The 144179-nt window shown below is 44.6% G+C and overlaps 1 protein-coding gene across 2 annotated transcripts; it reads left to right on the plus strand.

Moving 5' to 3' along the window:
- The first annotated feature begins 7638 nt into the window (after window positions 1-7638).
- On the plus strand, window positions 7639-81209 carry BAIAP2L2 (BAR/IMD domain containing adaptor protein 2 like 2). Of its 2 annotated transcripts, none has more exons than XM_044301961.1 (14): window positions 7639-7792; window positions 8858-8933; window positions 16341-16427; window positions 33897-33958; window positions 36523-36594; window positions 39111-39227; window positions 50969-51115; window positions 55755-55889; window positions 61136-61247; window positions 61334-61562; window positions 76327-76377; window positions 76518-76674; window positions 78268-78305; window positions 80819-81209. In XM_044301961.1, exons 1-14 carry the CDS (start codon window positions 7742-7744, stop codon window positions 80892-80894), a joined length of 1410 nt encoding a protein of 469 aa, XP_044157896.1. In that variant the 5' UTR covers window positions 7639-7741; the 3' UTR covers window positions 80895-81209. The 2 variants fall into 2 exon arrangements, with proteins under 2 accessions (XP_044157896.1, XP_044157897.1); XM_044301962.1 differs by having other exon boundaries at window positions 78271-78305.
- Window positions 81210-144179: the final 62970 nt, after the last annotated feature.

Here is a 144179-nt window from a genome sequence, read left to right on the forward strand (position 1 = left end):
CGCGGTGTCCGTGTTTTGTTGATTCGCGGATCCGCAAAACACATACGGACGTCTGAATGGAGCCTTACAGGGGGGTGATCAATGACAGGGGGGTGATCAGGGAGTCTATATGGGGTGATCAGGGGTTAATAAGGGGTTAATAAGTGACAGGGGGGGGGGTGTAGTGTAGTGGTGTTTGGTGCTACTTTACACAGCTACCTGTGTCCTCTGGTGGTCGATCCAAGCAAAAGGGACCACCAGAGGACCAGGTAGCAGGTATATTAGACGCTGTTATCAAAACAGCGTCTAATATACCTTTATGGGGTTAAAAAAATCACATCTACAGCCTGCCAGCGAACGATCGCCGCTGGCAGGCGGTAGATGCACTCGTTTACCTGCCGATCCTGTGCGCGCGTTCACAGGAAATCTCGCGAGAGGATGCGTCGGCACGTCCAGGAGGAATAACAGGGCCGCCGCCAGGACACGATCCTGCGTGCGGCGGTCCTGTAGTGGTTAAACAACAAAATGACAGATGTGCAATTTAATTCTATAGAAACCGTAAGCTTTCCTTAGAGGGGTTGTCCCACAAAACAATATTCTACAGTCTTAAAACCAGCTCCTGGATCTAAATACTTTTGTAATTGCATGTAATTAAACTTTTAGTATAGCCACTGGGTTTTTTAATAAAATGTATCTGTATAGCGTCACCTGCTGTTTGTTCTTTTTCTTATTTCTTTGTCCTGCTCACTGAGGTGGTTGCACATGCTCAGTTTCATCCTTCATCTGCCTCCTGAGCTGTGATAAGGAGAGCATGGACACGCCTCCTGAGCTGCAGCAGAAAGGACACTCCTTTTGAGCTGTCAGTTTGATATAAATCTAGCAGAGCAATGAATGGGGAAATCTCTGGATCCATGTGAGGTACAGGGCTGGTTCTAGCTTTGTAAAAAACAGATTGTCATGTCCTATATGATGTCTGATAGTATCTGATGCTGCCTGACCCTGATCAAAGTGCAGAGAGCAAAGTCTCTAGGTCTAGGCTGTATCTATAGGGGTTTTTTCATGTGTTTGTGCTTTCAGGGTACCAGCTTGTTTTTTGCAGGATGAGTTGTAGTTTATATTGGTACATATCATTTAATGAATAATTTTGATATGCTTTATAAATAGTACATTAGCTTCATTCTGTTGTTTTCTGCAGTGTCTTATGTGTATTTTTCTTTTTACTCATTTTAAATAAAACAATATCCTTTATTTCATGTGGTAAAATCCATACAAAACAAGAGATGCAAAATTGACGCATTTCGGATCTCAAGTTAACGATCTTTACTCATGATATAAAATGCCATCTGTGACTCTTCCATATAAATACACTTCCTCCAATCAATCACATGATAATCAGGTGTGGGCAAATCACAAAACATGGAATGACAAATCCAACATGTGCAGGGGGGAAAAAAACGTTCCAAATTCATTGATGCTGTAAAATCAAGTCATGTTTTTTGCTCATGCCTCTGGGGAAGCAGCTACCAAGTTTGAACTTCCAATATGCCTCTCTACTTAGTAGTTTGCGGCTATGGTTATCCCCCCCCTACCTGGGAGCGGGACCCTCTCCACACCCTGAACTCTAAAACTTTTTGTATTACCCTTATGTACAATGGCAAAGTGGCAGAAGAAATATTGCGTGTTTGATGTTGAGGTATGTCAGATAAACGTCTCCGTATTCTGGTTTTATTCTGTTTGGCGGTACATCCTATATATTGCATAGAGCATTCAACACATGTAATTAAATAAACCGCAACCTCAGTGTTGCAGTTAATATATTGTTTTATGTTGTGACTTCTGCCATTCACTGTGGACGTGACTGACCAACAGACATATGTTCACAGCATGTGCATTTTCGATGGCCGTATTTATAGCTACCCTGATACGAAAGCCACACTGGTTTGGCCTTTGGGCTGTCACAGAAAAGGCTGGGACTAATCCTATGACCCAAAGTGGGGGCCCCTGCTCGCAGCACATCTGATGCCTGCTGAAATCACTTCACTCCACTCGGCATCATAGTTTACAAGTGTCAGTGTATTCCTCGCTATAACTGGTAGTAAAAGTAACTGATTTCATTTTTTCTTGGGTATTTGTTTTGGTGATAGGTTCTCCAGGAAATACTAGTCTATTTCTATCTAATGTTAACACCCATTGTCTGGCTTTCCTAATAGATTGTGCAGTGTATAGCCTGGAGTGTAACCTAGAGCTGATGGCAGCAGCGTTGTGCTCTCACCATTTCTCCTTTTGGTATATTTTTCATTACATGTGTAGGATGACATGAAGTCGCTAGCAATGTGGTGTTCCCCGCGGTTTCTTTTCTGTAAGTAACAGAGGAAACCTTTGTTTTTGTACCATCTACATATAAACGCAGATCCAAAAATGCTATAGAAAATGGATCATGGTGTAGAACAAAATTCAATGAATCCAAGTTGCCATTAAGATAATCTCTAAAAAGTGGTATGTCCAATATCACCTCACCACACAAAGAGCAGGTCATCGATATAACGTCCATACCACCTTATGTTATGAAAAAGGGATTATTAATATCAAACAAAAATTTGCTCTCCCACCATGCCATAAAGATGTTTGCTATGGAGGGCGAAAATTTTGCTCCCATAGAAACACTGGAGACCTGGAGGAAAAAAAACTGCAATCAAACATAAAAAAAAATAGTGTTTCATAAAAAAATCTACTGAAATACTGATGAAATCTTGCAACTTCTCAATATCATTGCTATAACTTCCCAAAAACCATTTGAGGGCAGTAATTGTCAAATTATGAGGAATGTTTGTATATATAATGAAACCACATCAGATGTAATCCTCGTAAAAGCATCACACCATGCAAAATTATGAAAGGATTGCAAAACTGTATGAATATACTTAACCCCTTCCCGACTGCCATACGGCTATATATGTGCTATCTGCACATGCCCCGTGTAGCTAGCTGGGATTAAAGCTCCTGCTCCTGCAATCTAGCAGGAGCAGGTCGGGTCCTGGCTGACAGACAAAGCAGGGACACTGAGGAGAAGACGGGAGTGGATCATTACCACTTCTGTCTTCTCCTGTGCCGGCAGGAGAGTGATACCTGAGCGCATCGTGGAGGGAGCAAGAAAAAATCGATAAAATTATTTTTGTAGTCAAACAAATCAAGCTACGGTCACTAAACCACCATGTGCACAAAATGACAAAAGGTTGCCTGGACATTCAGGCCTTTTTGGGCCCGGTCGTGAAACGGTTAAGGAAGCCTGGTATAAGCTGCACCAAGGGTTTAAGGAGAGTGTCCACCCATTCTGAGAGCCTTTCTGAATATGAGCCTATTCCTGCCACTATTGGCCTCATAGGGGGCAGAAACTCTCCTTTTATGTACCTTTGGCAGTGAATGGAATATCGATATTATGGGATGGTCCACATAAATATATTCCAATTCTTTCTTAGGCCTCATGCACATGACCGCTGTGTGTTTTGCGGTCCGCAAATTGCAGATCTGAAAAACACAGATGGCTTCCGTGTGCGTTCAGCAATTTGCGGAATGGCGCGGACAGCCATTAATATACCGGCCTATTCTTGTCCGCAAAACAGACAAGAATAGGACAGGTTTTATTTTTTTTGTGGACCACGGAACGGAGCATCGGATGCGGACAGCACACGGAGTGCTTTTTTCGCATCTTTTGCAGCCCTATTGAAGTGAATGGGTCCGCATCCAAGCTGCAAAAACTGTGGCTCGAATGCGGACCAAAACAACGTTCGTGTGCATGAGGCCTTACTCAAAATACCACTTGGGAGACCCTGTTGCAAGATCTTTATAAATTTCTGCTGAAAAAGGGGGAGGGGGTTACCTTCTCAGAGGAGTATAGACTGTTATACTCCTCCAACATTTTTAAAACCTGTGATTTATAGATATACCTATCCAAAATAGCCACTGATCCTCCTTTGTCAGCTTCCTTAATCATTATATCCGTTTTCCTCTCCAAGTCTCTCAATGTATTGCATTCTTGAGATGTGAGATTGTCTCTTTTAGGCCTCTTTCACACGAGCAAGATTTCCGCGCGGGTGCATTGTGTGACATGAACGCATAACACCCGGGTGACCCATTCATTTCAATGGGTCTTTGTACATGAGCATTTTTTTTTTTTCATGCATCAGTTCTACGTTGCGTGAAAATTGCAGCATGTTCTATATTCTGCATTTTTCACGCAGCCCTGGCCCTACAGAAGTGAATGGGGCTTCAGTGAAAAACGCATTGTATCAACAAGCAAGTGCAAATGCAGTGCGTTTATCACTGATGGTTGCTAAGAGATGTTGTTTGTAAACCTTCAGTTTTTATCAGGCGCATGAAAAATGCATTGCACCCGCGCGGAAAAAACTGAACAACTGAACACAATCGCAGACTGAACTTGCTTGCAAAATGGTGCGAGTTTCACTGAATACATCTGGAGCCAATCCGTCACGCTTATGTGAAAGAGGCCTTACTGCTTGATGTAAATTGTTTCTGCTGATTGTATGGTGAATTAATTTTTATTTTTGTTTTTTCATGGAGTGCACACAGATCCTTTTCAACAAGATCCTGAAAGCGGTCGAGTGCAGGCGACCTGGTGTCATGGTCTCTCTCGTGACAGGGGTCAGAAGATCTAAGAGACTGGCTGCATGTGATGTGATCTGGCAGCCTCTTTGGTTTCACTTGTTTCTGTGTTGTTGCTGGTTTTCACCACACCTCTTGTCTCAGGTGTAGCTTAAGTGGTCATTCCAACTCCTCTATTTAGTCTGGTCTCACCCATCATGCTATGCGGTTGATAGCTCCTTTCTGGTTGTGGAAGTGCTGGTGTTTGGTTCTCCTCTGAGTTCCTGCTCGTCCGCGTACTTCGGAGTTAAGTGTCTTTTCCCTATTTCTTCTTTGTTGTATTCCCCTATCTTTTTGTATTAGGCCTGAGGAAGTCTCCTCTTCCATCAGCTGGGAAGGAACAGGTCATCTTTTGTCCTGACACAATTTCCAGGGCCCTTTAGGGTCAGAGAGGCTCTAGGTTTCTGCGTATGAACATTCCCACCATCGAGATCTGTTCATACTGATAGTAGTCAGGGCTCGGTTTAGGGATTCACTAGGTGGTGACCTTTCCCTAGTTTCCAGGCCTAGTACCTTTTACCTTCCCTCTTGTGTTCGGTGTGGAGTTTACTAACCACACCATGCCGTGATACCTAGATTGTATGGGGTAAAAGTCTTTATTATGTGTTTTAAATGTGGCAGAAGAATTACATAATTCTGCCACTTCCCGTTCTGATCGCATGTCCTGTAGAAGGGAAATGTGTGCGAACTCCTGAAAATCAAAATGACACAATGGGGCATTCGGGACCTTCATATCATCACCATGTGCTGTAATATGCGGGGAGCCCCCCCTTCCCCCTTTAAAAAATGTTTTATTTAAAAAAGGCTTGCAAGCTAACCTATTCATATAGTCTATAATCGTGTGATATAAATCAAAATGGCATGAAGGTGGGAAAGAGTCCCTTTTTCAATAAGTCCATCGGTGCCTGTGATAGAATAATAGAGGACAGATTGATGACTGCCACTGTGTCGATTTTGCATCTGTCTTGTTTTGTATGGATTTTACCGCATCGAATAAAGGATATAGTTTTATCAGAAGCTGGACCATCCTACTTTTTACGAGGGAACTTGCAGCTGTAATAATTTGCTACTATACTTAATGATTTGGCATACTTAACATTAAAAAGGATTAAAATATGTCAGTGTAAGGCCTCTTTCACACGAACGTATTTTATTTCCGTTCCATTTTTACGGTTTCCATTTGCGGTCCGTATGCGGAACCATTCATTTCAATGGTTCCGCAAATAAAAACAGAATGTACTCCGTGTGCATTCCGGTTGCGTATTTCCATATATCCGTTCCGCTAAAGGATAGAACTTGTCCTATTATATCCGCATAACAGACAAGGATAGGACTGTTCTATTAGGGGCCAGCTGTTCCGTTCCGCAAAATATGGAATACACATGGATGTCATCCGTAATTTTTGTTGACCGCAAAATACATGCGGTCGTGTGCAAGAGGCCTAAGGCCTCGTCCACATTTCTGTTTTTCATGTATGTGTGCTGTCCGCATTTTCAACACATGTACCTGTTGATTTGAATGTGTCTATTCACATCATCAGTAATTTTTTTTTACTGAGCATGGGTCAGTAAAAAAAAATCACAGAGACACGCACGTTTTTGTTCAGTGATGCAGACCAAACACGACCATTGAAGTCTATGGGTCTGTGATAATCACGGACACAACACAGATGGTATCCGTGTTGCGTCTATTTTTCACTGAAGACTGATCCAGGATACGTGGATTATGGATGACACACGGAGAGTAAAAATGGACACATGGACCACTCACAGATCCTTCAAGAACATCTTCACAGATGAAACACAGTCGCTTTTTTTTTTCACAGACTCCAAAATGACATGGAAATGTGGATGAGGCCTAATACTGACACCTCTGGCATGGCCTCATAGGCTGATGCCTATGGCAGATCTGGAGGCCGTTGTGAGGCCCTCGTTTGCCATGGTAATGCATCATCATTGGGGACCCCTTGCTATATCAAGCTTCATACTGTAGATGCTGTGAGTACAGTTGACAGTGGCTTCAAAGGGGTTAAAAGGTCAGGATGGGAGATTTCTTGGATCACGGCCATTACAACATGTGTCTTGAAGAGGTTATTCGCTTTATTTATATTGATAAACTATCCTCAGAATAATTAAGTCATCAATATCAGATTGGTGGGGGTCCAGCACCCGACACCCTCGCCGATCAGCTGTTTGAAGAGAAGGCTGCGCTCGTAGGAGTGCTGCCTTCTCTTCACTGTTTACCTGCTCGACATCGCAGGGGTGAGCAGGTGTAATTACAGATAAGCCGTCCCATTTACTTCAGTGGGACAGCTCTGTAGTATTCAAGTGTATAGGACCGAGCTGTACCATAGAAGTGAATGGGACGGCTTGTAATTACACCTGCTCGTCACTGTGATATCGACAGTGAGCAGGTAAACAATAAAGAGAAGGCGGCGCTCGTGCGAGTGCGGCCTTCTCCTTCAAACAGCGGATCAGTGGTAGTGCCGGGTGTCCTGAGGATAGGTCATCTATATAAAGAAAAGGGAACAACCCCTTTAATGTATGGCAATCCATGGCGTACTATCAAAAAATGATTGACAGAAGTCAACAAAAATTATAAAAAATGCTTTATTAATTCATATAAAAAAAGATAAAAATAAGTCACACATGCAAAAGTGGAATCACCAAGGCATACGATATATTAAAAGTGCTGAATCCCTACCCATACAGTTGTGTCTGTGACATCATCTTAGGGGTTCACATCATGGTCATTATGGAGTGTTAAGGGGTTAATAATATATGTCCTATGAAAGCGGTTTAGTGACTCCTATGTTTCCCCCTCTGCTGTCAGTAGAGGTGCTGGGACCGGAGCTGGTTTCGCGTCACCTACAGAGGGAGGAACAGACTCTGTGTCTCTGCCGGCTGTTCCTAGATTATCAAGTAGTGCACTCCTTACCAGAGCGCTTATTAAACTCCCAGGTGTTCTGTTACCTGCATGATCAGGTGTCATTGTACCTGGTGAATTATTAAACCATCCTCTATTCCCCTCTACCTATGGTCAACGTCCAAACTCCGCTGGCAAAAGTACCCTTCTTCTATTTGCTGGCTGCAGGAGAGCAGCCATGACTCAAGAAATGGATTCGATTTATACCTCCACAATTGCATCATATAAGGTGAGATCACGGACCTCCTTTGATACTTCATAGAGACACTCTTCTGTTTTATATCTTCATTCAAAATGATCATATTTAAGTGGGGAAATAATTCAATGAACTTTCCCCGTTCTGTAATCAGAAGATGGATTCATAGGTGTTTTGCTAAATAGAGACCAGAACGACAGAACTAAAAAGCTATTTGTTATCGGTCCCACTCCCATCACAAGTGGGGACGATCTGATAATTGATCAGGAAAGTTACTGAGAAATCCCTGTCACCCTGACACATCATGTTTAATAAAAGCTGGAATCTACAGCTTCATAGACTTCATATTAGTCATAAATTATCCAGAACCAACAGGGAATTTGAACTCTCGGCATCCTGGACCTTATATGATGAGACATATCAGTGGGGAGAGAAAGCCAGAGTACCTAGAGGAAGCCCATACAAACACAGGGAGAACATACAAACTCCATGCTGACTTTGTCCTCGGTCAGGTTGTAATCCGGAACCCCTGAAGGCAACAGTGAGCCACCGTGGAGATGCACTGCTGTTCATGCAATTTCCTGATATAAGAGCATCGTCAGTGACTAAATAGGCGCTACTTGTAAAGTTTTAAAACAACTTGGGTTTTATGATAAGAAAGGATGTTACAGGATGAAGTCAATTACTTTTAGACCAAGGTGTGATGTATATGTTTTATTTGTAGCACAGTTTTATTGTTAGTTGCTATCTATGAGATAGTTGTCATCCCGTTCAGCTATCTCTGCAAATCCTCCCATGAATATGCATGCTCATCTCAGCTAAGCATTCATAGGTAGATGGGAAGAGGAGAGAAAGCTCCTGAAAACAAAAGGATTGGGCAGTTCAAAATCCAATGTGCCCAATCCTTATTTCAACCATGGGAGGCCACCATGCACATTGTCTGGCTGCACAGTTCTAATGTGTATGGCTGCTGTAGTCTAGTATTCACTGCTACATAACGCAAGTAAAGAACCTACATGCTACAAGAATCACAGACAGGATTCACAGAATCTAGAGAAATGATATCAGTGTCATCTTTATTTATTTATTTTTTCGCAGAAAATTTTAGGTCAATTCAACCCAGCTCTGGAAAACCTTGTATACCTAGGTAATAACTACCTCCGAGCATTAAATGGTGAGTATCTCTATTACTGTCTAATTGATGGAAAGATGTCCAGGCATAAGCTACATATTTGATATTCTTGGATTGTAACCGCAGTTAACATTCATCTAGCATTCTTCTGGTTGCCTGTAGACTTGGTATTATAGTCTAGGGGTCCTGCTAGCCATGTATTGGATAGGTTGGTAGACAATGCCAGTGTCTGGCACTGTTATGGGGAAATCTTATGGCTGGCAGTGTTGTGTGGAGGCACTATAGCTGTGAATGTTATAGGAGATCCTTTAAACCTGAGCATATCAACTGTATGAACCATGTCTGACAGGTCCTGTGTGTTACAGAAGACGATGTAGATCCACTGTGTCTACTAAACTGATTTGGCTTAGTGCAGCCCCTCATCTTCACCATTTAACCCCACTACAAGGATCTAGACTCTGCTGCAGCGGAACAAGCAGGCTGCTACCTCCTAAACTAGTCTCTGTTCAGAGGCTGCCGAGCTGACCCATGAAGGTCAAGAGAACCCGGTGCCAAGCACCAAGGGGTCAGGCAAAATTATAGTCAGGGGCAAGTTAAGATCACGGCAGGCAGAGTTTGTGCAATCCAAAATCAGGCCAAGGGTCAGTGCACGGAACAGGCAGAGGTCAGGTCAGTCAACAACGGGTAAAATCCAAAGACAGGCAAGTCTCCAAATCTGCTGCAAAGCCATGTAATCGCATGATAAAATTCTATAGCTACCACTGAAACTTGCATACAATTTATACATTGAACACAATAAACCCTGTTCATTGTAGCGTCGGGATAAAATGGATCAATATTCAGGTCATGGAGTTTGTAATGGGTCATCAATAATGATAAGAATGATAAGACATATCAGTGTTTTTCATATGCTGGATACTTTGAACAAGCTTCTTACATAGTACTCCACTAGAATTAAGAGGTGGTCAATCCATGATGGGTATAGATATAGAAATGTATGTCAATGAATTTACATATTGCTTCATCTGGTTTATAACCATGCATCTCAGAAAGGAAAAGATAGCCTGATTTAGATCTGCCAGCATCATGAGCATGAAGAGCTGAGCAGACGGATATATCATTTTGTGGGAACAAATTTAGTAAAACTTCTATATATATATAAATAGAGTGATTTAAATCTCATCTTTTTCTGGGCTTAGAAGTCCAATGGACAGTCCTGTCAGTGGTTGACAGTAGGCTTGAGCGAATTCGGATCATAGATCTTCATTGGTAATGCAGTTGCCATACAGTATTAAAATGTGTGGGCTCTGTGTAGCCAAACTTTGTTTCGTCCGAAGTTGTGTAAGTCTTTGGAATTACTATGGTATTCTTATCTGCGTATTTAAACACATTTTAAAATAGCAATCCAAAGTGGTCTTTGGTAGTGGCTGGTACCATGGTACCAAACCTGACTTCGGAACGCTATTTTAGAATGTTTTTAAATCCGCAGGTATGAATACAGTGGTAATTCACTAAAGTCTTGCGCAACTTTGTCCGAGACGAAGTTTGGATACACAGAGCCAATACATTTTAATGCTGTACGGAAACAGCATTAACAACAAAGTGTTTGAAAAATTCGACTCTGGATCTATGATCCGAAACGCGATTTGAAGAAGCTTAATTGACAGCTATCTCTGTATGCATGCTCATCTAGGAAGCCTGTTAATCTTTGAGTGAGACCACTCACTGGGCTTTTAAGCCCAGAATAAGCAGAGATTAAAATGAATAAAAACAAATGGTCAATCAGCTCAGCTCCTCCTGCTCTATAATGTGATACCAGTACATTGCATTTTCATAATGGCAGGTTGCCTTGATGCAGAGATTAGGCAAGGCCAATAAGTTACAGTAGTTATCACTTGAAAGAATGAGTGATGAACTTTATTGGCCCACAAAGCTGAATGACTCACAGTCCTGTGGACCATGTTTCAGCGTTTAGTCAAGTCGCCAAATGCTACATCAGTGAATATCTAGAGTTATGCTGCTGTGCATATATATACATTATGAGATAAGGCAGCGATCACACAGCAGGACAGTATTTGCTGTATGTATCACTTAATGGGAATGTCCACTGGCCTGAAAACCATAAAGAATGCTAAAAAAATCCAAGTCCAAAAAAATCCAAGTCCATGTAGTAAACTCACATCAGTTGGCCATCCGTGTGCTCCCCAGGCATCCCCATCCTAGGTCAGAGATCCGCCATGTACGGTAGGCTCCTGGTATGGCTGCACCGACATCCTCACCGGGCGTCCCTCTGGCCTAGGATGGGGAAGCCTGGGGAGCACACGGATGGCCACCTGATGCGAGTTTACTATGATTACGATTTATGTGGAGCAAGGGTGTTTTTAATTTTGGATTAATTATGGAAGCACCCCCCGATTGGGGGAGGCACCTATTACACTACACTTATGGTTATTTAAGGATGATGTTCACCTTATTATTGCTTGATAAAGACTTGTTTAAGTCGAAACGTCGCTTTAATTGTATGCTGCTTGACACATAAAGAGTGCTGTGGATCTCTCTAAACTACTTTTGAATTATACTAGACATGATTGATGATAAGGGGGTTGGGTCTGAGAAACATTTCCTCTGGTGGTCCCAAGAAACCCCAGTCTGACACTGTAGAATGGTTATTTATATAGTTTGATTAACAAATTAACACTTAAAGGGGTTGTCCAGAAAGTCACATTGATGGCATATCCTTGTTTTTTCAAACTTAGTTTATTGGGTCCGTGCACTCAGCACCTTTGTCTGGTACTGCAGCTCATCTCAATTTACTTGAATGGAGCTGAGCGGCAGATATAAAGGTGTTAATGAAACCCGCAGCCCTTTCACAGTAGTGCACTATTGTGTATTGCTAGAGATACATAGTAAGAATAATGTGCCCCTGAACAACTGCTTGCTGATGCTCTAAGGGCCCTTTCACATGGTGGAATTTGCCAACAGAATTTTGGCGCAACCAATTTCCAGCAGCAGCCACGTGGTGTCTGCCACCCATTGTTTTCAGCGAGAGGCAGCTCTGCAGTTCACAGGCCAACAGTTTAAAGACTCAACCACTGAAAGAAGGGACATCTCTGCTTTATTATATTGATGGCCTATCCTCAGTTCATTAATATCAAATCAGCCGGGGGGGGGGGGGGGTGACTTCCAGCACCCCTGCTAATCAGCTGTTTGAAGCAGGGGCGGACACAGATAGCAGAGGGCCCCATTTGCGAAGAATGTGCCTGGACCTCCTCCCCTCCAAGCCAAGTTCTTAACATAACCAATTCCGTCCTAACATTACTTATAGCAATACAAAACATACAGGTTAAGGCTACTTTCACACCTGCAGCACTACGCTCCGGACACAAACTCAGGCATGCAGCAGTTTGTGTCCCGCTGATTCTCTGCATTTTTGCCCGATTGTGGCCGGATCTCTGCCAGACACCATTATAGTTAATGGGGCCGGCGGACATTCTGTCTGCATTCAGCAGTGCTGGAGCATCTCGGCAGGCTGTTCTCTGCTGGAAGAGCCTGCCAGAATCACTATCTCAGATGTGAAGGTAGCCTTATACAGGTCCACATACCTCTTACATCCAGTGACGTCTTCTTTGATGTAGATGTTCTCTGTCCTCTTCTTCTCCTTTCAGCCCACACCGCCATGATGATTTCTTTCAGTCATCTCTTCTCTCTGCAGGGTTTGACAGACAGACATCTTAGTTTCCTAGTTTTCCATCATCCCCCCACCTAATCAACACCCCTCTAATATTGTGCCTGCGGTGCTTCCTATACTAGTTACACACAGATAGTTCCCCTTCAATAATTATTGGCGCACAGTGCCCTAAAAAATAACTGCGCCCTGACACTAATAGTGTAAACATAATGTTCCCCAAAAATAATTGTGCTAAGCTGATACCGTGCCAGGGTACCCACCAAAGTAACAGTGCTCCCCAAAATCCCACTAATAAAAATAATTATCTACCAGACAACACGTAGTAATAATAGTGCCCCTACAGTAATAATGTCCCCACTGTTTCCCAGAAGTAATAATGCTTCTATTGTGCTAATACTAGTCTTCAAGTTCCTCATAATCCCTCAACTGTAATAGAGCACACCATAATGCCCCCGGTAGTAATAATTCTCTTTATAACTCTTTGTGTAACAGTAGAAAAATGCCCCCTTATAATGTGCGCCAGTACATAAAAATGCCCTGTTGTGTGGCACTATAAAAAATACCTCCTCTTAGTTTCCCTGTAGCGCCAATGTCCCCATAGTACCCTCATAATGTGTGCCAATGTCCCCTACTGTGTCCCCAAAAAACTCTTAGTGCCCCCAGTTGAGCCAAAGTCCCCATAGTGCCCTCTAATTTGCGCCAGTATAAAATACTACTGTATCGTGCACCAAAAGTGCACCTCCCCTTGTCCCTATGGTGACTGACAATGTGCCAGTATAAAATGCCCCCATAATGTGTGCCAGTATAATGCCCCTATATAATGACCCCAATAGTGCTCCTTTTCCCCCATTCTCTATAGTGGTCCCCATGTGTGCTAGTACATGAAAGATAGGGTCCCCATAATGCTCTTTCCCCTCCATAGTGACCCCCATGTCTGCCAGTATATAAGATAGAGCTCCCCATAGTGTTCTTTCCACTATGTAGTGCCCCCATGTGTGCCAGTATATAAGATAGAGCACCCATATTGCTCCTCCCTCTCCATAGTGCCCCCCATGTGTGCCAGTATATAAGATAGGGCCCCCCATAGTGCTCCTCCCCTCCATAGTTCCCCCCATGTGTGGCAGTAAATAAGATAGGGCCCCCCATGTGTGCCAGTGAATAAGATAGGGCCCCCCATAGTGCTCCTCCCCCTCCATAGTGCTCCCCATGTGTACCAGTATAAAAAAATAGAGCCACAATAGTACTACCCCCTCCATGATGCCCCCCATGTGTGTCAGTATTTAAAATAGGGCCCCCATAGTGCTCCTCCTTCTCCATAGTGCCTCCCATGTGTGCCAGTACATAAGATATGGCCTCAGTAGATGCACCCATGAGTGCCAGATAGGGCCCCTAGAAAAGTGTAAATAAAAAATAAAAAAATAAACACATATACTGATTACTTACCTCCTTCCTGCTTTCAGCGATGCAGACCTCTTCCAGCATGTGTCCCGCGCTGTACGGCTCAGACAGCACGATGATGTCATTGCGCCGCCTGTGCCGGCCTGTGCAACCTATGAGAGGACTGGGGAAGGGAGACACCTCTCTCTCCCCTGCCCCGCCACGGCCGGTAAGAAAGGGCCCCCTCCTGCTCTGGGCCCCTGTGCAAGGAACCAGCTGCACATGCGGTATGTCCGCCCCTGGTTTGAAGAGAACACAGCGCTCGTAGGAGTGCTGCCTTCTCTTCACTGTTTACCTGATCGCTGTCGCAATTGCAGCGGTGAGCAGTGTAATTACATATCAGCCATCCCATTCACTTCTGTGGGACGGCTCCTTCCTATTCAAGTGAACAGTGAAGGCAGCACTCGTACAAGCGCTGCATTCTCTTTAAACAGCTTATCGGTGGGGATGCCAGGTCATCAATATAAAAAATCCCCATTTATATTTTAGCTAAAATCACAGAGAGACACTTGGAAAACAAAAATGAGCACCATAGCTCTGAATGACTAATGAGCGCATTAGTAGTATTCTGACAAAAGAAAAAAGCATAGCATGTGGATGTAGGAGCCATACTTTTTTCCTTTTTGTCAGAATATTGCATTGCTACTTTATTTTTTTATTTTTCATTGTGTCCGCACTCCTTTCATTTGGCCCAGTTGCTGTTGACTAGCAGGAGACTGCATAAGGGCTAATTCTGAGGCCACATGGAAATCTGTTCACATGGGGCACTGCTGCATGGTGGCTATTGGTGCTGTGCCTGTGGGTTGGTGTGCCCAGTGCCATAGAAGGCTATGACTGAGAGCAGTGGTGTTGTAAGGCTGCTGGGTTGTGGCGGCAGTGGTCGCCATGTGGCACGGTTTTAATTTAGAATATGGACCTGCTCATAAGAGGTCAACCTCATGTGATGAGTAGGCTTATGCATTTTGATCCAGAAATATAAAAAGTATCTGATGTACAGATTATAAATTATGCTGAGAAGCAACAGATGCATGTCATGTGGATGTGCCAGCCATACTTTTTTATTTTACGTTAGATCTAGGGATGAGCAACGCAAGCTTTGAATCCTAGATCCGAAGTTGCTTCACTCAAATCTTCGTTTTAATGCTGTACGGAGATCCGACGAGGCGAAGTGAGTTATAACCGAAGTCTCGCTAGACTTTGGTGAATAACTTCAGTATTTGATTTTAAAGTGAAAAACCATTTTGGATCTGAACTCAGCTTCGGTTCCAACTGGTACCGCGGAACCAAAGCCAAGTTTCGATCTAAGTTTTAAAATGGTTTTTCAGTTTAAAAATCAAATACCGAAGATATTTACCAAAGTCTTGCGAGGCCTCGGGAATAACTCATTTTGCCTCGTCAGAGGCCATACATTTTAATGCTGTGCGGTGACGGATCTCCGTATAGCATTAAACCGAAGTTTTGAGTGAAGCGACTTTGGATCTGGGATCTGGAGCTCGCTTCACTCATCCCTAGTTAGATCATTAGTGGTGTTCGTTCTGAACTATAGAATGATGATTATTACAATCACAATACGCGGTGCAAGCTCCAAATCCAAGAAGACATAAGTCAGTGGGGCCCATTACATCCGTTTTCTGGCATCAGAGGAGTCACTGTTTATGGTGCAAACTCCACATTTACAACTTTCTGGGGGTTGCACTGTGCTCACCACTTTTTTTTTAAAGTCTACGAGGTGAGGCCTAGGAGGCCCCGAATATGTATTACATTTTAAGCCAGAAAACTGATGTAAATTATACCTGAGAATAGATTTCAGTTCTTGCACACTGACGGCTTGAGACTTGCTAACATTGTTAAGAAACATGCTAGATGACCCCAGGTATATCTTTATGGACTGCACATGAATGTACAAATGGGTAGCAGTGTTGAAAAAGGAAATATTGTGGAGATTTACTAATATTCAACAACCAATATTTAACAAAGATGAAGCCTCGTGTTATAGGTGACACCAAGTTTATTGTATATGAAAGAAGCAATGTATATGTTCCTGCTATGTAACATACCCTGTGTGCTGAGATCTTGAGTGCTGGGGCTTCATGGGCTGGGATGCTTATGGACACTTTTCTGTACACGGACCAAGTCTTTGGAGGCGTATATAAGCAGAACTGCCCATTTATCCACAGCCCATCATATTTCCATACATTGACCAAATCAATGCATGGCTTATTATTTACAATTGTTATATGGAAGTGCAGTAAATAACATGGATTTATTGTGAACATTAAATATATATATGGTAGGTGCTTTATATGGTTTTTTTCTATCCACAGCTCTTTCTGAAGTTGCTGAGTCTTATTATAATGCGATTAAGAAGATAGGTGAACAAGCGTTCCAGAACTCTGCATGTTATGGCCTGGGTAAGCGTGAAGAAAGGACCTAATTCAGTAGCATAGCAATATAGCAGTAGAGGAGGCCTCTCCTGCACGTTGTTCTGTGCTACTCTGCAGGCAGGGGCGCAACTACCATAGCAGAAGACCATACCGCTGCTATGGGGCCCAGGGCAAGAGGGGGCCCAGTCTTAGTTGGGAGTATCTCCTCTTCTTCTTGGTCAGGACTCTGAGTGGAAAAATGGCTCATGGGTCATTGAAAAGGGTTTAGGCAGAAACCCCTCTGTCCTGTGTGGGGGCCTGGTTTGATCCTTGCTATGGGGCCCTTACTTCTCTATGTACTACACTGTCTGCAGGTACTAGGGGGGCACTCTCCTGTGCTGCTCCAACTGCCCACTTTTAATTGGGTCACTCTGATGGTGTTCTTAATGGAAGTGCTTTGGCTGTCTTGGGAGTTTGTGGTATTTTAGATGAGTTTACTACATCATCCCTAGAAATTATTCCTAAAAGTAGGCAAGCATGGTTGACCAGCATTTCTAGGACCCCAGATTTAAAAAAGACATACATAAAACATGAATTGAACTGTTAAATGTAGAGGATTTACTAAAAAAATGATCATAAAATGATCTAAATAATACTGTCTGTAAGGCTACGTGCACACAGCAGTGTTTTTTTGCGGTCTCCGTTCAGTTTTTTTGTGTGGATAGGATGGTTTCCCAATCATTTCTATGGATCCGTTAAAAATGCAGTGGACTCGTCTGCTGTCCATGTTTCCCATCCGCAAAAAAAGTATTGCATGTCCTATTCTTGTCTGCAATAAACGTTTTGCGGACCCATTAAAGTCAATAGGTTCCGCAAAAAAATGCGGATGACCAACGGAAGCCATCCGTATGTCATCCGCATTTTTTTTTGCGGATGGTTGCTGGGAAACCTGTATTTATTAAATTTCAAGAATTACAGCCTTCAAGTTTTTTTTGCGGACCGCAAAAAAAAAATGAAGACACACGGAAACACAACCTACAAAATTTGCGGACAAATGGAACGGATGTGGATGTAAAAAAACAGGAACACAGATCGGCTATTTGCTGACCGCAAAAAACAACTGTTGTGTGCATGTAGCCTAAAAAGGGATGATGTCACCATATATGACGGCATTTGACATCATTGGTCGGCACAATCTTAACTTTTGCATTTCAATTGTTTGAATTTAATTATGAAGTATAAGTGATGCTTGGGGGATACTGCAACAATAAATGAGAAAAAGTCCCTTTTTCTCATTTATACAAGGCCGTGACATTTTCTGGGTGTGCTTCACAGAGACGGGCAAGCTGTACTACAGTATTCTGATACTGCAACGGTAGTTTCTAGACTAGAGAATTCAACACATATCACTGTGTGTCTACTATATGATATATTTAACTGACATTTTTTATCGTAACAAGTTCAACCAAACGATTTATACAGGAAAATCATGACGATTAACAAGGTTGCCCAAACTTTCGCATCCCACTGTACATCACACCCTACATCCTATAGCTGCTTTATAGAATAGTGTAGTTGACTGCCAGGCGGTATACATTTTTGAACACTGCAGCCTATGCGCAACATACGTCACAGTTTGTCTAGATGTTAGAACCTTCCATCAAAGGTATACAAAAGGATCAAATGCAATGTCAGCAGATTATTGATAATTAGGAAGTAGTAAATAAATAAAAAAACACTGCAATGGGGTTAATACAATTTCAGTCAGAACCACTTGTCAAATCCCATGCTTAAACCTGCAGATGAAGGAAGGATATAACTCCACTTTTTGGCTTTTTGATGAGACGATGGCCACATACACATCCTCTCTGTGTCTGCATCCACTGCCATACCACATTACCAAATAAAATATTTTCAGGTAGCAAAAAAATCTTTATTGGAAATAAAATATGGCTCATCATAAAAAGACAAACAATTACACACAGATTTTATAGAATTGCCCAGTGAAGAGAATATTACAGTTGCAAGAAAAAGTATGTGAACCCTTTGGAATGATATGGATTTCAATTTTTTTTTTTTATGTATTCTTTATTTTTCAATTTTCGATGAGAAGACAAGCAACATGACATGTACAAAGGAATGATATGGATTTCTGCACAAATTGGTCATAAAATGTGATCTGATCTGCATCTAAGTCACAACAATAGACAATCACAGTCTGCTTAAACTAATAACACACAAAGAATTAAATGTCACCATGTTTTTATTGAACACACCATGTAAACATTCACAGTGCAGGTGGAAAATGTATGTGAACCCCTAGACTAATGACATCTCCAAGAGCTAATTGGAGTGAAGTGTCAGCCAGCTGGAGTCCAATCAATGAGATGAGATTGGAGGTGTTGGTTACAGCTGCCCTGCCCTATAAAAAACACCCACCAGTTCTGGGTTTGCTTTTCACAAGAAGCATTGCCTGATGTGAATGATGCCTCGCACAAAAGAGCTCTCAGAAGACCTACGATTAAGAATTGTTGACTTGCATAAAGCTGGAAAGGGTTATAAAAGTATCTCCAAAAGCCTTGCTGTTCATTAGTCCACGGTAAGACAAATTGTCTATAAATGGAGAATGTTCAGCGCTGCTGCTGCTACTCTCCCTTAGAGTGGCCGTCCTGTAAAGATGACTGCAAGAGCACAGTGCAGACTGCTCAATGAGGTGAAGAAGAATCCTAGAGTGTCAGCTAAAGACTTACAAAAGTCTCTGGCATATGCTAACATCCCTGTTAGCGAATCTACGATACGTAAAACACTAAACAAGAATGGATTTCATGGGACGATACCACAGAGGGAGTCACTGCTGTCCAAAAAAAACATTACTGCACGTTTACAGTTTGCACAAGAGCACCTGGATGTTCCACATCAGTACTGGCAAAATATTCTGTGGACAGATGAAACCAAAGTTGAGTTGTTTGGAAGAAACACACAACACTATGTGTGGAGAAAAAGAGGCACAGCACACCAACATCAAAACCTCATCCCAACTGTGAAGTATGGTGGTGGGGGCATCATGGTTTGGGGCTGCTTTGCTGAGTCAGGGCCTGGGCGGATTGCTATCATCGAAGGGAAAATGAATTCCCAAGTTTATCAAGACATTTTGCAGGAGAACTTAAGGCCATCTGTCCACCAGCTGAAGCTCAACAGAAGATGGGTGTTGCAACAGGACAACGACCCAAAGCATAGAAGTAAATCAACAACAGAATGACTTAAACAGAAGAAAATATGCATTCTGGAGTGGCCCAGTCAGAGTCTTGACCTTAACCCAATTGAGATGCTGTGGCATGACCTCAAGAAAGCGATTCACACCAGACATCCCAAGAATATTGCTGAACTGAAACAGTTCTGTAAAGAGGAATGGCCAAGAATTACTCCTGACCGTTGTGCACGTCTGATCTGCAACTACAGGAAACGTTTGGTTGAAGTTATTGCTGCCAAAGGAGGTTCAATCAGTTATTAAATCACTTTTTCCACCTGCACTGTGAATGTTTACATGGTGTTTTCAATAAAAACATGGTGACATTTAATTATTTGTGTGTTATTAGTTTAAGCAGACTGTAATTGTCTATTGCTGTGACTTAGATGAAGATCAGATCACATTTTATGAACAATTTGTGCAGAAATCCATATCATTCCAAAGGGTTCACATACTTTTTATTGCAACTGTATATACATATACAGTCAAGTCACATTATTATGACCACCATCTTATATCCAGAGTAACCACCATGTGCAGCACGGACAGCAGTCACTATAGGTCCATGTAGGATGTCACAGGTATCTGGAGCCATGCTGACTGCAGAGCATCCCACAGCTGCTGGAGAGTCTGTGGTGCAGGATCTATAGAGCAAACATGATATTGAGGTGATCCCACAAATGCTCAATTGGGTTCAAGTCTGTCGAATTAAGGGGCCAAGGTAGTACTTGGAAGTCTTGGTCATGCTCTTCAACAAATATTAGACATTTCTAGCCATGTGACATGTCGTATTGTCTTGCTGGAAGATCACATCCACCTCAGGGAAGACAATCAGCAGGTATGGGTGTACGTGATCTGTAAGGATGGATTCATATCCAAATTGGTTGACAGTGCCCTCCACATGGATGAGTGGCCCACGACCAGCTTGTGTTCTTCCAGCAATGGTTGCAGGATGTTTCTTCTCTGATGTTTCTCGCCTGACACGCCAGAAACAGAAAACGTGACTCATCGGAGAAGGCAACCATTTGCCAATCAGCGGAGGTCCAATTCTGATACTGCTGTGAAAATTGAAGCCTTTTATGCCGATGCAACTAAGTTAGCAGAGGTGCAGTGATCATCTGTCAGAGCCCCATATACAGTAGAGTTCCCTGAACTGTTGTTTTTGACACACGTCTGGTAGTCCACTGGTTCACTGTAGAGTGTCGGTCTGTCCTTGCACCTCTCACGTCAATGGCACGTGGGGCTCCGCAGCTTCCAAATTGCTTATTCGCAATGGTTCTATTTGTCCACTCACAATACATTTTCACCACAGCAGAACGAGAACAGTTCACACACTGCACAGTTTCAGAAATACTTTCACCCTTTGCCTTAAAGCTAATAATCATCCGTTTTTACAACTGTAAAATATTACCTTTTTAACCATGGCAGCAACAAGGCATATGTGTGCAGACAGCCTTTCACACACCTATATACCAACCATGCCAGCTCACCACACGTGATGTCCTTCATGGGCTATGCCAGTGGTCAGCAACCTGCGGCTCTAGAGCCACATGCGGCTCTTTAGCCTCCTGATATTGGCTCTTCCAGGTGCGGGCTCACATGTACAGTGCGATAGCATTTTCGTTGCCCGTAGCAAAAATAGGTAGGAGGGTGAAGACCAGGAAGCGGTGAAGGCTCTGTACTCACCGCTTCCTGGTCCTCGGTTGTAGGTTGTGCAGGGCTGCGCACAGTGTGAGGCGCTCTGTGACTTCACTCTGTGCACGCCAGTTCACAGCACAGCCGACAGCAGGAGGAACACAGAGCGCGGGTGGTGAGGAGCAGCGGCATCCAGGAGCCGTAGAGGTAAGTGCTTTTTATTTTATGAAACTTGGGGCTGATCTGAGGCAATGAGGTGATGAGAATCATAATGGGGGATATGAGAGGCATCATGGATGATGAGAGGCATCATGGATGATAATGGTGATGATGAGAGGCATCATGGTTGATAATGGGGATGATGAGAGGCATGGGGCTCTTATCTGAGGTCTGATTGAGGGGGTCATTTACTTTGGGGTCTGAGCTGACATCTGATCTCAGGGAGGTCTTATTAACATTGAGGTTCTGCTTAAGTGCTTGAGGCATAAGGTCACTGACTTTTTGAATGTTCGTATTGCGCTTCAAACAATACCTTCATGGGAATAGGGGTTAGAGGTTGGTCTCCAACCTTATTAAGAACCAAAGAAATAAATCCTTTATTCAAGCCATCAAATCAGCCTCAGGCCCCCGACTTATTAATACTCCAGCGATAGCTCAGGAGTTTTGCTCCTTTTATTCAAATCTGTATAACCTCCCAATACCCCTCACCAGCCAGCAAATCGAGACACGCACGTCGGAGTTCCTTAGCTCTATTAACATCCCAATCATTTCTGAGGTCGATATACATCAGCTGCTTCAACCGTTTACAACGGAAGAGGTAGAAAAGGTTTTTAAGGTCTATCCCTTCAGGCAGGAGTCCCGGACCTGACGGTTTTCCAAGCTCATATTACAAAAAGTATAAAGATATTTTAGTCCCACATTTTGTCACGGCATGCAATCTCCTCCTTACAGGTGGCTCTCTGACCCCACAAGCCTAGGAAGCGCACATAACGATTATCCATAAAGAAGGAAAGGATAAGGAAGCATGTGGAAGTTACAGGCCGATTTCACTGCTGAACACCGATTTGAAGTGGTGGGCTAAACTGCTTAACAACAGGATGTCAGGGTTGCTCCCTGGGCTTGTGGGTGAAGAACAGGTAGGTTTCGTTGCAGGTAGAGAGGGTAGGCATAATATCAGTAGAGTCATACATGCGATCACCCACGCCATCAAATCTAAGTCCCCTCTTGTACTCCTGGGCACAGATGCGGAGAAGGCATTCGATAGGGTTAGCTGGGCCTATATGGAGAAAGTACTACAAGCCTTTGGCTTCCCTGAAGGCCTCATCAGAGCTATCTATACTCTATACTCTGCACCATCTGCGAGAGTACTAGTCAACGGCACCCTATCGAACGCCTTCCAAATTAGAAACAGTACTCGTCAAGGATGCCCATTATCCCCCACCTTGTTTGTACTCACCCTAGAGACGCTTCTTCTTAAGTTCCGCCAATCCCCCACGATCAAAGGAGTGAAACTAGGCAGATTTACTGCTCCTGATGTCAAATCCTGAAGAGGCTTTGCTGGAGGTTATGCAGATTTTCGAAACTTTTGGGGTCATCTCAAATTTTAAGATAAATTTCGATAAGTCGGAGGCCCTTTGCGTTTCCCTCCCAGCTGTCCTGCGTACTAAGGTCAAAGCCCTCACACCATTCAAGTGGCCAACACAAGCAATAAAATATTTGGGGGTGACGATCCCGATGGACCCCAAGTTGTTGTTTAGTCTTAATTTCCCCCCGCTACTCTCCAAAGTCACCTCTATTCTCTCTAAGAGCAGCTCTCCTTTCCTAACCTGGCTAGGCAGGAAAAATGTCCTCACCACCTACATCCTGCCGCTGATAATGTACACCTTGAGAGCCCTACCCATATCGGTACCTGTTAGTTTCATTAATAAACTACAATCCATCATGAGCAGTTATTTGTGGGATAAGAAGCGCACTAGAATGTCCTTTCGCCTTCTTTCCCGAAGAAAGAAACATGGGGGTATCTCCCTCCCTGACCTATCAACCTATATACAGGCTATTAGTTTGGAAAGGTGGCTTAAACTGGCCAGACAAGAGACATTCTGTATGCATGTAGATTTAGAATTGGCCCTGTTGGGTAAGGAATTGTTCCATAGGTTATGGACACCTGAGAGGACAGGAGAAGGGACCAAAGTAGATAGCGTACTCACCAGAGGAATGCTGCATATTTGCCATAAGTCTTTGGTCTTAACATCTGCTCAGGACAAGATTTCTCCCTTAGCTCCTATCTCAGTTATCCCCACACTACTGTTCCCACAAATTAAATCTCCATCAGACATTTGGCTATCAATGTCACATCACAGATTAGGAGATTTGAAAGGGTTACAGATCACTTACGACTTCTATACTGCCCTCTCGGGTGTACCTGCCCTTTGTAAAGATTTCATTCAAAGAAATGACTTTGAGAATGCTTGTAGGCAGTTTATGATTTCCAAATTTACCCCTCTCCCTGATCCATCATGGTTGGAGAATTATGTTCTGCTGCCAAATTTACCTCATAAATGCACCACCCTCATTTATTGGCAGATTCTAAGTGAGAGCTATTCTAGCGTACCACCCTGGGTTGCTGAGTGGGGAAAAGAACTCCACCTTGAATTTAGTGACACTGACAGTAAATGGATTCAGAAATCTTCGCACGGCTTTTCCAAGTGCATAAAAATTCAAGAAAACTCTGTTAAGACAGCGTTTCGTTGGTACAGAACCCCCGAGTTCCTTTTTTTCAAATTTCAAAAGAGATTTCAAACATTGAGGTTCTGATTAGTGGTCTGACCTGAGGTGTAATGAAAAAATTTTTTTTTCCATATTGTCCTCCTCTAAAACCTATGTGCGTCTTATAGGGTAAAACGTTGTGGAGTGAAAGAAGATGTAGTGTCGAGGATTGAGAAAGGTATGTTCAGATGGTTAGGAATACCCTTATGAAGTAAATAGCAATGAACCTTCCTATATATTTGAAGTTTAAAAAATTTGGCTCTCCAAAAAATAAAAATCGCTGTTTTGTCGATATTTGGCTCATGTTACTAATAAGGTTGCCCATCACAGGGCTATGCCAATGTGAAAAGAAGGAAATGGTCATAATAATGTCACTTGACCGTGTATGCTATATATATATATTAGAACATTTCTTGTGGCTGGACTATCAAATAACAATCAAGGGCATAGCTACCTTTGAGGCAACCCTGGCATCTATGAAGGAGCTGGTCAAAGAGAGCTCCATCTCAGCCCACTTTCCCATTTTGATCGTGAACCTCTGGAGCTTGCCCTTTCTGAGTAGAATTAAGGAGAGTGACCTGCCCTGAAGGTAATGCTGCCCTCCCCTCTCCAAAAATGTAGGGTAGGATCTCAACAGACATCAAGAAGGAGTAGTTTTATTCTCAACGCACTTGTCTTCTATGGACAAATTATAATTTGGCACAGTTGTAATGGTGATATGTTATCTGTGGTTTTGCCCCATATTTTAGATACCCAGTAACCTTTTTACATTCAGGTAGAACTAAGAATTGCTGGTGTGGATGTGGTATCCAAATAAATGTCCAGCAATCACATTATGGTGCATGGCATTCAGGAAGGATGGCTGAAAGGTGTCAGTGACGACTCAAAATGCGTGTCTCGTGTTTGTACTTTGAGCTCATTAACTAAATGATCAGTTGTATCCAGCATTCTTTATGTTACACAGTGTTAAAGGGGCTGTCTCACTTCAGCAAATTACATTTATTATTTACACAAAGTTCATACAAGGCACTTACTAATGTTTTGTGATTGTCCATATTGCCTCCTTTGCTGGCTGGATTCATTTTTCCATCACATTATACACTGCTCATTTCTATGGTTACAACCAACTTCCAATCCACCAGCAGTGGTCATGCTTGGATAATATAGGAAAAGAAGCTGGCCTATGCTCACTCCTGCGGTCCCAGCCACAAGAGAGGCCAACACATGTAATGCATGCAGTTTTGTTCCAAATTTTTGTTGCAATTTTTCTGCTGAATTTTCCAACCCTTATGACCCCAGCCTAAACCTCCTCCATAGTAGACATACTAGACTGAATGAAAGGGTGTGAAGGACTGAAGCTAATGTCAGGGTGAGCAGTTTGACATCTGTTTTAAGCGTATTAAAATGAATGGGTTCACTGCCGAACCCGAACGAGCAGTTGCTGCTTCGTTTTATGTGATGAACCTTATTTCCACCCACATTATATGTTACGCTGATGAGCCTTTCAAGAGCTAATGTTTTAAAGGGTTAAACTGAACTAGAGACACGTAGTGGAAAAATTCACAGGATTTCACAGCAGGCATAAAATTTTGAAATCTATGGTATATCTTCGGCAAAATTGACACTGTGGATTTTCTGTGAATTTTTCTGAAGATTTTACTGTTAACTATGTCCTTATTGCATGCACCACTATTTAATGACAGTGACTTTAAGGAGTGCAGATTGAAGATAGCCAGAGATGGGACCTACTGGTGATTTCTACATTGAACCTGACTGATTCAGAGCTATTTATCAGTGGACTACAAAGTGTTGGACTCTCTGACTACGATAACCATGACTGTACAGATATCAGCTCAGTGAGTGATTGACCGGCGTGTGTATATGTATGTAATTGAACTTTGCCAGTACAAGGTCCAACCATTTTATATGGTCCTGATGAAGTCGCAGAATGTTAAATGTCAACTTCACAATATTAGCAGAATATATACAGTACAGACCAAAAGTTTGGACACACCTTCTCATTCAAAGAGTTTTCCTTATTTTCATGACTATGAAAATTGTAGATTCACACTGAAGGCATCAAAACTATGAATTAACACATGTGGAGTTCTATACATAACAAAAAAGTGTGAAACAACTGAAAATATGTCATATTCTAGGTTCTTCAAAGTAGCCACCTTTTGCTTTGATTACTGCTTTGCACACTCTTGGCATTCTCTTGATGAGCTTCAAGAGGTAGTCACCTGAAATGGTTTTCACTTCACAGGTGTGCCCTGTCAGGTTAAGAAGTGTGATTTCTTGCCTTATAAATGGGGTTGGGACCATCAGTTGCGTTGTGGAGAAGTCAGGTGGATACACAGCTGATAGTCCTACTGAATAGACTGTTAGAATTTGTATTATGGCAAGAAAAAAGCAGCTAAGTAAAGAAAAACGAGTGGCCATCATTACTTTAAGAAATGAAGGTCAGTCAGTCTGAAAAATTGGGAAAACTTTGAAAGTGTCCCCAAGTGCAGTCACAAAAACCATCAAGCACTACAAAGAAACTGGCTCACATGCGGACCGCCCCAGGAAAGGAAGACCAAGCGTCCCATCTGCTGCGGAGGGTAAGTTCGAGTCACCAGCCTCAGAAATCGCAGGTTAACAGCAGCTCAGATTAGAGACCAGGTCAATGCCACACAGAGTTCTAGCAGCAGACACATCTCTAGAACAACTGTTAAGAGGAGACTGTGTGAATCAGGCCTTCATGGTAGAATATCTGCTAGGAAACCACTGCTAAGGACAGGCAACAAGCAGACGAGACTTGTTTGGGCTAAAGAACACAAGGAATGGACATTAGACCAGTGGAAATCTGTGCTTTGGTCTGATGAGTCCAAATTTGAGATCTTTGGTTCCAACCACCGTGTCTTTGTGCGACGCAGAAAAGGTGAACGGATGGACTCTACATGCCTGGTTCCCACCGTGAAGCATGGATGAGGAGGTGTGATGGTGTGGGGGTGCTTTGCTGGTGACACTGTTGGGGATTTATTCAAAATTGAAGGCATACTGAACCAGCATGGCTACCACAGCATCTTGCAGCGGCATGCTATTCCATCCGGTTTGCGTTTAGTTGGACCATCATTTAGTTTTCAACAGGACAATGACCCCAAACACACCTCCAGGCTGTGTAAGGGCTATTTGACCATGAAGGAGAGTGATGGGGTGCTGCGCCAGATGACCTGGCCTCCACAGTCACCGGACCTGAACCCAATCGAGATGGTTTGGGGTGAGCAGGACCGCAGAGTGAAGGCAAAAGGGCCAACAAGTGCTAAGCATCTCTGGGAACTCCTTCAAGACTGTTGGAAGACCATTTCAGGTGACTACCTACTTGAAGCTCATCAAGAGAATGCCAAGAGTGTGCAAAGCAGTAATCAAAGCAAAAGGTGGCTACTTTGAAGAACCTAGAATATGACATATTTTCAGGTGTTTCACACTTTTTTGTTATGTATATAATTCCACTAGTGTTAATTCATAGTTTTGATGCCTTCAGTGTGAATATACAATTTTCATAGTCATGAAAATAAAGAAAACTCTTTGAATGAGAAGGTGTGTCCAAACTTTTGGTCTGTACTGTATATATATATATATATATATATATATATATATTTACGTTCTGGCAGCACTTGTTATATATCTTATTCTATCATGTGACTGGATAGTGCGAGTGTCCACGGTTGCACCAATGGATCCACTGATGAGCTCAAGCTCTGACACAAAAATGGGCCTCTAATGCAACATGGCTCCAAATGTCCAGAAGACAATCTTTTTGGAGACAATCACCTTCTACTAGGGTCTACAGATAGAGCAATTGTAAACCTAAGCGTGATATTACATCACAGTGCATTATCATGTCACATTCGGTGCCATTGGAGAAGTCAATTAAAAGTTTCCATTGTTTACTTGTTGAAGGCCCCAGAATGCTGCTCAATTGAACAGACTATTGTCGGGAAGGAAGCGTTCCTTCCCAACAATCGCCCACTCATCAGTGGAGCGATCTCCTCCACAGTATGGGGAGGAGCGATCTCTAATGCCATTGTTCGCCCCCATACAGAATCATTGTTTGCTGGCAGCAGAGGCTGTTTATACTGCACGATCTGCTGCCGGCAAAGAATGATTTAGATGACCGCACAAACGATCCTATTACCCGATGAACAAGTGTTTTGCTCGTTCATCAGGTAATCAGCGGCACCTTTACTCTGGCAGATTATCAGTAAAGAGGGTTCCTAGGAATGCTTGCTAGCAATGATCTGCCCGATGTTCGGACAGTGTAAAGGCCCCTTAAGAATCAAGATGACTATTTCTACATGTGTATTTTGTATGGGTTGATTGGCGAATTCCCAGTTAGACCTGCAGTGATAAAGTTTAGAGTACAATTACACAAAGGCCATGTTCTTGTTCTATATGGATTCATTTTCATTCAGTGGTTAGACCAGCTCCGTCTTAGTGGAGCCAGCTGAAGATGCTGGGTTCTGCCAGTAGGAATATAATGTTTTACGAATAATTCAAATGTACCAGTTTCCCATTTTGTGGCAAATATGTTGTAGCTATACAGACAATAGGAAATAAATGATAAACTCATCCAACCAAATTGTATCCTCTTATTTATCACCTCTTACCTACAACCCAAATTTTAACATATCTGACTATTTTTGACTACTAGAAGTGACAGAGAATAAAAAAATTGAAAAATCAAGCGGCCTTGGCAGTATTTTTCATTACTAGAGAGTTCTGCCTCCCTGGTGTAAAACAAATCTGTTCCAGGAAGTAACTATTGTAATCTCAAGTGCTTATCTTTTCTCTCTGTAGTGATTCACTCAAATAACAAAGGACTTTGATACTGAAAAAAATGTCATAGTGGCCTTTTTCACACCCTAGTTATAACGTTCAACCAGACTCTCACCTTCATCTTAAAGGCAGCCCCTGTCACCCGGAAATTCACGGATAAACCAGGCACAGTGTCTTGTAGGGCTGGCTCAGCTGAACCTTTCAAAGTGATCCATTGCTTCCTTCTGGACAAAAAGTACTTTTAATCCATGTGCAAATGAGCAGTTAAGTGCACTGAAGGCAGGTCTGGCCATCCAGTCACCTCCCTGCTTCACCCGAGTCCTGGCCGGGGCCCTCATCATTGCCGCCATGTACACAATTGCATCTGCACTTCGATCCCCCCCCCCCCCCCCCCCTGCCAGGACACAGATGCAATCTTTTTTTGTGATAGAGGGTGACAACAGTGACAACATTCTACAGGAGCAGGCCTGGCCAGAGAAGAGGCCAGGGCTGCATTGCTGGATGACAGCACGGGATCGGGGAGAGGAGAGCATCTTTACATTATGGAGCACACGTGTTGCACTATTTATAGGGGGCACAGAAAGTGGCACAATATGCATGCAGCACAGAATGTGTGTCACTACAAACAGGGGGCACAGAGCGTGACACTATACAGGGGGCACAGAGCATGTGGCACTATATGCAGGGGGCACAGAGCATGTGACAGTATACAGTATTGCCCACACAGTCACATTAGAAACCATTCCAGGAACAAATTCTAGAACAAGCATATTAGCAAGGAAATAAAAACCAGAATATGGGGAGCTGCCAGACCATCAAGAGGACGACATTTGTTGCATACAAAAAGTAAAAACATAAAATGTGTAAAGTGTTTCCCCAATGGGCTGTTGGCTTCTTCAGACACGATAGTACAAAACTGGTAGTGGCCAGATATTTACACCCGACACAACCGGAAATTCAATGTGAATTTGGCACCAAAAATGTCAAATACATTAGATTGATGTTTATTCTTTGCACTTATATATTCCGCAGAGCTTTACAGACATTAACAGTTTATTAGAAAGTTGCAGAACTTGTAATCATACATTCAATAAGCTTGAATTGCATAAACTGGAAAGCCACATTAATTTGCATATAATACCGGTAACTCATTTGAAGTAGCAAAATTTTTACTTATCAAGTATTTCTAGAACAAAGGGGGTGAACACATGACCAGGGTAATATTTGAAGTCAGTTTCATTTATCAAATGGCGTACTTTGTTAAATTTGGTGCATCTTTCCACCTGGCTTGCGAGAAGGGATGCTTTAAAATGAAAACAAAAAATCTTTATTGAATTTCAAAATTAAAAGTGGCTGAAAATACCTCAAAATGAACAGTGTAAAGAAAACAAAAGACAAAAAAACACATTGACTGGATCCGCCTATGTGACTCCACTAAATAGTGTAACCCCCATAGAGAAGGAGCGGGGAACTCAGACACCTCTATTTCTGTAACGTTCGAAACAGTGGATAAAACGTTTTGTTTGTCTCAAGTTGTAACTGTGTGCTACCAACACTATGTGGCAAGCTACTTTCTCTCTTGCCTATATAGCTAAGATAGCAGTAAGGGTCCATTCACACATCCGCAATTTCGTTCCGCATTTATTTTGCTAAACGGAATTGCGGACCCATAGAGTTCTATGGGGCAGCATGATGTGCTGCCCGGACACAGAATTGTTGACCCTCCCTTCCGGGTCTGCAATTCTGTTCCCGAAAAAAATAGAACATGTCTTATTCTTGTCCGCAATTGCAGACAAGAATAGGCATATTCTATTAGTGGCGGCAATGTGCGGTCTGCAAAATGCGGAACGCACATTGCCGCTGTCCGTGTTTTGCAGATCCGTAAAACACATTGCGGATGTGTGAATGGACCCTAAAACTCTTGCTACGACCCTTCTACCTAGGATGAGTAATCTCAGCAACCAAAATGTACCCCCTGAGAATAAATAATTAATATCATGTGGCCATATTTCCCACATGGACTCAATTGGCTAACAGTTGTGGTGCAACATGTTTCAGCACAATATAGTGCTTCATCAGGAGCACTAAATTAGTATTTTAAGTCCTCAGCAGACAAGCGACATAGAGCGTGCCTGCCACCTCACAACATGTAGCAGCGCGTTTCGGCACTGTTGCGTCCGCCAATTCAAAGAATTTAAGCACTGAGGCTCCACCCACCTGACGGGCAGCAACCAATCATGCAGCGGAGGGACCAGAGGCAGAAGAAGCGAGAACACGTAAACTCCCTGGCTCCAATGCTGCAAGCTCCTTACAGGTACTACCCGTGACGGGGGGGGAGTGGGGGGGGGGGGGAAGGGGAGGCGATAGATGCGCTAGCCCCCCCAAAAAAGTTTATTAGGGACTACTAAGGCGGATTAAAATTATCATGGTGATTAAGTGGCTTGTAAGAAAATTAGCTCAAAAGTCCAGGCAGACACATTGCAAGCAGACGATAAAGCTAAATTGATTGCAGGAACGTGGCACACATCTTTGGCCACATAATGGCCTCGTATTAGAATTGTTGAGGTTCATTCTGGACCACAACACGTTCCTGTTTAACAATATGATTTACCACCAGATAAAGGGTGTTGCTATGGGAAGCCCCTGTGCCCCGACATATGCAAACCTTTACCTGGGAGGCTGGGAACATGATATTGTTTTCGGGGATCACATGGCTTAGGTTTATCGATGATGTCCTGATTCTATGGAAAGGGGACCCTGAATTGTTTACTGCATTTGTGCAATATTTGAACATTAACAATTGGGGACTGTTCTTCTCTTCAGAGATTCACTCTTCATCAATCACATTTTTGGACCTGACCATCTACAAAGGAGCCAACAACATGATAGGTACTCGCCTATTTAAGAAGAAGACTGCCACCAATAGTCTGCTGGAATGGGACAGTTACCATCCGGCAGTACTAAAACGGGGCATTCCTAAGGGGCAGTACCTTAGAGTGCGCCGCAATTGCTCCGCCATGTGTGATTTTCACCATGCCGCTCATGATCTATGACAACGGTTTTGACGGAGGAGTTATCCCACTGTGGTTCTTAATCAGGCATATCAGCATGCTTTGGAACAGCTGATCAGTGGGGGTGCCGGGATGTCAGACCCTCAACGTTTAGATATTAATCAATATCAGGAGCCTGAAAATCCCCTTTAATTGGGGGGATGCATGATGCACCAAAATTATTCCAAGGCACATACCACTTAATAATTCTGGCTGGTCCATGTGCCAGATATGAGAGCTATGCCAACTAGGAGCGAGGCCGCACCCTCTTTTAACAAACATGCCGAACATGGAGAAGGAGCAAAAGTCACAAAGATTTCAGGTGCTGGGGGGATAAATCTCCCCCATAGTTTCTTATCTTGTAGGGTCCATTTACACGACCATGTCCATTTTGCTAATCCACAAAACACGGACACCAACTATGTGCAAACCACATTGTGTTGTGGACCCATTGCCTTCAATGGGTCCGCAATCCGAAAGAAACTGCAAAAAATAGGACATGTAATTTGCGGCGCTGCAGCATGGACCCGGATGCACTTGGAAGGGCTTCAGTGTGTATATGGGCCCATGTAGCCATGCTGCAAAAGATAAGATATGTCCTATTCTATGCCGCAACTTGTGGATCCCGGATCCATTGTAGTTTATGGATCCACACCGCAATGCGGCGTGCACATGGCCGGTGTCCGTGACAGGGTTGTGTGAATACACACTTAGTAAGTTGCTTTGCACCTGAAAAGTACCTATATTTAGCTATATTTAGCTATTTTCACTGTTGGATCCGGTATGCACCAGGGGCACCACAGTTGGGCCGTTATGGTGTTACGGTTGTTCTATCATCTGTCTGGTTTAGATTTGCTCCCTGCAACACCTGGGTACACACCGGAGGAGAACCCTCTTGGGTATTAAAGCGACCGGACACCTGTGATGGATAACCCCCTATACATAACGTTTTTCGTGGTGTCGGTGGGCTCCAGTCTGGGTATGGCATGAGGACAATCTGGTTTCCGGGCTGTCCGTGCTGATCTGGTCTGCTATACCCTGATGTACCTTAATGTGGGTGTCCAAATACGGGTTAAGGGCATCTTTCCAGTTTTCAAGATGGTGTCCCGAGATGGGATGTGAACGGGACATGCGCCGTGATACACCTAGGCCGGATGCAATGACGCTGTGGTGACGTGGAAGCGGAGATCGGCCTTTGATGACGCACGGCGACCCGCAGCAGATACTATCCCCTTCCTGGTGCCAGGCCGCTCCGGTACAACAGTGAGTTATACACAGGATCCAGCGATCGCATAGTTGTGACTTTCTAGTTTTTCAATGTGTCCTCTGGTTCGTCTCTCAGCTCCTCCCTCGGTATGTTTTACACTTCCTGGACGCATCCACCGACTGTGTACTTGTTCAAGTATGTGATCGATGGGTCCGCCCCCCTCCTTTTTTTCACCATAGTTTGCCAATGTCTGATGCACGCACTTGATTGATGTTTTATGTTGTGTCAATATCAGATATATGTAATTGATGACATTTGCTCTATTTTCTGCACTTGTATTCCATGTAACCATGTTTATGTAATTGTTAGCTTTAAACACACCCTTTGGGTGGGACGTGATGTGATCACATGACTTGTAATTTAATTAACTCACCTATATAACTGCAGTCACTTGATTTGTACTTGTGCTTGAGAAAGGCTCAGTATTGGAGCCGAAACGTTGTACCGCAAGGTTGATTAAAGAATAATTTCACTTTTTCAAGACCGGAGTGCCGTCCTTTTTCTGGATCTATTAAGTGAGGTAAGAGGTCGATTCCCCTGGAACGTGCACCCATCTTCTCTGCCTGCAGTCAGTGCAGCCATTTTTCGTATTTATTTTTAGCTAGGTACAACAAGAAGTGTGTATGGGGAGAGAAGTCAGGAGGATATGCCTGTAAATGACTGCGAAAAAAGGCATAGCAGACACTGGCATAGTCCATTACATAACTGTGTTCTCCCTTTTAACATCACAGGTCAACTACTTATCCAGATGGCTGACAGCTGTAAGAATACAAGCGCTGGGCTCAATTCATTGGTAAGGAAATGTTGATATATATGTATATACTCTTAGAGAAATATTGTTTTCTACTTCTCTCTTACCAGTTGTACTATTTAAAGTGAATTTCCAGCTAAAACATAAAGCTTGCTATATATTAATAAAATAAAACTTAGAACTTTAGTCAAAGTTTGGTAACTATTTTTGTTTTACTTACAGATATTTCTATCCATCTAGCCATTTTTAGATGCATGGCAATATAAAGTGCAGTTATATTGCTCTGTAAGGGGATGGTAGCTCCCACCTTACAGCTTAATGTTGCTGCCAGTACTGCGTGTGCCATGTTTTAATGTTTGGCTGTATTTTATATCTTTCTTCCCTTTTTAGGATGGACAGTCTGATTTGGAAAGGGTTAATTTGATCAGCAAATGATTTATTTTATGATGGCAGTCCTGTCAGCGCTGAAGCATATTAGCTTACTAATATATTATCTTTTTCAAATTTTTTCTAAATGTCTACTTAAAGGGGTTGTCCGGGTCCAGAGCTGAACCCGGACATACCTCCATTTTCCTCCCGGCAGCCCCCCTGACTTGAGCATTGGAGCAATTCCTAAAAAACTTTCCCTAAGCTGCTATGCCCATGTGCATATCTCGATGGTAGATATGCACACGCCCACGTACCTAAGACTGTAACACACTGAACCAAACCCTCAGCTGTAGGGAAGAGGGAAAGAGACACCCAGCTCCTTCAACAACCAAAGGAGCTGGCGTCACTCTAGAGGCCTAGTAAAAACAGAGACAGAAGGAAAAAGGGAAAAGGACTTATCTAGAGATGAGTTGGAGCTGACAATCCACCAAACTTCCAGAGCTCACACAAGGCAGAACTATAACCCGCAAAGGCTATAGGGAGAGGGAGGAATAAATACCCTCACCAATTACCTAAAGAACAACACCTGGGAGGAGGTGGGATTCAGTTCAAACCCACAACAAAACAAACTGTCAGATCGAGTCACGTGCAGCAACTCTGTCAGATCTCCTCAGAACACCCACAGGGCAGGGCGTGACAGCGAAATGTTTGTCTTCCATAGCTAATAGTTTAATGGCTTGGTGGGAAACACCGTTTTTATTTATGGAAGCTAATGCTTTTTTAGACAATATCAAGTGTATGGATGCTACATAGACGATCTGTTGATTATATGGGTCAGCGATGTGGCGGACATTCCAGCTTTAGCTGAATGCTTCAATGAGGAGATAGATACAATCAAATTTAGCATTGAGGTATATTGGATGTCTGAACAGAAAACACGTTCTGATTTTACAATATTGTTAAAACAACTATTTTAATAGTTTTTCAGTATTATATACATGTTGTCTTTTCTTTTTGATGCATTGAGTGTTGGTTTTTGGTGCATTTGAGCATGTGATGCCGAAGTCTTGATTACCTGGTGCACCACATGTTTAAAGAGAGGTGAACATTCACTTTTCTGTATATCATGAGTAAGGACCGAGATTGTGGAGTCTGAAACCCGTAGACATCGTGGATCTTGTATGTGATTCATGTTTGGATAACAGTTTTTTATTGTTATTAATAAAGCTGCAAGTTTTTATGGGAAGCTGGACCACAAAAGTTTTTTCTTTGCATTTTGTAGAACGAAACGCCCGGCCCATAATAGAACAGTCCTATCCTTGTTCGTAATGCGGACTAGAATAAGACATGTTTTATTTTGCGCATACCACAGAACAGACATATGGATGTGGACAGCACACAGTGTGCTGTTTGCATTTTTAGTGGCTCCATTGAGGTGAATGGGTCCGTATTCAACCCGCAAAAAATGCAGAACTGATTCGGACTAAAATTACGTTTGTGTGCATGAGCCCTTAGGCTGTTTTCACATGGCTGTGTCTGGTCTGAGAAACATGCTGTGTGTGATGGCCATATTTTCCAGAATGACTGTGACTCATGCTAGATGAACTCACTATATTATAGTGATCTTTGATGCTTTGAGTTCCAGCCTCCCAACGGCTATACTGTCCTATACCCACAGTATCATTTCAGTACTGGACATTAGACCATCATATTAGCTGGAACTCGGAGCATCATAGATCATTGTACTGTGGGTTTAGCTGACTTGAGCCACAGAAGATATGGCCATCACACGGAATGCATTTCACAGACCACACGGCCAAGTGAAAGCAGCCTAAGGAGCCAGGAGACAAAACGGGGTTAAATGTATCAAACTGGTGTAAAGTAGAACTGGCTTAGTTGCCCATAAAAACCAATCAGATTCCACCTTTCATTTTCCAAAGGAGCTGTGAAAAATGAAAGGTGGAATCTGATTGGTTGCTATGGGCAACTAAGCAAAGGAGCTGTGAAAAATGAAAGGTGGAATCTGATTGGTTGCTATGGGCAACTAAGCGAGTTCTACTTTACACCAGTTTGATAAATCTTCCCCACTGTTTGTATTTTTTGCTCTGCAAGTTCACTCAACTGACTGAAAAACTGTGGACAAATTAGTCATTTGTTTTTTAAACCATCATCCATTAATATCAATGATACAAGATTCCTTGTTGATATGAGCCAGAATAAAAATGTCTGTTTTCTAGTTTCAGACATTACATGTCGAGATTATACAACAAATGGACAAGAACACAAAGCTGGACATGCAGTTTATACGAGTGAGTCTCATTTACAATACATATCCTGTTCTACACATCCAGTACATGTTCCCCTCCGATTCATCTTCTAATGTAAAGGTACACACTTGACAGTAACAGGCAATTAACTAAATGAATAAAAAAATGCCTAAGATGGCGAACTATTTGGGCAGATGTGGTATAAAGACACTGGGGTAGATTTATAAAACTGTAGTTGTTGCCCAAAGCAACCAATCACAGCTCGGCTTTCATTTTTCAAAAGCAGAATACAAAATGAAAGTTGTGCTGTGATTGGTAGAGTTTTTATTTTAGTCAGTTTTATGACTCTTGTTCAAAGTGTTCTTAAGACTGCCACATTGCTACATTTTAAGGTGTTCTCCCTTGACAAGACGCAGTTCACTATATCTACAGAGATCCTCTGTAATCTGTGGGCAAACCTGGCAGTAAGAGTTAAACCCCTTAACAGTAATCACGTTGATGTAGGTCATAAGCGTTAAGGGGTTGTATGGAGGGGGCTCACACATGAGTTTGTTCCAAACATGGCGGATGACGGCTGTATAATACAGATGACACGGGATAGGCGATGGTGCCGATCACGGTCAATTGACCACACAGATGCCGGTGTCCCTAGCGACTGCAGCATCTGTGGAGGTTAGGGAAGGGGAGGGGGGCTATCCTAGCAGACTGCCTGAAAAGTTTAAAACAAGTAAAAAAGTATTAAAAATTCAAATCACACTCTTTCCCAATTTTACATATAAAAATGAATTAATTTAATTTAATTTAATCAATTAAAACATAAACATAACAGGTATTGCCACTATAAAAATTAAGAAATGTTTTTCCTGCATGGTGAATGCCATTTTTCGGTCACATTGCATCCCCCACCCCATAAAAAGTTGAATAAAAACTGGTCAAAATGTTTATGTACCCCAATATGGTACCAATAAAAACAGTTTGCCCCACAAAAAACAAGCCCTCACACAGCTCTGTAGATGGAAATATAAAAGAGTTATAGGTATCAGAAAATGGCAATGCTAAGAAAACAATTTTTTTCTAAAGTTTGTATTTTTTTAAAATAGAAAAACTTGTCTCACTTCAGCAACTGGCATTTATCATGTAGAGAAAGTTAATATAAGGCACTTACTAATGGATTTTTATTTGCTCTTGTTGCTTCCTTTGCTGGCTTGATTCATTTTTGGATTGCATTATACAATCCAATCCAGTGGTTGCTGTGCTTGCATACTATAGCAAAAAGCGACAACATCTCTGGTGGCTGGAGCACAAATACGAGGTGGCCGTAATCCCTGGATATGAGCCGTGTATAATGCAGTGGAAAAATAAATCAAGCCAGCAAAGGAGGCAGTATGGACAATCACAATACATTAGTAAGTGCCTTATATTAACTTTCTCTACATGATAAATGCCAGTTGCTGAAGTGAGACAACCCCTTTATTAAAAACTATACAAATTTGGTAACGCTGTAATTGTACTGACCCACTGATAGTGAATGCAGTAATAATAAAAATAAAAAAACATTGTGGAATTTCAGTTTTTCCCGTTTTCCAGTACAGGATATGGTAAATGGTGCCATTTAAAAATACAACTTGTCCCACAAAAAAAGGCCCTCATATTGCAATGTGAATAAAAATGTGAAGAAAGGAAAAAATGAAAAGGCAAAAACTAAAATTGTCCAGGTCCATTCAAATCAATAGGATGTCTGTGTAATGTAGGACAGGACAGGTCGTCCTGAACGAGAGGCACTCTTACATCGGCTCTCATTATGGCCAAGAGAAGAGGATTCTGAACATGGGATAGCACTTTATTAAAGGGATTCTCTGGGCTTTACAGAAAAACCTGAAGTGTTCTGACCAGGCAGAGGAAAGATAGATTTGTCAGTACTTACCCCTCCATCGAGCTGCCACTGCTGCCATCTCCATAGGCTCAGACCAGCTAAGGGCTCTTGACCAGATGTGTTCCCGAGTCTTCCTGTTCGGCTACATATCCAGTATATATTGGGACCGGAGCAGTCTTAGTGCAGTTGAGACTACGTCACCTGCTGCCAGACGGAGGGGTAAGTACAGCTTAAATTATCTTTCTTCCACAAGCAACAGAACACTCCAGGTTTTTCTGCAAAGTCAGAAATCCTTAATGGGGGTATATGAAAATGGGTTTTGAAAACTGGACAACCACTTTAAAGGGAAACATATACCGGTACTTGCATTATTTGCATTTTTTTAATATACTCCACTTACTCATTTTTCTTGATTTCTAACAATTGCGATATAGGGAAAAATCTAATTCCTTGTACTTCCCCGGGTAGTTTCAGGTGTTTATGGCACTTATATGCTGTGTAAGTAGATAAGGAGACGGCAGAGGGACAATAACAATATTCTAATAGATATCAACATCCATGACGTGCTAACAGTTTGGCAGTTTTGCTCCTATGTGTAAAGGGATAACCTTGTACAACATATTTATATAGCTTTATTGCTCACGTTGAACTTGGTTTTATTATTTTATCTTCTGCTATGACATAGGACAGCCAAAACCGTTATGAAATGGAATATCGCCAGAGAACAACTACCCTTGATAAGTGCAAGGCAGACGCCTGGAAAATGGAGAGACAAAGAGACCGTAATCTGCAAAGTATGAAAGTAAGGATGACATGCAAGCATTTATTCAAACACGGCCGTCACTGCAGAATGGGCACTGCTGTCTGTTCACTAATACTTATGGCACTATCATGTAGAAGAAACCTGTTAGCACATTGATGTGGTCATTAATCTGTAGTATCAGCTCTGTGTGGTTATTGCATAGTCACCATTGCTCAGTGGGTACATTGACAGGTGGTATGTGAGAGTATAAAGAGATTTTTTTGTATTCATGTTGTATGTGCATGCAGGTATACTTGGTGCTATTTCACCCCCACTTTTTCTGGAAAGTCAGTCCACTAGATTTTGGACTATGGCTGAGGGGATTCCCATTCAATAAGCCACAGTAAGGTTTGGGAGCCGTATGTCAAGAGATAAAGCCTAATTTACAATCACCTGTCCTATTCATACCACGTTTCATGACATAGAAGTCACGTAGATGGCCAGTCTACCCTTTACCATAGGGCCCTTTTCACAGGCCGATAATTGGGAACAGAATTCCATAGGAGCATACACCAAAAAAAAACTTAGTTACTATTAATACGAAATAATGTTGTTTAAAATATTTTATTATTAAATATATAGATTACAGATAACAATATGATTTAATTACACAATGATCCAATAATTAAAAATGTATTTAAAATATATGGGTCCGTTAGTATTATTAAAATATCATGATTATGGTATCCTCATATTAATCTCTGCAAAATACCAAGAGCTATAACTGTTCTATAGCTATTATATTATATATGCAAATCAACTCTAAAGATGATATCAATATAAGCAAATGTGCAACAGTATAAAGTTCAAAAATTTGAAAAAATGAAAGTGTCATTGCAGTCATCAACTAAGTACATACAGTGACTTGCAAAAGTTTTCACCCCCCTTGACTTTTTTCGTATTTTGTTACATTACAGCCTTAAGTTCAATGTTTTGTTAATCTGAACTTTATGTGATGGATCAGAACACAATAGTCTAAGTTGGTGAAGTGAAATGAGAAAAATTTATAAATAAAACTATTGTTTAGAAATAGAAAACAGAAAAATGGCATGTGCGTATGTATTCACCCCCTTTGTTAGGAAGCCCATAAAAAGCTCTGGTGCAACCAATTACCTTCAGAAGTCACATAATTAGTGAAATGATGTCCACCTGTGTGCAATCTAAGTGTCACATGATCTATCATTACATATACAAACCTTTTCTGAAAGGCCCCAGAGGCTGCAACACCTAAGCAAGAGGGATCACTAACCAAACACTGCCATGAAGACCAAGGAACTCTCCAAAGAAGTAAGGGACAATTTTGTTGAGAAGTAAAAGTCAGGGTTAGGTTATAACAAAAATATCCAAATCTTTGATGATCCTCAGGAGCACCATCAAATCTATCATAACCAAATTGAAAGAACATGGCGCAACAGCAAACCTGCCAAAACACGGCCGCCCACCAAAACTCATGGACCGGGCAAGGAGGGCATTAATCAGAGAGGCAGCACAGAGACCTAAGGTGACCCTGGAGGAGCTGCAGAGTTCCACAGCAGAGACTGGAGCATCTGTACATAGGACGACATCAAGCCATACGCTCCATAGAGTTGGGCTTTATGGCAGAGTGGCCAGAACAAAGCCATTTCTTTCAGTTAAAAACAAAAAGGCACGTTGTGAGTTTGGGAAAAGGCATGTGGGAGACTCCCAAAATGTATGGAGGAAGGTGCTCTGGTCTGATAAGACTAAAATTTTACTTTTTGGCCATCAAAGAAAACGCTATGTCTGGCGCCATCCCATCACATCACCCAAAGAACGCCATCCCCACAGTGAAACATGGTGGTGGCAGCATCATTCTGTGGGGATGTTTTTCAGCAGCCAGGACTGGGAAACTGGTCAGAGTTGAGGGAAAAATGGATGGTGCTAAATACAGGGATATTCTTGAGCAAAACCTGTACCACTCTGTGCGTGATTTGAGGCTAGGACGGAGGTCCACCTTCCAGCAGGACAATGACCCCAAACACACTGCTAAAGCAACACTTGACTGGTTTAAGGAGAAACATGTAAATGTGTTGAAATGGCCTAGTCATAGTCAAAGCCCAGATCTCAATCTAAAAGAAAATCTATGGTCAGACTTAAAGATTGCTGTTCACAAGCGCAAACCTGGAGCAGTTTTGCAAGCAGGAATGGGCAAAAATCCCAGTGGTAAGATGTGGCAAGCTCATAGACAGGGCCGGCCTTAGGTGTTCAGGCGCCCTGTGCGAGCTAACCTTGTGGCGCCCCCCCCCCCCCCAAAAAAAAAAAAAAAACACTGCTTGTTGCTGGCATCATGGCATAGGCTGGCTGACTATCCAACCAAGTAGTTACCAGCCCTCACACCCCAAAGGCCGGTGTAATGTTATACTTCCCTAGTTCGTGAGATTTCCCTACCCTCGTCACTTCCGGTCGCACCGGACATGACGTGAGGAGGTGTGCAGCGCCGCGCAGGCGCACAACGACAGGTTAGGGAAATTTCACAGCAGAGTGCGCATGCGCCAGGAGCCTCGCCGGCGGTTAGGGTAGGGAAAAACTATGGGCCAATGCGCAGTGATCGGATGGATGTTTTCAGCTGAACACCGGCCGACACTGCGCATGCACCGGGAGCCTCACCAGCGGTTAGGGAAGGGAAAAATTACGTACGGGCCAGTGCTTTTTCCCTACCCTAAACGCTGGTGAGGCTCCCAGCGCATGCACAGTGTCGGCCGGTGTCCAGCTGAGAAAATTTGTTTCCAATGTAGTATTAATAACTAAACAATTAAATAATAAACATATTGCATTGTCTACTTACCACCAGGACAATAAGATGATCTGGACTCTGGCTGCAGTCTGGCTCTGGGGACTCCATTGTCATTCTCTCCCCCCCCCCCCCCCCCTCCCTTGTCACTCTCATTATCCCCCCTCTCCTTGTCACTCATTATTCCACCCCGCCCATCCCTTGTCACGCTCATTATCCCCCCCCCCATCACTCTCATTATTCCCCCCCCCATCACTCTCACTATTCCCCCCCCATCACTCTCATTATTTCCCCCCCCCCATCACTCTCATTATTTCCCCCCCCCCATCACTCTCATTATTTCCCCCCCCATCACTCTCATTATTTCCCCCCCCATCACTCTCATTATTCCCCCCCCCCATCACTCTCATTATTTCCCCCCCCCATCACTCTCATTATTCCCCCCCATCACTCTCATTATTCCCCCCCATCACTCTCACTATCCCCCCCCATCACTCTCACTATTCCCCCCCCATCACTCTCATTATTTCCCCCCCCCATCACTCTCACTATCCCCCCTCATCACTCTCACTATTCCCCCCCCATCACTCTCATTATTTCCCCCCCCCATCACTCTCATTATTTCCCCCCCCCCATCACTCTCATTATTTCCCCCCCCATCACTCTCATTATTCCCCCCCCATCACTCTCATTATTTCCCCCCCCCATCACTCTCATTATTCCCCCCCCCCATCACTCTCATTATTCCCCCCCCCCATCACTCTCATTATTCCCCCCCCCATCACTCTCATTATTCCCCCCCCCCACTCTCATTATTCCCCCCCATCACTCTCATTATTTCCCCCCCCCATCACTCTCATTATTTCCCCCCCCCATCACTCTCATTATTTCCCCCCCCCCATCACTCTCATTATTTCCCCCCCCCCATCACTCTCATTATTTCCCCCCCCATCACTCTCATTATTTCCCCCCCCCCATCACTCTCATTATTTCCCCCCCCCCATCACTCTCATTATTTCCCCCCCCCCATCACTCTCATTATTCCCCCCCCCATCACTCTCATTATTTCCCCCCCCCCCATCACTCTCATTATTTCCCCCCCCCCCATCACTCTCATTATTTCCCCCCCCATCACTCTCATTATTTCCCCCCCCCCCCATCACTCTCATTATTTCCCCCCCCCCCATCACTCTCATTATTTCCCCCCCCCCATCACTCTCATTATTTCCCCCCCCATCACTCTCATTATTTCCCCCCCCCCCCCATCACTCTCATTATTTCCTCCCCCCTCCCCCCTTGTCACTCTCTCTCTTCCCTCCCCCCTTGTCACTCTCTCTCTTTCTTTCCTCCCCCCTCGTCACTCTCTCTTTCTTTCCTCCCCCCTTGTCACTCTCTCTCTTTCTTTCCTCCCCCCTTGTCACTCTAGTGTACCTCTAGTGTAGCGTGGCCGAGCTCTGTTCGATCCGCGGTACAGGAGCATTTGTTTCCTGTACCCGGCCGGACTGACAGGAAGTGCACACTAAGTGAGCACTTCCTGTCAGTCCGGCCGGGTACAGGAAACAAAAGCTCCTGTACCGCGGACCTAACAGAGCTCGGCCACGCTACATTAACAGGCGCAGGCAGGATTCTTTAGAGCGGCAAGCCACTCAGGCGGCGCAGAATGAGGGGCGCCGCCAGCCGCCCCCAACTTATATAAGCAACTTTTTTTTTTTACCGCAACGGGCGCCGGGCGCCCCCTGCTGAATACTTGGGAAAACATAAGTGCCGCCTCGCCTGCCCATATTACATTGCGGGCTGTCGGCCGCCCGGCGCCCCTGTTGCTATGGCGCCCTGTGCGGCCGCACAGCCCGCACACCCCAAAGGCCGGCCCTGCTCATAGAGACTTATCCAAAGCGACTTGGAGCTGTGATTGCCGCAAAAGGTGGATCTACAAAGTGTTGACTTTAGGGGGCTGAATAATTATGCACATTGACTTTTTCTGTTATTTTATCCCATTTGTTGTTTGCTTCACAATAAAAAAATTAATACTTCAAAATTGTGGGCATGTTCTGTAAATTAAATGATGCAAATCCTCAAACAATCCATGTTAATTCTAGGGTGTGAGGCACCAAAACACGAAAAAGTCAAGGGGGTGAATACTTTTGCAAGGCACTGTAGGTGCTGATAGAATGAAATGAACAACTGGTGAGCAAAAGCTATACTGTATGAGCTCTATGTAAAGTATGCTATAAGGCAGTTAATAATACTGTACCAACCAGGTTGAAACATATTCAGTATAATATGGAACTTTGTCCATAGGAACATTGTTTCAGCTGAAAATCAACCTGTCTTGATCAGCCGACTTGCTTATTTTTTTGCAGCTTCAAAAATCATTGTTTTTCAGCAGCATGTCTCTGTGTCAACAGGATATCCTACAAACAAAATGCAAACCACTCTAACGCTGGGTTCAGACCTGAGCGTTTCTGAGACGCGCGTTTTACGCACGTTTTTATGTGCGTTTTTATGCGCGTTTTTTGCAATAGTAAACGCGCGTTTGACGCGCGTTTCTGTGATTGACTCCAGTGTTGTCCAATCAGCAAATATCCCTGTGTATATGAAGTTTGGCCAATCCTAGGGCATTGGAGGTGTGAAATTCCATGTGTGTTGGTAGAGTGTGTGGTTTGTAGTCATCATGGAATGCTATAGACGGCGACGTGTTGCGGCACTTGTTGCAGCTATCCACCTGGAACGCTTGAGGAGAAGGCGGGACAGCAGGCGACGTTTCTGGGTCCATCCTGTGATTGCGAATAGACAGGAGAGGGGCCAGTTCTGGGCACTGTATGCCAACCTCCGTGCCCATGAGGACAAGTTTTTGGACTACACCAGGATGTCCATCCACAGGTTAGTACGTATACGTGGTTGCAATGTTTTTGCAATGGTTAAGCTAAGTGTTTTGTGCTTTTTGTATAGTTAACCATGAACATTTTTTTGTTTCCCAGCTTTGACGAGCTCCTGGTTCTGTTGTCTCCTCATTTGCAGCGTCAGGACACCTTCATGCGGGACTGCATCCCACCAGTGGAAAGACTGGTCATTACTTTGCGGTAAGTAGCCTATTATTGTGGCCATTTAAACCATTTGCAGTGTGTTGTGCCATGATCTGAGTTTCGCCCTGTTTCTCTTGCTGTTTGTGACGTATGAGTGTTTGTGCGGGGGGTATGTGATGTGTATGTTGTCAACGTGTGGCATAGATATCCCATACATGCATCATGTATCCACATTTGGCCATGTTTTACCCCTCACTTTCCAAAAATAGTCCAAACAGTTGTTTCAATTTTTTTAACTTTGGTGAATGTATTCACATCATACATTTCTAAATAAAATGTGTTTAAACTGTTTTACAAACAAAGGAGCAATGTAGTATAAATAACATCAAAATATTACAAACATTTTTCGAGATAAGTGCCCTTTTTGGCTCCCAAACCCTTGAGCCGGAGAATTTCCCTCTTCTAAGTTTCTCAAAGGGTTTCATATTGCGGCCCAGAAAACTCTGCCTCGGGATCCCGCCGTGTCTCTCTGGCTCCGCGAGACTGATTGGCGGGTGGCATTTCAGTGGTGGTGATGGTGGAGGTGCTTGGGCCCGTGCTTGAAGAGGGATATGGGTATGATGTGTGTTGTGTCTGCCATGTCTCAAGAGGGTGTTGTATGTTACTTTGTGTGTATGTGTGTGCTGGGTATGTGTGAGGGTGTTGTTGTGCATGTTGGGGATGTAGTGGGCCATATTGTGGGGCATATTGTGGGCAATATTGTGGCCCATATTGGTGGCCATATTGTGCTGGCTGCTGTGGTGGCTGCTGTGGTGGCTGCTGTGGGGGATGCTGTGGGGGATGCTGTGGGGGATGCTGTGGGGGATGCTGTGGGGCAGTGCTAGACGTTGCTAGCTCATAAGGGAGGCAATACTTGTCAATGGTGTTAGTCACCTCCTCCCTTACTTTTGTTATGAGATGTCTCGGCACATGTAGCATTTTCTCCTCTAGACTGAGGAGAAAATATGCGTCGCTGCTAAGTTTTGGCACAGGATGTGCCAGGGCATCCAGGCAGCCGATTAGCCGGTCCTCCTGTCTCTCAGTTCTCCTCCTTTTATGTCGGGGCTGCCGACTTGCCTCTGGTACGGCTTGGACAGTCTGCATGGGGCTGACGAAAGTCGGAGTGGGGGGGGGGGGCTGGAGGACTCGTTGGCCCCATAGATGGGCCCGGCTCACTGTCGATTGTGCCCTCGTCCTCTTCCTCATCAGCTTGCGCCTGGCTGGGTTCCCAGCTACTATCGGTGCTGTGAAGTGGAAAATATAGGTAAGTATGTTCCCCATATGAAATTGAATGTATGTAATGTCATACCACATCCTCTCCTCAATGTGTATGCCCTTGACTCACCTCCGCATTTCGGTGCACGGTATCAAAAATGACATTTGGGCTGCATGCACATAACTGGAGCGTGCGCCTGGGGAAGATCCGCTCCTCTGCTCCTTTTGTTTGCGGCGATGGCGGATAAAGGCGTCTTTCAGGCTTTTCCATTTGCCTTTGATAGTGTTGACTATGAAAAACGAAATAAAAAGCATCCGTTAATGTCTCTTTATTTTCTTACATTTGTTTCAGGTATTTAGCTACCGGACAGTCATTGGCCAGTCTACACTTCGCCTTTCTCATTGGGAAGTCCACAGCCAGTATGATCATCCGTGAAACCTGCGTGGCAATTTGGGACGTCCTTCATCCTGCTGTGATGGCCCAACCACAGAAGGAGGACTGGCTGCAAATTGCGGATCTGTTTTTAGAATCCTGCAATTTCCCAAACTGTGTCGGCGCAATAGACGGCAAACACATCCGCGTTCAGAAGCCCATAAGGAGCGGGAGTCAATTTTTTAATTATAAAAAATATTTTTCATTTGTTCTTTTTGCGGTGTGTGATGCAAACTATTGCTTCAGATACATTGATGTGGGGTCCTACGGCAGCAGCTCAGACTCAGCTGTTTTCGGGCATTCGGCCTTTGGGCAAATGCTCAATAATAATGAGCTGGACCTCCCGGGGAACACCACACTGCCTGGGACCACTTTTCCCGCTATGCCCTTTGTTTTTGTGGGGGACGAGGCCTTTGCGCTGGGGGAGCATCTGATGAGGCCGTACTCCAGCCGGGGACTCTCCATTGCCAGGCGGGTATTTAATTACCGGCTGACAAGGGCACGCAGGGTGGTGGAGTGCGCCTTCGGGATTTTAGCGAACAAATGGCGCTTTCTCCATTCTCCCTATTTATTTAAAATTGGAGACCGCTATCTCGGCCGTGAAGGCAGCGTGTGCTCTGCATAATTTTGTCCGTCTACGGGATGGCTTTAATTTCGAAGATTCCCTCAGCCATTCCTTTGAGAGTCGTAATCAGAGCGGTGTGCGTGGGACCCGGCACGGTGCAGCTGTCCGGGACCACTTCAACGCATATTTTTTGACACCACATGGGGCGTTACCCTGGCAATTGGAAGCCATCTAAGTTTATGTTCATTTATATTTTTTGTCTGAAAAGAGTGTTTAGATATTATTTGATTTTCAAATTTGGTTGATTATGACTAGGGCTAAATGATAAATTTGGAAACGATCTTTTGTGCATTTGTTTTTTTTTAACCTATATAGTGCCCCTTGAGGATGCCCCTATAGTGGCCATCAATAGTCGCCCATTAACAAGGGTTTAGAAATATGGGCGAAATCATGTGTCCCATTTAAGTGGCCAATACTCGGCCAGTAGAATATAAGCCAAGGAGGGTGAAATAACGGATCCCATCAAGGTGCCCAATACTGGCACGTTACAAACCGAAGCACCTAACATATGCCTTGCCACCCATAGCCCACAAACAGTCTAATTCTAAAAAGTACACAATATCAATAACAACTTAGGATTCAAATCCCTCAACCCAAACTTAGGCCTACATTTCAAAATGCCACTACATTTGCGGATTGAAAGAGCGCAGTCTGGCACAAGATAGTGGAACCACTGCAAATTGAACATACTGGGCCATTGCATTGTACCAGAATGTGGGGGAGGGTGAACCAGGACAGTACTAAAAACTAAAGGGGCGAGGGGACACTATTACAACATGTAATGTGCACATCATTCTTTGTAAACTAAGGCCACTGAGTGCCCATATACAAGAACAGGGATGGTGATGCTGCGTCCCTCTAGCTGTTGCTAAAATCCCACTCCATGCATGCCTGCACAGGCTCCAGCAAGTAAAATACAGGCCAGCATTTGTGGAGGTGGCGTTTGACAACAGCTGGAGGGCTGCAGGTAGAGCTGGCCAGGGCTATGACATATAGTTGGTACACCACTGCACACAAGGAGTTTACTTTTCACATTACAACACACATGGAAATACCTTTTCCCTGTTTCACTGTCTTGGTTAAACTGCTCCAATCTGGCCAGATGCTTTTGGCAATATCCTCCCAGGCCTGCTGCCTGCTCCTCCTATTTTTGTAGTTGGCATCCTGCGTATCATACAGGCAGCGTTTGGCTTGCACCAGCCTGATGAGGTTCTCGGTGTCACAGAGAGACTCCTCCATGCTGGATTCTCTCCAAAACTGTGCTTTGCACCTGGTGTTGGGCCTTTTCCTGCATGTTGCAAAATCCAAGACGCGCGTTCGAACGCGCGTTTTATGTGTCAAAAACGCGCGAAAATCAAGCGTTGCGCGTTCCCATTGAAGTCTATGGGCCAAAACGCGCGACAAACGCCCCAAAAAAAGCTCAAGCACTTGTTTGAGCGTCGGGCGTTTTACAGCGCGATCGTACGCGCTGTAAAACGCCCAGGTGAGAACCATTCCCATAGGGAATCATTGGTTCTTGCCTGTTGTGCGTTTTACAGCGCGTAGGAACGCGCTGTAAAACGCTCAGGTGTGAACCCAGCATAAAGGCTCATTTATAGTCACTGATTGAGTAGGCAATTATCAGAAGAAACGTTAATTCCCAGTAATTGACTGCTTGTCGGTAGAGATGATGATCACCTCCACTGTATGGGGATGAGTGATGGTTATTGCTATTGCTCATCCTCATACAGATCTCTGTTTATACAGCACGATCTGCTTCCCAGACACAATGATTTAACATGCTGCATAAACTATGAATTCACCCGACGAACAGGCTGATCTGCGGCACATGGACCAATAATCAGCCCGATTATATTCCAGTGTAAATGTGCCTAAGGGTCCATTCACACGTCCGTTATAACACTCCGTTTCCATTCCGATTTAAATCGGAACGTTTTTCAGATTAATTAATTTCAATTTCCTCTGCAAAAATGCGGACACCAATCATAGTGCTGTCCGAATCACGGAATCCGTTCCGTTTTCCTATTTTCGAGTATGTGGATCCTGAAAAAAATTAAGTTTGTCCTACTTTCTTTCCGTTTTTCGGGTCTGTTGTCCATTCAAGTCAATGGATCCGCATAAATGTGGATGACATGCACAAAAACCATCCAAATCTCATCCGATTTTGCGGATCCGTTGACAGGAAAATGGATGAAAAAAAAACTGAATAACAGAAACACGGAACAGATTCGGAAGCACTTTAGTAAAAAAAAACTGAAGGTTGTACTGAAAAACGGATCCGCAAAAAAAAGGAACGTTTATCTGGAAAGGTAAAAATACTGACGTGTGAATTGACCCTTATTTCTACAAAACCATTTTATTTGTCCTGCAAAAATGCCTGGGGACAAAAACAAGAGACGCCACAGAGATGAGATCCGAAAAGTCTTTTGTCCGTGCTTTGTATGCTGTAAGGCAAGGGGTGCACAACCTTTTCTGGTCCGATGGCCTCACTGTCAGCTTAAACCAATCCCATGGGCAGCAGTAAAACATAAAGGGTTATAACCATCTGATACATTTATGGAATATGGACAGAAAATATGTCATAAGTGTCAAACACATGTAGGTAATCGTTCAGATTCCAAAACTTTAACCTAGCTAGAGAATATGGGGTCCCCTTTCCCCTGTTTGCACTTTAGAAAGGAAGAGAACATGCATGCCCTTCTACAAAAGAGTAGACGAGGTGGAGAGGTGACTATGCATGTGTGCGCCTATCTACATTGTAGTTTGAGTTTCTAGAACAGCCGAGTGTTTCACTATTCCCATAAACTGACCTGAAGAAGACCACACGTATGCATGGCCTGGCCACCTCAATATGTCATCTAATTTAAGAGATGATCACAGGGTGAACTATTAATACTTGCATACCCCTCTTATCTCTGACATGTGAGCAGCCACCAGACACAGACCAGTATGCAAGCATATATATTACCAGATGGTTATGGGCTGCACATCAGCAGGTTACGCACCTCCATGAAAAATAGCTTCATACATTTCCCTCTCTCCTCCTCCATACTCTACGGGACTGTACATTCACTTATGAAGCATTTTTCCTAAGATCTCTTAAACCCAGGTTTGTCCTTCAGACTGTCAGATGATGAATCACAATGAATCATTCCAGGGGTGTAAGATCTCACTGCCGCAGAGTCCAATGGCATTGTGCATGGCCTTGTGAAACTGTTCATCCAAGGAAACCCAAACTGTGAAGTTCCTGTACAGTTGTAGAGCTGACCTTGCTCCCAGCAGTTTGCAACTCACTATTATAGCTGCAACCATAGACACTCTACTTGTATTCCTTATTCGCTCCTGGCCTAGCACACTAGTGGATGTATCACTCTTGCTAATATAAATCTGCATTTCTGAGTTAACATTGTTGTGTATCTGTGTGACAGGATAGAGGCACAATACTTTCCAAATTCAAACACACACTACATGTGTACACTAGTAATAATGGATTAGGCTTTGCTCCACTTTGAGGAGCAAGAGAGTTCAGGCCATGGAAGCATGTGATTCATTTGGTGTCTGCTGACTCCACCTTACTTCTGTGGACTCCATAGTAGCTGCTGTGCCTGCTTCCCTAATAGTTACCCCCATGGTTATTTGTTCTTCCGTCTTCTGCAGGAAAAAGTGAACATGTTGCACTCAGACATGCTTTCATTTGTCAGAGATAGTCAACGAGCAGCAGAGCTGGAGGAGAGGCGCAGATACCGATTTCTGGCAGAACGGCATTGGCTACTGTGCAGCTCCTTAGTGCAATACCACAACCGGGTAAGACGCTTCTCCATCCTCATAGCGCTGCCACAAAATCCAAGATTGCTGAGTGTCAAGTGCAGTGGGACAGGAATGTGATCTATCAGGCCACCTGCACTCGGATGCCCGTGAACGCACATAAGATCCACACAAATTTCCATGCAGATGTATGTGCTTTTCTGCAGCATATCTGCACCAAAATCTGAAATTTCCAACAGCGTTTTTGGGTGCGGATTTGATGCAGTTTTATCGCAGATCTCATCCTTCCATTAAAAAGGGTGAAATCCGCAGCTAATACCACAAACATTATAGACGTGCTGCAGATTTTGAAATCAGCATGGCAGGTCGATTTGTGCACAGAAAAAATCTGCAAAGTGTACATGAGATTTGTGTAATCTCATACACTTTGCTGGTACTGTAATACTCTGCGTTTTTCTGCACTCTGCAAGGGAAATTTGCTCAGAAAATAATGCACAGATTCCGCAATGTGTGCAGGTGGCTTTATACTTTGAATGCACAAGTGTCAGAAAGCATAGGCTGAGGATTTGGTCAAACAGGCCAGGACAAACTGGCTTAGGGCTCATGCACAGGAACGTTTGCCTCCCATTCCATGCATTGGGGACATCAAATTGTGGTCCCCAATGTACGGGCACCTTCCTACTTGAATGGGTCCGTGATCCATCCGCACTGCAACAAAATAGAACAAGCGAATGGGTCCGCACCCGTGATATGGGCACCGACCAACAACTGTCATGTGCATGAGCCCTTAGCGTGAGTTCATATCACCCCATGTTATCTTTATTGTTCTGTTCCATACTTCAGTTATTTGATCAGTTATTTCCATCAGTTATTGTGAGCCAAAACCAGTAGTGAAGCATCCACAGAGACAGGGTATAATGGAAAGATCCGCACCTGTTCTGTGTTTTTCTGTTTCAATTATTTTAATTGGATTTTTCAACATATTAATGTACAACGAAATGAACAGTGTGCCGTCCTGAAGCCACAGCTTATGCAGTTGAGTATTACAGTGTTTTATGAAGGGTATGTTATCCAAAGTTGCCATATTTTATCCACCTTGGTGTTATGAAATACACTATAGAAGAGTAGTTTTTCATAAGTGTATGTGGTATTAAGGGTCGCCACCACCTCCTTTAGGCTCTTTCCACTGCCGAACAACCACCAATTTCGCAATCACTAAAACATGGTCCACTATAGTTCAGGCTGATACAGGAAAAGAGTCTATATCCAAAAAAGGAGAGCCAATCCCAGAGAAGGTTCCACTCTGTAAGGCAATACATTAGATAGTAAAGAGGACGGGGCATGACCACAGGGTTTGGTATAGCGTTTCACTCTGACCACAGAGTCTCCAGCAATGAGATGAGGAGTTTAGAAAGATAGTGTTTAGCCTTTTGGGCGTATAGTATCAGTGCAAAAGAGTTTTCATAGCTGTCTCATAGTGGGTTGTACACCTAAATGTTCTGGAGGAAAAGAGAGTGGCTTTACTCCAGGTTTCCCCTGTAAACTCCTGACCCATCTCCTTTTCCCTAGTCATTATAAGAGCAGTTTTTACAAATGTTGTGGCTTGCAATAGAATATCATATATCGGTCTCAATATTTTAGCCCTTGTAGAGGTGATTTTAAAAAGAGCTATGATATCGGTATTGAAAGAGGGAAGAGTTTTATTTAAGATGTGAGCAGATGTCTCATCCCCAAATATTTGTAAAAGTCCTTGTGTGGAATTCCATAATTCTTGTGCAAATCCATGAAGGACCGCAGTGTACCTTGAGAGTACAGTTGCTGGACCATGTCTACCCCTCTGAGTGTCCAGTAGGATAAAGATATGTTGTCCATTAATAGTTCCAAGGATTCCAAAGGGGCTACAGATATGCATTCCCGAGATGGTTTACCCACAGAAGAGTGGAATTTACGCCATTGGTCTATGGAAAGCTGTATTATGTGTGACCTACCAGGGTTCATGTTCAGATCCAACACAGAGCTAATCAGTAAGGCTCTAAGATCTTGGGCTGGAGTTACGCTTTGTTCTATGTGAACCCAATGTTTATCTGTAGTTCTTGCCCACCAATCCCTCAAAATGGAGAGGTTAGTAGCTATACAGTAATGGCGGAGGCACAGTAGTCCCAGGCCTCCCCTTCCTCTCTTCCGGGTCATCAGGGTGTATGAGATTCTAGGTTTATTGTTCCCCCAAATAAATTTATTGATAACCTGTCTAGCTTTCTAAAAAAAAAACTGGTGGGTAGGGGCAAGGGAAGGGTACGGAAAATGTACAGCACTTTAGGCAAGGTAAACATTTGGAAGGTAGCTATTATGCCTGCTCAGGATATTTCATGTTTTGCAAAGGTGGATAAGTCTTGTTCAATTGTTTTCAGGAGTGGTTCGTAATTGTGGGAATATAGCATTGATCGGGTGTTAGTGAGGGGAGTGCCTAGATATTGTATCTCAGTGTCCTGCCAGTCTAGATAAAAGGTGGATTTCATTAAAGGGGTTGTTCAAGTTATTTTTTATTGGACTGCCCTCCTCCAGTGTTTTAATCGTATATGCAATGCCATTTTTTTGTTATCAAGATCTTCACTGGGTACCCCCAGCGATACCGAATGTTGTTTTGTCTCAATGTGGTAGTAACAGGAGCCAACATTTTCCTTTAGCGGAGAGTTGTAGCAGAGAGATCGGTATAAAGCTTGACGGTTTGGAAAGGGTCTGGCAGGACTGGCATCTTCCGGGCAGCCGACAGTATGGCCTTTTCAACATGAGAGAAGTGCACTATAGCTAGCGTTTCGGGTTCCCAGACCCACTGTTTCCGCCAGATGCGTGGGTCTGGGAACCCGATGAGCTTGATCTATAATCACATATTGAGCTCACAAATCAGGAAGCAGAGACCAAAACAGTTTTTGTATGCAGGAGGTGAAGCGAGATGGGGGGACTGTTTCTGGGATTCCCCATAGCTCAATATTGTTGCGCCGCGAGCGGTCCTCCAAGTCAGCAAGTTAAGATTTAATCCGCTCCAGCTCATCCGCCATATCATTATAGGAATCAATTATGGTATTTTGGGACTCTGCATACTCACCCATCGGTTCAATATGTATCACCCTAGCATCCAGAGCTTGTACAGATGCAGATATGGGCGTCAATAGTGTAGTAATGTCCTCATGGAGGGAGGATTTAAAAGCTAGTAGCATACGCTTGAGTGCTTGTTCAGACACTGGAGAGTGGGAGGCAGTAGTGCTGTTAAGGCATCTAGTATATCGCCAGTTGCCCCTTCGTCTGGAGAGGAGGTGTCCTCTGTGCTGATTGAGCCCTGAGGGCTCCCAGAGTGTCCCATGCCCTGTCCCGAGCTGTGGAGCTCAAGCTCAGATGATAGTGGCACACCAGGCCCAGTATCATGGTGTGCCTCCTGCTCTAGTTCATGAGCTGTGGGGTCGGCACCTACTGATGCTAGGGAGGGAGTTGGTGTGACCCAGTGTACAAACACATCGGTGGCTGCACTCACCGGTGATGGCTGTGTGGGAGGCAAGGGGAAGTGCATCGGGTCCAGTGGAGTTGGAAAGGAGCAAAGTGAGGAGCATGCAGCGCCGCTATCTTTGCTGCGCTTTGGTTCAAAGAACTGCTTCAGGTCAGAGTCCGGCTTGTGCAGCGTCCTGTGAGTTTTCCCCATCTCAGCGGGATGCAGGTAGGCAGAGGGCTAAAGTGCTGCGTCTGTGTGCCCTAATCAAGGGTATAAGCGCTGGGCTGGTGGCTTAAATCGTTGCTGGGTACAGTAGTGCTGCCATCTTCTCCGGTGCCTGGCCGCGCCCCCCCCTTCTGTGTTTTTGACCCGCACCTTGTTTTGGTTCACAATAACTGATGGAAATAACTGATCAAATAACTGAAGTGTGAACTCAACCTAAGAGGAGCAGAACAACGGAAATAATGGCATGCCTGCAGGACTTTTTTGGCTGGTCCTTTTTTTTAAGATAGTTTTTATTAAAGTTTTTCATTTGTCCAGTTTTTTTATGGAATCTGCATCAGAGGCCTTTAATGCAGATCTGAACACCAGTTCATTCAAGTTGTACTTATGTGTAAATAAGGATAGGTACAATGGTATTAAAGGAATATTCCAGTTGCAGCAAATAAAGGGTATTTTTTGTTTATCAAAAGTTCTAAACTCTTCCACTATACTTTCTGCATCTGGTTTCAAGATCTCTGCCGTCATTTAGTAGGAGCCTTTCTTGTTTTCTTCCTGGTCATATGATGGGCACACAAGTGTATGGCTCATAACACGATTAGTTCTGTTCATCTGAATGGGGTTGTTTTGACGGCAAGCACATGGATTCAGGTGAATAGAACTCATTTTTTGTCGTAGAAATTTTCTGCAACAAAATCTGCCAAGTGTGAAGGTTCTGTACTGTATCTGTAATGTACCAATCACTTGTGTGTCCAACACAATCAGGACAGATTGTTATCCGGGGGTGTAAATGAGGAAATTGGCAGCAAGCAGAGATCTTGACAAATGTGAAAAGCGACCCTTGATGCTCAGCTATGTTCTATTGAAAGCAGCATGCTCCTCCTAGAACAATCCGTCACATGCTTCGGTCCATCATGGAGACAATGCTATCGGTTGACACCCAATCCAATAATAAGTTTACCTTCTGTTTTGTGTTAGGCTCATGGTGTGCTCAATGTACGACTGTCCAGTTGGAAAGAACAGATTGATGCAAGCAGAGCTCAGACAACTCCATCTTCTCAAAATTATACATCTGGACGGACGACAACTAGCCCAAGAGACTCAATGAATATGGTAATTGCTATTTTAACAATAGGTATTTATAATGTCCTATACTTGGTTATCTCTGAGAATCCAAATATCTGGTCTTCTGGTCTACTGCTCTTACTATCCATCTATGGTTGTAAAGCGTTGAGTAGGTGACTTCAGGGTCTCTGACCTTTCTTACTCCACTTTAAAGGGAACCTGTCACCGGGATTTGATGTATAGAGCTGAGGACATGGGCTGCTAGATCACCGCTAGCACATCTGCAATACCCAGTCCCCATAGCTCTGTGTGCTTTTATTGTTTAAAAAAACGATTTGATCCATATGCAAATTAACCTGAGATGTGTCCTGTCCGTGAGATGAGTCCAGCATGAAGGAGCCCAGCATCACCCCGTATCCTCAGAATCTCTTCATTGCTCCTCGACGTCAGAAAACCAGAGTGCCGTAATCTCTCAATGCGCGAGTTAGCGCATGCGCAGTGTCGTCATAGTGTTCCTTCCCCAGGGGCGGAGTAACCGGTCGGGCACTTCGGACATGGTCCGAGGGCCCGGACGGGATGGGGGCCGGTCGCAGAATAACATAATACCGGGCCCCGCTCACTGTAATACTAATATTCATATGTGAACAACTTGAAATCCTCTGCGATCCTCTCCCTCTCTGTACTCACAAACTCAGTATCAGGCCGGGCGGCAGCGCAACTCACTGACGTCACGCGCCTGCTCCTCCTACTTCATTCATAAAGTGGGAGGAGCAGGCGCGTGACGTCAGTGAGCTGCGCTGCCGCCCGGCCTGATACTGAGTTTGTGAGTACAGAGAGGGAGAGGATCGCAGAGGATTTCAAGTTGTTCACATATGAATATTAGTATTACATTGAGCGGGGCCCGGTGTAATAGAATACAGTGACTGCACCGGGCCCCGCTGCCATTACAACACCAGATGCCGGCCCCCAGTCCCTGTATTGGGGATCATTCACTCACAGGGACACTGTTATGGGTAACAGTGCCATCCACAGAGCCCCCATAACAGTGCCATCCACAGAGCCCCCATAACAGTGCCATCCACAGAGCCCCCATAACAGTGCCATCCAGAGATCCCCCATAACAGTGCCATCCACAGATCCCCCCATAACAGTGCCATCCACAGAGCCCCCATAACAGTGCCATCCACAGAGCCCCCATAACAGTGCCATCCACAGATCTCCCCATAACAGTGCCATCCACAGATCTCCCCATAACAGTGCCATCCACAGATGCCCCCATAACAGTGCCATCCACAGATCCCCCCCATAACAGTGCCATCCACAGATCCCCCCTACAACAGTGTCATCCACAGATCCCCCATAACAGTGCCATCCACAGATCCCCCTACAACAGTGTCATCCACAGATCCCCACAACAGTGTCATCCACAGAGCCCCCATAACAGTGCCATCCACAGATCCCCCCCATAACAGTGCCATCCACAGATCCCCCCCATAACAGTGCCATCCACAGATCCCCCTACAACAGTGTCATCCACAGATCCCCCATAACAGTGCCATCCACAGATCCCCCCATAACAGTGCCATCCACAGATCCCCCTACAACAGTGTCATCCACAGAGCCCCCATAACAGTGCCATCCACAGATCCCCCCCATAACAGTGCCATCCACAGATCCCCCCATAACAGTGCCATACACAGATCCCCCTACAACAGTGTCATCCACAGAGCCCCCATAACAGTGCCATCCACAGAGCCCCCATAACACCTTTTGGTTCAAAATATTTTTTAATTTGGCTATTCCTCACCCCTCTTGTAATTGTTCCGCCACTTGTGGGCTGCGCGGGAATGAGTTTAGTCACTTCGGTGAGCAATCCCGTCCTGCAGTGCGTGATCCTGCAAGACCTGCCGCTGTAGGTCACAGGTCTCGCGGGATCACGCGCCACAGGATGGGATTGCGCACCGAAGTGACTGAACTCATGCCCATGTAGCCTGCAAGTAGAGGATCAGTGGAACAAGTACAAGGTGGGTGGGGGGGTGATCTGTGGGGTTGCCCAGACGGCTAGGCCCTTCACAGTAGTTATTAACCCCTTATAGCAGTCCCCCATTCACTGAAGGGGGGACTGCTGAAAGGGATTAATAACTACTGTGAAGGGCTTCCCCCCCTTTCACAGTAGTTATGCCCAGATATGTGCCCCTTCACAGTAGTTATGCCCAGATATGTGCCCCCTTCACAGTAGTTATGCCCAGATATGTGCCCCCTTCACAGTAGTTATGCCCAGATATGTGCCCCCTTCACAGTAGTTATGCCCACACTGCTTCTAACAGAGACGCTGAAATTTGACCCTGGAGGTCATCATGCAGGGTGTGAGGACGTCCAGCGTCAGATACCGGACCAAAGGTCTGTTTTAATCCAGGAAGCCCTCAGGCGGCTGCCAGCACTAGAGGCCGACTTATTGCTGGAACGTAAACAATGCAGTTTCTCTATAACATTGCAGCTCGATTTGCAAAAGGGACACTGTACCCAGACCACGTCAATGAGCTGAAGTGGTCTGGGTGCCTTTTGTGTCACTTTAACTTTGAATTCTTATTAAAGATTGTGTAGGGTGTGGAGGCGGGACAAGGGTGGGGCTTGCAGCAGAACATGGGTGGGGCCTGTAAGGGGGCCCTTGATTTATTTTGCCTGGGGGCCCTGAGGGTTCTCAATCCGCCCTTGTCCTTCCCTGTGCTGGCATCAGTCTCAGGAAAGGAACTGCGCATGCGCTAGCTCGCGCATCGCGAGATTACGGCACTCTGGCTTTCTGACGTCGGGGAGCAAGGAGGAGATTCTGAGGATTCGGGTGATGCTGGGCTCCTTTACGTTGGACTCATCTCAGGGACAGGACTCATCTCAGGTCAATTTGCATATGGATCAAATCCTTTTTTTTACACAATAAAAGCACACAGAGCTATGGGGACTGGGTATTGCAGATGTGCTAGCCGCCATCTAGCAACCCATGTCCCCAGCTCTATACATCAAATCCCGGTGACAGGTTCCCCTTAAACAAAGATAAAACACCGTAGCATGCACAATGACATACATCATTAGTCAAATGGGTTCTTCAGGTGCCTTTTTTTGTTTTTCTCCTCCTATAACAGAACAAACATATAGGAATCTTCATGGAACTGTGAACAGAGCCTAAACTGGTATCCATCCCAATTAACATTAAGTGACAATTTCATGAATTATTAATTGACAGGACGGAGTAGAAATGTATTAAAGTACAGTATACACAGAATGAGCACTTTATTGGTGACACCTGCCCTTTCATGATTGGAGCTTGCCTGTGCGGAAATGTGACCCCTGACTGCAGCATAACATCAAGTGAGGGAGTTTTCCATGGATCAGTTCAGTGTAAATCCACATTAGAAAATGGAGAGATTTGGAACAAGGCATGGTAATGCTAGGCTAGCAAGGACCAGTATTTCAAAAACTGCCAATCTTAAGAGATTTTCTCAAACATTGGTATCAAGAATATACCGAGAATGGTGTGATCGAGGACAAGCATCTAGCTAAAGGGGATATTGTGGACGTAAACAGCTCGTCGATGTAAGGGGTTAGTGGGGGTTTCAAGAGTCGCTCTGACAGGCAGTGTACAGTCAAGCATATTGCAGCCGAGTACAATGCATGTGCTCCAACCAACATGTCTGAGGGCACAGCTCATAGTTCCTTAGCACAGATCGGCTATAACATCAGATAACCAATTCCAGTACTATTGCTGTATAAAGGGAACAGATAGGCAATACATTGGATTACTGAGCAGTGGAAAACATTGCCTGGTCAGATGAATCCAAATTTCACTTGAACCATGCTGATGGGGCAGGGGTCAGAATTTAGCACAAGCATTTGAATCGTTAAGCCCTTCCTATCAGTCATTAACAGTTCTGGTTGGTGGAGGTGGAGTAATGGTGTGGAAAATGTTTTCTTGGCCCACTACGAGTCCTCTGATACATGTGGATGGACATTTAAGCAAGTGTCCGACCAAGTTGATGACAGTTGTTTACCCTGTGGCAGAAGGACACCTTCAGCTGGATAGTGCACCATGCTACAAGGGCTGCAGGATGGATCAGTGATAGGTGGGGAACAGGGGTAGTCACCTACCCCCAGTGTCACACCGGTCACTTATGACTACCCCTGTTCCCCACCTATCACTGATCCATCCTGATTTCTTTGTGGTGTCTAGTTTTGTTTTCTACACCAGAGCTGCCTTCCCATCCTACTGTTTCCTTTCTTCCCAATCCCTCCATCATACAATCCTGTTGGTGCCTTTTCTTTATCCTTCTCTTCAGGGACTAAGCACAGTCCCTTGTTGCCTTAGGATAACCTCCTTCTTTTTCTTCTCTTTTTCCACTTCTGCTCCACAAGGGCTGCAGCCATTATTCGGATTCAGGAACATAGCAGTGAGCTTTCTTTGCTTGCCTGGCCTTCACAGTACCCTGATGGTAATCCTCTAGTGCTGTGATGGCTAACCTCCGGCACTCCAGCTGTGGTTAAACTACAACCCCCAAGATGCACACTTGCTTGGCTGTTCTCAGAACTCCACAGAAATTAATGGAGCATGATGGGAGTCGTAGTTCACCACAGCTGGAGTTCCAGAGGTTAGCCATAACTGCTCTAGAGCATCTGTGGAACAAATTAGAATGGACTGTTCAGAGCTTGTCAGTGCTTCCATCTGCTTTGCGGCAACGTTGAGACGCTATCCTGTCTGCATGAGCCAGTATTCCTGCAGAACCATTTCAACACCTAATGGAATCTTTGCCACGATGAATCACTGTGGTTCTTAATGCCAAAAGAGGTTCAGATGGGTGTCTGGAATAAAATAGCCACTCAGTTGTATGTTTACTTGTGTGCACTTTATGAATATTAAAGGAAAATTGCTCGCATTTACTAATGCGATTCCACCTAGAATGTGGTGCAAATGCATCAAACTTTGGCACAAAATGTTGCATCAATGTTGCATCAAGACATACTTATGATGCAAACGCAGCAAAATACTTACCCATTGCACCTTGTTCGATGAGTGGGCATGGCTTACCAAAAATTAACATGGCCTAAGAAACAAAATTTTGGCACAACAAATTTTGGCAAAGTAAGCCAGCCACTAAGTGGCACAAAGTTAGACAGGTTTTTTAAAAATACACCAAATTTATCATCAATCATGAGCCATTTAGACCTTTTTGGACTGCATTTTAGATAGGATTAGTAAATCTTCCCCAATATTCCTCAAGCAATGCCTATCTTCATGTATCATTTAGACACCAAGATCTGTGGCAGATGTTTTATCCATGGTAAATCGTCAAGAACAGAATAATGTGAGGGGTCCAATTCAAAATACGACAAGAGTTTTGCAAAGGACACCATCTAATGGTGAGTCAAACACTGTGATTTCTGACAGCATTGTTCTTGGCATCATTTGAACATATTTAAGCAGATTTTTATAACCTCTCTTACAGGAACCTTAGCCAATGTTCGCTCTCGTTCTAATTCCTTTGGTGAAGTTGCAGTGGCTGCAGTCGCAGCAGCAACAGCAAATGTTGGAAACGGGAAGGTCCAGGCCATTGTAGACCACAAACCAGGAGGAAACCCTACCATGCTGCAATTTTCAAAAGGCAGTGTGATCACGGTTCTGGTGCCAGAAGCACGGAATGGTTGGCTATATGGAAGACTTGATGCTCTTAACATGTAAGTTAGGTTCAGACAACAATATGCATTGGTCAGTTTAAAGGGCTTCTGTCACCCCACTAAAGTGTTTTTTTTTTTTTGGGCTAGTGAAATTAGTTATATTGCGATATATGACAATATAATTGTGTTACTTACTTTGATCCAGCAGTTTCTGCAAAAAACGAAGTTTTAATATATGTAAATTCGGTCTCTACCAGCAAGTAGGGCGGCTACTTGCTGCTAGCTGCTGCAGAAATCCGCCCCCTCGTCGTGTTGATTGACAGGGCCAGCCGGGATCTCCTCCTCCGGCCAGCCCTGTCGGCATTTCAAAAATCGCGCGCCTGTGTTGATTCGGCGCAGGCGCTCTGAGATGAGGAGGATCGTCTCCTCAGAACTCCCTCAGTGCACCTGCGCCGATGACGTCTTCTATTTCGGTGATGTCATCGGCGCAGGCGCACTGAGGGAGTTCTGAGGAGACGAGCCTCCTCATCTCAGAGCGCCTGCGCCGAATCAACACAGGCGCGCGATTTTTGAAATGCCGACAGGGCTGGCCGGAGGAGGAGATCCCGGCTGGCCCTGTCAATCAACACGACGAGGGGGCGGATTTCTGCAGCAGCTACCAGCAAGTAGCCGCCCTACTTGCTGGTAGAGACCGAATTTACATATTATAAAACTTCGTTTTTTGCAGAAACTGCTGGATCAAAGTAAGTAACACAATTATATTGTCATATATCGCAATATAACTAATTTCACTAGCCCAAAAAAAAAAAATCACTTTAATGGGGTGACAGAAGCCCTTTAATACCTCAGTATAATGAGTATTTTTATTATAACAGATAGTGGTATTTTATACTTACCTTATACTTTGTACTGCTTGGTAAAGTGGTAACTGTAGGTAGTTTTCGACACAGATTTTTTGAAGATGTGAATTAGTGGTCATGGAATTGGATGTTAAAAGCAGTTGTCAGGTTTTCTAAGCAACCATGCAGTTGAGGAGATACTGCTGCTGGTATCCTCTTGTGATCGGCTGCTGTTGGTGGACAAGCTAGCACTGAATGCCTCTGGAAGCATTCGCATGAAGCGGACACTCTGCAGGTTTTCTTCCAAATGTTGCAGACAGAAAAAAACTAACATATTACAGTAGCAAGCAAATCTCATCCTCATTTGGTGGAAAAAAAGAATCTGCCTGGAGATTTTAAATCCGCAGCATGTGAATTCATTCTGTGGATTTCAGCCTTTGTAAAGCATAGTGTCAAATCTACAGTATAGTTTGCAAAAACTCCACATTTGACTCAAGCAGAATTTTAATGCGGAATTCTTACGAATTTTGCCATGAATTCCGAAGCCTCATGTGGACGTACTAGCTCTTTTTCCAAGTGAAATCAATAATTTTGGGTCTTCTAGAGTGAGAGCTGTTTTGGTCCTAAGCCCCCTCAATTTCTTGAGAATTCCTTAATAAAGGGTTATGTCTGATGCCAAAACTAGTGTCTGGTTTATCCATTAGACATTTTTCTGAGATGCTGCTTCTCCCAGTGATTAAAACAATAGGCTTAATGGGTAATATAACATTAAAGCTGGCCATACACAACTAGCAGCTCTCGAGTCAGTTGTTCCCTTTACACGGGACAATTGACCAGACGATTCTCAGGAAGGAAGCGTTCCCAAACTCCACCAGACATAAAAATATATTACAATGGGAAGAGAGGAATAAGCTGCTGGCAAGATCCCTCTGGTAGTGACTTAATGCATCTAATATGCCAAATTCTCTCCCCAGACATCTGCAGTAAGGTGTTTGGTGACTCCCCCGTAAAGATTAGATTGTTGGTCAATTGTGCAGAATTTGGCAATTTAGACAATGTTTATCTACAGTGTATAGCTAGCTTAAAGGGATTTATTTTTAATTCCCCCATCCACCCTACAGTACCAGTAAAGAAAGCTATACCTATCTGCTCCCCACCACTCAGTTCATGCTTCTTAGCTCCCGGCTGTCTTCACTTGACTTCCGGTTCGAGTCTGTCAACTTCTGTACGGACAAGGTTATGTGCGCCACTGCAGCCAATGACTGGCCTCAGAGGTGACATAACCTCAAGTGGCATGTGACCCAGCAGTGATGTGTCGTATAGGGGCATGCTGAGGCCATTCATTGGCTGCAGAGGTGCACATGACCATGCAGACATTGACAGATAGAGACTGGAAGTCCAGTGAAGGGAGCCTGGGAGGTACTTAGCTAAAAGACAGTGGTGGAGAGCAGGGAAGTTTAGCTTTTTCACAGGTACCGCTGGGGAAGGTGTGTGTATGTGGGGTGAAATAAAAAATGGTAGCTATGGCTACCACAACTAAGCAAGGCAGCATGCGCACAAAATACCTATTAGGTATAATTAGGTGAGGGCCTGCAGGTGAGCTGACCCTGTAAAAGATTTTAGGTGCGGGCCTGTAGGTGAGCTGACCCTGTGAAAGATTTTAGGTGCGGGCCTGCAGATGAGCTGACCCTATAAAAGATTTTAGGTGCAGACCTGCTGGTGAGCTGACCTTCTAAAAAATTATATGCGAGGGCCTGCTGGTGAGCTGAGTCTGTAAAACATTGTAGGTGAGTGCCTGCTGGTGAGCTGACCCTCTAAAAAAGTTATATGCGAGGGCCTTCAGGTGAACTAACCCTGTAAAAGATTGTAGGTGAAGGCCTGCTGGTGAGCTGACCCTCTAAAAAATTATATGCAAGGGCCTGCTGGTGAGCTGACCCTGTAAAACATTATATGCGAGGGCCTGCTGGTGAGCTGACCCTGTAGAAGATTTGAGGTGCAAGCCTGCTGGTGAGCTGACCCTGTAAAATATGTTAGGTGCGGGCCTGCTGGTGAGCTGACACTGTAAAAGATTGTAGGTGAGGGCCTGCTGGTGAGCTGACCCTGTAAAAAATTATATGCAAGGGCCTGCTGGTGAGCTGATGCTCTAAAAGGTTATAGGCGAGGGCCTGCAGGTGAGCTGACCCTCTAAAACATTATATGCGAGGGCCTTCAGGTGAGCTGACCCTGTAAAAGATTGTAGGTGAAGGCCTGCTGGTGAGCTAACCCTCTAAAAAATCATGCGAGGGCCTGATGGTGAGCTGACCCCGTGAAAGATTTTAGGTGCAGGCCTGTAGGTGAGCTGACACTGTAAAATAATTTAATTGTGGGGCTGCTGGTGATCTGATCCTCTAAAAAATTATATGCGAGGGTCTGCTGGTGAGCTGACCCTGTATAACATTGCAGGTGAGGGCATGCTGGTGAGCTGACCCTCAAAAAATTATATATGAGGGCCTGCAGCTGATCTGACCCTGTAAAACATTATATGCGAAGAGCATATATGCAAGGGCATTATATGCGACAAAAAAGCATGTTGATATAATGGAAGAGGAGAAGGAGGATGAGAAAAGGATGATTCAACCATATACCCTTGTTTGTGGTGGAAGGGGTGCATGGGAATACAGTGTATTCAGTAAATTATAAACAACACATTTAAGGCTACTTTCACACTAGCGTTCGATCGGATCCGTTCTGAACGGATCCGATCATATTAATGCAGACGGAGGCTCCGTTCAGAACGGATCCGTCTGCATTAAAATGGCAAAAAAAAGCTAAGTGTGAAAATAGCCTCGGACGGATCCGTCCAGACTTTCAATGTAAAGTCAATGGGGGACGGATCCGCTTGAAGATTGAGCCATATTGTGGCATCTTCAAACGGATCCGTCCCCATTGACTTACATTGTAAGTCTGGACGGATCCGTACGCCTCCGCACGGCCAGGCGGACACCCGAACGCTGCAAGCAGCGTTCAGCTGTCCGCCTGTCCGTGCGGAGGCGAGCGGAGCGGAGGCTGAACGCCGCCAGACTGATGCAGTCTGAGCGGATCCGCTCCATTCAGACTGCATCAGGGCTGGACGGCTGCGTTCGGGTCCGCTCGTGAGCCCCTTCAAACGGAGCTCACGAGCGGACACCCGAACGCTAGTGTGAAAGCAGCCTAAAGTGCCTTTATGTTCATCAGCTTTCCTCTGGTGGAGTCGAGAAGTCATGGTCAATCCAGTCCTTGTTCATTTTTATAAGGGCTAATTCAGACGGCCGTATGCTGTCCGCAAAAATGCGGATCCGTTTTTTTTAGGACAGTTCAGCATGTCCACAAAAAACGATTGCATTCAGTTTTTTTGCTGATCCATAGACTTCAATAGGGCCATGTCCTGATTTTCACACAAGTATAGGACATGTTTAATTTTTTTGCTGTGCAATGGAAGAAAAGGCCCCATAGAAGTGAATGGGACAGCATCTAATCCGCAAAAAAATGGATCTGCATTTTGGCGGACAGCATACAGCCTTTTGAATGAGCCCTAAGAGTTAACCTGTCAGCATTTTCAATTGACAGGTGGATACGCTTATCTGTTTTAATGCCACCAGCAGCACTAAATACCCGCTCAGACAAAACGCTGGCGGCAGGTCAGACCAGCACCTCCAAGGCGTAGAGCGCCAGTTCGTGCCACGTGTCCAGCTTGGACACCAGTAGTTGTAAGGCACTGAGGGATCATTGAGGACGCTGACACGGTCTGCTATGTACTCCTTCACCATCTTCCAAAATGTTTCCTTCTTTGTGACACTAGGCCGCGCATCAGGGTGAGGGTGCTGGCGGAGTGTCATTAACCTGTAGTGTGTTCACCTTGTCTCCCCTCCTCGGTTGGCCAAGAAACTACGGACTCTCCCGCCAGTGTTGTCAGATGAAAATTTTTTGATACATTTTTCAACAAGGATCTTCTGGTATTGCACCGTTTTGCTCGTCCTCTCCACCAAAAACATGAGAGATAAGTTTTCTTTGTAGCAGGGGTCGAGAAGGGTGAACAACCAGTAATCTGTGTTGTCTAAAATGCGTATAACGTGCGGGCAGCCCAACATGAAGTCAGCCATGTGTGCCAGAGTACCAACAGGCAAGACTTCGCTATCGTCATCAGGAGGATCACTCTCAATCTCCTCATCCTCTTCCTCCTCTTCTGCCCACCCACGCTGAACAGATGGAATTAAACTTCCATGGGTACTACCCTCTGTAGAGGAGGCAACTGTCTCCTCCTCCTCCTCTTCATCATCTGATTTGCGCTGAGAAGACGAACTGAGGGTTGTCTGGCCATCACCCTGTGTAATGTCTTCCCCCATTTCCACCTCTTCCACATGCAAAGTGTCGTCCCTAATTGTGAGCAGTGAGCGTTTGAGTAGACACAGAAGTGAAATGGTTACGCTGATAATAGCGTTATCGCCGCTCACCATCTGTGTTGATTCCTGAAAGTTTCTTAAAACCTCACAGAGGTCAGACATTCATGACCACTCCTCGCTTGTGACTAGCGGAAGCTGACTGGAAAGGTGACAACCATGTTGCAGCTGGTATTCCACTACTGCTCTCTGCTGCTCACAAAGCCTGGACAACATGTGGAACATCGAGTTCCAGCGCGTGCTCACGTCGCACAACAGCCGGTGAGCTGGCAATTTCAAGCGCTGCTGCGGCATTGACAGACCGGATGAAGCTGTCGATGACTTGTGGAAATGTGCACACACGCGGCGCACCTTCACCAGTAGCTCAGGCAAATTGGTGGAGGTTTTGAGAAACCGCTGAACCACTAAGTTTAAGACATGGACTAGGCATGGGATGTGTCTGAGCTTGCCGAGCTCCAAAGCCGCTACCAAGTTACAGCCATTATCAGACACAATCATGCCTGGTTCTAGGTTGAGTGTCGAGAGTCTGGTCTTTTATCCCCTGCCACAGCTCTGCGGTGGTGTGCTGTTTTTCCCCAAACATATCCGCTTCAGCACAGCCTGTTGCCGCTTCCCCACTGCAGTGCTACACTGCTTCCAGCTACTGACTGATGACTGACTGGTGCTGCAAGCGGATAATTTGGAGGTGGAAGTTGAGGAGGAGGCGGAGGCCTTGCTGACAAATTAACATGGAATACAATCACACATCAATACAGCAATCACTAATGCCTATGTATGACATGCCTTCCGCGGTGATACTTGAGCATCTTGATTTATATGGCATAAAGTAAACAAAACTCAAAGGGCCATACATAATGTGGCCACAGCATGAAAAAATACAAGACAAATATCAGGTACGAGGGGGACACAGGACAAAGACACAAGGGAAAAGTAGGGGGACAAGGGGATAGGAGAACTAAGAGGGTGAGTGAAGCATACGGGAGGGCACCAGGCGACACTATCAAGTCAGCAAGGATTGATACTCCGAGGAATCTTGAAAGTAGCAACAAAAGCTCTGTTACTTCCTTTCAGAGAGGCTGTGAGTTCCTCCATTCTCCGTATCTCGTCCACCTTCTGAATCCACATCCCCACGGAGGGTGGAGAGGAGGATTTCCACTTCGCCGGGATACATGACCTAGCTGCTATAACCAAGTGGCGCAGGCAGGAGCGCCAAAATAGGCTCAATGGCAGATCCGAGAGAAAAAGTACAGGGTGGGCCATTTATATGGATACACCTTAATAAAATGGGAATGGTTGGTGATATACTAATGTGCCACAAACAGGAAGTGAATATGTGAGGGGGGGGGGGGGGGAACTTTTTAAGATGGGTGGTGACCATGGCGGCCATTTTGAAGTCGGCCATTTTGAATCCAACTTTAGTTTTTTCAATAGGAAGAGGGTCATGTGACACATCAAACTTATTGGGAATTTCACAAGAAAAACAATGGCTTTAATGTAACTTTATTCTTTCATGAGTTATTTACAAGTTCCTGACCACTTATAAAATGTGTTCAATGTGCTGCCCATTGTGTTGGATTGTCAATGCAATCCTCTTCTCCCACTCTTCACACACTGATAGCAACACCTCAGGAGAAATGCTAGCACAGGCTTCCAGTATCCGTAGTTTCAGGTCCTGCACATCTCGTATCTTCACAGCATATAAGTGGTCAGAAACTTGTAAATAACTCATGAAAGAATAAAGTTACGTTAAAACCAAGCACACCATTGTTTTTCTTGTGAAATTCTGTATGATGTGTCACATGACCCTCTTCCTATTGAAAAAAAATAAAGTTGGATTCAAAATGTCCGACTTCAAAATGGCCACCATGGTCACCACCCATCTTGAAAAGTTCCCCCCCCCCCCCCCCCCCATATTTGCTGCCCAGTCTCCATTGTAAGAACGAGCCCCCCGAGCTACCCGCCGGGAAGTCCGGATGCCCCAGGACAGGAAACAATGGAGACTGTAGGGGAGACTGTAGAGATTTGTTGGTACTTACAGAATTGAGTTAGGGTAGGGCCTATGATGGGATGAGAGGGAAGAGCACTAGGAACCTTCCTGTCTGTCCATGGCAGAAGAGCAAGAGGGGTCCGGGATGAAAATTGCTCAATGGAGATCCATTGTTTGAATGGGGAGTGTCGGCACCAGTCTACAACCCGTTGGAACATAGAGGCAGCATAATATTTTCTTAGGACAGGAATCCACAGAGCTGCGCACCTAGTATCTTGGGAGTAGCATTCCTCTGCACTTTTTCCCCCCTCCCCTATCCAATGAGCGCCTTAATTAGGTGGTACATATGGCTGTGCTTGCTCCTCCTCCCATTGGTTGCTTGATGCACATGGAGGTTACTAGGAGCAGCACACCATATGTGCGGCGTCTGCGCTCCTGAACATAGAAGCCCAACGGCTTAGGTAGGTTTAGCGTAGGACCCGCCTGACCTGAGACCACCTTGACGCTCGGTAGGCAGGCTTAGATGTGTTTTGATCAAAATATATTGACTAAGTGTCTCAGACATGATCATATCAGAGTGAGGACTTAGTCCATATATAGTGCTTGCATCTGCTTTAATAAGTGCATTATTATCTTATTTCTGTGGTTTTCTTCAATAATATGGCCAGGGACATCCGCAAATTTGTATCATATCGTGCAGGATGTTTTTATCTTAGTTTTTTCTTAGGACAGGAATCCCCAAACCCCCCCTCTCTTTGGGTACATGCAGTAAGGATTTAGACAGTCTAGAACTCTTCCCCGCCCAAATAAATTTAAAGAGGTCACGATGAGCATTAGAGAAGAAACTAGCTGGGATATGAATGGGGAGGGTCTGGAACAAGTATAATAAGCGTGGATGGACATTCATCTTAAAAATGGCACACCTGCCAAACCACGTATAGAGGCCTTTAGACCATCTCTTAAGGTCTTCCCTGATCCGACTCAGGAGGGGGGTGTAGTTCCTGGAAAACAGCTCCCTTAGATCCTTGGGAATCAACGTGCCCAAATATTTAATGGCACCTGTCGTCCAACGGAAAGGTAAGGAGCCCGCCAATTCGGCTTCCAGGGAAGTCGGAATGGAGACATTAAGCGCTTTAAACTTCTGTAAGTTAATTTTCAGATTGGACAAGTTGTGAAATTCATTGAATTCCTCAATTAGATTGGGGAAGGTGATCCTAGGTTTGGTAATCATAAACATCAGATCATCTGCATAAGCTGCTATGTTAAACTCCTGTCCTCCCACCATCAAACCCGAGATGTCGGGATTTTTCCTGATAGTCCTCAGCAGGGGTTCTAACGTGAGGATAAAAATTAAGGGGGATAGCGGACAACCCTGGCGTGTGCCATTTCTGATCTCAAAGGGGGGCGAGAGGACACTATTAACCTTTGTGGATGCCGAGGGGGAGGAGTATAGAGATCGGAACCAAGCTAATAGAGGGCCCACCACACCCACATGGTTAACTACTGCGAATAACCAGGGCCATCCTACCCTATCAAACGCCTTTTCGGCATCCGTAGATAGGAGACATAGACAGGAGCGTTGAATCTTGGCAAGGTGGACCAAGTTCAAAACTTTTGTGGTGTTGTCTCTCGCCTCCCTTGAGGGAATGAAGCCAACCTGATCTGTGTGTATAAGGTCCGACAGGAAAGGGGTTAAACGTGTGGCCAAAACTTTTGAGAATAGCTTAATGTCAACATTAAGTAACGAGATGGGCCGATAACTAGCACAGGCGGTCGGGTTCTTACCTTCCTTATGGATAACTGTGATGTGTGCATGTGACATATCCCTAGGGAGGGGGTCTCCGGAGCTAACTTTATTCAAGGCATCTGTAAGGGGTGTCCGCAGAAGGGGGAGGAATCTCTTGTAATAAGAAGCCGGTAGGCCATCAGGGCCTGGGGCTTTACTAGGTTGCATCAACTTCAGAGCCTCCGCAATCTCATCAGCGGTGAAAGGACTATTCAGACCTTCAAGGGCCCCACTCGGCAATTTAGGTAAACCTGACCTGGCTAAATAGGAACCCATGGCCGAGTTCAGGGCCGGGCTCACTTGGCTAGACTGAGGAAGATTATACAGGTTCTGATAAAAGTGGGCAAAAGCTTCTGTTATGGATTCTGGGTCATTAAGCACCGTTCCCCGTGGAGGGGCAATGCGAGGGACGTAGTTCCTAGCCCTTTGTTCCCGTAAGGAATTGGCTAAAAGTCTGCCACACTTATTACCATATTCAAAAAAGTGCCTTCTACCCTTCGAGAGGAGAAATTTCGTACAGGTGTGCAACTTGTCTTTGAGCTTGCACCTAGCCTGCAAAAGTGTTGTGCGAACCGATTGCGCGTGAGAACATTTGTGGACCTGTTCCAGATCGGAAATTTCCAGACTTGGGAGAAGGAAGAGGGGACTTCAAAGAGACATGTAGCATGGCGTGGTCCGAGAAAGCGATTGGGTCAATTGAGGAGGAGGCAATGAGAGGGACTGCTGAGTGTCTAAGCGTCAGGATAATGGGGGGAGCTAAAATTCGGCATAGTATCTCTGCGAAAGTGAGTTTCCTGAATGAAGGCAATCTGTACCTTTTTACTCCACAAGAGCCGGAGAATGGAGGAACGTTTCTCAGGAGTATTCAGCCCATTGGCATTAATGGACGCAAAGGTGATCTCCGACATGGTCTAGACCTGAAGGAAACAAAAGGCAGGGGGAGGGGAGTGGAGAGGGAGGTAGTGGGAAAGGGAAACAAACACAAGGGTAGGTTGAGAACACTAAAGATTAGAAAAACAAGTACAAATACGCCTGAAGGGCGAAGTATCGGAACCGGCTAATCCAGCTCAGATGAAAACTATTTTAAACAAACAAAACAGTGGAGAAAGCAATCCACTATTCAACTCTTGGTGGACCCAAAACGAACCAACCAAGACTCACGCGGACCTAGTGGGGGTGAAGAAGAGCACTCAATAAGGCTGTCCTTTCCCCTGGCCCAGGGAGTAGTGCAACAACAGTACAAAGTAAGGGAGGAGGAGCATGGACAAGCTGCCGCCCATAAGAAATGGGATACAATCAGCAGTAGTGCCTAGGCGGCACCCCGTCCCCTGCACACCCCCCCCCCCCCCCAGACTGACACAACATCAGGCATTGTGGGTCAAAAAGTAGGAGTTGTAGTCGACTCATAGAATCTGGAGCTTTTCATACTGAGGACAGTCCCTTATCCAGGAGGGTGTGGAACCGGAGGACAGGCTTGATGATGACCATGATTCACACGTGAGGGAGGTCCCCCTGCAGGAGAAGAAAATACCGGGACATCTAGCCAGTCCGGTAGGGAGATGAGTGGACAGTCCAGGAACCGACTAAGCTCATCCGCCTGGTCTGGAGAGTGCAATGCAAACGTAGATCCGTTCTTGCGGATTATTAGGTAAAAAGGGTGGCCCCAGCGGTATGTGGCCCCAGCATTTGTGACAATTTGCAGGAGGGGTTTCAGAGTACCTCTCATAAGCAAGGTTCTCCTGGATACGTCAGGTAGGATTTGGATCTGGCATCCGCTGAATGAAATTGGACCTTGTCTCCAGGCTCTTTGCAAAAGTTTCTCTTTTTCTCTGAAGAAGTGAACTCTGCAGAGGACGTCACGAGGAGCAGAATTCTCTGAATGTCTGGGGCCTAGAACCCTATGCACCCTGTCCAGCTCAATTTCAGAATCTTCAGGTCTGTCAAGAAGAGAATTGAATACTGCAGACACCGCCTTTATTAAATCTGCGGACGGGACCTCCTCAGGGATCCCACGGATTTTAATGTTATTACGCCTGCAATAATAGATGTCTGTTTAAGACCTGCTGTGATGAGACCATCTTTTCCACACTCGACAGGCAGGCATGCAGTTCAGACGAAATTTGAACTTGCGAGGTCACTTTGGTGGAGATCGTTGTTAAGTCCGCCTTGACTTCAGCGATAGCCTGATCATGATTGGTTTCCACTCTCTGTATGGTCACCTCCAGGTCTGCCTTAGTCGGAAGCATGCTTAGCAGTGACCAAATGTTCTTCAACTTGGGACGTTTAGCAGATCTGCCATGGGACGAGGAGGCAGAGAACGAGTCCCCTGATGAATCAGAGGCGTCTGAAGGATGGAAAACAGCCGGAGTGGAGGGGAGATCAGGTGAGTGAATCTGAGGAGGCCGCTCACCTCTAAACGCAGCCTGTGTGCTGTTCAGGGCCTGCATATCAGGTGCATGTAGCAGGGATCCCTGTGCAGCGTTGAGATCACCCGACTGTGGGACTGGAGGTTCTGGGTGACTAGGATGGTGCTTCTGGACAGGCAAGGCGCTGGCTGTTGGCTTAGGAGGGGTTTCGCAGCATGTCGCACTCACCGGGATTGGAACAGAGGTCCCGCCAGAGTCCATGGGCCCGGAAGCGGATGCTGAGAGTTGCATGCGTGGATCTCCTCCGGTTGCGGCGGGAGGTAAGTAGGCCGGCTGCTGTGTGGCCTGTTCATTGAAGCCCTGCGAGCCCTCCGGCATGGCATGAGCCTCAATCTCCTGCGGTCCGTCCGTCGCCATCTTGGGCCATGAGGCCACTTGAACATAGGACTTCCTGCCCGGCCCATATGTGTAGCCCACGGGCGTGGAAGTCACTGCGGGCCAGTCCGAGGTCAGTGAAAGCAGCGGTGGGGAGTCCGCTGGTGTCTGTACTGGGCCGCTAACCCCCAGATTCAGGCGCGCGGTCTGTGGCGCAGCTCCTTCCTTCATCGGCGCCATCTTGGTGGGGTCCGGCGCGGGAGCTGGCGTGGCCGTGAAATACCTTGCAATGTGAGGTTCCGAGGACATGAAAGTGGACCCGCGGCGGCCCGAACGTCTGACCATAGTGTTCAGGCCAGTAGTATCCGAATCGTTGTTAGTAATCTCTGTTACAAGGGCCAAGGGTCCGGGAGCTCTGAAATGTGCGTGTTCACGGCTGCATGCTCAAGCCACGCCCGCGGATGATTGTTTTTCTTGAGCTTTGGTACAGGCACAGTTTCACCGTGCCCAGGGCCACGGCCTCTGTGTGCACCATCAGCATCACGGCCACTGCCCGTCCCTTACTGCTCCCCTTCTTCATATTAAATGTTAGAAAACAAAAATATAAATATTCCATGGCACTCCAAAGAAGTAAAATGAATGTGACTTTAATTCACCAATGCAACGTTTCGGTCCACACACTGGAACCTTCCTCAAGCAGTGACAAACATAGTGGGTATAGCAGCATATATATAAGATGATCAGGTTACAACATAGTGACAGTGACAAACATTAGTGTAATTAACTAAAAGCATAAAGAATAAAACTTTTTATTTAACATAATATCCATAAGTATATCAAAGATTACAGTCATTTGTACAAATCAATCCAATTTCAACAAAGAAATGTGAATAATTACATAAAATACATAAAAATTAAATTCATACTTAGGTGAAAATATACAATACATAATTAGTGCACAGGTGAATAATAACGTGATAATTAAAAACACATGGTTTATCGGGACCAGTAGTGATTACCTTAGTCAATATGAGTATCTCGGCGTGGGCTCTGTGTAACTGCGCATGCGCGATGTGTGTTTCCAACTCACGTCATCTGATGATTGCCTCCCACAGAGTCAAGTCGCGTATGTGAATCGGCATATTCAGAGTCACATGCATGACATAAGTCATGTGACTGGAACCCATGTGATCCAACTCCTGGTGATCACCTGACTGCTTTCAGGCGATACAACTCAGGAACTAAAAACAAGGTCCAGCCACATGATCAGGTCAATGTAATCATATAAATGAATAACGGGTCCCAACGAACTTTTGTCTCTAATAGATGCCCCATCTAACTGGACCATTATGATAATAAAAAACAGTGTCTAAATTAAATATATATTGAACGTTAAATCACAAACAAAAAATGTTCGGTACAATTTAGATTCTTATATATGAGAGTAGAGCCACCAGCGCTTAATCATATAATCAATGTGAGAGAACAGCCGGTGATGACAGTAATGGTTGCCCCACATCTGGTCTAGGCAAAGGACCCACCACCATCCGTCAAACCACTGTCACATATATATTTCAGGACAATAAGGTGAGTATATAAAAAAATCCACTATGTCAACAGAGTCATTGATATCAGGTCCCACTGCCAATGAGACCCAGATATCTCTGGGGGTGGCTCTGGTTGTCCAATATCTATGAATAGACAATGGCCCCACCAATTGCCACCACACTCCATATCTGTATGGATGTACAGTTGAAAGAAAAAGTATGTGAACCCTTTAGAATGATATGGATTTCTGCACAAATTGGTCATAAAATGTGATCTGATCTTCATCTAAGTCACAACAATAGACAATCACAGTCTGCTTAAACTAATAACACACAACTAATTAAATGTTACCATGTTTTTATTGAACACACCATGTACACATTCACAGTGCAGGTGGAAAAAGTATGTGAACCCTTGGATTTAATAACTGTTTGAACCTCCTTTGGCAGCAATAACTTCAACCAAACGTTCCTGTAGTTGCAGATCAGACGTGCACAACGGTCAGGAGTAATTCTTCACCATTCCTCTTTACAGAACTGTTTCAGTTCAGCGATATTCTTGGGATGTCTGGTGTGAATCGCTTTCTTGAGGTCATGCCACAGCATCTCAATCGGGTTGAGGTCAGGACTCTGACTGGGCCACTCCAGAAGGCGTATTTTCTTCTGTTTAAGCCATTCTGTTGTTGATTTACTTCTATGCTTTGGGTGTTTGTCCTGTTGCAACACCCATCTTCTGTTGAGCTTCAGCTGGTGGACAGATGGCCTTAAGTTCTCCTGCAAAATATCATGATAAACTTGGGAATTTATTTTTACTTTGATGATAGCAATCCGCCCAGGCCCTGACGCAGCAAAGCAGCCCAAAACCATGATGCCCCCACCACCATACTTCACAGTTGGGATGAGGTTTTGATGTTGGTGTGCTGTGCCTCTTTTTCTCCACACATAGTGTTGTGTATTTCTTCCAAACAACTCAACTTTTGGTTTCATCTGTCCACAGAATATTTTGCCAGTACTGCTGTGGAACATCCAGGTGCTCTTGTGCAAACTGTAGACGTGCAGCAATGTTTTTTTGGACAGCAGTGGCTTCCTCTGTGGTATCCTCCCATGACATCCATTCTTGTTTAGTGTTTTGCGTATCGTAGATTCGCTAACAGGAATGTTAGCATATGCCAGAGACTTTTGTAAGTCTTTAGCTGACACTCTAGGATTCTTCTTCACCTCATTGCAGTCATCTTTAAAGCATGGCCACTCCTAGGGAGAGTAGCAGCAGTGCTGAACTTTCTCCATTTATAGACAATTTGTCTTACCATGGACTGATGAACAGCAAAGCTTTTGGATATACTTTTATAACCCTTTCCAGCTGTATGCAAGTCAACAATTCTTAAAAGTGTGAAAGTATCCTTATACCTGTAAGATCTTATTTAGTTTCTCTTAATGAAAGCAATAAACCAGTTAGATACTGGATAACACGGTACCAGACTTTTTTCTTTTTCCCTTTTGTCTTCACAGGACTGGCTGGTTTCCTGAGGCATATGTAAAATCTATGGATACAGATCCCAGGCAAGAGATTATTCATAGTTTTTATGGATGGGTGGAATTTTTATTTATAGAGTGATCTGGATCCTATCGCTCTGCAGGAAGTATGGTTTTGTATACATGCTATGCACGTCTAGAATGACAGTATTGATCTGTCCATGCAGGTCCTCTGGGATGCGTAGTGCGCACAGTGCCAGTGATCTCCTGGATGTTTTAGACATGCCACAGCCGGACTACAAGCAGAGTACCGCAGATCAGAGGCCTATCACCAAAGCTTCCAATCCAGCTCCTCCACCACCTCCTGTGAACAACAGCTTTAAGGTAAGAGCACCAGTCTGCACCTGCTTCACAACATGAACTCGAAGCATGTTTGTTATAAACCATGATTAGCGTCAGTCCACAAGCCATACTTTGCAATGAAGTGGGACACATACTCTACAGTACTATATGGATCATGGACCCAAAACTGCACCAAGTAGGAGAGAATGGCCATCTTCCCTGACAATGATTCTCTCAATGTAGAGACTGAGGAATATATTCTAAGGAAAGAAAGTCAACTTAAAATCACCACTATTGGGCTATATGAAGGTATTCATAAATTGGAACATAGCACACAATAATCTCAGCAATCTACTTAAAAATGTCTGGAACTTGTAAGGCCACAGGGTATAGAGGCCCCCATTCTTGTTATTAGTGGGGGTCCTATTGCTGGGCCCTGTACTTTGTGGAGTCCCCCTGAAATGGACGGAATGGCTGGTTGCAAATGTGCGCTGCCACTCCATTCATTTCTATGGGAGTGCTGGAAATAGCCAAGTGCTGTACTCTGGCGCTCCCATAGACACTAATGTAATAGCAGTGCACATTTCCAACCAGCCGCTCGATGCATTTTAGGGGCGCTGCACAGGGTACAAGGCTCCTTTTATCGTGACCGGTAGGGGTCCCACTGATCTGATAGTTATCCCCCATCCTGTGGTCTTTTACAAAGGCACATGTATGATTTTGCTGCCTGTTAGAAGGCTTTGGTCAGTAGTAGTACATTATACACTGCACAGTATAGAACTGCATGTTTCTACAAATTAAATAGTAATAAATGGTCGATATGCACATATACTGTCAGTAAGTTTCCCCTCCTCTGGTATGTGACCAATCATTTTTTTTCTCCCCACACTTTAAAACCTCAGAGGGCGCATAGACTGAACCTCGTCTCTCTTCCCAGCAGGGTCCCTTTAGCTCCATCCTCACATCCATGACCCCTGAGCCACACTTCTGGTGGATACAGGATGACAGCTCTGACTGTTAAACGTATGATCATTGTTGGCACTGCCAACCTTGCATGGTAGATCCCCACACTGTGCTAGAAGGGGGGGAGTAGATGTATGCATATATAGGGGGCTACAGTGTGGGAGAAAGTCACTATAGGGTGTGGGGTGAGGTTGTGTGTGCTTGGCAGCTCTCTAGCTCAGTGATGTGAAGTAACTTGTCCTACGGTATGATGAGGACAGGTTTTGTGTGCACTAATAGGATGGCAGCCATCTTGTTTCCCCTGATGTTTGCTCCCTAGGCAAAACGAGACATTGTAGCTAATGAAAAGTATTTGGGAATATATTTATAATAAAGTAATATTTAAGTATTTTCATTTTCTTAATTCCCGGAGAACCCCTTTAATTCCAACTATGCTACATAGAGCTCCCCCAATCACAAGACACATAGTTATGTGATAAATATACCGTATTTCGTTGTCCCATCAATGCATGCAGCCATCTCCCTTGTAAAGTCCATGCCATAGAGCCTGACTAGACAATGTTTTGCAGTGGCTATATTTTTGCACTTAGTTTTCACCATACGTATGTCCATCTGCATGTGCTTGTTATGTATATGTCTATCTGGTTTTAACTGTGCTGTTTTTGATCACAGAAGTCTGGAGGAGGAGGTCGTGCAGATCTGTTTCCTAGGTAGGTCCATATAAACTGATGGGTCACAATAGTAATGGGAGGCCATAAGTTAATGCATGTTTGTCTTCACCCTATTTCTTTTGAGAACATTAACACAATCCGGTAATAGGAGATTTTAAAGCCATATACTTGTATCAAGTGTCTGGTTTGTGGTCTCAGAAGTGGAACATCTTCTCAGGAACAGATTTAGCTGAACTTCAGTCAGCATTGACGTATTTCGTATGGTTTGCTGGACTCTTTTTTTCCTTCACATGTTCCCCGCTGTTCATTGTACATTTCTAGTGTGTTCATTTTAGAAACATTGTAATGGTGTCACATAATGATGCCATGAGGGTTAAGCTAGGGCTACTTAGTGGTGTGACGCTTTCAGCTACCGCAGGGTCTCAAGCCGCCAGAGTGGGGAAGTCTCCTGAAGAAAGGTAGCGGATCTGCGCAATCTAGACAAGTGGTAAAGGTGATATTTTATGTGGTTTGATTAAGACAACTTTGTAAGTACAATAAAGTGCGACTATTTTTATCTATACGCGGTGAGCGTTATGTATGCATCTTTTCTTAAGGCTGCAGCGCTGGAATAATGGGCAGAAACAAGCATTGCGGTACCTGCCTTCAGCACTGAAGTATATCGCCATAACAGGAGAAGTGTGAACACCCGTGGGCTAAGTCTCCGCACGCAGACTTTGTTAGTTGTGTGGAGCATATACTGACAGACTGCACTTTTGATTGTTTCACCTTTACCGCTTGCTTAGTTTGCGCAGATCCGCTACCTTTTTTCTTTTGCTTTCTATACGGAGGACTGGGATAACTCCAGATAGGATCTTGCAGCAGACAATACACATGGGGAAGGCTCTTGTCTCTAGCTGTCCGGCCACTATAAATCATGGGAAGCGAAGCAAGGCTACAGGGTCCTCATGTCTCGCAGTCTTCTTTCTAATCCCCTGTTTACAGGTGGATGTGATGTAGGAAATTGGCTGTGACTGTATCTCATGATGCGTAGTGATGGCATCTGTGTGGTCATCTAACACTAACTTCTGTCAAGGAGTTTTATGAATAAAGCATATATAACTAAGGTGTAAATGCTAGCCAAAATCGTAATATTTACTGTGAAAAATGTTATTATAGAGCCTTCAAGAACTGTAATATCACACTGTGGCCCTCTGACCACAAAAGGCTGTGCACACCTCAGACAAAAGCCTGTCATTTTACTGTATTGTGCATTTTTGAGACGCCTGAGTTATTGAATTCTTTGCATTATCTGGATACAGATAAATGACAAGTGGCAAACATTTCAGTTGTCAATGTGAATGCCTTACATTTCCAGTTATAGTCCCCCCATAACAATGATCCTATAACGAGGCCAATGCTACCTCCAATTTCCCCCCAGAGGAGGTCTAACCTCTGTGTCCCTATAACAGAGCTGACCACTGTACCCTCACAACAGAGCCAGCCGCAGTGCCCTTAAAGGGGTTGTCTGGGCTTTTACTATGGATGACCTATCCTCAGCATAGGTCATCAATATCAGATCGGTGGGGGTCTGACACCTGGCACCCCTGACGATCAGCTGAATGAGGAGACGGTGTGCGCAGTGCGCACGTGCTGTCTCCCTTCTCTCTCCCTGTCTGCTGCTGCTGTCTATGACAAAGACCAACAGGACAGGAAGAGAGAAGGGAGACCGCACCTGCGCACGCCATCAACTCATACAGCTGATCAGAGGCGGTGCCGGGTGTCAGACCACCGTTGATCTGATATTGATGACCTATCCTGAGAATAGGTCATCAATAGTAAAAGCCTAGACAACCCCTTTAAGGGTTGACCAGCACAGAAGCAGTCTAGGATTGGCAGTCAGGCTCGCTTGACACAAATGAAGGGGTGGTATGCTGGAAAGAGTAACTTTATTCTACTTGAAAGGCACAATTTACTTGAGCATTGCGCAAAGGGGTATAAGCTGCTGCTGAGCACCTTGTATATAAATTATTTCAGGAGAGCACATTCGCTTTCCAATGCATACATTTATCTAACGTGTATGGCCATCTTTAGGGCCCATTCACATGACCATATTTTTCTGTCCGTGCGGATAGGATGCAGACCCATTAATTTCAATGGGGCAACAAAAGATGCGGACAGCACGCTGTACGTCCGTTCTGTGACCCTGCAAAAAAGATAGAGCATGTCCTATTCTTGTCCGTATTTGTGGACAAGAATAGGCATTTCTGTCATGAAGAAGGATGTTCCGTTCCACAAAATACGGAAGGCACATGGCTGGTATCCGTGTTTTGCAGATCTGCAATTTTCGGTCCACCAAAACAGATATGGTCATGTTAATGAGCCCTAAGTCTGGTAGTCTGAGGTAGAACATCCCAGAGTACAGATGCAGCACAGGAGATGTCCTAAAGAAGTAGCTCATAAGGCTTATGTAGGAAAGTACATACAGGCGCTTTTGTGATATTCTCTAATGCAGACTGAACGTCCCACTCTTGTCCTCTAGAAATATTTGAACTCTTTTTCATTTCTACCAGGGGAACAAATCCATTTGCAACGGTTAAGCTTCGACCTACTGTAACCAACGATCGATCTGCTCCTCTTATTCGGTGAGACAGTGAATCATGCCACCCTTTATCGGACTCCAGGGGGTACAGCAATGAACGAAGCTCCTTGTAATCAGTCGTGGGCATCTGGATTCTGCTAGGCCGACTTCCAGTTAGTATTATATTGGTTGGAAACAGATCTTGCACATTCTGTACATTTTGCTCCAGTGATTGTAGACAGAGTTTAACATGAATTTCTTGTGAATGATGTCATCTTTTTACCTCTGTAAAAATATCCATTTTGTGGTGTTTGCAGAAATTACATAGATTTGGTGACTTATAAACTTTGTAAATATATATTGGGAAGTGATCATGTCAAACAGTGTAAATAAACCAGATTAGAACATGAAAAACCTTTGTGCGACTTCTGAATTTTGTCCCTAATACCCAGAATTTTATTGCTGCTGTTTTCATACTTGAAATAAACCCATAATTGCGTTCAGTAATGTGAGCACATAGGGGGTCACACTTTTCAAAGTATACTATCTGTTAATATATTGTATTACTGCTGCCAGTGGCTGTGGTAGAAGACCAGGAGAGAGACGAAGGTGAGACTGTAAAGATTTTGTTATACTGCCTATCTAGTGAGCAATTAAGTTACTGTAGTTTAGTCAACACAGAAAGATATTCTTAAACATTTTTCTCAATTTACACATATATCACTTGGAGGTCTAGTCACCCTTTTCAGTGTTCTCAGTAATCCACTTCTTTAGATGCCATTATACTGTAGTCCAGTTCTTACGTTGAACCTTATAGTCCATCATACAGTCACTTTCACTGAAAACTGGAATCATCTCGCGTGACCAAAAAGTTATATATATATATATATATATATATATATATATAGCAAACAAAAACCAGTAGCAGCACACCACTATATGCGCTAAGACTAAGTAAACAGGTGAATGTGTGAACAGGGTCAAAAATACATGACGCCATATAGTTACTGCAAAGTAGTGGAGAAGCTCTTAGCACATATTATTGATCAAAAATATGTCGGGCCCACCTACCGGACGGCAAGGTCGCTTCTCATCAGGTGTATACTAGAGGGCCCTCACACTGGAAGATAGAACATCCAGACAAGGAGCATAACTCCAGCACACACCAAGGCTGGAGTACAACTGACTCCTGAGCTTAAGCCACAGGTATAAGAAGCACCTAGTGACCACACCCAGCAAGGTAGTTAACCCCTCTAGCACCAAACAGGGAAGGAAGCAGGAGAAGGGAAGAAAGGCACATACAAGCCAACATTAATGTGTTGCCCCTGGCAACCAGCATGCGCAGCGACATGTAACACGCACAACACCGAGGCCGTGACCTTCCCCTTTAACAGTGACTTTCACAGCATACCACCCCCTTGACAGTGACCTCCACAGGGGCCCACCCCCTTAACAGTGGCCTTTACACTGTATGGGAGCGTGTCCTTTTTGAACATCTCACTCTAAGACAGCAGCACTGTGCTGTCTGAGTGTAAGCTGCAGGGAGAAAGTCACCCTCCCTCCCTCCCCTCCGGCTCAGGAGTGGGATGGGGCGTGGCCTAACCAGATCAGGGGCGTGGCTTAGCAGGACCTGGGGGCGGTACTAAGTGTTATTAGGCCTTGGCTTTTCTTCAATAGCGATTATTCTGGTGACAGATTACCTTTAAAGCTCTCCTACAGCAGTGAAGATAAATGGCTGGGTTGTTATGGAAACCTGGAGTAAAACTGTGTATGTGGAGGCTAACGGCCTGCGAGCTTCTATTGGCTGATAATGGTCATGTGACCAAGCTTCTATTGGCTAATGCATTTTTTGGGAATATCTCAGAAACGTTACGTCCTAGAGAACTGAGACCTGGTCTAAAACCTTCCCGGATGTACCTTTGTGCCAAATTTCGTGATTATAAATGCGACGGTGTGGATTCCTTTAGCGGACATACATATACATATACATATACATATACACACACACACACACTCAGCTTTATATATTAGATAACAAAGGTGTAAATGCTATCCAAAATTGTAATATTTACTGTGAAAATTTTTATTATAGAACCTTCAAGAACTGTAATATCACACTGTGGCCCTCTGACCACAAAAGGCTGTGCACACCTCAGACAAAAACCTGTCATTTTACTGTATTGTGGTTACAAAACGGAATAAGCAGGTGTTATAGATACATTTTTGAGACGCCTGAGTTATTGAATTCTTTGCATTGTCTGGATACGGATAAATGACAAGTGGCAAACATTTCAGTTGTCAATGTGAATGCCTTACATTTCCAGTTATAGTCCCCCCATAACAATGATCCTATAACGAGGCCAATGCTAGAGGAGGTCTAACCTCTGTGTCCCTATAACAGAGCTGACCACTGTACCCTCACAACAGAGCCAGCCGCAGTGCCCTTAAAGGGGTTGTCTGGGCTTTTACTATGGATGACCTATCCTCAGCATAGGTCATCAATATCAGATCGGTGGGGGTCTGACACCTGGCACCCCTGACGATCAGCTGAATGAGGAGACGGTGTGCGCAGTGCGCACGTGCTGTCTCCCTTCTCTCTCCCTGTCTGCTGCTGCTGTCTATGATAAAGACCAACAGAACAGGAAGAGAGAAGGGAGATGGCACTGCGCCATCAACTCATACAGCTGATCGGAGAGGGTGCCGGGTGTCAGACCCCCGCCGATCTGATATTGATGACCTATTCTGAGAATAGGTCATCAATAGTAAAAGCCTAAACAACCCTTTTAAGAATTGACCATTACGGAAGCTGTCTAGGATTGGCAGTCAGGCACGCTTGACACAGATGCAGGGATGGTATGCTGGAAAGAGTAACTTTATTCTACTTGAAAGGCACAATTTACTTGAACATTGTGCAATCCAAATTTAATGCAGGAGGAGTCAGCAACCAGCCAACTCAATGGAAATGTGTATGTTCAACCTACCTTTCTAACTGCCATCTAAAGTCCAACTGGCTCACCCCAATGCACAACTGCTCCTCCAGGACTGGCGTTATTCTTGGCTGGAATCTAGGGTCCTACTTTGTGCACTAGACAGAGCCCAACCACTTAGGTCACTCCGTCAAAATGACAGAGCACCTAAATGACGCTCTGGAGCACTAACAATAAATGATATACAGTGACAGTATAGACAGTGTAGAAAACGGATGGAACAGCTGCCGGGCCTGGTCTGAGAGAGCGATCTTTACTAGCCACAGGAATGGGGGGCGGCATAAAAGGAAGGGGTTGCAAAAAAATTACTGGGGGAGGGGGGCCCCATTCAAAAATTTGCTGTGGGGCCAAGTCATTTCTAGCTACGCCACTGGGAATGGGTTATAAGCTGCTGCTGCTATTGCGTTCAGTAATGTGAGCACATAGGGGGTCACACTTTTCAAAGTATACTATATGTAATATGTTACAATATTGTATTACTGCTGCCAGTGGCTGTAGTAGAAGACCAGGAGAGGGACGAAGGTGAGATGTTATACTGCCATCTAGTGAGCAATTAAGTTACTGTAGTTTAGTCAACAGAGAAAGATATTCTTAAACAATTTTTCTCAGTTTAAACATATCACTTGGAGGTCTAGTCACCCTTTTCAGTGTTCTCAGTAATCCACTTAATTAGATGCCATTATAGTCCAGTTCTTGCATATGTTGGGCCTTATAGTCAATCATACAGTCGCTTTCACTGAAAACTGGAAATGTATTTTGTTCATCTCGCGTGACCAAAAAGCCACCCCAAAATTGGACCAATACAAGCTTCAGTCCACAAAAACAATCCTTATACAGCTCTGTTAATAGAAAAATGAGAGATGCTAAGGAAATTTCATCAGCAGCCTGTACTGTACGCTGAATACAGACACCGGTAACATGCAGGGGCAAACTTCTGAGCCCGCTTGCTACCTCCCTGCATTTAATATATACATATCTTGCTTTGTACTGAAAAACGATACAGTCAACATGTATCCCTGTGTGCAATACTTACTGTCAGTGCTGATCACTGATAACGCTCTACTCTACCTTCCCAGCACTCACTAGAAACACTAACTAGCCAACTGGTCATGCCAGGAAGGTGGAGGGGAGCATGGCTGACAGTAAGTTTTACATACAGGACACAGGCAGAATATATTTTATATAGAAGGTTTATATATCTATAAATCAGATTTTGGGAGGTAACAGGCAGGGAGAGAAGAGGCATGTTGAGAGACCTTACATTGCATTTTACACATATCCAGCATACACACTGAAGATGGAATTTCCTTATCAACTATAAAAAGTGATCAAAAAGACATAAAATTGTATCACTGAAAACTATAGATTGCCCAGAAAGAAATTAGCCATCACACAGCCCAATAGAAGTAAATGCAAAAGGTATTGGGTCACAATATGGCAATAAAAAGAAAAAAAAAATTCCAAAGATTTTTTTTTTTTAAGTATTTAAACACTATACAAATGTTATGTTGCTATAATTGTACTGACCCAGACAATGAAGGGCACAGGTGAGTTTTACCGTATAGAGAATGCCATAAAAATAAAACTATGGAGGAATTGCCTTTTTTTTTCACCCCATTTGGAATTTTTTTCCAGCTTCATACTACATAGTATGTAATATTAAATGGTGCCATTAGAAAGTACAGCTTTTCCTACAAAAAACAAGCCCTCATAGGCTAGGTGATTTGAAAAATTTAAAAGTTATAGCTCTGGGAAGCCAGGGAGTGGAAGACAAAATCATAAAAATGGAAAATAGCCCAGGATTAAAAAAAAGTTCTTTCGTTTTTTCTTTGTTTAAAAAAAGAGAAATAAAAAAATTAAAATCATCCCTTTTCTCCATTTTGCAAATAAAAATCATAAAAAAACTAAGTCGTATAGGGCAGTACTAGTGCCTTGCAGTGCTGGGGTCCTGGGTTTGAATCTGACCAAGGACAACATCTGCATGGAGTTTGTATGTTCTCCAAATATTTGCATGGGTTTCCTCTGGGTATCCAGTTTCCTCTCGCACTGTAAAGAGCTGTAAAATATGTCAGCACTATATAATTGAGCAAAATAAAATCACTGCGTCCAAAAATTTCAGAACCTAGATAAAAGTATTTATCCTGTCAGTCAAAGCTGTAAAAAAAAACGATTAAAATGCACAAATTATTTTATGGTAGCTTCACCTCTCAAATGAAATTGAATAAAAGGTGATCAAAATGTCATGCCTACCCCAAAATGGTATCAAGAAAAACTATTGCTCTCTTCACAAAAATAGAGCCTCCGGCTGCATGGACGGAAATTAAATAGTTATCATGTTAGAATATGGTGATGCAAAGTTGTTGTTTTTTATTATTAAAACATAACAAAAATAATATAAATTTGGTATTGCTATAATTGTCCTCACCCACAGAATAAAAATGTGTCATGTTTACTGCACAGTGAATGGTGTAAAAAAGGAAACTGATAAAACAATTACACCCCAATAATTTAATAAATTCCACCTTCCCCATGCATCATATAGAATATTAAATAGTGGCAGCTTTGACCTACAGAATAAATACTTCTATGTAGTTCTGACATTTTTGGAAACAGTGATTCTTTTTGTTTGCTCATTTGTATGGCACTGACATAATCCATAGCGCTTTACAGATATTAGCATCACAATGTCTCCAATGGGGCTCACATTGTCCTCGTATATCTATGTGAACAGGAAAAATAAAAAAATAATGGCTTTTGGAAGGCATAAAAATTAAAATGCAAAAATGTAAAATGGCAGCCGAAGCAGTTAAAAATTTGCAAGCACAGTGCAATTTTAATTCATAAAATGTTACACAAATGCGTTTTTCATAAAGATGCTACAAATTTATCAATTTTGCTGCAAATGGCTGCCTTTTACCTAGAGTCTGGAGAGAAATAGACTGCACAGGCAGTGTAGTGAGAAAGAACCTGAGGCAGAGTCTACGGGAGGAGGGGGGGAGAGATCACGCAGGCAGGCCGTGTAGAGAGATATCATAACATAATTGTATAGGAGCCCAGGCTGCCGTCATTCTACTCCAGCCTCGATGCATTACTTTACATTTATCAATATTACGTTTCATCTTCTATTTATTAGTCACCAAAACTGACAGATTATTTTGTAATTGTATTAAGATTATTAATAAAGATGAAAAATAATTGGCCCTAATAAAGAACCTTGTTTTACTAAGGCCTCTTTCACACGACAGTATGTCCATTTCAGTGTTTTGCGGTCCGTTTTTCACGGATCCGTTGTTCCGTTTTTTGCTTCCGTTGTGGTTCCGTTTCCGTTCCGTTGTTCCGTTCCGTTTTTCCGTATGGCAAATACAGTATACAGTAATTTCATATTAAAAATTGGGCTGGGCATAACATTTTCAATAGATGGTTCCGCAAAAAACGGAACGGATACGGAAGACATACGGATGCATTTCCGTATGCATTCCGTTTTTTTGCGGACCCATAGACTTTAATGGAGCCACGGAACGTGATTTGCGGCCAAATATAGGACATGTTCTATCTTTAAACGGAACGGAAAAACGGAAATACGGAAACGGAATGCACACGGAGTACATTCCGTTTTTTTTGCGGAACCATTGAAATGAATGGTTCCGTATACGGACCGTATACGGACCGCAAAAAACGGCCCGCAAAACGGAAAAAAAAAACGGTCGTGTGAAAGAGGCCTAAGTGTATACTAGTTACAATTACTCTTCACCAATATTGTACCCATGTGTATATGTTGTCCCCTGGGATCTGTAGCTTCAGTACGTTGTTGTTGTGTAGCACTGTATAATGGGAAGCATACTGTGCAGCATTTACAGCATCAGTTAGAAAAACTGTCACATAGCAAAGACTGCAGTTCAGACCACTGGATAGTATACAGTAGATCTTGGCTATACATGGGTTCCTCCGGGATCAGGCTTTAACCCCTTAAGGACGCTCTCCGTACATGTACAGCGCTGGTGGACGTGACTTCAGGACCAGCGCCATACATGTACGGCGGGCTGATCGGGCAGGTACAGAAGCTGTGAACACCCAATGAAGGCCCAATCAGTCACTGACAGCCGGGCCCCTGCTGCATACGCCGGCATCGGTGAAAACACAGATGCCTGCGTGGTAACCCCTTGTATGCCGCGGTCACAGCTGACCACGACATGAAGAGCGTTCGCGGAGGGTACGGGTGCCCTCCGCTTCCCCATCGGGTCCCTGCGTTGCAGTGGCGGGGACCCGATGACAGAGAAGACAAGCCCGATGCGTTCCATAGGCATCCATAGGCAGGCTGTCAGCATTCAAGCTGACATGCAATGTAATATACAGGTTGTATTGTAATGCATTGCAGAGGGGATCAGAGCCCAGAAGTTGAAGTCCCAAAGTGTTTTTCCTAATAAAAAAATAAAGCTTTAAGTAAAAGAAATAAAAAAATAAAAAAAAAATCCCAAAAATAAAACACATCATTAAATCACATGATCCAAACCCTGACCTGAGTTCCATAGAAAAAATAAAATAAAAACTGTGCTAAAGCAATCATTTTATTTGTCATCTTACATCACAAAAAGTGCAACACCAAGCAATCAAAAAGGCGTATGCCCCCCAAAATAGTACCAATCAAACCATCACCTCATCCTGCAAAAAAATTGACTCTAAGGCAATCGCCCAAAAAATTTAAAGATTATTGCTCCCAGAATATGGAGACACTAAAACACGATTTTTTTTTTGTTTCAAAAATGCATTTATCTTGTAAATCTTAAATAAATAAAAAAAAGTATACATATTAGGTATTGCCGCATCCGTAACAACCTGCTGTATAAAAATATCACATGACCTACCCCTTCAGGTTGAACACCATAAGAAAAAATAAAATAAAACTGTCAAAAAATGCTTTTTTGTCACCTTACATTACAAATGTGTAATACCAAGCGATCAAAAAGTCATATGCACACTAAAATAGTACCACTGTCATCTCATATTGAAAAAAATGAGCCCCTACATAAGACAGTCGCCCATAAGACTGTCTTTGAGAATATAGAGACACGAAAAAAATATGCTTTATGTAAAACTGAAACAAACAATCAAAGAAAGTAGTCATATTTGGTATTGTCGCGTCCGTGACAACCTGCTCTATAAAAATATCACATGATCTAACCTGTCAGATGAACATTGTAAAAAACTAAAAATAAAGACTATTGCTATTTTTTGTTACCTTGCCTCACAAAAAGTGCAATATAGAGCAACCAAAAATAATATGTACCCTAAAATAGTACCAACAAAACTGCCACCATATCCCGTAGTTTTCAAAATGGGATCACTTTTTTGGAGTTTCTACTCTAGGGGTGCATCATTGTCTTCAAATGTGACATGGCAACTTAAAATGATCCCAGTGAAATCTGCCTTCTAAAAACCATATGGCGTTCTTTCCGTTCTGCGCCCTGCTGTGTGCCCATACAGCAGTTTACGACCACAAATGGAGTGTTTCTTTAAACTGCAGAATCAGGCTAATAAATATAGATTTTTTTTTGGCTGTTAACCCTTGCTTTGTTACTGGAAAAAATGGATTCAAATGGAAAATCTGCCAAAAACTGAAATTCTGAAATTCCATACACTACATTTTCCTTTAATTCTTGTGGAATATCTAAAGGTTAACAAAGTTTGTAAAAATCAGTTTTGAATACCTTGAGGGGTGTAGTTTCTAAAATAGGGCCATTTATGGGTGGTTTCTATAATGTAAGCTCCACAAAGTGACTTCAGACCTGAACTGGTCCTTAAAAATTTGGGGTTTTGGAAATTTTCTTAAAAATGTCAAGATTTGCTTCTAAACTTCTAAGCCTTCTCACGTCCCATAAAAAAGAAAATGTCATTTACAAAATGATCCACACATGAAGTAGATGTCACGGTGGGGAGTGGGGGGAAACTCCACACCGTACAATGTAGGTTGGCGGGATATGCCACTAGGCCTGGAAACACGAATAAAGGGAGCAGGTCACCCTCTAAAACCTCCTAACTGTATGAGCGAACCCTAAGGGTCCATTCACATGTCCATAGTGTATTGTGGATCTGCAATTTGCGGATCCGCAATACACCCGGCCGGCACCCCCCCCCCCCCAGAACTGCCTATTCTTGTCCGCAATTGCAGACAAGAATAGGACATGTTCTATTTTTTGCAGAGCCTCGAAGTTTGGGGCCGAAGCCCAGAAGATCGGGCCCGCGGCACGGAAATGCGGATGCAGACAGCACACATCTTTTCTGTCCCCATAGAGAATAAATGGGTCCGCACCCGTACCGCAAAATTGCGGAACGGATGCGGACCCATTTGCGGACGTGTGAATGGAGCCTAATGGTGGGAGGGCTCATACCCGGAACCTCAGGCCCTGCTAACCCTAGAGATCCCTGTTAATAATGTCAGGGCTAGGAGACGACCTGTTCATCCATGACACGGATGAACCGGAGTCTCCAGCAGGCCTAGCAACAAGGAAAGGGGCAGACAGTAGCATACATCACACCCTGAACATAAACCCACACCAAACATCAACACAGGTAAGGTAGGGAAAATGAAGGATACATAAGGGATGACAATCTATGTCCAACAAGGTGGCACTCAAACTAGACAGATGGTAAAGTCCAGGATGGCAGTATAACTCCAGCTCCACAAGAAGCTGAAGTCCCACCAACCTCAGGCTCCAAGCCCAAGTACTATAAGAGCCCACAACCAGCTCCACCTTGCTCACACTTTAACCCCATACCCACCAGAATAGGAAGGGACAACAACCTTAAAGGGATTCTGTCATGAGATTTTAGCCCTATAAGCTAAACATATGCCCATGTCCGTACTAATAACATAAATCCTAAACTGGCCTTATTAAACCTGCTTGTGGCTCTATTTGCCCCAAAAAAGGTTTTTATGACCTGTCAATCGCCTACCTAAGGTGCCCAAGGGGACATCCGTTAATACAGGGTGCCCGGCCGTCTGGAGCCCTGCGCCTCCTTCCCAGTCTTAATCGCCGCCCTCCCTGTCTACAGTGCCGCCTTCCTCACCTCAGCGCCGCCTCTGCCAGATCCGGACGGCCCTCTGCCAGATACGGGTCCTGCGCACTATGCTCAGTCTGATGCGCCACGGGCTCCTGGCAGCGGCTTCGTTGAGCGAAGTTCGCATGCGCCCGGCCTGATGCGCATGCGCACTTTGCTCAACGAAGCTGCTGCCAGGAGTCCGCGGCGCATCAGGCTGAGCCTAGTGCGCAGGCGCCGGATCTGGCGGAGGGCTGGCCGGATCTGGTGGAGGCGGCGCTGAGGTGAGGAAGGCGGCACTGTAGACAGGGAGGGCGGTGATTAAGACTGGGAAGGAGGAGCTGGGCTCCAGACGGCCGGGCACCCTGTATTAACGGATGTCCCCTTGGGCACCTTAGGTAGGCGATTGACAGGTTATAAAAACCTGTTTTTTAGGCTAATAGAGCCACAAGCAGGTTTAATAAGGCCAGTTTAGGATTTATGTTATTAGTACGGACATGGGCATATGTTTAGTTTATAGGGCTAAAATCTCATGACAGAATCCCTTTAAGGCCTCATGCACAGTTGTTCCGTGATCCGTGTCCGTTTTTTCTTCCGTGTGTCTTCCTTGATTTTTTGGGGATCACCAGATCAGAAAAGTGAAAAAAAAATCTAAGTCAAGTTTGCCTTGAAAATGGTAGGAAAAAAAATGGACACGGATCACGGACGCGGATGACAATCTTGTGTGCCTCTGTGTTTTTTCACGGACCCATTGTTGTCCAACCGTTGTCTCTCAAAAAAAGGTCATATTTTTTTGACGGACAGGAAACACGGATCACGGACACAGATGACAAACGGTGCATTTTCCGAGTTTTCAACTGATCCATTGAAAGTCAATGGGTCCGCAGAAAATCACGGAAAACGGAACAATGGACACGGATGCACACAACGGTCGTGTGCATGAGGCCTAACAGGGAAGTGTGTAAACATGCTAAAAACTACACATTGCCACCGGCAACAAGTATGCACGTCTAAATTGTCACGGTCCACTACCACCAGACCATAACACAGCCGTGACAGTAGACATATGGGAAATGTAAGGTAATAACTATTTTAGGAGGTATCACTATCGGTTTTAAAAGCAGAGAAATATAAATTATGAAAATTGCTAAATCTTCCACATTTTTGGGAAATGTATTTTTTTATAAATAAAAATGAAATATTTTGACTCAAATTTACAAGCACAATATGTGAGGAGAAAACAATCTCTGAATGGCTTGGACAAGTAAAGGCGTTTTGAAGTTATCGCCACATAAAGGGACACATGTCAGATTTGCAAAAAATAGCCTGGTCCTTAAGGTGAAAAAGGGCAGGGTCCTGAAGGGGTTAAACCTGCAAGTGTCTGTGGGCAAGGGACATCTGACGACAAGGTCCTTAGTTTATGAAGAAGAAGGATTTTGCAAAGCATGCAAGATTGGTTCTGCCGATTAAAGGAAGCAATGCTTTGTAAATGATTGCTATCACTGTGCACCTTTGCCCTCTGTTATGTATTGGCATTTTATGAGAGACGTCATACTTCTCCATGCGTCATTGGTACAGAGAGGTTAGGGGTGGGATTTTCAACATGCTGAGATGACCCTGCGACCTTAGTGCAGTGCCTGAGGGTTTTGGGTGATAAAAAGGCAGGGGATGAAAGGGAGCACAGGCCCCTACATCCCCCGGTTACTGCCTGTGTGCTCCTATTGTTCATGTCCTACAGATGCCCAATTGTTCTAGCCAAGCAGTGCCAGCCAATCAGTGGTATGCAAACCCGTCCCTTCACTTCACTTATACCAGATAAAATCTAGTCCCTGCTCTAATTAGACTTCTTTATTCCTTGATGCTGTCTTAATTTCTTACCATTCTAACTGGTCATTAGTATTCATTTATAAATTACACTGTGTCCCATGTCCATCCTAGTGTTGATAATTGCATTGTAATGAGTTTAGTTTCTTATCTCTGGGTGCATATCTCAGACTGCTTCCTTACACTTTTTTCCATAAAGCACAAGGCTTTATTTTTTATTTTCCCTTTTATGTATCATTTAGTTTATGTTTTACATTTATAGGAAAGATTACTATTATCCCTATAGCAGATACATTGATGCCACAATACTCCAAATGTTACTTTTAGGGGCTGTTCACATGGCAGGTTTTACCAAAGATTTTTGGTGCTGACAGCTGAGCCGAAATTCACCCCAAAACCCACCAGCGACCGTGTCCATTCTGCCTCCCATACATCTCAATGGGAGGTAGCACTGAGAATTATGCAGAGCTGTGGCTTATAGCCACGGCTGATTCGAGAAGGGACACGTCCGTTCTTGGCATGGCCACTTCTTTAACCCACCACTCTGCAATCCTCAGCGCTGCCTCCCATTGGAATCAATGGGAGGCAGAAAGGACACCGGCAGGTTTTTTGCTAAATTTCGATGTGCCAAGGTGATGCTGTAAAACAAGCAACGGATCATATGGGCAGGATTTGCTCCCCCGGGTAGAAATGCGCAACAGCATTTGGGGTCTTGAGCATCTTTTGCTTTTTAGACCACTTTATTCTGTGATTTTGTTTGTATATGTATGCCTGGAGGTGGGTCAACCTCAGGTTTGAATGTGCCTTGATTTTGATCTATGGGTAACATTCAGGTGCACCTGTGCGGCCTGCGTCACATGAGCCAGTTATAGGTGGGACCCGCACCTATCAGATGATGGGGCATATCCTAGCGATATGCCCCCATTGTATGTGATGGGAATACCCCTTTAAAGAGAATTGTCCAGCAGGAAAAACTATATTTTCAGCAAAGTGATATAATTAGCTACAGATTATGCAGCTTGCATGGTCAGATATTCTATACAGTGATTCCATAGAAATGATATTTGTACAAAGGCACAGTGACAAGGTCCGTGATGCAAAATAACCCCCTCCCTACTTTCAACTATAATTTATAATGTTCTCTTGGTGCCCTCAGACACCAGTATAACTGCAGCCTCTGCACACACCTCTCCACCTCCAATTCAGGAATCACATTGGCATGATAAGTGCATTTTAAAGTTTATGCCATTTTTGTTCTGAAGTTAAAGGGGCATTCCCATCTCAGACATTGCTGACATTCACCACTATGGGAGTTCCAAAAATAGCCGAGCTTATTTCTGGCAGTCCCATAGCGGTGAATGAAAAGGTGACTGTGCATGCGCAGTGCACTCTCTATGCACTGCTATGGGACTTCCGAAAATATCCCAGCATGCTCACTCTGCTATTTCCAGCGTTCCTATTAGCAGTGATTGGAGAGGTGGCCATGTAGGCATGGTTTGCTCTTTTTTACTTCAGGGAGTCCATTCTTGAGATAGTAGCAGGTCTTAAGAATATGCCATCAATGTCTGAGATGGGTGTTACCTTTAATTTTTTTTTTACTCCTTAACAACCCCTTTAAGTTGTGGTTTTTATACCCACATATTACAGGTTCTTTATAGCTAGTCAAGCTATGGAAGGCCAAATCTCAAGAAAGTGTAGTAACAGATACCAAAAGGGGTTTACAAGGCCATATATTGACACATGGCATTGAGGGATATAATTAAAGAGGTTCTCTGGGATTTACATATTGATGACCTATGCTCAAGACAACGACTTGAATGAGGTTGAGCTATGCCTAGGCCATGTGACTAATGATCATGACATCACATGGCCTTGGAAGAGGTCTAAGTGCTCACGGAGCGCTACAGCCTCTTCGTGCAGCTGATTGTGGGGGTTCAACTTTGGGTACTCCCATCAGTACAGAATATTTACATGTCCCTTATAATTACACAGTAAAATCAGGTAACCCAAATCAAGTGCCAAACCTTGTACAGAAGAAACCTCCTCTACTGTCAGGTTGAGAAAAGTGTTGTCCAAATTGGATCTACTGGGCCAGTTATTATGTAAGGTCTTGGACCCACAGGAAGATCATAAAAGTCCTCTGCAGGGCCTTCTAACTTTTTTTCAGTGTACTTGTCCTCTGTCTCAGGTAATTTTTGGTATTATGTTATTATATTCATTTTGCATTTTTGTATATAGGTCTTTTTCTATTTTTGATTTTTATTAACATATGAGCCATCAACGAACATGTATTCAAAGCCTGTGTAGAAATTGCTGTAACATTTATTGCCAGTCCTGCTTTAGTCCCTTATTATAGCACAGCAGTAATTAGTTAATTAGTTCTGTCTAGTGTAGAACAATGGTGAGCCTACACCACTGACACTGAAGGGATTACATAAAAAATGGTAATTAGCCATAAAACCTCTAAAGGTCAGAGGCCACAAAAGACCTAACAGATCTGAGAGAGTATGATGGACCATGAACCATTATCCATCTTGCTACAAATACACTACACTGGCAAATGTCATGACATGATGCTTTCCACTGAGCTTTGCATCCTATCATGGAATGCATCACTTACAATGGACTAAGGAATACATGGTTGTAACTAAGCTGAAACTGCAAATTCCTCATCAGTCAAAATGTAGTTGCCAAAAAAGAGATCTGGTTTGGACCACACAAAGGTTCTGAGTGCCTTACCTTCTTTACCAGGACTTTTATTATATACTAGTATATATACGAGCATTTGACATTAATTACATTAATTAATATTAAAAAGTATGAACCCTTTATAGTTCTTTGAAAGGTTAGCGACTCTATGAGTGTCAAGGATTGCAGTCTCTAGAAGAGACAGCCTGGTGGCATCTTTGACACATGGTGGGCACAGTCTCTTTAACAGCAGAAGAGTTGCAGATGACTTCTAAATATCTTAAGGGCTTACAGATTGCACCCCAAGATGGTTGACAACATTTGCTAGAACCTTCGCTGTGGGTCTAAAGAAGGCCCTTACCTAGGTGTTATTTGTAGTGTGCAAGAACCTCTTGTATATGCCCTGATGCATCCAGGGTTGTCCAGAATTAACTTGACCAGATAAATTGCAAGCCGATAGCCTGCACGCAAACAACACTTTCAGATGCATAGAGAGCAGTCCTGTTATCAGAGTTTACACAGCCTATACACTGGGTTACCACCTCTTACAGAGTATGACTTTAACGTTAAAGGGAGCTTGTATCCTGCTACAGCGCTTGTACCTAACACTCTAAAAATACCTCTGTTGGCTGTTTTCAGAAGTCCCAAGGAACTTAATAGAGAGACTGCCGCACATGTACATTGTGCTTTTCCTTCAATGTATGGCCCTACTCTTGAGTTATGAGCTGGTCCTAGAGGTGGGACCCACATTTATCAGACATTTATGACGTACCCTACACATATGCCATAAATGTCCCAAATTGGACAACCCATTTAAATCCTCCATTTGACTATGAAGGAGCACAAGAACCAAGGCAGAATGGACATGCTCACTGTGAGCACACTGTGACTAGTCACCACTGCAGTTGTGGGGGCAAAGTGTGTCAGATGCAATTTACCCCCCTTACAAGCAAATTTTCCACCTGATTTGTTGGCCATTTGGATGCACTGGTAAATTAATTTGCCAGGTTTGGTAAATTTATGAGAATCATAGGCAAATAGATTTTCCCACTGTAGTCTATGGATCAGCAATCAACGAATGAAGCATAACAATCAAATAGGCAAATTGATTTGTTCACCCCTAATTATGACTGTGACGCAAATCTATTTTTTTTTAAATGGGTTTACATGGTTCATTCATTGTATAAATGAAGTTTCTGAACTTTTTTTATGTTTCGAGGTACATCTGAATGGTCCGATTAACTGACAGCAAGAAAAGATCTGGAAAATGGTAATGGACTGGAACACAAAGTACTTTCAAAAGTTGCAGATACTTTTCATTATGCAGTGTGTGTGTGTGTGGGATTCCTATCCTGAAATGTAATTTTTAGATCAAAGGAGTTGTCCGAGCTACAGGTCATCAGATCATCAAGGGTCCAACTCCCAGGACCACTGCCAATCGACTGTTTGGAGGAACCTAGGTGCTTGAGCGCTTCCTCCTCTTCAATGTTTACCTGCCCGCTGTTGTCACGGTAGGTAAGATAAGGGAAGGAAACAGAACACGGCAAAGCTAACAAAACAACCGACTAGGCCCCAAATGCTAGGGAACAATGGTGTCGCCTCCTAGCAATCCCTAAAACACTTTCCCTAAGCTGCTATGCCCATGTGCATATCTCATTGGTAGATATGCACATGCCCACGTACCTAAGACTATAACACACTGAACCAAACCCTCAGCTGAAGGGAAGAGGGGAAGAGACACCTAGCTTCTTCAACAACCGAAGGAGCTAGTGTCAACCTAGAGGCCCTCTAGCAAACAAACAGAAGGAAAAAGGGAAAAGGACTTATCTAGAGATGTATTGGAGCAGACGATCCACCAAACCTCCAGAGCTCACACAAGGCAGAACTATAACCTGCAAAGGCTATAGGGAGAGGGAGAAATAAATAGCTTCACTAAAGAACAACACCTGGGAGGAGGTGGGATTCTGTTCAAACCCACAACAAAACAAACTGTCAGATCGAGTCACGTGCAGCAACTCTGACAGATCTCCTCAGAACACCCACAGGGCAGGGTGTGACAGTACCCCCCAGTACCCCCCCTGACCTCCGGACACCCAGTCCCAACTTCATCCGTGTATGCCCTGTGAAAGGCATTTACAAGGCGGCTAGCATTAACATCGGTAGGCAGAACCCACATTCTTTCCTCGGGACCCTATCCCCTCCAATACACAAGGAACTGAAGGGAGCCCCGAAGAACACGTGAGTTGAGAATTCTAGAGATCTGAAACTCCAGATTACCATCAACCAAAACAGGAGGAGGAGACAAAGGAGATGGTTCCGCAGGTTCCACATATTTCTTCAACAAGGACCTGTGAAACACATTACAGATCTTCCAGGCCTGACAATGGCTGAGATTTTGTAAGGGCCAATAAATCTTGGACCCAATTTCCAATAGGGTACCTTAAGCTTAATGTTTTTAGTGGACAACCACACCAAATCACCCACACACAGGTCCGGACCAGTCATACGTCTCTTGTCAGCCATCCGTTTATATCTTTCACCCATTTTTTTCAAATTAACTTGAATCGTCCGCCAGATAGATGACAAAGAGCAAGAGAATCTCTCCTCTTCTGGTATCCCAGAAGATTCGGTCCTAGAAAAAGTACCAAACTGAGGGTGAAAACCATATTTGCCAAAAAATGGTGACTTATCAGTTGACTCCTGCCTACGGTTATTCAAGGCAAACTCAGCTAAAGACAAGAACGAGGACCACTCATCCTGATTCTCAGCAAAAAACACCTCAAATAGGTCTCCAGGTTTTGGTTAGTGCGCTCAGTTTGACCATTCGACTGAGGATGAAAAGCCGAAGAGGAAGACAACTGAATACCCAGATGAGAACAAAAGCCCTCCAAAACCTGGAAACAAATTGCGTCCCGCTATCAGACACCACATCAGAGGGAATGCCATGTAATTTCACAATGTTATTAATAAAAACCTGAGCGAGAGTTTTCGCATTGGACAAACCTGATAATGGTACAAAGTGTGCCATCTTGCTGAAGCGGTCCACTACGACCAAAATCACAGTTTTCCCAGAGGAACTAGGCAAATCAGTAATGAAGTCCATGTACAAATGCATCCAAGGACAAGATGGGATGGACAAAGGTTGAAAAGATCCTGGTGGCCGAGTGTGAGCCACCTTCGCGCGTGCACAGGTCTCACAAGCTGCTACATAACCCTCAACACTTTTACGCAACCCTGGACACCATAATCTCCGGGAAATAAGATCTACAGTGGATCTAATTCCAGGATGTCCAGTCAGGACAGTATCATGATGTTCCTTGAACATCCTGTATCGCAGTTCAGAAGGAACAAACAGCTTGCCTGGAGCACAAGAATCAGGTGCCTCCTCTTGAGCCCCCAACACTTCCATCTCCAACTCGGGGTAAAGAGCGGAAACCACCACCCCTTTAGCCCAAATCGGAGCGGGATCCTCCAAATCCCCCCCCCCCCCCAGGAGAGTTACGTGACAGCGCATCCGCTTTGAAGTTTCTTAATCCCAGGGCAATAGGTGACCACAAAATTGAACTTGGTAAAAAACAATGACCAGCTAGCCTGCCTAGAATTTAAACGCTTTGCAGATTGAAGGTAAGCCAGATTTATATGGTCAGTAAATACAGTAATTGTATGGGTAGTCCCTTCTATCCAATTACGCCACTCTTCAAAGGCTAATTTGATGGCCAACAACTCTCTATTCCCAACATCATAATTTCTTTCGGCGGCCAAGAGTTTCTTGGAGAAAAATGCACACGGGCGCCATTTGCTAGGAGAGGGACCCTGCGACAAGACTGCTCCGACTCCTACTTCTGACGTGTCAACCTCCATAATGAAGGGTTGAGACACATCAGGTTGCATCAGAATGGGAGCAGAAGCAAAACATTTCTTAATAGCAGAAAAAGCCTGTAATGCCTCATCCGACCAGACAGAGAAGTCAGTGCCCTCCTTGTCATATCTGTCAAAGGTTTGACAATGGTGGAAAAATTCAGGATGAATTTTCTGTTGTAATTAGTAAATCCTAAAAACCGCATCAGGGCTTTCTGATTCTCCGGCCAGTCCCATTCCAGTACCACGTGGACCTTTTCGGGATCCATACGAAAACTGGAGGCAGAAAGCAAGTACCCAAAAACGGCAGCTCCTGAACAGCAAATACACATTTTTCCAACTTAGCATACAATTTATTCTCCCGAAGGATCAATAACACTTGCCTCAAATGATCCTGAGTCTTCATATCGGGTGAGTAAATTAGTATGTCATCGAGGTAAATAGCAACATACCTCCCCACCAAATGATGAAAAATGTAATTGATAAAGCGCTGAAAGACTGCTTTAAACCATTAGTTAAACCAAAGGGCATGACTAGGTTCTGGAAGAAGTGACACTCGGGGGTATTGAAGGCCGTTTTCCATTCATCTCTTTACCTGATTCTGATTAGATTATAAGCTCCTCTTAAATCCAACTTAGAAAACACCTTAGCACCAACAATCTGAATCAAGGGAAGCGGATAAGGATTATGGACAGTAATGAGATTCAGTTCCCCGGAAATCTAGGCACGGTCTAAGGGATCCGTCCTTCTTCTTTCCGAAAAAGAAGCCAGCGGCCATAGGAGACTTAGATGGTCTAATATGTCCCTTTGCCAAACTCTCTGCAATATACTCCCGCATAGCTACACTTTCGGGTTGAGAAAGATTATATAACCGAGATTTTGGCAATTTTGCCACGGGGAAAAAATTGACCGGACAATCATACTCTCGGTGAGATGGCCACTCCTGAGCTCCACCCTCCGAGAATACGTCTGAAAAATCAGAAAGAAACTGAGGCAACAACACCTTAGTGGACACCCCCGAAATAGAGGCACTAAGACATTTGTTCATACAAAATTCACTCCATTTACTGATTTGTTTTGTTTGCCAGTCAATCGTAGGGTTATGTTTTATCAACCATGGTAAACCCAGAACCATCGGAGCCGGCAAACCTTTCATAACAAAACAAGAAATGAACTCAACATGAGAATCACCCACCCTCAAATGAATATCCTGAACAATATGAGTTAGACATCTTTGCGAGAGGGGGCGGAATCTATAGCAAACACTTTGCTTAATGCGCTAGTTTTAAAACCATGTCTCTGAAGAAATCGAAAAATCAATATTAACCCCTGCGCCACTGTCAACAAATACCTTTAACTCAAAATTTACAGAGTCTAGCGCCACCATGGCAGGCAGGAGGAATAGGGTACTGCAGGTAGGATACAAATGTGGGTAAGGGAGCATTTTTTTTATGAAGGAATCCCCTATTTGTTTTTCATTACCACTTCGGGGTTAAATAAAAGGGCACACATTAACGAAATTACCTTCATTACCACAGAAGTAACACAGTAACACAGTCTATTCAGCTTCCTAAAATTCCTATTACCAGAGCAAGAAGTAACCTGACCCAATTGCATAGGCTCCTCTCTAGCCCCTAATTCAAGTGTCATAGTACCCCGAGGGACAGGAGGGGCTGATTCCCCACCAGACAGCACCCCCTGCCTGAGGGGAACCTCGCACATTTCCCTAAGGCCTCTCTCACACGGGTGTCGCGTGTGAGGGCCAGATAGGATGCGGGTGCGTTGGGGAAAATGTGTGATTTTTCTGTGCGAGTGCAAAATGTTTTAATGCGTTTTGCACGCGCGTGAGAAAAATCGGCATGTTTGGTACCCAGACTCAAACCCAGACTTCTTCACAGAAGTTCGGGTTTGAGTTAGGTGTTCTGTAGATTTTATTATTTTCCCTTATAACAGGCATGCTCAACCTACAGCCCTTCAGCTGTTGCAAAACTACAACTCCCAGCATGCCTGAACAGCCTACAGCTATCAGCCTACAGCAGGGCATTATGGGAGTTATAGTTTTACAACAGCTGGAGGGCCGCAGGTTGAGTATGCCTGCCTTTTAACATTGTTATAAGGGAAAATAATAGCATTCTTAATACAGAATGCTTAGTAAAATAGTGATGGAGGGGTTAAAAAAATAATAATAAAAAATTAAACTCACCTTAATCCATGGTGATGGATCATGTGACAGACCATGTGATGAGCGCAGTGACGTCACCACAGGTCCTTTTCCTCAAAGAAGAAGACAGAAGAAAAGCCGGGCTGCGCGAACAAGTGGATTAAGGTGAGTTTAATCATTATTATTATTTTGAACCCCTGCATCACCATTTTACTAAGCATTCTGTATTAACCACTTAAGGACTCAGCCCTATTTCACCTTAAGGACTTGGCCATTATTTGCAAATCTGACCAGTGTCACTTTAAGTGCTGATAACTTTAAAACGCTTCGACTTATCCAGGCCATTCTGAGATTGTTTTTTCGTCACATATTGTACTTTATGACACTGGTCAAATGAAGTAACAAAAAAATCATTTTTATTTATAAAAAAAATACCAAATTTACCAAAAATTTGTAAATAATTGCAAATTTCCAAGTTTCAATTTCTCTACTTCTATAATACATAGTAATACCTCCAAAAATAGTTATTACTTTACATTCGCCATATGTCTACTTCATGTTTGGATCATTTTGGGGGATAATTTTTTTGGGGATGTTACAAGGCTTAGAAGTTTAGAAGCAAATCTTGAAATTTTTCAGAAATTTTCAAAAACCCAATTTTTAGGGACCAGTTAAGGTCTGAAGTCACTTTGCGAGGCTTACATAATAGAAACCACCCAAAAATGACCCCATTCTAGAAACTACACCCCTCAAGGTATTCAAAACTGATTTTACAAACTTTGTTAACCCTGTAGGTGTTCCACAAGAATTAATGGAAAATAGAGATACAATTTCAAAATTTCACTTTTTTTGGCAGATTTTCCATTTTAATAATTTTTTTCCAGTTACAAAGCAAGGGTTAACAGTCAAACCAAACTCAATATTTATGGCCCTGATTCTGTAGTTTACAGAAATACCCCATATGTGGTCGTAAACCGCTGTACGGGCACACGGCGGGGCACAGAAGGAAAGGAATGCCATACGGTTTATGGAAGGCAGGTTTTGCTGGACTGTTTTTTTTTACACTATGTCCCATTTGAAGCCCCCCTGATGCACCCCTAGAGTAGAAACTCCATAAAAGTTTCCCCATCTAAGAAACTACACCCCTCAAGGTATTCAAAACTGATTTTACAAACGTCATTTACCCTTTAGGTGTTCCACAAGAATTAATGGAAAATAGAGATAGAATTTCAAAATTTCACTTTTTTGGCAGATTTTCCATTTTAATATTTTTTTTCCAGTTACAAAGCAAGGGTTAACAGCCAAAAAAACCTCTAGATTTATGGCCCTGATTCTGTAGTTTACAGAAACACCCCATATGTGGTCGTAAACTACTGTACAGGCACACGGCAGGGCGCAGAAGGAAAGGAATGCCATACTGTTTTTGGAAGGCAGATTTTGCTGGACTGTTTTTTTTGACACCATGTCCCATTTGAAGCCCCCCTGATGCAACCCTAGGGTAGAAACTCCAAAAAAGTGGCCCCATTTTAGAAACTACGGGATAGGGTGGCAGTATTGTTGGTACTAGTTTAGAGTACATATGATTTTTGGTTGCTCTATATTACACTTTTTGTGAGGCAAGATAACAAGAAATTGCTGTTTTGGCACTGTTTTTATTTTTTGTTATTTACAACATTCATCTGACAGGTTAGATCATGTGATATTTTTATAGACCAGGATGTCACGGATGCGGCGATACCTAATATGTATACATTTTATTTATTTATGTAAGTTTTACACAATGATTTCTTTTTTGAAGCAAAAAAAAAATCATATTTTAGTGTTTCCATCTTCTGAGAGCCATAATTTTTTCAGTTTTTGGGTGATTACCTTGGGTAGGGTATGATTTTTGCGGGATGAGATTACGGTTTTATTGGCACTATTTTGGGGTGCGTGTGACATTTTGATCGCTTGCTATTACACTTTTTGTGATGTAAGGTGACAAAAAATGGTTTATTTAGCACAGTTTTTATTTTTTACGGTGTTCATCTGAGGGGTTAGGTCATGTGATATGTTTATAGAGCCGGTCGATACTGACGCGGCGATACCTAATATGTATTGGTTTATTTTTACTTGAAACTTTTAATTTTTTGGGGGGAAAACTTAATTTTTTCAACTTTTTTTCACTTTATTTTTTGTTCCACTTTGGGACTTGAACTTTTGGGGGTCTAATCCTTTACAATGCATTCCAATACTTCTGTATTGGAATGCATTGGCCTTATGAGTAATACTGTGTGTATTACTCATACAGCTTCCGGCCTGTGAGATCCAGGGGGCTGGATCTCACACGCTCGTCACTGAAAGGCAGCGTGATGCCTCAGGAAGGCATTGTGCTGCATTCCTTGCCATCGGGTACCCGCTACAGCCCCATGAGGACCCCCGCTTTGCGGCGATCGCCGACACAGAGGGGGTCACTGGACCCCCCTGCGCATTTAGCCAAGGTGCCTGCTCAATGATACCGGTACGTCATGGGTCCTTAAGGACTCGGGAACCATGCCGTACCGGTACGTCATGGGTCCTTAAGGGGTTAAGAATGCTATTATTTTCCCTTATAACCATGTTCCCATGTATGGGTCCCCATACCGATCGTCTCCTAGCAACCGTGCATGAAAATCGCACCGCATCCTCACTTGCTTGCGGATGCTTGCGATTTTCACCCAGCCCCGTTCACTTCTATGGGGCCTGCATTGCGTGAAAAACACACAAAATAGAGCATGCTGTGATTTTCACACAACACACAAGTGATGCCTGAAAATCACTGCTCATGCGCACAGGCCCATAGAAATGAATAGGTACGGATTAAGTGCGGGTGCAATGCGTTCACCTCACGCATTGCACCCGTGCGGAAAATTTGCCCGTGTGAAAGGAGGGGCCTAAGACGTCTATCAATCCGTACGGCCAAAGACATGGCCGGCTCCAAAGAATCAGGTTTTTCATGAAATGCAAGGGCAGCTTTTAATCTCTTAGATAGCCCCTGACAGAACTGACTACGGAGTGCAGGATCATTCCACTCCGAGTCAGTCGCCCATCTTCTAAATTCAGCACAATACGACTCAGCAGTACGTTCTCTTAGATTCAGCCATAGAGACCCGGTCTGGTTCATCATAAATCAGGCCCAGGGCTCCAAAAAATGTATCCACTGACCGAAGGGACTGTGAACCGGTTGGCAGAGAAAAAGCCCAAGACTGAGAGTCACCTTTTAGCAGATAAATAATAATCCCTACTCTTTGATTTTCGTCTCCAGATGAAATCAGACGCAGACGAAAATACAATTTATAGAACTCCCTGAACCGAACATAAAAGTTATCACTTCCCCAGAAAACATATCAGGGAGAGCGACCTTAGGTTCCAGGCAGACCTGGTTTCCCCCGGCGGCTCCAGACGCCAAAGTACTTTGACACCGTGAAAACCGAATTATGGAGGTCAGCTACCTCCAAAGACAATCCCTGCATGCGATCAACCAAAGCATCAATAGTTTCCATTTTGCAAACAGCAAGGGAAAAAATGACGGTATGGCGAGTTATAATGTCACTGTAGGAAAGATAAGGGAAGGAAACAGAACACGGCGAAGCAAACAAAACAACTAACTAGGCCCCAAATGCTAGGGAACAAATGGGTCACCTCCTAGCAATCCCTAAAACACTTTCCCTAAGCTGCTATGCCCATGTGCATATCTCCACATACCTAAGACTATAAACACACTGAACCAAACCCTCAGCTGAAGGGAAGAGGGAAAGAGACACCCAGCTCCTTCAACAACCGAAGGAGCTAGCGTCACCCTAGAGGCCTAGTACAAACAGACACAGAAGGAAAAAGGGAAAAGGACTTATCTAGAGATGTGTTGGAGCACACGATCCACCAAACTTCAAGAGCTCACACAAGGCAGAACTATAACCCGCAAAGGCTATAGGGAGAGGGAGGAATAAATAGCCTCATCAATTACCTAAAGAACAACACCTGGGAGGAGGTGAGATTCTGTTCAAACCCACAACAAAACAAACTGTCAGATTGAGTCACGTAAAGCAGATTCTGACAGATCTCCACAGAACACCCACAGGGCAGGGTGTGACAGCCGTCTACTTTGTTTTGGTGGAGCAGGGCGATTAAAGCATTTGGTGCCTGAGTATAGGTCATCAATATCTGTAGCCTCGACAACCCCTTTGAGTACTACTTTTTGTAAGCATCCCTTTACTCCGACTACTGTAGCGGTGTACTGTCAAGCCGAAAGAGGTTTAAATGAACTTCTGTCTACTGTTTACTCTACTCTAGAAAACGTGCAAATACAAACTGAAAATTTTAGTTTGGAAACATGTACAGTGCTGATCAAAGCTCACAGGAAGTTGAAATGTCCATAATAACAAAAGTTGCTGTATATATTACAGTTAAAGGGTTGACCACTTTCTGACTACTTGTGACCAATGTGTGGGTACGATGATTATGTGGCAATTTCTAATATAGCCTTTGTTGATATTCTGGGCCATTTTCTATATTTCATAAGCCATTCCCCTTTTTTAGGCAAATCTTCTGTGCTGTTCACACAGAGGTCCTGTCCATAAAATCGCTACTGATGAAGAGTCATGTGACCAGGCAAATCACCTAAATGTAATGTCTGCTCCATTCAAATACACTGCACCTGCCCTAAACTCTCAACAGTGCAAGTACAGATGTCAGGTACAATGTATGTGAACAGAGGAGACATCACATGAAGGTGGTTTTTCTGGTCACATTACCCTCCATCAGTGGCCATATTAGGGACATGACCTTTGTGTGGACAGCACAAAATCCTTGACCAACACCTTAAGAAATGTAGAAAATGGCACAGAATTTTAACAAAGACTATATTAGTAAGTGCCATATAATTTTCTTACAAGCACAATGGTCACAAGTAGACAGAAAGTGACCAACCCCTTTGAAGTCAATTTGTATTATATACATGTATTACACATTTAAACCAACAATCACATTTTACTAGAAAAATACTTTGGTCCTATTTTTTGTAAGGAAAACGGAGTGGATTTTGGGTATAGAGCTGAGGACAAGGGTTGCTAGATGGCGGCTAGCACATCCGCAATATCCAGTCCCCATAGCTCTGTGTGCTTTTATTGTGTAAAAAAAAAAAAAAAGATTTGATACATATGCAAATTAACCTGAGATGAGTCAGAGCTTGAAGATATGACTCTTCTCTGGTCACACAAGTAAGATATGACTCTTTTATGTTAATTTGCATAAAAGGCGGGAAGTACAAAAATGCACAATACTTATTGAATTTGTCTGCAAATGAAATTAAAAGTATAATTTATATCTTTAGGGTAACACAATGAACATTTAGAAACGCTCAGTGAGGGTAGCATAGTAGAGGTGACAGGTTTCCCTTTAAAAGATTGGGTTCTTGGATTTGTACACTGAATATAAACAAGTGGAAATAGGTTATAATATCTATGCCTAGGTATTAATATTAAAGCTTTGAAACTAATCCTGACATCCAATGCTGATATTGCTGATCTGTTTATTATGAAATTGGGGTTTTGCCCATGCCAGGCAAGAATGAGCAAGTGATGGCCACAAGGAGAGAAAGGCACTCATAGGGTGAGTGTGTCAGATATATGGTATCCTTCAAATACGGGTGAGTTAATTATGCTCACCTATTGAGGTTGCACCAGTCTTGGGTGCAACCCCAATGAAGGCCAACTGGAGAAGTAACAGGTTACTGGTTGGTGCTGCCGGTTCCGTCCGAAAACTCCTTTGGCTGGGGCCAGACCGCCGACCGGATGATCAATTGCACTGGAGCTCCACTGGACCGTGAATGTCAAGTGAGCTTGTGAGCGTGAGGCTAGAATTAGAGAAAATTTAAGGCCCCCATAGACAATAAACTATTGTTAGACAAATCTGCCGTCTTCATTCAGTCCAGCCAACAATATAACATGCAAGACACATGATGTTAGGGGAAAACACATACATGCTCAACCGAACCGGATGGCTATGTGTAGGGGATATTTGGGAGGGATAGCTGTCAGCCCAACAAGCATTTCACTGACAGCTATTGAAGGTGTATGTGTGACTTCAGGCTCTCAATTGAAAAAATTCTCACAATGTATACATCTAATATACCTAGACATTTATTAGGCAAACATATGCAAAAAGAGGGCCCAACAGAAAACAGTACATTCAATGATTTTATGGTCCCTAAACAACAAAAATTATAACCATACATCCTTTGATGAGCCATCAACAGTAATGTATGTCTGTAACATAGGTGAGATGATGTCCACTGACTTGTAGTGTTTCCCTTTAAGAAAAAAGACAACTGAAATGACCACATCAGATTCTAACCCTCAACCACCCTCAACTACCATAATGTATTTTTAGAGACAGGATGGGAGTAGGGCATCTTACATCCTCCCCACCTTCTTCACACCCACTCCCTCCCCATTCCCTCAAGTCTTCCCTATCAATTACATTATATATGCCTGATTGTTTTAGTTCAGGAATTAAGAAGTTTCTTTAAGTAACCATCTTTGTGAGACACTCATCTCATAAAAAAAAACTTAAAACTATATTGCCACAATTATATGGTACTTGCACAACATTGTTTGCACAGAGACACAAAGTAAGTCTCCTGAAAGCTAGAGAATAGGGATGAGCGAACTTGTGTTTTCAAGGTCGGTGTACAAGGTTCGGGTTATCTAAGAATTCTGTTATGGATTTAGCTACCATGGACCATAAGTGTCTCACTCTTTCACCAGGTGTCCATTAGAAAGTCTTACCTTGGAACAACCCAGACCACGTCTCAAGTCTGCATCGTATTCTCACTTAAGACCTTTGTTCACCAGCAATCATAGTCTACAAGATCTTGGCCTAAACATCCACACATTCCAGTCCACCACATCATGAGGACTGCCGTGGAATTTGGTCAACATCGTCAAACCACTACTATTTATGGATTTCCTTAAAGGGGAATTACACTTACAGTATATGATCCCTGCAGCTGGGTTCCAGCTCCTTCGCTCCCCTACCACTGAAGCAGATCTGGCATCTCCTCACATCTGGTTTGACATGCGCCATGTAGCTGCTGCAGCCAATGACTGGCTGCAACATTGATACGTAGTCCATGTGTCATGTAACCGGGTAATGTGATGCCTTGGTACAAGTCACTGCTGCAGCCAATCATTGGCTACGTGACCTGCGTCAAACTGGATGTTGATGTGAGGAGACTTGAGAACAGCAACTTGTCCACCAACCTGTAAACAGAATAATATACAGTGTAATGCAATACACAGTATATACAACATTTTACCAATAAAATGTAGCAATGCTTCTGTCCCCATCTTTCCATTTAAAGAAACATGCAACTATAAAAAGGAAACAAATACAACCCATTATCTTCAGAGAAGGGCATTTGGTTCACCCCTCTTACATGACTGCCTGGTGATAGTGTCACACATGCAGGTGGTGAACTGAGGTTCACAGGTCAATGCATAGCTATTTCATTACTGCACCACAGCTCTGACCTCTGTAGGGATGAACAATTATTCCTAGGCTCCCCTCCATTTGTCCTCCCCCTGCAGGGCTATGTATGAATCACCCATGGAATCATGCGCTACATATTTCTTTTTTTTTTTTCCATATTTATTTCCTTCTCGGCCCTGACAATGAGAACATCGCCGTTATAAAGCAAGGGGAAGGAGCCGGGGGCCTTGTGTCCCGCCAACTCAGATGCCGGACCATGAATGCTTTTCCTTGTTCTTTAAAAAGGGGGAACCGAAAAACAGATGAAAGCAGGCTGAGCATGTGACCTCACTGAATTTAATTTAGCCTCACAAGCACCCCTGCCCTCCCTCTCCCCCATACAATGCCCCTTCTTGCATTCCTTCCATCTCACTGTCCCCCTTTTTATTTTCCGAGTCCCAACATGGCCCAGATCTGCTGTTCTGGTTACTCATAATCGCAGTCAGTTCAAGTTCTTCTGGACAGTTAACCATTTAAACAATCTGTTTCCCTGTTTTCCTCAGGCTCTTATTCAGTACGACTGAGATTTCCTGATATGCCTCTTCTTCTTACAAGACATCTTGGCACTCGGCAGTGAAATGTTTTTATGGTAGACCTATACAGTTGCATGTTTGGGACATTGTAATAACCAACCTAGCCTTTCCCAGTAGCAAATAAATGCAGCTGAAATCCTTCCTTCTACTTGATGTGGAATAGAAGAATGTGGTTTTCATGTTGTGCTTTTTATTTCTTTTTTTCAAACGGCAAAATGTGGGCTCACCCCTACGTGCAAATCTGAGAGAGACATATATATCGTATAGCTTTAATATGTCATACATGTCTGACCCCACAGTGAATGTGTTTGGTCCTGTGATCCAATCAGAAAGCTGGCCACAAATGACCATTCACTGCCATATTTAATGGGAAATTCGGTCTGGATAATGCTCTATGAGCTAAATCTTTTTAGAAGCCCAACGGCTTAGGTAGGTTTAGCGTAGGACCCGCCTGACCTGAGACCACCTTGACGTTTGGTAGGCGGGCTTAGATGTGTTTTGATCAAAATATATTGACTAAGTGTCTCAGACATTATCATATCAGAGTGAGGACTTAGTCCATATATAGTGCTTGCATCTGCTTTACTAAGTGCATTATTATCTTATTTCTGTGGTTTTCTTCAATAATATGGCCAGGGACATCCGCAAATTTGTATCATATCGTGCAGGATGTTTTTATCTTAGTTTTCTCTGTGATTTTTTTGTTTATGTAGTGTTTGCTTGAGGGAGTGGCACCTTCAAGTGTGAATGCGCACCTAGTATCTTGGGAGTAGCATTCCTCTGCACTTTTGCCCCCCTCCCCTATCCAATGAGCGCCTTAATTAGGTGGTACATATGGCTGTGCTTGCTCCTCCTCCCATTGGTTGCTTGATGCACATGGAGGTTACTAGGAGCAGCACACCATATGTGCGGCGTCTGCGCTCCTGAACATAGAAGCCCAACGGCTTAGGTAGGTTTAGCGTAGGACCCGCCTGACCTGAGACCACCTTGACGTTCGGTAGGCGGGCTTAGATGTGTTTTGATCAAAATATATTGACTAAGTGTCTCAGACATTATCATATCAGAGTGAGGACTTAGTCCATATATAGTGCTTGCATCTGCTTTAATAAGTGCATTATTATCTTATTTCTGTGGTTTTCTTCGCTAAATCTTTTTGCTACTTTCCAAAAATGAATCAGTCTGGAGTCCAGGCTGTTTGGGGCATGTTCACATCTGCATTGGAGGCTATGTTTGGAGCCTCCATCACAGACTTCATTAAAAATATCAAAGTGAAAAGTCCTGCATGCAGGATTTTTTCCTTTGCAAAAATTAATTCTCCAGAGTGAATGAGCCCTAAGGCTTCTTTCACATCTGCACTTTGGCTGTCCGGTTTTGAGATCCGGCATGGGATCTTAAAACCACAGCAAAACACTTCTGTTATTATAATACAACCAGCTGCATCCATTCTGTAACCGATTGTATTATATCGAAAATGAAGAAACCGGTTCCTGAAAAAAAACGAACCCAGCGCCATTGACTTGCATGGTTTTTGGCGCTGGATTCGGCATGATCAGTTTCCTGTGCTGCACACAAAATCTCTGCTTGCAACAGTTTTGTGTCTGGCATGGGAATGCAAACACCCGGAATGTTCAGTTTTGTCCCCATTGACAATAAATGGGGACAAAACCGAAGTGTTGTGCATTGGTTTTCTGAGCCTCTGCCGGATCTCAAAACCGGTTCAGCACAATGCAGATGTGAAAGTACCCTAAGGCTATTATTACATGGCCATGTGTTGTCTGGAAAAATGGTCTGTGATATGATGGCTGCATTTCCCGGACTGACTGTAGCTCGTCTGAGCCAAACTCACTGCATTATAATGATCCATGATGCTGTGAGTTCCATCCCAACACTGTACTCAAATGATGCTGTGAGTGCAGTACAGTAGTCCCGTGGTCGGGCCACAACCCATAGCATGACATATCACTGTGATACAGTAAGTTTGGCTCAAATAAGCTGCAGTGAGTCTTGAAAATGTGGCCGCCACACACCAGTTTTCCAGGACCTTAGGGCTCATACACACTTCTGTATTACAGATCCATATTTATTCCACTTTATTTAGATGGTTTTATTCACTTCATTTCAGTTTTTTATATTTTTCAATACATAGCACATTCCACTGGATCCGTATTGGTACCATAACCACATCTTTATTTCAGCAACATTACCAAAACGTAACAACAAATACGTATACAAAACTCAAACAGGTACGATGTGGAACCAAGCCCTAATTTTGAAAAATGGTCTTGTGTACCTGTATTTGATTCGTATTTTCAGGTGCAAATCTAAAGAAGCCCTTAACCTGATCTGTTGAAGACTAGGAACTGGAGTGAAAAACACAGGTTCTAAGGGCCCTAAGGTCCACAGCAGTAATTATCAAAAGTATAGGGTATAAACCGGGAAGGGACTGGGAATTTAAAGTGGCCCTGGAAAAAATACTAAGAGTGGCCCCGTTTTGTAGTTGGGTTTAAATTGATGGGGCAGCACAAGTACACGGGGCCAGCAATACCATATTCCATTCCACAGTCCATCACAAAATACTGCAGCCAGCAGCACAAAATACATCCCCAAAAACTTCCTCTGACCAGCTGTAAGGAAGGCTCAAGCGGCCCCCTGGGCATCGGGCCACTGGGAAATTTCCCTGTAAGGTCTATGGCCAATCTGCCCTGCCATTAACACTTCTGGAATCTGTGTTTTTCACTCCAGTTCATGATAATTCCACAGGATTCCCCTTGGGTTTTCCCTGCTGCTTCGGTACAGCATCTCTGGCAATAAGCTGTAACCAGTGTTGTGCCTGCTGCATAATCTGGCAGGCAGCCTTGTAACATTGGTAACCCCAGCTTCTCTGCTTTTATCTTTCAGTTCAAGACCGTTTAGTTCCCTTCTTGACCAGATGTATTTTCCGTTTTATTTTTTTGGTATATGCGTCTTTGAAAGCCATAACTGTTTTTCGTTTTATTATGTAATTTTTATTTTAATATTTTTGGTTCTTATTTCTAGGAAAATGTTAAAAAGAGATAAAATATCTGATTTGATATGTTTTTCTCAATTTATTATACTAGCACAAAAGGCAGCTAAAATACGGTTGCTTTGATATAGGGCATACATGGGTTATGGTGTGCCATGTGGTGGCATTTTTTATATATTTATTTTTGTCTATTCTTTTTTTTTATTTTTACACTGTGTGCCCCCATAGGTTCATACATTTATTTTATTTTATTGCTGATTGTTCCTATAACAGGGGTGACATATTAGCCATAGCTTTAGGGGTAATATAGTACCAGAGGCTTTACAATGCTGTACAGTCTCAATGCATAGCTAATCTGGGTCTGCTAAGACCCAGCAGCTAGTGCAGATAGCAGACTTCCAGTGATCACACAACTTCTAGGACTGAAGCAGGAAGTGGCAGTATCTCCACTCTGCTACCAAATGTATTTATGTGCTGGCTAAGAAGACTTCAGTAGTGTATGCCCCAGGTGTAAGCACATCAAATATGAAATCATGTAAATTTCACATATTATTCATTTATGGGGTATGCAGCAGTCTTTTTTAGAGGGAAACTTTATACAATAACTTTTTGGGGACATTAATGTCAATGACTTGAATGTTTCTTGAAAAAAGCAGTAATAAAGCACAGACGCCATGAATAATCTATGTTGTGTACTATCTTGATTCCGTCGGTGATTACTACTTCACATGCAAAGGTTTATGATGTTGTAGTTCTCCTGGCATATTCAAAGCCAAATTTATCGCCCCGGTTCCTTCATACAGTATATGTTATATGTTTGTATTTAAAGTACAAGAGTAAGGCGGCTCTCTGAGACTCAAAAAGTTGGAATCAGGTGCTCAATCCAAACAGAGCGTACCCAAACAGAGCGTACCCAATGTTTGTATTTAAGCAAGTGATTGAAATCCAGGGATGGCTAACCAGCCAGAAAACTGGAGAATCCTCCAGTAAAGGCTAGTTTCACACTAGCGTTCGGCTGTCCGCTCGTGAGCTCCGTTTGAAGGGGCTCACGAGCGGACCCGAACGCTTCCGTCCAGCCCTGATACAGTCTGAATGGATGCGGATCCGCTCAGACTGCATAAGTCTGGCGGCGTTCAGCCTCCGCTCCGCTCAGCAGGCGGACACCTGAACGCTGCTTGCAGCGTTCGGGTGTCCGCCTGGCCGTGCGGAGGCGTGCGGATCCGTCCAGACTTACAATGTAAGTCAATGGGGACGGATCCGTTTGAAGATGCCACAATATTAATGCAATAAATACAGCAAATGCAAAGATTACAGAAAGAGCCATGTGAGCGGAGCCTGTGTGGCAGTGCACGGGGGCAGCAAACTTGTTAGTACAGGGCAGCACAGTCTTTGTGTGCTGCCATAAAGGCTTTTTAGGGCACCATATGTATAGAGGTTCTATGGGAGAATACTGCAATACATATAGATTTCACAGATAAATTCTGCTGTCCATCTCCATAGGAACAGCAGGCAGACCCTCCAAATTCTTTCTTCTGCTGGGCATGAGGAACTTTAGTCCAATGTGGTCAGAAGCAGAGCTTCTCGGAGTGCTCTGCACTGCTTGGACTCTTCACTGCTTTTCCGGGATGTGGAGGACAGATCCAGAGAGAGTATATGGGATCCTTACTCCGCATTCTGGAAAAGTCGAGCAGTGCAGATGAAAAACGAAGGTGCAGAGCATTTTGAGGAGCTCTGCTACACCTTCCATCATTTCAAGTAAAGGTTTGGGTTCCCTTTAATAACTAGATATAGTTTTTGGTATATGCTCACATCATATTTTCCAGCTAGTGAATAGATATAAGCAAATTTCCCAAAATTCATTTCAGGTCTGATTTGGTCAACTTAGTCATCAGATTTGATTGGGTCCAAATAAATTCGTTCTGAATCAAAAGTGCCCCAATTGCCCTGAAAAGTCGTGTATGACACTCTGTGGTCTCCTAGGACTGTATACAACAGATATTTTCTAATAAAAAAATTGTCCAGAAATGATCCCTTTTGGTGAAATATGCCTACTTCTCTGTCTTCTGAACTGTAAAATAGCAGCCGCCATTTTGTGCAATTTGTGTGGGATGAATCACCAAAAACTCGGATTCATAGGAAATAGGGGTGAGCAAATTTTTCAAAAGTTCGAATCGGCTAATTCACCGAATAAAATAAAAAAAAATTGGCTTCATGATGAATTACTTCGTCACGAAGCGCATTTTTTTGTAAGTAGTAGGTGCAATGACAGGAAGCTGTGATAGCGCCACCCCCCATCATTGTGCCCGTCAGATGCTGCGTTCATACATGATCGCGGCATCTGAGTGTAATTTCTTTAACATAAAAAATTTTTTTATCAAACTTACCGCCTCCATTTGCTTGCGATAGGCCGGCCGCCGCCATCTTGCTTAAAGATCTGGCCCGAAATCTCGCTCGACGCGAGATCACATCAGCACGCCAGCCGACGTGGTGACATCATACATCACCACGCACGGGATTTTGACCGAGATCTTCAATCAAGATTGCGGCTGGCACATGGAGGAAGTAAATATGATTTTTTTTGTTTTTTACACTATTTCAGGTTAAATCGATTTGCTTACACGAAGCACGAGGAGATTCGGCTTCGAGGCGAATCAAATTCATCCTGAAATTCGGATTAAATTCCACTTCGTGGGATTCGGTTCGCTCATCTCTAATTGGCAACTGAGGTTTTTGAGAATTTGTAACTAATTTTATTAATTTAGAATTTATTCGCTCATCTCTACAAGTGAGCCCCAGCCCTTCCCAGGCTATTTAAGGGATACTTTTACTGTATCTACAATTAAAATAATAGGCGATAATGGCATATGACAATATAAAGATATAAAGGATAATATAAAGTAAAATGCTCAACAAGAATTATCTGGCGGAATGGAGAGTGATATATGGAGATAAGCCATGTAAACTGGAATACTTTTGCTTACTAAGGCACTGATGTACAGAAGATCAAAATGTAAAAACCTTCTTAGTGTCCTGACGGTTAGGGTTGCCACCTTTCCCAACGAAAAATACCGGCAAGTTATTAAAGCCCCCATTAGCGCCCCCAGTAAAAGTAATGCACCCAGTAATAGTAATGCCCCATTAGTGCCCCCTCAGTAATAGTAATGCCCCCATTAGTGTGCCCCAGAATGAATAATGCCCCCTATTAGTGCCCCCAGTAAGAATAATGCCCCCAGTAAGAGTAATGCCCCCATTAGTGCCACCCATTAAGAATAATGCCCCCATTAGTGACCCCCAGTTAGAGTAATGTGGCCCTCATCCCCCGGGAACCGTCAATCGGGCCGGCACTCTCTGACTCACACAGCGGCTGCTGCGGGCCACTGAGTGCTGCACTGCTGCTGCACTGCCCGGCGACATTAGTGACAAATCCTGGTCTCATCAGGCTGCGCCCCACTCATTGACCCGTGCCGCCCTTGAACCCCTGCCCCGCGGGCGCCCGAGCCAGACACGGTGACACCAATCACTGCTCCGGTTCTCACCCAGCAGCTCCTCTAACCAGTATCGCAGCCATTTCTTCTGGAAGCGAAGGGGCGACGCACGGCCTACTGGGAGCCGGCGGTTTCCTAGCAATGAAAGGATGCGCGTGGATGAGAAGGCAGCATCATATTGCTGGTATAGAACTGCACATAAGATGGCATGGGGTGAGTATGACACTGTGATGGGATGGGGCCATGCGGCTCTCTCAGCTAATCACCAGATTCGCCGTGCCGGCAGTGTGACAAGCTCAGTCAGCTGATGTCCTGCTGACTGACAGTCCTGTCCTCATCGCCAGACGCGGCCGCCGGCGCCGCTGACTCTGACATCACACCAGCCGCTCACTCACCGCCCGCGCTGCACCGCCAGCTGTCAGGACAGGTGAGGGCAGGCAAGCATAGAAGAGATGGTGGTTATAGTTGTTACTCACTCTGATGCTCTCCTGGGCTGTGCGGTAATAGGAAGGGAACACCTTTCCTCCCATTCAAGATGCATCCTGGTTCTGGGGTTTCTCAAGCCGGATGATGGGTTGGGGTTCTCTTGATGGTGACTAATTATGGGGTGCAAGCAGTGGCGTACACAAAATCCATGGCGCCCCGGTGCAAAACTGATCCATGGGGCCCCCTCCCTGTCGTGCAAGAATTTACTTGGGCCCCTTGGATTGGGATTAATAATGCTCCGTGCCTCTCTGTGACCTTTTTACTACAAAATAACAGTGAGATAAAGTTGTCACCGTGATTTTGTAGCAAATAGATCACAAAGAGGCAAAGAGCATTATTAATCATGTTAATGCTCTGTGTCTCCGCTGTCCAGGACGGGGCATGGCTCTCTTTCACGCAGCGGATTACCCGCACAGGATCCGCTCATGTGAAAGGGCCCTAAGCCCAATGCATGGCTACACTCACCCAGTCCTAATAAAATCTGGTCCTACCTCATCCAGGGTGTCGCTGGCATCGGCGTGATGTCTGCTGGATCCAGAATAAGGTCCCTATGGTGATAGAGAAAAAAAGAATAATTGCATAAGGAAGGGATGGTGACTGCCCCTATGAAATCACCAGCAGGGGGCGCTGTGCTGGCCTTTAACACTGAGCCATGCCAATGTATAGCATACATTTCCCCTAAGTGCTACTACACAGTACTCACAGTAATTAAGCCCACCTTGTGGTCCCTTCAAAATGGTTATGTCCTCCTTGTGGCCCCTCACAGTAGTTATGGCCAGATATGTGTCCCCCTCACAGTAGTTATGCCCAGATATGTGTCCCCTTCACAGTAGTAGTTATGTCCAGATATGTGTCCTCCTCACAGTAGTAGTTATGTCTAGATATGTGCCCCCTCACAGTAGTTATGGCCAGATATGTGTCCCCCTCACAGTAGTAGTTATGTCCAGATATGTGTCCCCCTCACAGTAGTAGTTATGTCTAGATATGTGCCCCCTCACAGTAGTTATGGCCAGATATGTGTACCACTCACAGTAGTTATGACCAGATATGTGTCCCCCTCACAGTAGTAGTTATGTCCAGATATGTGTCCCCCTCACAGTAGTAGTTATGTCCAGATATGTGCCCCCTCACAGTAGTTATGGCCAGATATGTGTCCCCCTCACAGTAGTTATGCCCCGATATGTGTCCCCCTCACAGTAGTAGTTATGTCCAGATATGTGTCCCCCTCACAGTAGTAGTTATGTCCAGATATGTGTCCCCCTCACAGTAGTAGTTATGTCCAGATATGTGCCCCCTCACTGTAGTCATGGCCAGATGTGTGTCCCCATAGGACAGGGGGCAAAATGGAATATATATACAGCAGAGGCAAAAAATGGAATACATACACAAGGGACAAATGGAATATATACAAAGGGGGCAACATGGATATATATACAGGATATATATATATATCCATTTTGCCCCCTCTGTATATATTCCATTTGTCCCCTGTGTATGTACTACATTTTTTACTCCCTCTGTATATATTACATTTTTGTCATTTTCTGCATTTTTGCAAAGATTTCATTAAATTTGCCCCCAGGGTCAGGCCCCTATGAAGGATTGGCCGCACTGACAGATCCTCCTTGTGTTATGAGCCGGCCCGGCACATAAAAAAACCAAAAAAAACGTACCTACTCTCTGAACCTGCTCTGCTCCCGCCGTCTTGTTCATAATCCCGTCTTCTGGCATGCGTCGGCCGCGTCATCCCGTCAACCTGCGTGATCCCGCGAGACCTGGCGCGAGGGTCACTGGTCTGGAGCAAGGCACTGGCAGCAGCTCTGGATGGGTGGAGGAGGGGCTGCCGCTTACAGGTACTAACTGTGAGTGCGCAGTGCTGCACCGCCGGCCAGGCACAGAGGCCGGGGCCTGACCGGCCATATGATATTAAAACTTTTAAAATCATTTGCAGTGGCGGTGGGGCTGCGGGCCCCAGCTGCCTTGGGTACAGCACTACTTCAGGGGCCAGGGGTCCACAGGTGGCCGGGCCCCCTGGAGTGCCGGGCCCGGTCGCAACTGCGACCACTGTATGTATGCGCCTGGGTGCAAGGCAGGGTCCATTCACACGTCCGCAAAACACGGACACCTGCAATGTGCGATCCGCAATTGTGGACAAGAATAGGACATGTTCTATTTTTTTCAGGAACGAAATTGCGGATCCCGAAAAAACGGATGCAGATCCCGAAGATGCGGATCCAGGAAATGTGGATTTGCATCCGTTACAGCCCCATTGAAAGTGAATGGGTCCGCAAATTGCGGAACGAATGTGGACCCAAATTACGGACGTGTGAATGGACCCTAACTCCTTATACAGGTTACACACAGAAAATACCATATCACATATAAAATCACATTTTACCCTTTTTTGCAGTGAAGCATATTTTTTCTGAGCTCAGGATAGATCATCAATATCAGATCGGCGGGGGTCCGACACCCAAGCCGATCAGCTATTTGAGAAGAACGTCTCCCATCTCTCATCCTGTCCCATAGACATACCGCGGAGAGCAGAAAGAGAGAAGGGAGATGGCACATGCGCACTGAGCACGCCGTCTCCTCAAACAGCTGATTGATGGGGATGCCAGGTGTCCGACCCCCGCTGATCTGATATTGATGACCTATCAAGTCATCAATATTAAAAGCCCGGGCAACCTCTTTAAGAAAACACTTCAGAAGTGGCATATGACTTTAAAAAATGTATGATGGTGCATTCCACAATGATTTGATAGAGGCAAAATACATTGACGTGTATATGGTCTTTCCAAATGCAACATCTTTCAAATGCAACTCTTTAAGTGCAGATAGTGAATTATACCAGAATGTAATATTGTGGATATGGAATCCACTTAGTCATCACTGCCTACTGACCGTCATCCAATTTCTCTCCTCTCCAGGTATGTCTCCATTGAAGCTAACTGCTGCACCCAGCTTTTCCACAGTCTGATATTGTCCACACCCCTCATTTTTCCTTCTCGTCCCTGGTTTGTCTGCATTGAACGTTAATATTTATTTTCCTGCTGGATTTATTATTTGTTTACATTGAGTATTTCACCCCTGTATCTGGTCCTCCCTTGATTAGGCCATATGTAGCCCCCTCCCCTCTTGGTCACACCTGATTGAACACTGAGTGGTATACATCTAAGCTCCTAGGTCTTCCAGACCTTGGTCTTTCCAAATGCAACATCTTTCAAATGCAACTCTTTAAGTGCACATACAGAATTATACCAGAATGTAATATTATGGATATGTTATCCACTTTGTCATCACTGCCTACTGACCATCACCCAATTTCTCTCCTCTCCAGGTATCTCTGTATTGAAGCTAACTGCTGCACCCAGCTTTTCCAGAGTGTGATATTGTCCACACCCCTCATCTTTCCTTCTCATTCCCTGGTATGTCTGCATTGAACTTTAATATTTCTTTCCCTGCTGGATTTATTGAGTATTTCTTTACATTGACTATTTCACCCCTGTATCTGGTCCTCCCTTGATTAGGCCATATATAGCCCCCTCCCCTCTTGGTCACACCTGATTGAACACTGAATGGTATAAATCTAAGTTCCTAGGTCTTCCCAAATGCAACATCTTTCAAGTGCACATACTGAATTATACCAGAATTGGACCAAAGGTAATTACAGACATAGTTAATGCAAACAATGGGCCAGATTTATCATTAGCTCAGGTCAGAATAATGGAGTGAAAAAGTCCCCAAAAAAGTCCCAAACGCTAAAACTGCGCACAAATTTGCGACTTTTTTCTGCTCTGCACTATGCTCGCCAGTTTTCTGAAAGTGGGCGTGTTTTCTTATGTAAATGAATCTCTAGACAGATTTACTATTGGGACTATTTAAAAAGTCGCAATTTCACTCCAGTGAAGACCATGCTTATCTTATGAGACTTTTTAATAGAACATGCGACTTTTTCATAAAAACGTGTGAATTTTTCGTAAAGATGTGCGACTTTTGTAAAGCTGCTTACTGACGGATAAACAGCTACCGTCAAACCACATTTATTACAGTCTTAAAGGGCCGATCATAAATCTGACTTGGCTAAAACTGACTTTATTCATATGTTAAAGTGCAGTGAGCTGTCAGAGTAATGATACATCTGGCCAAATGTTTTTATCTTTTATCTTACTCTTCCCACTTTTACAAAACCTCCTCAAATACCCCCACATCCATTCATCCAGCAAGGAACTATTCATCTCTCCCTCCATCTTACCTTCTCATCTGACTGCTTGCACAAACCTGTTTGACAACGTAAAACACTTCCTTCCCAAACACACACAGATACCTTATGCCCTCTCTTATTTTCACCTACTAACACTTTCTCTGCTTCTCCTTATTGCTGGTGATATCTCTCCAAATCCAGGCCCCCTCTATGTCCCAGCACAAATTCTCCCTTCTCCACTATTACAGAAGGAAAACTCTCCACTCTACTCTCCAGATCACATCTCACCACCTGTGCACTTGACCCAATCCCATCCCACCTCATCCCTAACCTCACCACAGTGTTTATCCCAGCACTAACTAATCTCTTCAACCTATTACTAAACTCTGGTGTCTTCCCCTCTGCTTTTAAACATGCTGCGATTACACCCATCCTCAAAAAGCCTTCACTTGACCCATCTTCTTTGTCCAGTTATCGCCCCATATCACTTCTTCCGTATGCCTCAAAGCTACTTGAACTACATGTCCATTCGGAACTGTCCTCTCACCTCTCCTCCTGTTTCCTCTTTGACCGGCTACAATCTGGCTTCCGAACCCACCACTTGACTGAGACTGCCCTTACCAAAGTCACCAATGACCTACTAACAGCCAAAACCAAAAAAAATTACTCTGTCCTCCTTCTCCTTGACCTGTCCTCTGCCTTTGACACTGTCGACCACTCCCTTCTGTTGCAAACTCTCTCATCTCTTGGCATCACTGACCTGACCCTCTCCTGGATCACATCATACCTCACAGACCGGATGTTTAGCGTCTCCCACTCTCACACCACCTCCTCGTCTCATTCTCTTTCTGTTGGTGTCCCGCAAGGCTCTGTCCTAGGACCCCTGCTCTTCTTTATTTACACTTTTGGCCTGGGACTAGGGATGAGCGAACTCGAACTGTATAGTTCGGGTTCGTACCGAATTTTGGGGTGTCCGTGACACGGACCCGAACCCGGACATTTTCGTAAAAGTCCGGGTTCGGGTTCGGTGTTCGTCGCTTTCTTGGCGCTTTTGTGACGCTTTCTTGGCGCTTTTTGAAAGGCTGCAAAGCAGCCAATCAACAAGCGTCATACTACTTGCCCCAAGAGGCCATCACAGCCATGCCTACTATTGGCATGGCTGTGATTGGCCAGAGCACCATGTGACCCAGCCTCTATTTAAGCTGGAGTCACATAGCGCCGCCCGTCACTCTGCTCTGATTAGCGTAGGGAGAGGTTGCGGCTGCGACAGTAGGGCGAGATTAGGCAGATTAACTCCTCCAAAGGACTTGATTAACTGATCGATCTGCAGCTGTGGATCATTGAGCTGCTGATCCTCAATTGCTCACTGTTTTTAGGCTGCCCAGACCGTTTGTCAGTCACATTTTTCTGGGGTGATCGGCGGCCATTTTGTGTCTTGTGGTGCGCCAGCACAAGCTGCGACCAAGTGCATTTAACCCTCAATGGTGTGGTTGTTTTTTGGCTAAAGCCTACATCAGGGTGAAGCTGTCACACCAAGTGCATTTAACCAGCAATAGTCTGTTCATTTTTTGGCCATATACAAAATCAGGGGCAAGCTGCGCCTGTCACCAAGTGCATTTAACCCTCAATGGTGTGGTTGTTTTTTGGCTAAAGCCTACATCAGGGTGAAGCTGTCACACCAAGTGCATTTAACCAGCAATAGTCTGTTCATTTTTTGGCCATATACAAAATCAGGGGCAAGCTGCGCCTGTCACCAAGTGCATTTAACCCTCAATGGTGTGGTTGTTTTTTGGCTAAAGCCTACATCAGGGTGAAGCTGTCACACCAAGTGCATTTAACCAGCAATAGTCTGTTCATTTTTTGGCCATATACAAAATCAGGGGCAAGCTGCGCCTGTCACCAAGTGCATTTAACCCTCAATGGTGTGGTTGTTTTTTGGCTAAAGCCTACATCAGGGTGAAGCTGTCACACCAAGTGCATTTAACCAGCAATAGTCTGTTCATTTTTTGGCCATATACAAAATCAGGGGCAAGCTGCGCCTGTCACCAAGTGCATTTAACCCTCAATGGTGTGGTTGTTTTCTGGCTAAAGCCTACATCAGGGTGAAGCTGTCACACCAAGTGCATTTAACCAGCAATAGTCTGTTTATTTTTTGGCCATATACTACATCAGGGGCAAGCTGCGCCCGTCACCAAGTGCATTTAACCCTCAGTAGTGTGGTTGGTCAAGCTGTGACACCAAGTGCATTTAACCAGCAATAGTCTGTTCATTTTTTGGCCATATACTACATCAGGGGCAAGCTGCGCCCGTCACCAAGTGCATTTAACCAGCAATAGTGTGGTTATTTTTTGGCCATATCCCAGTCTAATTCTGTCACTAAATCCATACCGGTCACCCAGCGCCTAAATACTAGGCCTCAAATTTATATCCCGCTAAATCTCTCGTTACCGCTGTCCTGTTGTAGCTGGGAAAGTTATTTAGTGTCCGTCAAAGCACATTTTTTGTTCTGGGTTGAAGTACAATTCCCAATTTAGCAATTTCATAATTTAGTGGTTTCTGCTATATCAGAGCTATTTGAAATCTATCCCTAAAAGGGTATATAATATTCAAGGTGCACATTGGGTCATTCAGAATAACTTCACACACACCCGCTACTGTGTATTTTCAAGTCTAATTCTGTCACTAAACCCATATCTGTCACCCAGCGCCTAAATACTAGGCCTCAAATTTATATCCTGCTAAATCTCTCGTTACCGCTGTCCTGTTGTAGCTGGGAAAGTTATTTAGTGTCCGTCAAAGCACATTTTTTGTTCTGGGTTGAAGTACAATTCCCAATTTAGCAATTTCATAATTTAGTGGTTTCTGCTATATCAGAGCTATTTGAAATCTATCCCTAAAAGGGTATATAATATTCAAGGTGCACATTGGGTCATTCAGAATAACTTCACACACACCCGCTACTGTGTATTTCCAAGTCTAATTCTGTCACTAAACCCATACCTGTCACCCAGCGCCTAAATACTAGGCCTCAAATTTATATCCTGCTAAATCTCTCGTTACCGCTGTCCTGTTGTAGCTGGGAAAGTTATTTAGTGTCCGTCAAAGCACATTTTTTGTTCTGGGTTGAAGTACAATTCCCAATTTAGCAATTTCATAATTTAGTGGTTTCTGCTATATCAGAGCTATTTGAAATCTATCCCTAAAAGGGTATATAATATTCAAGGTGCACATTGGGTCATTCAGAATAACTTCACACACACCCGCTACTGTGTATTTCCAAGTCTAATTCTGTCACTAAACCCATACCTGTCACCCAGCGCCTAAATACTAGGCCTCAAATTTATATCCTGCTAAATCTCTCGTTACCGCTGTCCTGTTGTAGCTGGGAAAGTTATTTAGTGTCCGTCAAAGCACATTTTTTGTTCTGGGTTGAAATACAATTCCCAATTTAGCAATTTCATAATTTAGTGGTTTCTGCTATATCAGAGCTATTTGAAATCTATCCCTAAAAGGGTATATAATATTCAAGGTGCACATTGGGTCATTCAGAATAACTTCACACACACCCGCTACTGTGTATTTCCAAGTCTAATTCTGTCACTAAACCCATACCTGTCACCCAGCGCCTAAATACTAGGCCTCAAATTTATATCCTGCTAAATCTCTCGTTACCGCTGTCCTGTTGTAGCTGGGAAAGTTATTTAGTGTCCGTCAAAGCACATTTTTTGTTCTGGGTTGAAATACAATTCCCAATTTAGCAATTTCATAATTTAGTGGTTTCTGCTATATCAGAGCTATTTGAAATCTATCCCTAAAAGGGTATATAATATTCAAGGTGCACATTGGGTCATTCAGAATAACTTCACACACACCCGCTACTGTGTATTTCCAAGTCTAATTCTGTCACTAAACCCATACCTGTCACCCAGCGCCTAAATACTAGGCCTCAAATTTATATCCTGCTAAATCTCTCGTTACCGCTGTCCTGTTGTAGCTGGGAAAGTTATTTAGTGTCCGTCAAAGCACATTTTTTGTTCTGGGTTGAAATACAATTCCCAATTTAGCAATTTCATAATTTAGTGGTTTCTGCTATATCAGAGCTATTTGAAATCTATCCCTAAAAGGGTAGATCATATTGAAGGTGGCACATAGGGTCATTCAGAATAACTTCACACACACCCGCTACTGTGTATTTCCAAGTCTAATTCTGTCACTAAACCCATACCTGTCACCCAGCGCCTAAATACTAGGCCTCAAATTTATATCCCGCTAAATCTCTCGTTACCGCTGTCCTGTTGTAGCTGGGAAAGTTATTTAGTGTCCGTCAAAGCACATTTTTTGTTCTGGGTTGAAGTACAATTCCCAATTTAGCAATTTCATAATTTAGTGGTTTCTGCTATATCAGAGCTATTTGAAATCTATCCCTAAAAGGGTATATAATATTCAAGGTGCACATTGGGTCATTCAGAATAACTTCACACACACCCGCTACTGTGTATTTCCAAGTCTAATTCTGTCACTAAACCCATACCTGTCACCCAGCGCCTAAATACTAGGCCTCAAATTTATATCCTGCTAAATCTCTCGTTACCGCTGTCCTGTTGTAGCTGGGAAAGTTATTTAGTGTCCGTCAAAGCACATTTTTTGTTCTGGGTTGAAGTACAATTCCCAATTTAGCAATTTCATAATTTAGTGGTTTCTGCTATATCAGAGCTATTTGAAATCTATCCCTAAAAGGGTATATAATATTCAAGGTGCACATTGGGTCATTCAGAATAACTTCACACACACCCGCTACTGTGTATTTCCAAGTCTAATTCTGTCACTAAACCCATACCTGTCACCCAGCGCCTAAATACTAGGCCTCAAATTTATATCCTGCTAAATCTCTCGTTACCTGCTGTCCTGTTGTAGCTGGGAAAGTTATTTAGTGTCCGTCAAAGCACATTTTTTGTTCTGGGTTGAAATACAATTCCCAATTTAGCAATTTCATAATTTAGTGGTTTCTGCTATATCAGAGCTATTTGAAATCTATCCCTAAAAGGGTATATAATATTCAAGGTGCACATTGGGTCATTCAGAATAACTTCACACACACCCGCTACTGTGTATTTCCAAGTCTAATTCTGTCACTAAACCCATACCTGTCACCCAGCGCCTAAATACTAGGCCTCAAATTTATATCCTGCTAAATCTCTCGTTACCGCTGTACTGTTGTTGCTTGGAAAGATATTTAGTGTCCGTCAAAGCACATTTTTTGTTCTGGGTTGAAATACAATTCCCAATTTAGCAATTTCATAATTTAGTGGTTCCTGCTATATCAGAGCTATTTGAAATCTATCCCAAAAAGGGTATATAATATTCAAGGTGCACATAGGGTCATTCAGAATAACTTCACACACACCCTCTACTGTGTATTTCCAAGTCTAATTCTGTCACTAAACCCATACCTGTCACCCAGCGCCTAAATACTAGGCCTCAAATTTATATCCTGCTAAATCTCTCGTTACCGCTGTACTGTTGTTGCTGGGCAAGATATTTAGTGTCCGTCAAAGCACATTTTTTGTTCTGGGTTGAAATACAATTCCCAATTTAGCAATTTCATAATTTAGTGGTTCCTGCTATATCAGAGCTATTTGAAATCTATCCCAAAAAGGGTATATAATATTCAAGGTGCACATAGGGTCATTCAGAATAACTTCACACACACGCTTCTGTGCATTTCCAAGTCTAATTCTGTCACTAAATCCATACCGGTCACCCAGCGCCTAAATACTAGGCCTCAAATTTATATCCCGCTGAATTTGAATACAATACATTGGGCCAAATAATATATTTGTTGTTGTGGTGAACCATAACAATGAGAAAAACATCTAGTAAGGGACGCGGACGTGGACATGGTCGTGGTGGTGTTAGTGGACCCTCTGGTGCTGGGAGAGGACGTGGCCGTTCTGCCACATCCACACGTCCTAGTGTACCAACTACCTCAGGTCCCAGTAGCCGCCAGAATTTACAGCGATATATGGTGGGGCCCAATGCCGTTCTAAGGATGGTAAGGCCTGAGCAGGTACAGGCATTAGTCAATTGGGTGGCCGACAGTGGATCCAGCACGTTCACATTATCTCCCACCCAGTCTTCTGCAGAAAGCGCACAGATGGCGCCTGAAAACCAACCCCATCAGTCTGTCACATCACCCCCATGCATACCAGGGAAACTGTCTCAGCCTCAAGTTATGCAGCAGTCTCTTATGCTGTTTGAAGACTCCGCTGGCAGGGTTTCCCAAGGGCATCCACCTAGCCCTTCCCCAGCGGTGAAAGACATAGAATGCACTGACGCACAACCACTTATGTTTCCTGATGATGAGGACATGGGAATACCACCTCAGCATGTCTCTGATGATGACGAAACACAGGTGCCAACTGCTGCGTCTTTCTGCAGTGTGCAGACTGAACAGGAGGTCAGGGATCAAGACTGGGTGGAAGACGATGCAGGGGACGATGAGGTCCTAGACCCCACATGGAATGAAGGTCGTGCCACTGACTTTCACAGTTCGGAGGAAGAGGCAGTGGTGAGACCGAGCCAACAGCGTAGCAAAAGAGGGAGCAGTGGGCAAAAGCAGAACACCCGCCGCCAAGAGACTCCGCCTGCTACTGACCGCCGCCATCTGGGACCGAGCACCCCAAAGGCAGCTTCAAGGAGTTCCCTGGCATGGCACTTCTTCAAACAATGTGCTGACGACAAGACCCGAGTGGTTTGCACGCTGTGCCATCAGAGCCTGAAGCGAGGCATTAACGTTCTGAACCTGAGCACAACCTGCATGACCAGGCACCTGCATGCAAAGCATGAACTGCAGTGGAGTAAACACCTTAAAACCAAGGAAGTCACTCAGGCTCCCCCTGCTACCTCTTCTGCTGCTGCCGCCTCGGCCTATTCTGCTGCTGCCGCCTCGGCCTCTTCCTCCGCCTCTGGAGGAACGTTGGCACCTGCCGCCCAGCAAACAGGGGATGTACCACCAACACCACCACCACCACCTCCGTCACCAAGCGTCTCAACCATGTCACACGCCAGCGTTCAGCTCTCCATCTCACAAACATTTGATAGAAAGCGTAAATTCCCACCTAGCCACCCTCGATCCCTGGCCCTGAATGCCAGCATTTCTAAACTACTGGCCTATGAAATGCTGTCATTTAGGCTGGTGGACACAGACAGCTTCAAACAGCTCATGTCGCTTGCTGTCCCACAGTATGTTGTTCCCAGCCGGCACTACTTCTCCAAGAGAGCCTGTGCCTTCCCTGCACAACCAAGTATCCGATAAAATCAAGTGTGCACTGCGCAACGCCATCTGTAGCAAGGTCCACCTAACCACAGATACGTGGACCAGTAAGCACGGCCAGGGACGCTATATCTCCCTAACTGCACACTGGGTAAATGTAGTGGCAGCTGGGCCCCAGGCGGAGAGCTGTTTGGCGCACGTCCTTCCGCCGCCAAGGATCGCAGGGCAACATTCTTTGCCTCCTGTTGCCACCTCCTCCTTCTCGGCTTCCTCCTCCTCTTCTTCCACCTGCTCATCCAGTCAGCCACACACCTTCACCACCAACTTCAGCACAGCCCGGGGTAAACGTCAGCAGGCCATTCTGAAACTCATATGTTTGGGGGACAGGCCCCACACCGCACAGGAGTTGTGGCGGGGTATTGAACAACAGACCGACGAGTGGTTGCTGCCGGTGAGCCTCAAGCCCGGCCTGGTGGTGTGTGATAATGGGCGAAATCTCGTTGCAGCTCTGGGACTAGCCAATTTGACGCACATCCCTTGCTTGGCGCATGTGCTGAATTTGGTGGTGCAGAAGTTCATTCACAACTACCCCGACATGTCAGAGCTGCTGCATAAAGTGCGGGCCGTCTGTTCGCGCTTCCGGCGTTCACATCCTGCCGCTGCTCGCCTGTCTGCGCTACAGCGTAACTTCGGCCTTCCCGCTCACCGCCTCATATGCGACGTGCCCACCAGGTGGAACTCCACCTTGCACATGCTGGACAGACTGTGCGAGCAGCAGCAGGCCATAGTGGAGTTTCAGCTGCAGCACGCACGGGTCAGTCGCACTACAGAACAGCACCACTTCACCACCAATGACTGGGCCTCCATGCGAGACCTGTGTGCCCTGTTGCGCTGTTTCGAGTACTCCACCAACATGGCCAGTGGCGATGACACCGTTATCAGCGTTACAATACCACTTCTATGTCTCCTTGAGAAAACACTTAGGGCGATGATGGAAGAGGAGGTGGCCCAGGAGGAGGAGGAGGAGGAGGAGGAAGAGGGGTCATTTTTAGCACTTTCAGGCCAGTCTCTTCGAAGTGACTCAGAGGGAGGTTTTTGGCAACAGCAGAGGCCAGGTACAAATGTGGCCAGCCAGGGCCCACTACTGGAGGACGAGGAGGACGAGGATGAGGAGGAGGTGGAGGAGGATGAGGATGAAGCATGGTCACAGCGGGGTGGCACCCAACGCAGCTCGGGTCCATCACTGGTGCGTGGCTGGGGGGAAAGGCAGGACGATGACGATACGCCTCCCACAGAGGACAGCTTGTCCTTACCCCTGGGCAGCCTGGCACACATGAGCGACTACATGCTGCAGTGCCTGCGCAACGACAGCAGAGTTGCCCACATTTTAACCTGTGCGGACTACTGGGTTGCCACCCTGCTGGATCCACGCTACAAAGACAATGTGCCCACCTTACTTCCTGCACTGGAGCGTGATAGGAAGATGCGCGAGTACAAGCGCACGTTGGTAGACGCGCTACTGAGAGCATTCCCAAATGTCACAGGGGAACAAGTGGAAGCCCAAGGCCAAGGCAGAGGAGGAGCAAGAGGTCGCCAAGGCAGCTGTGTCACGGCCAGCTCCTCTGAGGGCAGGGTTAGCATGGCAGAGATGTGGAAAACTTTTGTCAACACGCCACAGCTAACTGCACCACCACCTGATACGCAACGTGTTAGCAGGAGGCAACATTTCACTAACATGGTGGAACAGTACGTGTGCACACCCCTCCACGTACTGACTGATGGTTCGGCCCCATTCAACTTCTGGGTCTCTAAATTGTCCACGTGGCCAGAGCTAGCCTTTTATGCCTTGGAGGTGCTGGCCTGCCCGGCAGCCAGCGTTTTGTCTGAACGTGTATTCAGCACGGCAGGGGGCGTCATTACAGACAAACGCAGCCGCCTGTCTACAGCCAATGTGGACAAGCTGACGTTCATAAAAATGAACCAGGCATGGATCCCACAGGACCTGTCCGTCCCTTGTCCAGATTAGACATTAACTACCTCCCCATAACCATATATTATTGGACTCCAGGGCACTTCCTCATTCAATCCTATTTTTATTTTCATTTTACCATTATATTGCAAGGCTACCCAAAGTTGAATGAACCTCTCCTCTGCCTGTGTGCTAGGCCTAAATATATGCCAATGGATTGTTGCAGTGGTGGCTGACGTGAAGCCTCATTCTCTGCTATGACATGCAGACTGATTCTCTGGTGACATGAAGCCAGATTGTCTGTTACGGGACCTCTCTCCTCTGCCTGGGTGCTGGGCCTGAATTTATGACAATGGACTGTTGCAGTGGTGGCTGACGTGAAGCCTGATTCTCTGCTATGACATGCAGACTGATTCTCTGCTGACATGAAGCCAGATCCTCTGTTACGGGACCTCTCTCCTCTGCCTGGGTGCTGGGCCTAAATTTATGAAAATGGACTGTTGCAGTGGTGGGTGACGTGAAGCCTCATTCTCTGCTATGACATGCAGACTGATTCTCTGCTGACATGAAGCCAGATTGTCTGTTACGGGACCTCTCTCCTCTGCCTGGGTGCTGGGCCTAAATATCTGACAATGGACTGTTGCATTGGTGGCTGACGTGAAGCCTGATTCTCTGCTATGATATGAAGACTGATTCTCTGCTGACATGAAGCCAGATTGTCTGTTACGGGACCTCTCTCCTCTGCCTGTGTGCTAGGCCTAAATATATGCCAATGGATTGTTGCAGTGGTGGCTGACGTGAAGCCTGATTCTCTGCTATGACATGCAGACTGATTCTCTGGTGACATGAAGCCAGATCCTCTGTTACGGGACCTCTCTCCTCTGCCTGGGTGCTGGGCCTAAATTTATGAAAATGGACTGTTGCAGTGGTGGGTGACGTGAAGCCTGATTCTCTGCTATGACATGCAGACTGATTCTCTGGTGACATGAAGCCAGATCCTCTGTTACGGGACCTCTCTCCTCTGCCTGGGTGCTGGGCCTAAATTTATGAAAATGGACTGTTGCAGTGGTGGGTGACGTGAAGCCTCATTCTCTGCTATGACATGCAGACTGATTCTCTGCTGACATGAAGCCAGATCGTCTGTTACGGGACCTCTCTCCTCTGCCTGGGTGCTGGGCCTAAATTTATGAAAATGGACTCTTACAGTGGTGGGTGACGTGAAGCCTGATTCTCTGCTATGACATGAAGACTGATTCTCTGCTGACATGAAGCCAGATCCTCTGTTACGGGACCTCTCTCCTCTGCCTGGGTGCTGGGCCTAAATATCTGACAATGGACTGTTGCATTGGTGGCTGACGTGAAGCCTGATTCTCTGCTATGATATGAAGACTGATTCTCTGCTGACATGAAGCCAGATTGTCTGTTACGGGACCTCTCTCCTCTGCCTGTGTGCTAGGCCTAAATATATGCCAATGGATTGTTGCAGTGGTGGCTGACGTGAAGCCTGATTCTCTGCTATGACATGCAGACTGATTCTCTGGTGACATGAAGCCAGATCCTCTGTTACGGGACCTCTCTCCTCTGCCTGGGTGCTGGGCCTAAATTTATGAAAATGGACTGTTGCAGTGGTGGGTGACGTGAAGCCTGATTCTCTGCTATGACATGCAGACTGATTCTCTGGTGACATGAAGCCAGATCCTCTGTTACGGGACCTCTCTCCTCTGCCTGGGTGCTGGGCCTAAATTTATGAAAATGGACTGTTGCAGTGGTGGGTGACGTGAAGCCTCATTCTCTGCTATGACATGCAGACTGATTCTCTGCTGACATGAAGCCAGATTGTCTGTTACGGGACCTCTCTCCTCTGCCTGGGTGCTGGGCCTGAATTTATGACAATGGACTGTTGCAGTGGTGGCTGACGTGAAGCCTGATTCTCTGCTATGATATGAAGACTGATTCTCTGCTGACATGAAGCCAGATTGTCTGTTACGGGACCTCTCTCCTCTGCCTGGGTGCCGGGGCCTAAATATCTGAGAATGGACTGTTCCAGTGGTGGGTAACGGGAAGCCAGATTCTCTGCTATGATATGAAGACTGATTCTCTGCTGACATGAAGCCAGATTGTCTGTTACGGGACCTCTCTCCTCTGCCTGGGTGCTGGGCCTAAATTTATGAAAATGGACTCTTACAGTGGTGGGTGACGTGAAGCCTGATTCTCTGCTATGACATGAAGACTGATTCTCTGCTGACATGAAGCCAGATTGTCTGTTACGGGACCTCTCTCCTCTGCCTGGGTGCCGGGGCCTAAATATCTGAGAATGGACTGTTCCAGTGGTGGGTGACGGGAAGCCAGATTCTCTGCTATGGAACCTCTCTCCAATTGATTTTGGTTAATTTTTATTTATTTAATTTTTATTTTAATTAATTTCCCTATCCACATTTGTTTGCAGGGGATTTACCTACATGTTGCTGCCTTTTGCAGCCCTCTAGCCCTTTCCTGGGCTGTTTTACAGCCGTTTTAGTGCCGAAAAGTTCGGGTCCCCATTGACTTCAATGGGGTTCGGGTTCGGGACGAAGTTCGGATCGGGTTCGGATCCCGAACCCGAACATTTCCGGGATGTTCGGCCGAACTTCTCGAACCCGAACATCCAGGTGTTCGCTCAACTCTACCTGGGACAGCTCATAGAGTCCTATGGCTTTCAGTATCACTCTTATGCTGACGACACACAAATCTACCTCTCTGGTCCAGACATCACCACCTTATTATCCAGAATCCCACAAATTCTATCTTCTATATTATCAGTCTTCTCCTCGCGCTTTCTAAAACTTAACATGGATAAAACAGAATTCATAATCTTTCCCCCATCTTGCTCAACGCCCCCAATAGACCTATCTATCACGATCAACGGCTGCACACTCTCCCCCGTCAACCAAGTCCACTGCCTTGGAGTGGCCATGGATTCTGCCCTCTTCTTTCGACCGCACATCCAAGCCCTTTCCACCACCTACCGCCCCCAACTCAAAAACATCTCCCGCATCAGCGCTTTCCTCAACTTTGAATCTGCGAAAATGCTTGTACATGCCCTCATCATTTCCCGCCTAGGCTACTGCAACATTATCCTCTGTGGCCTTCCATCTAGCACTCTTGCACCCCTCCAAACTATCCTCAACTCTGCTGCCAGACTAATACACATATCACCCTGTTACTCCTCTGCCTCTCCCCTCTGCCAATCCCTTCACTGGCTCCCCATCAGTGGCGTCTCTAGCTTTCAAATTTTGGGGGGGCACACTGGGGGCCAGGACAAAAGTAGGGGGGCAGCTATAACAATGATACATTTACACAACTATGCTTAGAAATGCTGCGATACTTTACCCAATACCTAAAACCGCAATAGGGAAGAAAAATCACTCAGATTTCAACATGTCCTAGCTGCCTGGGGATCTGTGGATGACACTTATGGAGGGGGATCTGTGGATGACACATACCGTTTATAGCTAGAGTTGAGCGAACACCTGGATGTTCGGGTTCGAGAAGTTCGGCCGAACATCCCGGAAATGTTCGGGTTCGGGATCCGAACCCGATCCGAACTTCGTCCCGAACCCGAACCCCATTGAAGTCAATGGGGACCCGAACTTTTCGGCACTAAAACGGCTGTAAAACAGCCCAGGAAAGGGCTAGAGGGCTGCAAAAGGCAGCAACATGTAGGTAAATCCCCTGCAAACAAATGTGGATAGGGAAATTAATTAAAATAAAAATTAAATAAATAAAAATTAACCAAAATCAATTGGAGAGAGGTTCCATAGCAGAGAATCTGGCTTCCCGTCACCCACCACTGGAACAGTCCATTCTCAGATATTTAGGCCCCGGCACCCAGGCAGAGGAGAGAGGTCCCGTAACAGACAATCTGGCTTCATGTCAGCAGAGAATCAGTCTTCATGTCATAGCAGAGAATCAGGCTTCACGTCACCCACCACTGTAAGAGTCCATTTTCATAAATTTAGGCCCAGCACCCAGGCAGAGGAGAGAGGTCCCGTAACAGACAATCTGGCTTCATGTCAGCAGAGAATCAGTCTTCATATCATAGCAGAGAATCTGGCTTCCCGTTACCCACCACTGGAACAGTCCATTCTCAGATATTTAGGCCCCGGCACCCAGGCAGAGGAGAGAGGTCCCGTAACAGACAATCTGGCTTCATGTCAGCAGAGAATCAGTCTTCATATCATAGCAGAGAATCAGGCTTCACGTCAGCCACCACTGCAACAGTCCATTGTCATAAATTCAGGCCCAGCACCCAGGCAGAGGAGAGAGGTCCCGTAACAGACAATCTGGCTTCATGTCAGCAGAGAATCAGTCTGCATGTCATAGCAGAGAATGAGGCTTCACGTCACCCACCACTGCAACAGTCCATTTTCATAAATTTAGGCCCAGCACCCAGGCAGAGGAGAGAGGTCCCGTAACAGAGGATCTGGCTTCATGTCACCAGAGAATCAGTCTGCATGTCATAGCAGAGAATCAGGCTTCACGTCACCCACCACTGCAACAGTCCATTTTCATAAATTTAGGCCCAGCACCCAGGCAGAGGAGAGAGGTCCCGTAACAGAGGATCTGGCTTCATGTCACCAGAGAATCAGTCTGCATGTCATAGCAGAGAATCAGGCTTCACGTCAGCCACCACTGCAACAAGTCCATTGGCATATATTTAGGCCTAGCACACAGGCAGAGGAGAGAGGTCCCGTAACAGACAATCTGGCTTCATGTCAGCAGAGAATCAGTCTTCATATCATAGCAGAGAATCAGGCTTCACGTCAGCCACCAATGCAACAGTCCATTGTCATATATTTAGGCCCAGCACCCAGGCAGAGGAGAGAGGTCCCGTAACAGAGGATCTGGCTTCATGTCAGCAGAGAATCAGTCTTCATGTCATAGCAGAGAATCAGGCTTCACGTCACCCACCACTGTAAGAGTCCATTTTCATAAATTTAGGCCCAGCACCCAGGCAGAGGAGAGAGGTCCCGTAACAGACGATCTGGCTTCATGTCAGCAGAGAATCAGTCTGCATGTCATAGCAGAGAATGAGGCTTCACGTCACCCACCACTGCAACAGTCCATTTTCATAATTTAGGCCCAGCACCCAGGCAGAGGAGAGAGGTCCCGTAACAGAGGATCTGGCTTCATGTCACCAGAGAATCAGTCTGCATGTCATAGCAGAGAATCAGGCTTCACGTCACCCACCACTGCAACAGTCCATTTTCATAAATTTAGGCCCAGCACCCAGGCAGAGGAGAGAGGTCCCGTAACAGAGGATCTGGCTTCATGTCACCAGAGAATCAGTCTGCATGTCATAGCAGAGAATCAGGCTTCACGTCAGCCACCACTGCAACAATCCATTGGCATATATTTAGGCCTAGCACACAGGCAGAGGAGAGAGGTCCCGTAACAGACAATCTGGCTTCATGTCAGCAGAGAATCAGTCTTCATATCATAGCAGAGAATCAGGCTTCACGTCAGCCACCAATGCAACAGTCCATTGTCAGATATTTAGGCCCAGCACCCAGGCAGAGGAGAGAGGTCCCGTAACAGACAATCTGGCTTCATGTCAGCAGAGAATCAGTCTGCATGTCATAGCAGAGAATGAGGCTTCACGTCACCCACCACTGCAACAGTCCATTTTCATAAATTTAGGCCCAGCACCCAGGCAGAGGAGAGAGGTCCCGTAACAGAGGATCTGGCTTCATGTCAGCAGAGAATCAGTCTGCATGTCATAGCAGAGAATCAGGCTTCACGTCAGCCACCACTGCAACAGTCCATTGTCATAAATTCAGGCCCAGCACCCAGGCAGAGGAGAGAGGTCCCGTAACAGACAATCTGGCTTCATGTCACCAGAGAATCAGTCTGCATGTCATAGCAGAGAATGAGGCTTCACGTCAGCCACCACTGCAACAATCCATTGGCATATATTTAGGCCTAGCACACAGGCAGAGGAGAGGTTCATTCAACTTTGGGTAGCCTTGCAATATAATGGTAAAATGAAAATAAAAATAGGATTGAATGAGGAAGTGCCCTGGAGTCCAATAATATATGGTTATGGGGAGGTAGTTAATGTCTAATCTGGACAAGGGACGGACAGGTCCTGTGGGATCCATGCCTGGTTCATTTTTATGAACGTCAGCTTGTCCACATTGGCTGTAGACAGGCGGCTGCGTTTGTCTGTAATGACGCCCCCTGCCGTGCTGAATACACGTTCAGACAAAACGCTGGCTGCCGGGCAGGCCAGCACCTCCAAGGCATAAAAGGCTAGCTCTGGCCACGTGGACAATTTAGAGACCCAGAAGTTGAATGGGGCCGAACCATCAGTCAGTACGTGGAGGGGTGTGCACACGTACTGTTCCACCATGTTAGTGAAATGTTGCCTCCTGCTAACACGTTGCGTATCAGGTGGTGGTGCAGTTAGCTGTGGCGTGTTGACAAAAGTTTTCCACATCTCTGCCATGCTAACCCTGCCCTCAGAGGAGCTGGCCGTGACACAGCTGCCTTGGCGACCTCTTGCTCCTCCTCTGCCTTGGCCTTGGGCTTCCACTTGTTCCCCTGTGACATTTGGGAATGCTCTCAGTAGCGCGTCTACCAACGTGCGCTTGTACTCGCGCATCTTCCTATCACGCTCCAGTGCAGGAAGTAAGGTGGGCACATTGTCTTTGTAGCGTGGATCCAGCAGGGTGGCAACCCAGTAGTCCGCACAGGTTAAAATGTGGGCAACTCTGCTGTCGTTGCGCAGGCACTGCAGCATGTAGTCGCTCATGTGTGCCAGGCTGCCCAGGGGTAAGGACAAGCTGTCCTCTGTGGGAGGCAGTATCGTCATCGTCCTGCCTTTCCCCCCAGCCACGCACCAGTGATGGACCCGAGCTGCGTTGGGTGCCACCCCGCTGTGACCATGCTTCATCCTCATCCTCCTCCACCTCCTCCTCATCCTCGTCCTCCTCGTCCTCCAGTAGTGGGCCCTGGCTGGCCACATTTGTACCTGGCCTCTGCTGTTGCCAAAAACCTCCCTCTGAGTCACTTCGAAGAGACTGGCCTGAAAGTGCTAAAAATGACCCCTCTTCCTCCTCCTCCTCCTCCTCCTCCTGGGCCACCTCCTCTTCCATCATCGCCCTAAGTGTTTTCTCAAGGAGACATAGAAGTGGTATTGTAACGCTGATAACGGTGTCATCGCCACTGGCCATGTTGGTGGAGTACTCGAAACAGCGCAACAGGGCACACAGGTCTCGCATGGAGGCCCAGTCATTGGTGGTGAAGTGGTGCTGTTCTGTAGTGCGACTGACCCGTGCGTGCTGCAGCTGAAACTCCACTATGGCCTGCTGCTGCTCGCACAGTCTGTCCAGCATGTGCAAGGTGGAGTTCCACCTGGTGGGCACGTCGCATATGAGGCGGTGAGCGGGAAGGCCGAAGATTACGCTGTAGCGCAGACAGGCGAGCAGCGGCAGGATGTGAACGCCGGAAGCGCGAACAGACGGCCCGCACTTTATGCAGCAGCTCTGACATGTCGGGGTAGTTGTGAATGAACTTCTGCACCACCAAATTCAGCACATGCGCCAAGCAAGGGATGTGCGTCAAATTGGCTAGTCCCAGAGCTGCAACGAGATTTCGCCCATTATCACACACCACCAGGCCGGGCTTGAGGCTCACCGGCAGCAACCACTCGTCGGTCTGTTGTTCAATACCCCGCCACAACTCCTGTGCGGTGTGGGGCCTGTCCCCCAAACATATGAGTTTCAGAATGGCCTGCTGACGTTTACCCCGGGCTGTGCTGAAGTTGGTGGTGAAGGTGTGTGGCTGACTGGATGAGCAGGTGGAAGAAGAGGAGGAGGAAGCCGAGAAGGAGGAGGTGGCAACAGGAGGCAAAGAATGTTGCCCTGCGATCCTTGGCGGCGGAAGGACGTGCGCCAAACAGCTCTCCGCCTGGGGCCCAGCTGCCACTACATTTACCCAGTGTGCAGTTAGGGAGATATAGCGTCCCTGGCCGTGCTTACTGGTCCACGTATCTGTGGTTAGGTGGACCTTGCTACAGATGGCGTTGCGCAGTGCACACTTGATTTTATCGGATACTTGGTTGTGCAGGGAAGGCACGGCTCTCTTGGAGAAGTAGTGCCGGCTGGGAACAACATACTGTGGGACAGCAAGCGACATGAGCTGTTTGAAGCTGTCTGTGTCCACCAGCCTAAATGACAGCATTTCATAGGCCAGTAGTTTAGAAATGCTGGCATTCAGGGCCAGGGATCGAGGGTGGCTAGGTGGGAATTTACGCTTTCTATCAAATGTTTGTGAGATGGAGAGCTGAACGCTGGCGTGTGACATGGTTGAGACGCTTGGTGACGGAGGTGGTGGTGGTGGTGTTGGTGGTACATCCCCTGTTTGCTGGGCGGCAGGTGCCAACGTTCCTCCAGAGGCGGAGGAAGAGGCCGAGGCGGCAGCAGCAGAATAGGCCGAGGCGGCAGCAGCAGAAGAGGTAGCAGGGGGAGCCTGAGTGACTTCCTTGGTTTTAAGGTGTTTACTCCACTGCAGTTCATGCTTTGCATGCAGGTGCCTGGTCATGCAGGTTGTGCTCAGGTTCAGAACGTTAATGCCTCGCTTCAGGCTCTGATGGCACAGCGTGCAAACCACTCGGGTCTTGTCGTCAGCACATTGTTTGAAGAAGTGCCATGCCAGGGAACTCCTTGAAGCTGCCTTTGGGGTGCTCGGTCCCAGATGGCGGCGGTCAGTAGCAGGCGGAGTCTCTTGGCGGCGGGTGTTCTGCTTTTGCCCACTGCTCCCTCTTTTGCTACGCTGTTGGCTCGGTCTCACCACTGCCTCTTCCTCCGAACTGTGAAAGTCAGTGGCACGACCTTCATTCCATGTGGGGTCTAGGACCTCATCGTCCCCTGCATCGTCTTCCACCCAGTCTTGATCCCTGACCTCCTGTTCAGTCTGCACACTGCAGAAAGACGCAGCAGTTGGCACCTGTGTTTCGTCATCATCAGAGACATGCTGAGGTGGTATTCCCATGTCCTCATCATCAGGAAACATAAGTGGTTGTGCGTCAGTGCATTCTATGTCTTTCACCGCTGGGGAAGGGCTAGGTGGATGCCCTTGGGAAACCCTGCCAGCGGAGTCTTCAAACAGCATAAGAGACTGCTGCATAACTTGAGGCTGAGACAGTTTCCCTGGTATGCATGGGGGTGATGTGACAGACTGATGGGGTTGGTTTTCAGGCGCCATCTGTGCGCTTTCTGCAGAAGACTGGGTGGGAGATAATGTGAACGTGCTGGATCCACTGTCGGCCACCCAATTGACTAATGCCTGTACCTGCTCAGGCCTTACCATCCTTAGAACGGCATTGGGCCCCACCATATATCGCTGTAAATTCTGGCGGCTACTGGGACCTGAGGTAGTTGGTACACTAGGACGTGTGGATGTGGCAGAACGGCCACGTCCTCTCCCAGCACCAGAGGGTCCACTAACACCACCACGACCATGTCCACGTCCGCGTCCCTTACTAGATGTTTTTCTCATTGTTATGGTTCACCACAACAACAAATATATTATTTGGCCCAATGTATTGTATTCAAATTCAGCGGGATATAAATTTGAGGCCTAGTATTTAGGCGCTGGGTGACCGGTATGGATTTAGTGACAGAATTAGACTTGGAAATGCACAGAAGCGTGTGTGTGAAGTTATTCTGAATGACCCTATGTGCACCTTGAATATTATATACCCTTTTTGGGATAGATTTCAAATAGCTCTGATATAGCAGGAACCACTAAATTATGAAATTGCTAAATTGGGAATTGTATTTCAACCCAGAACAAAAAATGTGCTTTGACGGACACTAAATATCTTGCCCAGCAACAACAGTACAGCGGTAACGAGAGATTTAGCAGGATATAAATTTGAGGCCTAGTATTTAGGCGCTGGGTGACAGGTATGGGTTTAGTGACAGAATTAGACTTGGAAATACACAGTAGAGGGTGTGTGTGAAGTTATTCTGAATGACCCTATGTGCACCTTGAATATTATATACCCTTTTTGGGATAGATTTCAAATAGCTCTGATATAGCAGGAACCACTAAATTATGAAATTGCTAAATTGGGAATTGTATTTCAACCCAGAACAAAAAATGTGCTTTGACGGACACTAAATATCTTTCCAAGCAACAACAGTACAGCGGTAACGAGAGATTTAGCAGGATATAAATTTGAGGCCTAGTATTTAGGCGCTGGGTGACAGGTATGGGTTTAGTGACAGAATTAGACTTGGAAATACACAGTAGCGGGTGTGTGTGAAGTTATTCTGAATGACCCAATGTGCACCTTGAATATTATATACCCTTTTAGGGATAGATTTCAAATAGCTCTGATATAGCAGAAACCACTAAATTATGAAATTGCTAAATTGGGAATTGTATTTCAACCCAGAACAAAAAATGTGCTTTGACGGACACTAAATAACTTTCCCAGCTACAACAGGACAGCGGTAACGAGAGATTTAGCAGGATATAAATTTGAGGCCTAGTATTTAGGCGCTGGGTGACAGGTATGGGTTTAGTGACAGAATTAGACTTGGAAATACACAGTAGCGGGTGTGTGTGAAGTTATTCTGAATGACCCAATGTGCACCTTGAATATTATATACCCTTTTAGGGATAGATTTCAAATAGCTCTGATATAGCAGAAACCACTAAATTATGAAATTGCTAAATTGGGAATTGTACTTCAACCCAGAACAAAAAATGTGCTTTGACGGACACTAAATATCTTGCCCAGCTACAACAGGACAGCGGTAACGAGAGATTTAGCAGGATATAAATTTGAGGCCTAGTATTTAGGCGCTGGGTGACAGGTATGGGTTTAGTGACAGAATTAGACTTGGAAATACACAGTAGCGGGTGTGTGTGAAGTTATTCTGAATGACCCAATGTGCACCTTGAATATTATATACCCTTTTAGGGATAGATTTCAAATAGCTCTGATATAGCAGAAACCACTAAATTATGAAATTGCTAAATTGGGAATTGTACTTCAACCCAGAACAAAAAATGTGCTTTGACGGACACTAAATAACTTTCCCAGCTACAACAGGACAGCGGTAACGAGAGATTTAGCAGGATATAAATTTGAGGCCTAGTATTTAGGCGCTGGGTGACAGGTATGGGTTTAGTGACAGAATTAGACTTGGAAATACACAGTAGCGGGTGTGTGTGAAGTTATTCTGAATGACCCAATGTGCACCTTGAATATTATATACCCTTTTAGGGATAGATTTCAAATAGCTCTGATATAGCAGAAACCACTAAATTATGAAATTGCTAAATTGGGAATTGTACTTCAACCCAGAACAAAAAATGTGCTTTGACGGACACTAAATAACTTTCCCAGCTACAACAGGACAGCGGTAACGAGAGATTTAGCGGGATATAAATTTGAGGCCTAGTATTTAGGCGCTGGGTGACAGGTATGGGTTTAGTGACAGAATTAGACTTGGAAATACACAGTAGCGGGTGTGTGTGAAGTTATTCTGAATGACCCTATGTGCACCTTCAATATGATCTACCCTTTTAGGGATAGATTTCAAATAGCTCTGATATAGCAGAAACCACTAAATTATGAAATTGCTAAATTGGGAATTGTATTTCAACCCAGAACAAAAAATGTGCTTTGACGGACACTAAATAACTTTCCCAGCTACAACAGGACAGCGGTAACGAGAGATTTAGCAGGATATAAATTTGAGGCCTAGTATTTAGGCGCTGGGTGACAGGTATGGGTTTAGTGACAGAATTAGACTTGGAAATACACAGTAGCGGGTGTGTGTGAAGTTATTCTGAATGACCCAATGTGCACCTTGAATATTATATACCCTTTTAGGGATAGATTTCAAATAGCTCTGATATAGCAGAAACCACTAAATTATGAAATTGCTAAATTGGGAATTGTACTTCAACCCAGAACAAAAAATGTGCTTTGACGGACACTAAATAACTTTCCCAGCTACAACAGGACAGCGGTAACGAGAGATTTAGCAGGATATAAATTTGAGGCCTAGTATTTAGGCGCTGGGTGACAGGTATGGGTTTAGTGACAGAATTAGACTTGGAAATACACAGTAGCGGGTGTGTGTGAAGTTATTCTGAATGACCCAATGTGCACCTTGAATATTATATACCCTTTTAGGGATAGATTTCAAATAGCTCTGATATAGCAGAAACCACTAAATTATGAAATTGCTAAATTGGGAATTGTACTTCAACCCAGAACAAAAAATGTGCTTTGACGGACACTAAATAACTTTCCCAGCTACAACAGGACAGCGGTAACGAGAGATTTAGCGGGATATAAATTTGAGGCCTAGTATTTAGGCGCTGGGTGACAGGTATGGGTTTAGTGACAGAATTAGACTTGAAAATACACAGTAGCGGGTGTGTGTGAAGTTATTCTGAATGACCCAATGTGCACCTTGAATATTATATACCCTTTTAGGGATAGATTTCAAATAGCTCTGATATAGCAGAAACCACTAAATTATGAAATTGCTAAATTGGGAATTGTACTTCAACCCAGAACAAAAAATGTGCTTTGACGGACACTAAATAACTTTCCCAGCTACAACAGGACAGCGGTAACGAGAGATTTAGCGGGATATAAATTTGAGGCCTAGTATTTAGGCGCTGGGTGACCGGTATGGATTTAGTGACAGAATTAGACTGGGATATGGCCAAAAAATAACCACACTATTGCTGGTTAAATGCACTTGGTGACGGGCGCAGCTTGCCCCTGATGTAGTATATGGCCAAAAAATGAACAGACTATTGCTGGTTAAATGCACTTGGTGTCACAGCTTGACCAACCACACTACTGAGGGTTAAATGCACTTGGTGACGGGCGCAGCTTGCCCCTGATGTAGTATATGGCCAAAAAATAAACAGACTATTGCTGGTTAAATGCACTTGGTGTGACAGCTTCACCCTGATGTAGGCTTTAGCCAGAAAACAACCACACCATTGAGGGTTAAATGCACTTGGTGACAGGCGCAGCTTGCCCCTGATTTTGTATATGGCCAAAAAATGAACAGACTATTGCTGGTTAAATGCACTTGGTGTGACAGCTTCACCCTGATGTAGGCTTTAGCCAAAAAACAACCACACCATTGAGGGTTAAATGCACTTGGTGACAGGCGCAGCTTGCCCCTGATTTTGTATATGGCCAAAAAATGAACAGACTATTGCTGGTTAAATGCACTTGGTGTGACAGCTTCACCCTGATGTAGGCTTTAGCCAAAAAACAACCACACCATTGAGGGTTAAATGCACTTGGTGACAGGCGCAGCTTGCCCCTGATTTTGTATATGGCCAAAAAATGAACAGACTATTGCTGGTTAAATGCACTTGGTGTGACAGCTTCACCCTGATGTAGGCTTTAGCCAAAAAACAACCACACCATTGAGGGTTAAATGCACTTGGTGACAGGCGCAGCTTGCCCCTGATTTTGTATATGGCCAAAAAATGAACAGACTATTGCTGGTTAAATGCACTTGGTGTGACAGCTTCACCCTGATGTAGGCTTTAGCCAAAAAACAACCACACCATTGAGGGTTAAATGCACTTGGTCGCAGCTTGTGCTGGCGCACCACAAGACACAAAATGGCCGCCGATCACCCCAGAAAAATGTGACTGACAAACGGTCTGGGCAGCCTAAAAACAGTGAGCAATTGAGGATCAGCAGCTCAATGATCCACAGCTGCAGATCGATCAGTTAATCAAGTCCTTTGGAGGAGTTAATCTGCCTAATCTCGCCCTACTGTCGCAGCCGCAACCTCTCCCTACGCTAATCAGAGCAGAGTGACGGGCGGCGCTATGTGACTCCAGCTTAAATAGAGGCTGGGTCACATGGTGCTCTGGCCAATCACAGCCATGCCAATAGTAGGCATGGCTGTGATGGCCTCTTGGGGCAAGTAGTATGACGCTTGTTGATTGGCTGCTTTGCAGCCTTTCAAAAAGCGCCAAGAAAGCGTCACAAAAGCGCCAAGAAAGCGACGAACACCGAACCCGAACCCGGACTTTTACGAAAATGTCCGGGTTCGGGTCCGTGTCACGGACACCCCAAAATTCGGTACGAACCCGAACTATACAGTTCGAGTTCGCTCATCCCTATTTATAGCATCTTATGCTATGTGTCATCCACAGATCCACCCCATATCAGTGTCATATCGGGATCCCTCTCCCTATAAGGCCCCATTCACACATCCAAAATTCGCGTAACGGAATTGCGGACCCATT

Source organism: Bufo gargarizans, chromosome 7, assembly GCF_014858855.1.
Source record: "Bufo gargarizans isolate SCDJY-AF-19 chromosome 7, ASM1485885v1, whole genome shotgun sequence".
Taxonomy (NCBI): domain Eukaryota; kingdom Metazoa; phylum Chordata; class Amphibia; order Anura; family Bufonidae; genus Bufo; species Bufo gargarizans.

Excerpts from the sequence above, each read along its gene's own strand:
- BAIAP2L2 (XM_044301961.1), top strand. The coding sequence starts at position 7,742 with ATGACTCAAGAAATGGATTCGATTTATACCTCCACAATTGCATCATAT. Across the intron at positions 55,890-61,135 it reads CAAGAGACTCAATGAATATG|ACACCAAGATCTGTGGCAGA; the intron begins GTAATTGCTATT and ends TGTATCATTTAG. Across the intron at positions 78,306-80,818 it reads CGTGCAGATCTGTTTCCTAG|GGGAACAAATCCATTTGCAA; the intron begins GTAGGTCCATAT and ends CATTTCTACCAG.